Consider the following 144,179-nt stretch of genomic DNA (forward strand, 5'->3'; position numbering starts at 1 on the left):
ATCTGTACTTCTGAATTAGCACTCATCTCTCTTTGCAACTCACTGTGCACACCTGTGTGTTCTCACGTGGATTTTCTTTTTGCCATATTTTTGTCATCTCTGTACAAAATTCTGATCATGTTTCGTTAGATAATTCATTCAGAGATTTACTTGGAGCAACCATAAATACTAAGGACACAGACGTCTCATCTTTCTGTATTTAATGCTACTATCTTCATCTTTGAATATGCGACTTGTTTTCAGTGGTCCGATAAGCTTCAGAAGCTTGAATTCCAAGATATGGTTATGTTTCTTCAACACCTTCCAACCAATAACTGGAGTCATTTGGAGCTGGAGATGGTTCTTTCCCAAGCTTACATGTGGCACACTATGTTTAAAAGGTCTCCCAGCCACTTGGTTAGCTGAAGACGGAACAACATGATTCCCAGCTGGTCATCTTCCTGAATGTGTTGTTTTTATTTTCTTTTCACAACCTATACATCTGATCAGCGCTGATCTTTACCTATTAAATCAGTTGGCTGAATTTTGTTTGTTGGCATCTGTTTTCTCAACAAAAAGCTGATCATATTCTGTTTTTGTAATAACCTTGTCTCTAACTGATTTTTATGTACATCTTTGATAATAGAAAGTAAGGATTTGCAGGAAAGTAAAGTTTAGTCTCTAATTTGTTACACTCTGGTTGTTTTTGTAATTTTTTGTTTGTCACAATGCGTAAACATAAGTTCGAATATAATGGGATCCAGAACATTTGAAAATTTATTTCTTAGTTCCAGAGAGTTGCCTCTGATTGTCTTGGTTCCTGAGGCAGCTGCTATGGCACAAAATGTTTCTTATACCAGCAAAAGTCGATGAGTTGAAGGTATTGTCTGTTTCTCACTTTGCTCCCTCCATTTGTACCATTCTTTAGTCCGATATCAATGCCACAGGTATATTCAGAAGTTAGAAAATGCACATGTTTAAGTGCCTGTTTATTGAAAAATTGTCTCCAGTGTCCGTTGTCAGAGTTGATCAACCATTATGTCAGGACTTGCTTCCAAGAGTCCTAATATTCGGACGAAAGAATGTGGCATTGATGCTTCCTATATCTGTGACCACCATTTCTGAATTTCTAGGAGTCCCAAATCCAATATAAGAGTGATCCTTGTTTCTTGCCACAGCCAGGGAAATTTTAACAATGTCGTAGAGATTATTGGAGACAGGTGCAGGCAATAAACCATATTTTATCAGTCTCCATCCTGTCGTTTAACAGCTTTGGGAACAATAACCCTTCCTCAATGCTTTCGTATTTATGTTCTGCGCTTAAATTGGAAAGATTTCATTCTGGGGAGTAGTGACTTCCTCTTTTTTTTTAAAAAAAAAAATTTTTTTTTGTCCAAGCAGGGGAGGATTAAAACTTAAGAAACCAGGAGGGGTAGGGGGATTTGAACTTAGGACGTATAATTCTAGAGAGTACTAATTAATTAACGTCTGTGTACTTTGTGAATATCAAATCCTCGTACCCCAAACATTCTTACAAGCATTGAGAACGAGGCTGAGATGATGTTCCAATGCAAAGCCATTTCAGCGTTAGAGAAATGTCACCTAAACTTGTATGCTTAACATAGAATTGCAGTAATACAAAATAAGTGAAAGTTCAGCTGTCAAGAAGGTTGTCAAACTTTGCATAAGTGGATAGGACTTGTTACACGAGATCATTAGCTTTGTCCATCATTTTTAGGGATTCTTCTGAAAAAGAAGAAGAACATGCATAAGCTGGTCCTGTGCCCATGGAAATTATGGAATGTGTTGGATTTTCTTTACTAATATAAAAGCTAAAAGTTTAGAGCTGCTTATGAGTTCTGACCGCCTAAAAAAATTTATAAAGAAACTTACAAAAATTGATTTGCATGTTTTGTGAGAAGTTTTCTATCCATTTTATATTTTTCTATTTTTAATCAAGTGAGAAGCTTGTTCTAAGAAAGTCTTAATTGTTGAATGAACCTTCCAGAGAATGAAATAGTTTCAAAGAGTCTCGATGCAATTCACCAATAACAGGAAAAATGTTCAAAATTAAAATTTATGGACTAATTAAAAAGCTAAATTCTAATGATAGAGGGCGGCAATATTTAAAAGCAAGGACTAAATAGCCAATGTTTAATAGTGCCAAAATCGTAAAAATATCTCTCTCACCAAGTCTAGAGCTCTTACCAATTAACTAACCCCAAACAAACAGAAAAGATCATGGCAAGAGTTGCTATACTTTCAATAAACAACACAAAACTGTAGCTATCATTTTCAAGAAAGACGTCCAAAATGAAAAGTCATTATATCAATGGATTGAGATCATTTGCAAGCGTTTGAATGCTTATGATTTCACCACACACTATTGTATACGGCCACCTTACATCTATGTTTTCTTACATGTATTTTGTCCGGAATCATGATATAGTTAAGGCTCTGTAAATATCAAATTTAATTGCATGAAGCAATACAGAGAGATGGCCATTTCTTACCATTTAATCTTTCTTATTTTGTTGCCCTTTTTATTAGGGATAATATCAGAAACCTCCCTTAAGGTTTCGTCTAAAATCACCTGGGACCTCTGAGCGTTTTGAAATATTACTTACCTCCCCTAGTAAATATAAAAGACTATATTGGCCCTAACTTGATACATAATTCAGATATCAAATAAATGGATGTCAAAAATTTAAGAAAAAGAAACAAAAGTCACTTTTTTCTCTTTCCTTTTTTTCCATCATTCTCTCTTACTCATTTTTTTGGATGACTATGCAATATTTTATTTGTAAATTATAATAAATTGAATTTTATTTATGTTTTATTTTTGTAATTGTAATAAAGTGGGGTATGATTTATTTACTTATTTTGAGTTGATTTTTATAATGATTGGTACAATTTAATAGTTTGGGCATTGAGAAGATGTTGAAAAGAAAATAGTTCATAAGAAATCAACTTTGAGTATATAGGGTTAGATTGGTACAAGTGTGTTTCTTTTCAAATATCTTTTTTATTTTAAAATTTATATTTTTATGGGGTATAACACTATGATGTGGTAGTACTACAAGAGATTGTTTTTTAAGTGATGGTTTTCTTGAAATAAACAAAGTGATTTAGAAATATTTTTATTTAGCAATTGAAAGGGTAGTTTAGGGGTTTTTAAAAAGTAAGAAAGGTAAGTGATTTTTTAAAACTTTAAGAGTGCCATGTGATATTAAGAGAAACCTTAGAGGAGGTTTATGATATTATCCCTTTTTATTATGTACTTCTCAACTTACCATAGTATTATGAGTTGATCCAATTGAGGGATTTGTTGAACTCCCATTTTTTTTTCACTTAGGGGCATCCATTCTTTCGGTCAGACTAATCCCTTAAGATTATGTAGAGCCTTGCCCAAGGATATACAACGAGGCAATACATAGGAGCGATCATGAACCTGGTAATTACTAGACTATAGAACCGGTCGGAGTACCGGGCTTTTGAACTCCCATTCAAGACATCCTTTTATCACATTCGGAAACCATATGACCTCCCTGTAGACCAAAGATACAGCTTCTTAGATGGACTCCATAAACTTTGGGTTTACTCCACAGATAAACCCTTTGTCTCGGAATAATCCCACGATGCCACGTACGGAAATTATGATCAACGTAAATTCCTCGTTTGCATTTTTTTTGTTATAGTTAATTTCTTATTCACTACTTCGGGTTTTGATTCTTAGTGCTTTACATATTTATTGTTTCTGTTTTAATGTGGTAACGATTCTTATGAAAGTTTACAGATGATCTTTTTCTATCTTAACTTTTGTTCATGATTAAAGAAATTTCTCTTCATTTTTTTTCAGCCAAAATTTTATGTATCTTCTTCTGTGGCACAGCATGTGGTAATTATAATCTTCTACTGTTGTTTCTGTGGAAACAAGAATTCTATGTGATAAAGGACTATCTCTGATACTCAAGAAAACCTATACCAGTTATTTCTTCTTTTGTCTCTCTCTTTTGTTTCCATTTTCTAAGTACTTATTTTCTTGTTCAATACCAAAATTTAATACAGAACGAAAAAGTGAAAATAATTGTTATTCAAAATATTCATACGATGGCTCACTTTCGCAATCTGGGTATAATGGGCTTGTTATTGGCTAATTATTTACCTGATTAAAGATTTTAATTTTGAATAATCAAATTTTTAACCCTCATTTGCTTCCGTATTTAAATTATTGATTTTTTAACAATAAAAAAAGTAAATCCAACAATTTACCAAACAGTAACTTTTGTTAATTCTCATTATTCTCTACAATCACATGTTGTAGTTAATTAGATCTTGCAAAATCTAGAGCAACCGAGAAAAAGCTGATCATTGTACTTATAGTTATTTAATTTAATACCCTCTTTTGTATCCTATCAAATTATTTGCTGGGTCTCTCTTGTTGTTTGCCATGTAATCCAGAATTTATTGCAAACTATGCAATTTACAAGTGTAAGGTCCGTTTGTTTCAGTGCAAAATTTTTTCCCAAGGAAAATATTTTCAGTGAAAATCATCTTCATATGAAAAAAATTATTTCCCTTCATTTTCAGGTGTTTGGTGCACTTTTGAAAAATAGTCCTTGAAGACAAAAACCCACAAAGAATGTTCCCCTCAAAGATTCGTCAGTTTCCTTCCGCCGACGACTAGAACTCCCATCCACACCTATATCAATTCTTCACCCCAATCCAAATACTTCAAATTCCAAAAAATTAGATCATGATCAGGAAATCCATAGTTTTGCAAACCCATTACCATTACAGATCATACCAATTACCTAATCGTTATGTCAATGGAAATTGCATAAAAAATGAGATCCTTATCATTGATAGAGTTCTATCAGATGAAACACTTTACTGATGCTTACAAACAGTACTAAGAAAGATAAGGAAGATGGGGAGGCGTCTTTGTGGCGGTGGTGGGGGAGGTGGCTGTGGGTCTAGGTTAGGCACAATAGATAATTTTCAATCATGATCTGAAAATTTTCGGTTTAGTAAAGGATCATGAGACTGATGAACTCTCAAATTTTTTCTTGTTAAAGGGATCGTGAGGTTGATGAGCTCTAAGAGTTTACTGGAAAATAACTTCAGTACAACAAATCATTTACTCTTGATAGCGTAAAAGATTTTCCAGGGGAAAAAATTTTTCCAATCTTTTTGGCTGCCAAACACCAGAATTTCCTGAAAATATTTTCTGGAAAATATTTTCAGTCCAAACAAACAGGCCCTAAGTCCGCCTTGAAGTCATAGCTCGGGTTCAATTAGCTCACTAAACACTTCTATTGACGAAGGAATAACTGTATTATACTAAGGCTTGCCACGACCAAGTATTAAAAGTCAAATAAAACAGGATTCTTGTCTTTTAGCCATTTCTCCTATCAACTAGCACACTTATTGAGGTAACAAATTTTGAGCTTACTAAATACTTGATTCTTACTTCATAGGGCTATAATTAGTCTTCGGGAGTTTGGCAATTTGAAGGATATGGATTTGTTCCAAATGGAACTTCTGGTGTGTGCATTATACTCATCATATGAATAAACATTCATATTTATTTCATCCTGAAATTAGATACTTTCCCAAAATAGTTTCTTAGTTATTAAAAATTAATGTATTAATGAGTATCCAATAAACGCTTATTAGCTAGACCCAAAGAAAAAAAACATAAGAAAGTAGTAGCATCTGTACCAAAACGAATTTGGAGCCTTACTTCTTTGGTCATAGCAAGTCGTTGTAAAAGTGCATGTGATCTAGCCCTATTAATGGGTCTGGGTCACTCGAGTCTGGTTGATTCAGCTCATAAAAAAGTCCAATAAACCATATATTTAATCGGGTCGGGTAAAAATTGGATCCAAATAAAAGGCTCGAGTTAATGTGAGTCAAACTTGGACTTCAAGACTTAAACTCAATTAAGATCCAACCCATTTATATGTATATATAATTGCATATTAAATGATATATATATTTATATAATTGTACATATTAGAACATTAAAATAGTAATAATTCCTATACAAATTTATAATAATTAATAGGTATTAAATAGATTATATATAATTATACAGTTAATTATGAGCTTGGATCGAGCACAAAGCTCATATTAAATGATGAGCCAAAATGAGCCTTTTTAACTTAGGCCCAAGTTTAAAAGCTCGAAAACACTATTTATTTTTAATTTGAGTTTGAGCTTCTAAAAATTCGGACCATAAAAGTGGATGCCACCTTAATTTTGTTAGGTGTTGAGCCTCCTTTGCATGATGGTAGGCAATTGCCCCTCTTAAATTAAAAAAATTAGGGAATATGTTAAAAAAGGTTTTAACAATTTATTTCAGAATAAATTTCACTTGTCTGGCACCTGATGTGGCCCAAATTGAAGCTACATGATCGAGAAAATAATTTCTAAAGTTTGAATTTTACAGTCTAGAATTTGGATCGGCCTATGTTATCTTCGTCTAATTGATTGCCTCAAGAACTGCTAAGACGCTGGATCCCTCTTCCGTCTTCGTACTTCCATACGTCGTTATAAATACAAAACATCATTTCTTGGTCTCGAGGAAAAAGAGAGAGAGAGATAAATAGTTGTCCTCTTTTGTTATGTATTCAGCCATGTATTCATCCTTCCATTCCATTGGAAGGCCAACCGATCCAAAGATGGATTTGTTGATATACCCGTAGACCATCTATACAGCTTCATTAATGGAATTTACAAACTCTGGGTCTACTTAACTGACGAGCCTTTCGCCAAGAAACATTAATCTGCAAATCCCTCGTACCAAAATTATAATCCTTGTAAATTTATAATTTCTTTATCTTCCATTCCTTTTTCCAGTTTTTATACTTCAGTTCATGTATCCTTAGTCACTAGATGTAGATCAATTAGCAAAATAATATTATAGAATTAGAGTAATTAATTTGTATTCTGTAATTTTTATAATGAGCTAGTGTATCGTGTGTCGTGTATCGCAGAACACTTAGTAACAGGTGCCCTAGCTGTACTAAAAAAAGTTTTGATTCGTAAACAAATAAATAAATAAATAAATAAATATATATATATATATATATATATATATATATAATATGACGAAAGGGATAATAAATATGACTATGTGCACTTATATCACATCTTGTTTATTAACGTGGCCAAATTCTTTTGCCATTTGTCAACTACAGCATGTAGCATGTTAAATTTGTGCTAATTTAATTACATCTCAGGGTTACGATCACTCTTCGGGAGATTGACAATTTGAAGGATATGGATTTGTTCCCAATGGAACTTTTGGTGTTTGCAGCATGCAAGAGAGTTTGGAGCAAGTCCTCATGCTACAACTCTAATGCTTAAGACTTTTCAATGAAACCCTATCATACCATAGAGCTCCTGTCCTAGTTTCAAACATCTATGATAGGTGGCTTCTTTTTTTTTTTTTTTCTGAGCAAAATATAAATTTTCTCAGTGATCAAGGAATTGAATTTGTACACAGGAACATACAATCATATGTATCTCCTATCTCGCTGTACAAGGCATTCCATTCCATCTCCCATTCTAATGCCAATGTCCAGTTTACTTGAGTTATAGGATATCCTAATCATAAACTGGCTACATATGTCACAGCTTCGATGATTTCCTTCAATAGCCCAGCAGTTGAACTAGCAAAGTGACGGTTTACATTGATGGGGTTCAAGTGATTGAAGCACCTGGAAGAGGTGGAAAATCTCATTATTTCAAGTGTGGATGATATTCTCAACCTGATGCTTCTTACTACATGGAGTCTCGGTGGAAAGGAATCAAAGTCCGACAAAAAAAAAATAATTCAATTCTTTTATTATCTATATTTTTGGGCTTCGATTTAAGCGTGGCATGTTAATGTCTGTTTTCTTTTTGTGGAATGAAAATTATTTGTTAAGTAACAGAGAGTTTGGCATGGATGCTTTCAAAATAGAAGATGGATCATTTCTTTATAAAAGATTGTGTGTTCAAATCGTGTTATCAATGAGCATTGTGTTAGTGAATAATTTATAAATACCTTTTAAGTGATCTATGGTCACAAGGCACAGCTTGACTTGTGATGGCGACCATCCAAACATCTAATTATCAAAAAAAGCAAGAAAGAAATCGATACTAAATACAGATACACTTCTTATGCTTGGACTCTAGAGGTGGCTCGTACAGATTCTAGAAGTGCCCCACCCGACCCGATGTAGCATTTAGTCTTTGTAGATTTTAGAAGTGGTCCCCGTCGAACATAACACTTAACCCTGCACATCACTTAACTCCTTGCAATTCCTTGTGTAGTCGGGACCAACTGCGTAGAGATCATGTGTGGTTCGCTCTGATACTGTCATGAACCGAATTCAAGGGTTTGTCCAAGTAATTTTTGGATCTAAATTTACTGGCCCAAAATAATTAACCCATATTACTCATTAGCCCAAAGACCCAAGTACTTAAACCTTTTCTTTCCTCTTCCACCACGGATGTGGGATACTACAGCAGCCCTGTGACAGATTAAGGAACATTGGAAAGCTCAGATGTAGAGTGTTTGTCCTTGGTGAAATGCCAAAATTTGTTAAGTTGCAAGTTAACGAATATGCTTAGTTACCTATATAAGACGAAAAGATACGTGATTCGCTGAAAAATATGCGGTTATTTTCCCATTAAAATTCAGTATGCATAGAAGAATTCAATTGAATGATGAAATAGTTATAGATTTTAAAAAAATGACAAACGAAAAAAAATTGGAGGGTAATTAAAAAAAGTTCATCAAAATGTTAATTCACATGCTCATTTACCAAAAAAAATTTGAAAATTTTGAGTATTAAATTTGTATACCCGTTGAACTGAACCCTAAAAAACCAACTTACTGACGTGTTTTAATTTCAATCTTAGCTGCTCGATAATGACACTAATTTTTTTCCCAATCTAATGAATCTCTTTGGTTTCCTGGGATGATTCGAACTTAGAATTGATCGTTGGAGATAATTTGCCTCCGAATGGCAAATAAATTACTGGCTTTGCGATAATGGTGTTCACTACTCCCTCTGCTCTACTTTGATAGTCTTATTTTCCTTTTTTATCCATTCCAAATTATAGTTCATTTTTCAATTAAAGAGTATAGTTAGCTTGTAATTTTTCTAAAATACACTATTTAATATACTTTGTTATACCTCATTCATTAATTGTTTGAATTCATACCTTGAAAAGTGCAACTTTTCATAGTATTATTGTTGTAATTAATGTAAAGATATAGTGATTAGTCATATTCCTAATATCAATATAAGGGTATTTTAGAAAAAGAGCAGGCTAGACTAACTCTTCCAATAAAGTTAACTATTTTTTCTTAAATTGTTTAAAAAAAACTCAAACAATCAAAGTGGAATAGAGAGAATAATACCTATAATAAAGAGTTTGAGAGTAAAACATATGATTAAGATATGCTCAGAAATTTCTATTACTCCCTTCATTCCACTTTGATAGTTTTGATTTTTTTTTAAAACATGGTTTAAAAAAAGGTAGTTAACTTTATTAAAAGAGTAAATCTAGCTTATTACTTTTCTAAAATATCTTTACATTAATACTAGCAATATAATTAATCATTATACCTTTATATTAATTACAACAATAATATTGATGTAAAGTTACACCATTCAAGGCATGAATCAAAATAATTAATGAATACAATAAGTTTTATTCATTAATAACAAAGTACATTAAATAAGGGTATTTTAGAGACTTAACAGTTATCTTTGCTTTTTAATTGTAAAGTGGATTATAATTTGGAACAGACTCAAAAGGAAAACAATACTATAAAAGTGGAAATGAAGGGAGTATAATTTGACTATGGAACTTGAGTATAGACAGAAGATGAGAAGACTCGAGTATAAAAGTGTTTGAAAGTCTTTAATTTTTGTGACTAAACGGCAAGTCAATTAATGTTTTGGCATTCACACTAGCTGTCCTTGGATAGTGTGTGTGTGAGAACTGCCTCTGAGAAAACCTAGCCGACAACAAGCACAGCCTCCGGGTCTCATCAGCTAGGGTTGCCACGGTGCATGGCAGCCAATGGGCCGTCGGGATCTCCTCCGGAGGGAGGACCGCAGCAGAGCAGATCGTTTGCGGCAGTGTTGGCTGGCGGCGCAACCGTTGCGGCCATGGGTGCGCTGGGAGAGGTCGCTACCTTCAGGGGAGAGCCTGCTCTCTGGATCACAAAACAGGAAATTGCAAGATTGGCTGAACCTTTCCGGAACGCTCTCGTAGGGAGGTTTTCCTTTAACAGACCTCCAATGGAGCTCATTAGAAAGTTCTTCGTCTCTCTCGGCCTCAAAGGGGAATGCGCAGTGGGTCTCCTGGACCAGAGGCACGTGTTGATTCGCCCGGCGTTGGAGGAAGACTACACCAAATTGTTCGCTAGAAGGGTGTGGTACGTCCGCAGCTCTCCTATGTCTGTGTCAAAGTGGTCATTGGAATTCAAGGCAAATCAGGAGGTGGCTGTGGCACCGGTGTGGGTGGCCTTTCCTGAGTTGCCAATACCGTTTTTCCAGAGACAGCAACTTTTGCGGCTGGCTGCAACATTGGGGCGGCCGTTGAGAGTTGATACTGCAACCAGCGATCTCCGGAGGCCTTCTGTGGCACGTGTACTAGTGGAACTCGACATATCGACGCCTCCGGTGCAGCGGGTCTGGATAGGGGATGATCATGATGGGTTTTGGCAGCCGGTGGAGATGGAGGGTTTGCCGGAGTACTGCTCCTTCTGCAGGGTGTTCGGTCATGTGGTGGGATCATGCGTACGCAAGGACCCAACACTGCGGCCATTATCACAGGCACCGAATACGAAGACAGTAGGCCAGCATCAACAGCGGCGGTACGTGGCGAAGACGGCACCAGGAAAGGGAAGGGGGGAGATGACTGCTCCAGTCGAGGCTCGTGACCCTGTGAGCCTCTGTCTGCAACCAGCCGCAGCGCCCGTGGATGACGATGGAAACACACTGCCGAGGGGGGAAGAAGGTGAAGCACCGCAGGATCTGGTGTTATTTTCCCCTGCGTCAGCCTCGCATGGTGAACATCAGCAGCGAGCCACGGCACAACAGGACTCGTTACTGCCCAGAGATGGGGAAGGGAGGAAGGCGCTGACGGACAAGGAGGCTGGGGGAGAAATGGGTGCTGGAGAGGAAGGGGAGCTGCATGGGCTGAGCAGCAGCAGTAGGCTGCGGTACTTCAGGCTCCGGAGTTGGGTGCGGGAAAGGCATGGGAGGATGATGGGCTGGTGATTGAGTTGGTCGGCCGGGGGCGGTCCTGGAGGTGCCATTGCCACTGAGACAGGTGGAGGTGGTACCCAGGGGTGCGGGACAGAATCGGTTTGCGGCCCTCCAGAGTTTGGGGGAGGAGGAGGATGATGGGAGCATGTCAGAGGCACTGAGTGCCTCTCCGCGTATTCTCCGACGACGCGATCTGTCACGTCGGAGGTCAGTGGATAACCTGACGCCCAGGCACATCACGAGGCAGCAACTTCTGGAGTTTCACAAGGAGTTGAATCTCAGGTGGATTATTCTACGGCTAGCGGAGGAAGAGGTACAAGGCGAGGGAGATGGGGAGACGGTAGAAGGGAATGAAGTACAGACCAACGGTAGGAGGAGGCGCGGACGCCCGCGCAAGGGAGAATCGTCGAAACAGGTGATGTCCGAATCTCAAGTTTCTTATGCATTACGTTCTTATGTTAAACCCAATTAGTGCATTATGTTGGAATATCCGGGGAGCGTCCTGCTCGGACTCTCTTCGGTATTTGGAAAAGATTTGTCGAGAGAACTCGGTTCGTTTACTGGCGCTCTTGGAACCTATGTCTGAAGTAGGGCAATTGGAAATAGTAAAGCGAAAACTCAGATTTGATAAGGCGCAGTGCTGTGTCGATCGGAAAATCTGGCTGCTATGGGATTCAAGCTTGCAGTTAAATTGGGTCGAGCGGGCAGACCAAGTAGTGCACGTGATGGCTTCTTTCGTGTCTGGTGCTTCCTTTGCCGTGTCCTTTGTGTACGCCATGTGCACCAGGGTGGCGAGACGGCCGCTCTGGGAGGCGTTAGAGGGGATAGGAGAGTCGATGGATCGCCCGTGGTTGGTCATTGGCGATTTTAACGTTATCTCCTCGGCCGACGAAAGAGCCGGGGGGTCTCCCCCGAACCTGCGAAACATGGAGGAATTTAATTCCTCGATGTTTCGGTGCGGTTTATCGGAAATGGATTTTGAGGGGTCACAATTCACCTGGACCAACGGCTCGATGTGGCAACGGCTGGACAGTGCATTGCTCAACGACAAGTGGCTGGCGGTTTACCCGGTGTCCAAGGTGTCCTACCTAGCAAGGGGCCGGTCAGATCACGCACCTTTGTTGGTGAAGTGTGCCCCGAGCATGGCTCAACATACTCTTTCCGGTACCTTAATGTCTGGGCCCGACACCCCAGCTTTCTTTCGATTGTTAGTGAGGCTTGGGGAATGGATGTACCAGGGGTGGGAATGTCCCGATTCTCCAAGAAACTGAAACAGGTAAGGACGAAACTGAGGGGATGGAGTCGAGAAGTATTCGGTAATATTACCTCTAGGGTTAAGACAGCAGAGGCCACGTACAGACTGCGCGAGGAGGAATATGATAGGTGTAGGAATGAGGCCACGAGGGTCTGTCTCAATGCGGCTAGAGCAGACTACAATAGAGAGCTGGCCGTTGAATGCGAGTTCTGGAGGCAAAAGGCGGCGGTGAAGTGGCTCCGCGAGGGCGACGCTAACACTTCTTATTTTCACTCCATAGTTCGTTTGCGAAAGAGTTCTAATTTTATTGCTAGAATTAAGGACGAGGGGGGCCGGTGGTGTGACTCTGAGCAACTCATTACGGCCTCTGTAATAGATTTCTATGCCAAATTGTTTACATCAGAGGCAGCATGTAGAGGAGGCTTCCCCGAACCTCCTTTTGCGGTACCAGCAGTGGACAGGGAGTGTAATGGCAGCCTGATGGCGGTGCCGACAGCAGAAGAGATCCGAGAGGTTGTTTTTGCGATGGAGGTCAATAGTGCCCCGGGACCCAATGGCTTTGGAGTGGGGTTTTATCAAGTTTGCTGGTCGATCATCAAGGACGACCTGGTGGCGGCGATCTCGGCTTTTTTCCAAGGGGTGGGTCAACCACGGGGGTGGTCAAGCGCTCTTTTGGTTCTAATTCCCAAGGTGGAGGGAGCCTGCCAATGGCGGGACTTCCGACCAATCAGCCTTTGTAATGTAAACTCCAAAATTATCTCGAAGATTTTGGCAACAAGACTCAACAAAGTGCTCCCGCAGATTATTGCACCATGGCAAACAGGGTTCGTACCAAGTCGGGGTATCACTGATAATATCTTGCTGGCTCAGGAGATGGCACAAGATCTGGATAGGCGTCTGAAGGACCCGAACCTGATTCTCAAGTTAGATTTGGAAAAGGCATACGATAGGGTAGAATGGCCTTTTCTGCTCTTCATGCTCCGCCAGTTTGGATTCCAGGAACAAGTGGTGGACTTGTGTTTTCGGACCTTCTCGAACTCATGGTTCTCGGTGTTAATCAATGGCAAGCCCTCAGGGTATTTTAAGTCTACGCGGGGGGTGAGACAAGGAGATCCCCTGTCGCTAGCATTGTTTCTTTTTGTGGCTGAATTCCTAGGACGGGGGATTCATGACTTGTTACTGACACGGGAGAGTAGGTTTTACATCTCCACTGGTTTACGAGTTCCCTACTTAGCTTTTGCAGATGATATCATGATCTTTACACGGTGCTCGACCGACGCATTGACCGCGATTAAGGATTTTTTGGCGTGGTACCAGGCGTTGTCAGGGCAAAAATTCAATGTCGACAAGAGCTCGTTCTCCCCAGCATCCGGGGCATCAGCTGACCAGCTCCAACTAGTACAGTCCATTCTTGGGTTTCGCGAGCAAAGATTACCGTTCCGGTACCTTGGGGTTCCGCTGGTAAAAGGTAGAATTAGGTGTGTGCATTTTGATGGGTTGCTCACCAAGCTGAGGCAACGGCTTTTCCATTGGAGCTCTAAGATGCTAACCATGGGGGGCAAAATAATTCTTATCCGGCATGTGCTTAGCTCGATCCCGATGCACTTGATCCAGGTGCTACAACCTCCCAAAGCGGTGTTTGTCGCGTTGGGAAGAATCTGTAACGCCTTCCTCTGGGACCACTCCACAACGGAAAAGAGGGTGCACTGGGCAGCCTGGGAGAAAGTTTGCGCTCCAGAGGAGGAAGGGGGATTGGGCTTCTGCTCTTTTGAGGATAGGATAAGGGCCTTTTCGTGCAAGCTATGGTGGAAGCTACGGAGAAAGGATTCTGCCTGGGCAGAGTTTATGCACTGCAAATATGTGAAGGGGTTTCACCCGGCCATTGCTAGGGTCGACTGGCCACCGGCGTCGTGGCGGCGTTTGCTAGAAATTCGCGAGTTTGCGGAGAAAAGGATCCGCTGGTGTTTGGGTGAAGGCTTGGTTGATTTTTGACAGGATCGTTGGTGCACGGAGGTACCATTGGCCCACCTCCTGGGGGGGTCGGATTTGCCGTGTGTGCTCGTAGGTGAGCTTTATTTGCAGAACGGTTGGGATGTGGCACGTCTTCGGCAATGGCTGCCGGAGCCGCTGGTGTCGATGATTTTGGAGCTGCAAATCTTCCCAGCGGAGAGGGATCAATTGGTTTGGAAGGGGTCACCCTCTGGAGAGTTTTCGGTATCAATGGCTTGGGAGGAGCTCCGACATAAGAGAAATGGGTCACTGTTGTGTAAGTTCATTTGGAGTTCTGCTCTCCCAAAAAAGCTCTCTTTCTTCGTCTGGCGGTTGGTAAAAAATTTGGTTCCTTTGGATGACCAACTGCAGCGGAAAGGTGTTCTTCTAGGGTCCAGGTGCTCTTGCTGTGAAAGGGCTCGGGAAACAGTGGGGCATCTATTTGGATCGGGACCAGTGGCATCAGTTGTCTGGGGGCATTTTGGCAAACAATTTGGTATTATGCTGAGGGGGTTCCATGAGGTTCCCTCGCTGCTTTTGTCATGGTTCTTATCTCACCAGTTGGTGACAGCGAATCATATACGGGTGATCGTTCCTGTGGCGTCCCTGTGGTTTATCTGGCGAGCTAGGAATCATGCGCGCTTCGAGGGATCGAGAATGAGCGCGGAGCGTATTATTGGGCAGGTGGGTAACCTCATTGAGCAATTGGGGGACGCGCAGAAATTAGGGCGCGCATTTCGGGGAGACGGGGATTGTGTCTGGGCTAAAGGAAGGCAGGTGGTAGCAGGGCGGAGGCCGTCGCTGGTGGCATGGGTCAAACCCCCTACGCAGTATCTGAAACTGAACACGGATGCCAGTGTCACTTCAGCGGGGGCTTTCGGAGGAGGCGTGGTCCGGTCCAGCGAAGGGAAGGTGATCTTTGCCTTCTACAAGGAGTTTGGGGAGGTGAGTGTGGTACATGCGGAGGCGCTTGCTCTACTCGCGGGTCTCAACTACTGCCAGGAAAGGCACTTCACAGGGGTAAGGGCAGAGAGCGATTCGGATACGCTCGTTCGAATGATCTCCTCGGGGGCTTTGGCAAACTGGCCACTATGCAATGTGCTGCGGAAGATACGGTGTCTACTAGCAAACCTGGGGGCAACGGTTAGTCATGTTTATCGCGAGGCGAATATGGTTGCTGATGCAATGGCTTCGGCTCACTTGGGACACGAAGTGGTGTACAACGGGGAAGAAGCGATGCCACGTAGGATTAAAGCTCTCCTGAGATTAGATAGGCTAGCAGTTCCATATGTTAGGCATTAAATGGTGTTGAAAAAAAAACCTTGTATTCTTCGGCGTTCGTCCTCTTTGAATAAATAAATATTGATGAAAAAAAAAAATTTAATGTTTTGGCAAGAAAAGGCCAAATATTGCTGTATGGGGAGCCGCATTGACTATTGTTGACCGAAAGCTAGGTTCTCTATTTTGTGACTAGGAATATTGCTGTAACATCTTAATGGACATGGTCCTGTAAACAAAAAATTTCAAGTGATTTGTAGTCGGGTATATAACTATTTACGTCCTTTAGAGTCATACAAACATCTAAAACCTTAAACCAAAATATGATTTTCCCTCCGAAGACGGTTAAAATCATGTCTAGTTGAACGGATGAAAATGCCACCAAACTCAGGATAATGTCATCTAATTAGAGTTTGGATTTCCTTTTTGTAAGATCTTATGTCGAGTAAGAATTTGGACTATGAAAGTCTTAATTGTTGAATGAACCTTCCAGAGAATGAAGTAGTTTCAAAGAGTCTCTTTTAATTCAGCAATATCAGGAAGATGTTCAATATTAAATGTTATGTACTAATTGAAAAGTTAAATTCTGATGATAGAGGGCGGCAATATTTAAAAGCAAGGACTAAAAAGCCAAAGTTCGGTAGTTCCAAAATAGCAAAAAATATCTTTCTCACAAAGTGTAGAGCTCTTACCAATTAACTAACCCATACAAACAGAAAATATTATAGCACAAGTTGTTGTTACTATCAACAAACAACACAAAGTATAGCTATTGTTTCAAGAAAGAGGTCCAATATGTGAAGTCACTACATCAATGAATTGAGATTATAGGTGATTGATTGCATTCATCTTGCAAGCTTTTGGATGCTTATGATATCACTGCAAATGAGAGTATTCTATATGGCTAGTACTTTATAGCACCTATATTTTCTTACATTTATTGTGTCCGGAACCATTATATGGTTAAGGGGCTCTACAAATACCAAAATTTATTGCATGAAGCAATACATAGGGATGGCTACTTGCCATGTAATTTTCCTTTTCTTCTCAGCTCAACTTGCCATAGTATATTCAACTCATCCAACTGATGGCTTTGTTGAACTCCCATTTAATACATCCTGTTATCACATTCAGAAACCATATGACCTCCCTGTCGACCAAAGATACAGCTTCCTAGGCGGAGTCCATAAACTTTGGGTTTAATCCACGGACAACCCTTTGTCCAGGAATAGTCCTACGATGCCACGTACGGAAATTATGATCCAAGTAAATCCCTCGTTTTCTTGTATTTTTGTCTATTTAATTTCTTATTGACTACTTTAGGTCTTTATGCTTTGGTGCTTTACATGTTTTATTTTTGTGCTTTAATGTGGTAATGATTCTTATGAAAGTCCACAGATGTTCATTTTGTATCTTAATTTTCTTCATGGTCAAAGAATTATCTCTTCGTCTTTTTCTAAGCCAAATATTACATATTTTCTTCTATTGCACAGCATAGGGTAATTATAATCTTCTTCTGTCATTCCTGGGGAAGCAAGAATTCCAGGTGATAAAGGACTACTTCTGATACTTTGGAAAAATTATTCTTTTTTTTTTTTCTTTTGTTTCCGTTTTTTTAGGTACTTTTTTCTTTTTCAATACAAAAAACTTAAAAACAGAACAAAAAGGAGAAATTTTTTGTCATTTAAAATCTTCATGACGTGGCTCTCTTTCATAATCCAGGTATCACTAGCTTGTTCTAGGTTGATCATTTTAGCTCACATTCTAATTTTGGATGATCAGTTTTTTTTTTTTTTTTATGTTTTTGTATTTTGATTATAAAGTTTTTAATATCCAAAAGTTAAAATCCAAGATCTACTAAAAAATAGTTTTTACTAATTCTAATTATTCTTTACAACAACTTTCAATAATCAAATTTTGCAAAATCTAGAGCAACTAAAATCAAGGCTATAGATTTCATTTATAGCTATTTTATTTCCTTTTTGTACTTGTAAAATTCCTTGCTGGGTCTATTTTATTTTATTTTTTTTTTTTGGGTAAGTAAAGTGCAGAAGCAAGAAGGGAAAACTTGTAAACTTCCAGGGTCTCTTTTATTGTTTACCACATAATATGGAATTTATTGCAGATCTACTCAAGCCATAAATGTGAGTCCGCCTGGAAGTACTAGCCTTTGGGTGCAATGCGTTCAATAAACAGTTCTATCGAAGATGAGAAAAACAAAAATACAATCATTGTAATAAGGCTCGCCACTACCAAGAACTAAAAGACAAATTAAACAGGAGTATTGTCTTTTAACCATTTCTCCTATCAACTAGCACACTTATTGAGATGACAAATTTTGAGCTCACTAATTACTTAATTCTTACTGCTTAGGGCTATATTTAATCTTCGGGAGTTTGGCAATTCGAAGGATATGGATTTGTTCCAAATGGAACTTCTGGTGTGTGCATTATGCAAGTGTTTGGAGCAAGCCCACCTCATGCCTCAGCTTTAATGCTTAGGGTCTACAATGGATCCCTCACATGTTATAGAGCAAATGTACTTGTGCCGAACATATAGTCCATGATGTGGCTGCTAGCAAATTGAAGGTTTACATTGATGGGGTTTTCATATTTGAACAGCAGCTGGTAGAGGTGGAAATTCACATTATTTCAAGTGTGGAGTGTATTCACAGGTTGGTGACTCTTACTATATGGAGTCACGTTGCAAAGGGAATCAAAGTTCTTAAACAAATGTGATTGATTTTCCTTGTAATATTTGCCTTTGATTTAGTTCACCTTTGCCAAACTACTTCACTTGTCTTTACTTCTTTTGTATGGAAAGATTTGAAACAATCTTTTCTAAGTTTCTTTTTTTTTAATATTTAATAATATATTTAATGCTTCTAATACTATTTCTTCAGAGAATGTTTAACAATAACGTGTCTTACCTTATTTATTTTAGCTTTCATTGCTAGATCTTTACTAATAAATTTTTAACATTTTTGGCAATATGTTATCCTTTCTGAGTTATTCATTGTTTATCTACGTGTTCGTTTTAATGGAAAAGGCATTAGTTAGCGCTGGTGAAGTTTTACCAGTGAAAAATACATGAATAATTCAATCATATCAAAATATTAGTAAGATACCTGAACGTATTGGAGCTAAACCTATTATTGGTTAGGTAAAGTGATTGTGTAAATGACTTCAACGATCCCCTCAATTTTTGCCCAAGGTTTTATTTGGTCCCTCAACTTTTGAAAGTGTTTATTATGTTCCTCAACTTGCAAATTTGGTTTCAGATGGTCTTTCCAAGCCAAATCCAAGCATGTTAATTTTCAATTTGTCCCCATAGGTCCGGTTTCATGTCTATTTTCCTCCTCAAATTTAAAATTAAGGCAGGTTAGCCCCTTTTATTAGTTTCGATTAATTAGTTATGGTTAACTAATCTGATTAACAAAAACTAAATGCCTTTTTTTCCCTTTTTAAATTGTCTATCCTGGGGATGATTGGAAGGCAAAGCTACACTTCATGCATCTCACCAAGCAAAGTTGGGATAAGAATAACTTTGGCTATGGTATTTTAGAAGGTATGCTTCAATTGCAAATTTTTCTTTCACTATATTCCTTAATCGACTATAGCAAATTCAGCATAGATGGAACTAGAAAAATTACTTTGAGAGGGAAAATTTTAACATATTTAAAATTTAGTTTTATAACAACAAACATTTTCATGTTTTTGCAAGGTCAAAAAGTTAAATTTACAAAATACTTTTTAGAAAATTTTCAATTTCCTAAGGAAGAAAAATCTAAAATTTTAGAACATGGATCAGTGTTCCCTCAGCGTCCCCCCCTGTTCCATCCATGAAATTCAGTAATGAATGACCAAGATCAGATCACCCTGTGGTATCTTTTCCTTTTAGACAGCTGTTAAGTTAAAGTTTTTAATTCTAATTCTCCACTTGTGGATTCTTACAAGTTGATCTGGTCTCAATCTTCTAGTGCTAGGTAAGGAAAGGGCAGGTTACCAATTATGTGAGAAAAGATTAGAGGATTGGGGAATATTGTTCGGGTTCAATTAAAGAATCTACCTTTCCCCCACAAATAACACTAAAAAAACCATAAAAAAAAAGATGCTAAAAGGATCCAATGTCCAAACTTATTTGTGGTGGTGGATATTTGACTTGCATGAATTTTCGTTTAAATGAGTCATTTATCTGGACAGTTAACTCTTGGCTCTAATTTCCTATGAAGAGATAATAGTGATTGGAGCATAAGGGAATTCTCTGATGACAACAAGGCTTCAAAGTGAATGTTTCAGCCACCACCTTCAACTATATATAGAACCATGAATTCCTATTCTTCCATCGTCACTGCATTAAGGCATATTTAATCTTCTAGTTAACTTAGTAAGCAATGATGGCAGCTTCTTCCATCAATTTTTTATACTTGGGAGTCTGTTTATCCCAGTCAAGGCTTCATCTCGCTTCCTCTAAAGAAATCAAAGCTCCAAATCAAAGGCCTCATGACATACCAGAAGATCAACGTTATTCCTTCATTGATGGTATTCTTTTTTTTTTTTTTAATTATTGAAATATTGATGGAATTCATAAAATGTGGGTTTTCAAGACTGATGAACCTCATTCTCCTAAGAGTCACACTAATCCTCATACAGAAATCCATATACGTGTAAGTATATATTCTGCAGTATCTATACAAATATATATACACATGTTTGTGTGTCTATCTATATATATACATACATACATACATATATAAATATACACACGTGTGTATACACACATACATACATATATATACACATGTGTATACACACACACATACATACATACATACAAATACACACACATACACTGTGTATGTGTGTGTATTTGTATGTATATATATATGTATGTGTATGTGTGTCTATATGTATGTATGTATGTATGTATGTATACACACACACATATATATATGTATATGTATGTTTATATGTACACATACACACACACACATATATATGTATGTATGTATGCGTGTGTGTATATATATACACATACATATACACGTGCACACATATATCATATACACACACACACACATATATATATGTATGTATATATGGTATGTATGTATGTATGTATATACACACACATATATATGTGTACATACATACATGTACACACACACACAGATATATATGTGTAAATAATACTGCTAATTAGACAAGAGACATAAAAAATTAGAAGATGCATTAATTGCGGAACGGGTTCCAAATTTTACAGGAACGGGTGTGTATTCTCAAGTTATTACAGGCACTATGAATGGTCCTGACTAATAGAATGGTTAGTAATGTCTAATGGTTAGTAATGCCTTTCAATAAGCCTTTCAATAAGCCTTTTGGGTTACAGTTATTAAATTTGAAAACTAATTTTAGTTTTCTCAGAATTTATTAAACACGGAATAATAATCAGTAATAAAAAGGCACAATTTTTTAGAAAAAATATAGAATTTTTAGGAACAGAAATAGGACAAGGAAAAATAAAATTACAACCACATATTTGTAAAAAGGTTTTAGAATTTCCAGATAAGATAGAAGAAACAAAGAAATTCTGGTTAACATGTCTTAGGATAATATAGTTTAATCATTTGTTATATAACCAACTGTAATCATTTGTTATATAAATTAATAACAAGAGACATAAAGCTCTGATACCAACTTTTTACAGGAACGGGTTCCAAATTGCGGACCTTTGGTACGTGGAGCAGAGGAGAGAGTGTGCAGTGAAGCAGAGCTTCTTCCTCTCAATCAACTTTTTACAGGAACGGGTTCCAAATTGCGGACCTTTGGTACGTGGAGCAGAGGAGAGAGTGTGCAGTGAAGCAGAGCTTCTTCCTCTCAATCATGCTTAGTCCGATATACCACAGATCTTGTTACAGAAAATCTTTTTATTTTTGTATTTTTCTTGTTCTTCTAATTTTTGTCTTTCTATTAATTTTAATTCAGAGTATCTATGCCAAAGTAAATCTACTTTTGCTTGTCTTAAATTTTTTAGAAATGATGCGGGATGATGGTGTGCTACTTTAGATAATCTAGCGTCTTCTATTTGTATATGTGCTAAACACTGGTCTGTTGTTTCAATTTCTTCTAAAATTTTATCAAAATAATAATAGGTATCTGGTTGTCTGAGGGTTTGTAATGCTAATCTGTATGCGTTTTCTGGAGTGGATGTAAATTGAAAAGGCGGTTCAAAATTCATATAAAATATCAGGATGATTAACTGGAATTTAAGAAATAATGACTACTAGATACTTTAAGAAAGATAACTGAGATTTTACCTTCCTTGCTTTAAATCCAAATTTTCCTTCTGATGCTATGAAAATGGGAATCTTGTGATTAGGAGTTTTGCCTCACCGGATCTTCCCCTGGTGCCTGCTTTGTAACTGAAAGGCTTTAATGGGTACTACACCGTCTTTTGGTCTTTTAGAATCAGACCTAAATAACTGTAATCATTTGATACCTTTTAAAAGACCAGCAGGTATATTAAATTCAATAAGCCTTTCAGGAATGGTTAGTAATAGGATGGTCCTGACTAATGGTTAGTAATGTCTTTCAATGGTTAGTATTCTCAAGTTGATCTCTCCTCTCCTTCTTTAACCCAAAAGGCATTACTAACCATTCATAGTGTCCTAAAGGACATGTAAAAGCTGTCCATTATATACTTTCTTTATGCATTTTTACATGCCAAAATCCTGACTTACAATCAAATTTGCTAAAAATATATCTATATTGGATTCTATTGCGGAAATATTAGACCTAAATAACTGTTCCAAATATATCAGGTCGGTCATATATTAGTATTCTCAAGAAACAAAGAAGAACATGTAAGTCATCTAAAATTAGTTTTCTCAGAATTTATTAAACACGGAATAATAATCAGTAATAAAAAGGCACAATTTTTTAGAAAAAATATAGAATTTTTAGGAACAGAAATAGGACAAGGAAAAATAAAATTACAACCACATATTTGTAAAAAGGTTTTAGAATTTCCAGATAAGATAGAAGAAACAAAGAAACTTCAACAATTCTTAGGATTATTAAATTATGCAAGACCTTTTATTAAAAATTTAAATAACCTAGTAGCACCATTGTATAATAAAACCTCTTTAAAAGGACAAAAATTCTTTAATAAAGAAGACGTCAAATTAATACAAGAAATTAAACAAACAATAGGCAATTTACATGATCTAAAATTACCATTAGACACAGATTACTTGATAATAGAATGTGATGGCAGTAGTACCGGATGGGGAGCAGTTCTTTTTGCAAAACCAAACAAATATAGCGATAAAAACAATGAACAAATCTGTAGATACGCTAGTGGTAAATATAAGGAAAAAGGCAATAGAAGTAGTATAGATAATGAATTATTAGCAGTAAAATATAGTTTGGATAATTTTAGACTTTTTATAATCAACAAGTCTGAAATAACTATTAGAACAGACTGTGAAGCAATACAAAAGTTTTTGATAAACATAATGAAAAAAGAAGTTCTACTAGAAGATGGTTAAATTTTGTAGATAGTATTATTGGTAATGGATATAAAGTAGTTTTCGAACACATTAAAGGTAAAGATAATAATTTAGCAGATTTTTTATCACGGCTTTTTAACAATTCTTCTGATCTCTTAGCAGATGGCATATAACTTCCAGAAAGTCAAAATTGGCCAGTGGGAACTTACAAAGTACCCTAAAGGTACAAGTCTACATTTCCATAGCCAAGAGGAAGGTAATTTAGAAGACATCCAGCAGGATATCTTAAATAACCTCTGGAATAGTAGAAATAGCACTGATAAAGTTAGAAATCTTAATATTTTAGCATTTTATTTTAGTAATCTTCCAAAACAAAGTTTTTCATATTACGTAGTAATTAAAGGAAAAACACCTGGAATCTATTCCAAATGGATTTCCGTTATAGAACAAATAAACCATTTCCATAATCCTTTATGGAAAGCATTTCATAGCATACATGAAGCATTAGAATTTGCTAGGCAAAATATAGGAACAACATTTTATGTAGATCCTAAAGCTAGCATGGATAGCATGAGGGTGCCAGTATATCAACATACAGATGCCCCTAGTAGCAGTAGAAATTATCAATTTGCATTAGAAAAAGATAACACAAATAGGATAGAATTTTGTAGACATTGCAAAAGTATGGAGCAAGCTATTAGAAGTTTAAATTTAAAGTGTAGAAATTTTGAAGAAGAAGATTTTTCCCAAAAAGAAAAGATAAAATCTTTAACTGAACAACTCAAAGAAATGTATAAGATCTCAGGCTCACAAGGAGATACTATTCTCTCACAAATTTCTGAGATTGGAGAGCTCAAAGGAAGGCTGTCTCATACAGCATCTCAAATGGCCAGTTCTTCATCCGGCCCAATAAAACAGCCAATCTTTATAAAAGAAAAGCCCATTTCAGAAAGACCATTTGAATTTCTTAAACCCAGAATATTCTTTAAACCATATCACCTACTTGGTTTCCTCCCTTTACATATCCAAGAAATTATTAGCCAAAAAGCCCAAGCCCAATATTATTCAAAATTAATGGCAGTCCAACAATACTTTTATGAAATAGCAAAAGACCCAATTAGGAATACAGCAGCCATTAGACTACATCCATCTTTCTTTATCGACCCAGAAAAACATTGCCCAAATAATCCAGAAGCCTGTGATCACCAGAAAATAAATAGCCATTGTATACATACACTCAGTAATTTTTTCCTCAGAACCACTATTATATTATCAAAATATTCATCCCCAAAGATACTGAGAATAAATGGGAAAAGAGTTATTTTAACACCTCAATTTCTCATGGATACCGGATTTCTAGAAAAAATCATTGTTACAAATCTAGAGGATACTCATTGTCTTGGAACTCATCTTGGATATTTCATCAGAAAAATGTTAGACTATGGACAGTGGGCAACTGTACATATCAAAACAGCACCAGCAGAATGGACAGGACTTTTTGACATAGAACCAGCAATACATAGAATGATGATTACAGTTAGCAATATACCACCAGCAAGAAGGACAACAGAAGAATTAGAGAAAATCAGCAGCAGTCTTGTGGAATGTCCATTAGCATTAAAAGAACAAATGATAAATGCTAAAATGATCCAATTAGCCTACAGACATTTCATAGATCAATGGGAAAATGGAATTAGGTTAGTATATGAAAATAAAATACAAAAGATATATGTCCCATACAGGTTTAAGTTAGAAAAAGATTTCACTATAAGTACCAATTATCCAGAAGTCTTTGAAAAATATTTGGAAGGATGTTATATGAGCACAGGAGCAAGGCATTTGGATATCGAAGCAGATGAAGAATACAATGATGATCATTATTGGTAAACAATGGGACCAGAAGAAATGAGCAACATCGAAAACATGATAGAAGGATAATTCTTCGGCCATCTTGTCTAAATCTATAATAGAACGGTCATAAAGCTTTTATTAGTTATCAGGCCACATTGTATAGTTTGGCCAAATTTATTTAGAATCTATGTATAGGTCGGTCATAAATCTTTTATTAGTTGTCAGGTCGGTCATAAAGCTTTCAGCCACATTGAATAGTTAGGCAATACTGATTTGATGTTTTTACGGATTTCAGAAGGTCTAAAATCCGTAAAGTTAACATGTCATGTCCACGGACTTTGAGTCAAAAATTTTAAGTCCGCACAGTTTGCACTAGAAGTCTATAAAGGCATACGTCCCAAACCAATGTTGGGTACGATGCACTTACATCCTGTAAATTAGATCATCCAATAAAATCTTCAATTTCATACGTTCTTTAGCAGTTTTTTCAGTCTTTAGCTCTCTCATATTGCTAGCATAAGACGAAAGAGAAATAAGAAAGTAGAGATTTAAATGCAATATTTTGTGCTTTGACTAGTGTTTTGCTTGGATGTTTGTTTGGGGAATCTCACTAGGCAATAGCTTACCTCCCCTAGATTTGTTTTCCTTGCAGGAGTGGAGATTCAGAGCGGATAAACTTGAACTAGTGTACTGATCCTCTTGTACATGTACTTTTGGTAGACAGATTGTACTTTTGATCTTCGATGGTGTATTTTACGTTTCACTTTTGAGTTGTAATTAAACTTGAATTATTGATTGAATTGTAGAACCCTGATGTTAATTTAGAGGCTTGAATGGTTATTTTGAAAATTTATTATAGTGAATGTCGTGAGTCCTGACGAGAGTTGGGCAGGTGATCCGCCAAACCTTTAAGTACGTCCTAGGGGAGATGGGGTCTTCACAACATACATACATACACACACACACACATATATATCTGTGTGTGTATGTGTGTGTGTGTATATATGATATATGTGTGCACGTGTATATGTGGAGCTATATAAAAAGATTTAGAGAACTATGCCAAACTATGCTAAAGCTATATATCAGAGCTTTAGACAACTATTTGATTTAGGAAGAAAATTAGAAGCAAATGGACAAATAGCATTAAACGAAGTATTATACTATGATAATATAGGAAATATTAGAGTTAAAATAGAAGAAGAAAATTCTGAAGATAATTTAGAAGTAGCTAGCATAATATCATATAGAGAATTAATGGACCAACAACAACAAAGTGGTGAAAGCAGTAACAGACCAACAGGTATGCAGACGGATCCTAGTCACACAGGAAATGTTAGAACATATGAACCAGGACAACCACCCAGAATAGTCTATAATGAATATAGAGAACCAGAGGAAAAATATAGTTCTAGGGGAAAAAGAAGACCATTAGAATTAGAAATAAAAGAGCATTCAGTAGATGAAGGAAAAACTTTAATGTTAACATCTTACGATCCACAAGTGATAGAAGATGTAATAGGAAGCTGGAAAGCTAGAGTAGTAAGAAACTATATACAAAAAGGTTTCGATCATAACGTAATAGAGATGTATACATATTTAGAAACATTTTTAGGAGGAGTAGCAAGAGCAGCATGGGAAGCATTTAAACAAAAATTTCCAGATAGGTTACAACAAGATCAGGCACATGGGGTCAATCCAATGAATTTTGTTAATCGAGTAGAAGAAATTCTATTAGCAACAAGTCCAAATAGAGGAGGAGTAATGACACAGATAGAATCGGTAAGAAAACTAGAACAATTATCAATTAGAAACTGGAAATATATTAAACCTTTTTTACAAGACTTTTTATATTATAGTTGTTTGGCAGGATGTTTTTATGATGAAGGAATTATAGAAAAATTATTTGCAAAATTACCAGACGACTTAGGAAAGAAAATATATACCTTATACAAAGCAACGCCCATGGAACCAACATTAAAAAATGTGAGTACGGCAGTAAGATTTATAATCAATAGACTAGTAGAAGAATGTACTTTTATAAAAATACAAAGACAATTAAAAGGAGAATATAGTTTTTGCTCAGAAATATACACACCACGAAAATATGGAGAAAAAGATAAAGAAAAAAGAAAATATAGAAAGCCTTATAAAAATTATAAAAGATACCCTAGAAAACAATATTATCTTAGGAAAAGCAAAGCTAGAAAACCATTTCTCAAAAAAGAACATCATGTTAGAAGATATAGACCAGAAAGAACTTATGGAAATAGATTATCTTGTTTTATTTGTAAACAACCAAATCATTTAGCAACAAATTGTCCACAAAAACATAACTCTTTTAATAGGGAAGCTCACTTAATAGAATTATTTTCGGAAGATTTAATAGAAATAGATGATAATATACTAGAGACAGAAAGTATTTATAGTATAGTATCTGAAGACTTAAATTTAACAGATTTTATAGAACAAGAAGACACAAGTTTTATAGATGAAATTTTGGAAAAATCAGAAAACAGAACTATCATGGATAATATATATTTAGAAGAAATGAAAGAAAACTTTAAAGTATTGGAAGACTTAGAATTAGTTGATGTAGAATGTATCCATAAATGGGAACATAGGAAAGGAAATTAGAGTAAAGCATGTTATAACTGTAATAAATATCCGTCAATAGAATTAAGGTTTCAATGTCAGCTATGTTATATAGAAGGATGCAAATACTGTTTAGAAAAGCTTGCACAAGAATATGTTTTAGTAGAAAATACTAAAAAAGAAACAATCGAAGGTTGTCTCATACAGCATCTCAAATGGCCAGTTCTTCATCCGGCCCAATAAAACAGCCAATATTTATAAAAGAAAAGCCCATTTCAGAAAGACCATTTGAATTTCTTAAGCCCAGAATATTCTTTAAACCATATCACCTACTTGGTTTCCTCCCTTTATAATTGTGTCTATTACTGCTAATAATTGTGTTTCAAAATCTCCTATTTTTATTCGAGTTTTTACTTCTATGGATGTTATATTTGATGTTCCTGCTTGTAATAATTCTAGATCATAATTATGTTTTATTTCTTCTATTTCTGGAAAGATTTCTAAATCTATGTTTTCTATAGATATTTCTCTTTCTACTGTTTTTTCTTTGTTTAATTTTTCTATCTTTTGTTCTAATTGGTCAACCTTATTTTCTAAAATTCTTATTCTTCTTGCCAAATAATGTTCTAAAGGCACATTTTCTTGTCTAATTAGCAGTAATTTTTTCCTCAGAGCCACTATTATATTATCAAAATATTCATCCCCAAAGATACTGAGAATAAATGGGGAAAGAGTTATTTTAACACCTCAATTTCTCATGGATACCGGATTTCTAGAAAAAATCATTGTTACAAATCCAGAGGATACTCATTGTCTTGGAACTCATCTTGGATATTTCATCAGAAAAATGTTAGACTATGGACAGTGGGCAACTGTACATATCAAAACAGCACCAGTAGAATGGACAGGACTTTTTGACATAGAACCAGCAATACATAGAATGATGATTACAGTTAGCAATATACCACCAACAAGAAGGACAACAGAAGAATTAGAGAAAATCAGCAGCAGTCTTGTGGAATGTCCATTAGCATTAAAAGAACAAATGATAAATGCTAAAATGATCCAATTAGCCTACAGACATTTCATAGATCAATGGGAAAATGGAATTAGGTTAGTATATGAAAATAAAATACAAAAGATATATGTCCCATACAGGTTTAAGTTAGAAAAAGATTTCACTATAAGTACCAATTATCCAGAAGTCTTTGAAAAATATTTGGAAGGATGTTATATGAGCACAGGAGCAAGGCATTTGGATATCGAAGCAGATGAAGAATACAATGATGATCATTATTGGTAAACAATGGGACCAGAAGAAATGAGCAACATCGAAAACTTGATAGAAGGATAATTCTTCGGCCATCTTGTCTAAAGCTATAATAGAACGGTCATAAAGCTTTTATTAGTTATCAGGCCACATTGTATAGTTTGGCCAAATTTATTTAGAATCTATGTATAGGTCGGTCATAAAGCTTTTATTAGTTGTCAGGTCGGTCATAAAGCTTTCAGCCACATTGAATAGTTAGGCAATACTGATTTGATGTTTTTACGGATTTCAGAAGGTCTAAAGTCCGTAAAGTTAACATGTCATGTCCACGGACTTTGAGTCAAAAATTTTAAGTCCGCACAGTTTGCACAAGAAGTCTATAAAGGCATACGTCCCAAACCAATGTTGGGTACGATGCACTTACATCCTGTAAATTAGAGCATCCAATAAAATCTTCAATTTCATACGTTCTTTAGCAGTTTTTTCAGTCTTTAGCTCTCTCATATTGCTAGCATAAGACGAAAGAGAAATAAGAAAGTAGAGATTTAGGCAGCGAACCCTAGATTAGATCCAAACAACCGGAAACTCTGAAAAAGATACCTTGTTCTTAGGATTCTAAAAGACCAAAAGACGGTGTAGTACCCATTAAAACCTTTCAGTTACAAAGCAGACACCAGGGGAAGATCCGGTGAGGCAAAACTCCTAATCACAAGATTCCCATTTTCATAACATCAGAAGGAAAATTTGGATTTAAAGCAAGGAAGGTAAAATCTCAGTTATCTTTCTTAAAGTATCTAGTAGTCATTATTTCTTAAATTCCAGTTAATCATCCTGATATTTTATATGAATTTTGAACCGCCTTTTCAATTTACATCAACTCCAGAAAACGCATACAGATTAGCATTACAAACCCTCAGACAACCAGATACCTATTATTATTTTGATAAAATTTTAGAAGAAATTGAAACAACAGACCAGTGTTTAGCACATATACAAATAGAAGACGCTAGATTATCTAAAGTAGCACACCATCATCCCGCATCATTTCTAAAAAATTTAAGACAAGCAAAAGTAGATTTACTTTGGCATAGATACTCTGAATTAAAATTAATAGAAAGACAAAAATTAGAAGAACAAGAAAAATACAAAAATAAAAAGATTTTCTGTAACAAGATCTGTGGTATATCGGACTAAGCATGATTGAGAGGAAGAAGCTCTGCTTCACTGCACACTCTCTCCTCTGCTCCACGTACCAAAGGTCCGCAATTTGGAACCCGTTCCTGTAAAATTTGTGTGTGTGTGTATGGACACACACACAACCCGTTATGTACATCTAATACTGCTAATTAGACAAGAGACATAAAAAAGTAGAAGATGCATTAATAGCCAGTATAGAAGTAGATATGAATCAGAATGGAGGAATATTTTATTGCAGCCCAGACTTTATGATAACCTTAGAAGATATAAAAAATTTAGAAATAGGAATACAAACTAAACGATATGAAAATTTTCAAGGAAATAATTTAACAATAAGTATCGGATTTATAGGAAGATTAACAAATAGTAGTAAAACCAGATATAAGGTAGAAATAAAGCCAATAGTAGAGGCTATGGCAAGTAAAGGAATAAAATTAATAAAACCAATAGAAGTAAGTTCAGAAAACTTGGCAGGAGAAGAATGGGAGATTAGTAAATTTATAGAAGAAAATAATCCAATGGTACCAAAAGATAGTATAATATATAAAAATAGTCAAGGTTCTTGGGTTTAATAAACTTATTTCATTATTCCTGTATATTTCTAAATCTCTATATACGTCTATTGCTTCTTCTAAATGCATGCTCCTACTTCTCCTTAATTGTCTCCCTATATTTAATACACTAGTTCCTACTTGTGTGTTTTCGTTGACTGTTCTACTAGGTCCTGAAAATGATGTTCTACTAGCCATCTTTTAAAATTTTTGTGGTTTAGGATTTACTGAAAATATATTACTAAGATGTGGTTTACTTTCTTTCTTTGTTACAGGTAATCTTTTAAATTGGTCCGTTATTTCTTCCAAATCTTTTTCAAACTTATCTATTTGTAGGACTCTGACCTTTTCTGTTATTGTATCTACTTTTTTATGTAAGGATATTAATAATGCTATTATAGAGTTATTTTGTTTAGGATATATTTTATCTGATGCACTAGCTCCTGAATAATCTGTTAGTCCCAACGAGTCTTGATGATAATATTTTAATTCTTCTAATGTTTTTAGATAATCTGGATAAAAGACATAATGTGAGGGAAGTGGCTTATTACTATTACTACTCATATATTAACTTAAAATGATTTTTTCTATTTTATGTAATAGTACTTCTACTTGATTATAAGATTGTTTTAATTCTATAGATTTATGTCTTATCTCTTCTAATACTTCTTTAGTTATTTTTTCTGTATTAATTTTATGCTCTATTTTTAATTGTTTTAGTTCTTCTAAATATTTTATTCTTTTTATTATTTTATTATTTTGTTCCTTTAAGTAATCCTGATTTTCTACTAACGTCTTTATTACTTTATTTTTATTTTTTATTGATTCTAATAAATTTTCTATTATCCGAGAATTATTTTCTTTATGTTTTTCTAAAGACTCTCTTAAAGATATTACTAGATCAATAAGGCTATTATAGTTTTTATCTTCTTTGCTATGTAAAATATGTTTATAGGTGTTCTGAAAATAACAAATATGCTTATGATTATCAAAAGTTATTATGTTTCTAGATCTATTTTTAATTTCTAAGTCTAAATATTCTAATTTTTTATCTATTATTAAAATGGTTTTTGGATCAGGCTTACCAAGAAGGCAAGCTCTGATACCAACTTTTTACAGGAACGGGTTCCAAATTGCGGACCTTTGGTACGTGGAGCAGAGGAGAGAGTGTGCAGTGAAGCAGAGCTTCTTCCTCTCAATCATGCTTAGTCCGATATACCACAGATCTTGTTACAGAAAATCTTTTTATTTTTGTATTTTTCTTGTTCTTCTAATTTTTGTCTTTCTATTAATTTTAATTCAGAGTATCTATGCCAAAGTAAATCTGCTTTTGCTTGTCTTAAATTTTTTAGAAATGATGCGGGATGATGGTGTGCTACTTTAGATAATCTAGCGTCTTCTATTTGTATATGTGCTAAACACTGGTCTGTTGTTTCAATTTCTTCTAAAATTTTATCAAAATAATAATAGGTATCTGGTTGTCTGAGGGTTTGTAATGCTAATCTGTATGCGTTTTCTGGAGTGGATGTAAATTGAAAAGGTGGTTCAAAATTCATATAAAATATCAGGATGATTAACTGGAATTTAAGAAATAATGACTACTAGATACTTTAAGAAAGATAACTGAGATTTTACCTTCCTTGCTTTAAATCCAAATTTTCCTTCTGATGCTATGAAAATGGGAATCTTGTGATTAGGAGTTTTGCCTCACCGGATCTTCCCCTGGTGCCTGCTTTGTAACTGAAAGGCTTTAATGGGTACTACACCATCTTTTGGTCTTTTAGAATCCTAAGAACAAGGTATCTTTTTCAGAGTTTCCGGTTGTTTGGATCTAATCTAGGGTTGGCTGCCTAAATCTCTACTTTCTTATTTCTCTTTCGTCTTATGCTAGCAATATGAGAGAGCTAAAGACTGAAAAAACTGCTAAAGAACGTATGAAATTGAAGATTTTATTGGATGATCTAATTTACAGGATGTAAGTGCATCGTACCCAACATTGGTTTGGGACGTATGCCTTTATAGACTTCTTGTGCAAACTGTGCGGACTTAAAATTTTTGACTCAAAGTCCGTGGACATGACATGTTAACTTTACGGACTTTAGACCTTCTGAAATCCGTAAAAACATCAAATCAGTATTGCCTAACTATTCAATGTGGCTGAAAGCTTTATGACCGACCTGACAACTAATAAAAGCTTTATGACCGACCTACACATAGATTCTAAATAAATTTGGCCAAACTATACAATGTGGCCTGATAACTAATAAAAGCTTTATGACCGTTCTATTATAGCTTTAGACAAGATGGCCGAAGAATTATCCTTCTATCATGTTTTCGATGTTGCTCATTTCTTCTGGTCCCATTGTTTCCCAATAATGATCATCATTGTATTCTTCATCTGCTTCGATATCCAAATGCCTTGCTCCTGTGCTCATATAATATCCTTCCAAATATTTTTCAAAGACTTCTGGATAATTGGTACTTATAGTGAAATCTTTTTCTAACTTAAACCTGTATGGGACATATATCTTTTGTATTTTATTTTCATATACTAACCTAATTCCATTTTCCCATTGATCTATGAAATGTCTGTAGGCTAATTGGATCATTTTAGCATTTAGCATTTGTTCTTTTTAATGCTAATGGACATTCCACAAGACTGCTGCTGATTTTCTCTAATTCTTCTGTTGTCCTTCTTGCTGGTGGTATATTGCTAACTGTAATCATCATTCTATGTATTGCTGGTTCTATGTCAAAAAGTCCTGTCCATTCTGCTGGTGCTGTTTTGATATGTACAGTTGCCCACTGTCTATAGTCTAACATTTTTCTGATGAAATATCCAAGATGAGTTCCAAGACAATGAGTATCCTCTGGATTTGTAACAATGATTTTTTCTAGAAATCCGGTATCCATGAGAAATTGAGGTGTTAAAATAACTCTTTCCCCATTTATTCTCAGTATCTTTGGGAATGAATATTTTGATAATATAATAGTGGCTCTGAGGAAAAAATTACTGAGTGTATGTATACAATGGCTATTTATTTTCTGGTGATCATAGGCTTCTGGATTATTTGGGTAATGTTTTTCTGGGTCGATAAAGAAAGATGGATGTAGTCTAATGGCTGCTGTATTCCTAATTGGGTCTTTTGCTATTTCATAAAAGTATTGTTGGACTGCCATTAATTTTGAATAATATTGGGCTTGGGCTTTTTGGCTAATAATTTCTTGGATATGTAAAGGGAGGAAACCAAGTAGGTGATATGGTTTAAAGAATATTCTAGGCTTAAGAAATTCAAATGGTCTTTCTGAAATGGGCTTTTCTTTTATAAAGATTGGCTGTTTTATTGGGCTGGATGAAGAACTGGCCATTTGAGATGCTGTATGAGACAGCCTTCCTTTGAGCTCCCCAATCTCAGAAATTTGTGAGAGAATAGTATCTCCTTGTGAGCCTGAGATCTTATACATTTCTTTGAGTCGTTCAGTTAAAGATTTTATCTTTTCTTTTTGGGAAAAATCTTCTTCTTCAAAATTTCTACACTTTAAATTTAAACTTCTAATAGCTTGCTCCATACTTTTGCAATGTCTACAAAATTCTATCCTATTTGTGTTATCTTTTTCTAATGCATATTGATAATTTCTACTGCTACTAGGGGCATCTGTATGTTGATATACTGGCACCCTCATGCTATCCATGCTAGCTTTAGGATCTACATAAAATGTTGTTCCTATATTTTGCCTAGCAAATTCTAATGCTTCATGTATGCTATGAAATGCTTTCCATAAAGGATTATGGAAATGGTTTATTTGTTCTATAACGGAAATCCATTTGGAATAGATTCCAGGTGTTTTTCCTTTAATTACTACGTAATATGAAAAACTTTGTTTTGGAAGATTACTAAAATAAAATGCTAAGATATTAAGATTTCTAACTTTATCAGTGCTATTTCTACTATTCCAGAGGTTATTTAAGATATCCTGCTGGATGTCTTCTAAATTACCTTCCTCTTGGCTATGGAAATGTAGACTTGTACCTTTAGGATACTTTGTAAGTTCCCACTGGCCAATTTTGACTTTCTGGAAGTTATATGCCATCTGCTAAGAGATCAGAAGAATTGTTAAAAAGCCGTGATAAAAAATCTGCTAAATTATTATCTTTACCTTTAATGTGTTCGAAAACTACTTTATATCCATTACCAATAATACTATCTACAAAATTTAACCATCTTCTAGTAGAACTTCTTTTTTCATTACGTTTATCAAAAAACTTTTTTATTGCTTCACAGTCTGTTCTAATAGTTATTTCAGACTTGTTGATTATAAAAAGTCTAAAATTATCCAAACTATATTTTACTGCTAATAATTCATTATCTATACTACTTCTATTGCCTTTTTCCTTATATTTACCACTAGCGTATCTACAGATTTGTTCATTGTTTTTATCGCTATATTTGTTTGGTTTTGCAAAAAGAACTGCTCCCCATCCGGTACTACTGCCATCACATTCTATTATCAAGTAATCTGTGTCTAATGGTAATTTTAGATCATGTAAATTGCCTATTGTTTGTTTAATTTCTTGTATTAATTTGACGTCTTCTTTATTAAAGAATTTTTGTCCTTTTAAAGAGGTTTTATTATACAATGGTGCTACTAGGTTATTTAAATTTTTGATAAAAGGTCTTGCATAATTTAATAATCCTAAGAATTGTTGAAGTTTCTTTGTTTCTTCTATCTTATCTGGAAATTCTAAAACCTTTTTACAAATATGTGGTTGTAATTTTATTTTTCCTTGTCCTATTTCTGTTCCTAAAAATTCTATATTTTTTCTAAAAAATTGTGCCTTTTTATTACTGATTATTATTCCGTGTTTAATAAATTCTGAGAAAACTAATTTTAGATGACTTACATGTTCTTCTTTGTTTCTTGAGAATACTAATATATCATCTATATATACTATGACAAAATCTTTATATTTATTAAAAATATTATCCATTTTTCTTTGAAATATGGCTGGTGCATTCTTTAACCCAAAAGGCATTACTAACCATTCATAGTGTCCTAAAGGACATGTAAAAGCTGTCCATTCTATACTTTCTTTATGCATTTTTACCTGCCAAAATCCTGACTTACAATCAAATTTGCTAAAAATATATCTATATTGGATTCTATTTATTAACTCATTTTTATCTGGTATATCATAGCTATCTTCTTTAGTATTGTCATTTAATCTTTTATAATTTATGACCATTCTGCTTTTTCCTCTAACTATTTCACTATGTTTTTTAACTATGAATGCTGCACTTCTGTGTGGACTAGTACTTCTTCTAATTATTTTTAACTTATTCAAATCAGCTATATGCATTTCGAATTCTTTTATATCATCATTACTAGCTTCTATTTTTGCTGTGCTAAATTTTAAATTTGGATTTAGAATATCTAACTTACATTCTGTTTTGTCCTTTTCCCAATGAATAGTTGGATTTTCTCCAAAAAATTCTAATTTTTCTAATTCACTTATTAGTTGATCTATATCTCTATGTCCTGTTTCTAACAGATCATATAGTTTTTCATTATTTAGAATAGTTTCTATTGTGTCATAATTTTCTATCTCTAAATATTCTTCAAATTCTTTGTCTTCTAAATAGTTTTGAATTCTTTGTGACGAATATAAATGCCTTTCTCCAGTCATCTCCATATTGTCAAAAGAATTAATTTTCTGATTCTTCCCCCTATATTCCTGGGTTGAATCATTCTTACAGCTACCTTTTATATCACATTTACAATTATCTTTTTCTTCTAGTCCTAAGAGTCTTGTAAATTTATTATCTTTATTTATTTTAAATTTATTGCTTGTTAAAAAAGTATTATATGGTAAAAAATGTTCTCTAAGGAATGTTAATCCTGTTCTAGTAAGAATCATGCCATGATATGCCTGTAAAATAAATGATAGTCCTAATATCATTTGATAAGGAAAACTTCTAATATATATTTCTGTTACAGGATATGGTTGTGTACAGTGTATGCTATCTATTTCAAAAAACAATAAAGAATTATGTAAAGCTGTATCATATGTATATGTACTTCCATCCATTTGCCTAGCCGTTCTAATATGGTATGCTTTTTCATAATATTTTTCTGGAATTAATTCTTGTTGGATTACTATATTACTAGCTCCTGTGTCTATTACTGCTAATAATTGTGTTTCAAAATCTCCTATTTTTATTCGAGTTTTTACTTCTATGGATGTTATATTTGATGTTCCTGCTTGTAATAATTCTAGATCATAATTATGTTTTATTTCTTCTATTTCTGGAAAGATTTCTAAATCTATGTTTTCTATAGATATTTCTCTTTCTACTGTTTTTTTTTTGTTTAATTTTTCTATCTTTTGTTCTAATTGGTCAACCTTATTTTCTAAAATTCTTATTCTTCTTTCCAAATAATGTTCTAAAGGCACATTTTCTTCGATTGTTTCTTTTTTAGTATTTTCTACTAAAACATATTCTTGTGCAAGCTTTTCTAAACAGTATTTGCATCCTTCTATATAACATAGCTGACATTGAAACCTTAATTCTATTGACGGATATTTATTACAGTTATAACATGCTTTACTATAATTTCCTTTCCTATGTTCCCATTTATGGATACATTCTACATCAACTAATTCTAAGTCTTCCAATACTTTAAAGTCTTCTTTCATTTCTTCTAAATATATATTATCCATGATAGTTCTGTTTTCTGATTTTTCCAAAATTTCATCTATAAAACTTGTGTCTTCTTGTTCTATAAAATCTGTTAAATTTAAGTCTTCAGATACTATACTATAAATACTTTCTGTCTCTAGTATATTATCATCTATTTCTATTAAATCTTCCGAAAATAATTCTATTAAGTGAGCTTCCCTATTAAAAGAGTTATGTTTTTGTGGACAATTTGTTGCTAAATGATTTGGTTGTTTACAAATAAAACAAGATAATCTATTTCCATAAGTTCTTTCTGGTCTATATCTTCTAACATGATGTTCTTTTTTGAGAAATGGTTTTCTAGCTTTGCTTTTCCTAAGATAATATTGTTTTCTAGGGTATCTTTTATAATTTTTAAAAGGCTTTCTATATTTTCTTTTTTCTTTATCTTTTTCTCCATATTTTTGTGGTGTGTATATTTCTGAGCAAAAACTATATTCTCCTTTTAATTGTCTTTGTATTTTTATAAAAGTACATTCTTCTACTAGTCTATTGATTATAAATCTTACTGCCGTACTCACATTTTTTAATGTTGGTTCCATGGGCGTTGCTTTGTATAAGGTATATATTTTCTTTCCTAAGTCGTCTGGTAATTTTGCAAATAATTTTTCTATAATTCTTTCATCATAAAAACATCCTGCCAAACAACTATAATATAAAAAGTCTTGTAAAAAAGGTTTAATATATTTCCAGTTTCTAATTGATAATTGTTCTAGTTTTCTTACCGATTCTATCTGTGTCATTACTCCTCCTCTATTTGGACTTGTTGCTAATAGAATTTCTTCTACTCGATTAACAAAATTCATTGGATTGACCCCATGTGCCTGATCTTGTTGTAACCTATCTGGAAATTTTTGTTTAAATGCTTCCCATGCTGCTCTTGCTACTCCTCCTAAAAATGTTTCTAAATATGTATACATCTCTATTACGTTATGATCGAAACCTTTTTGTATATAGTTTCTTACTACTCTAGCTTTCCAGCTTCCTATTACATCTTCTATCATTTGTGGATCGTAAGATGTTAACATTAAAGTTTTTCCTTCATCTACTGAATGCTCTTTTATTTCTAATTCTAATGGTCTTCTTTTTCCCCTAGAACTATATTTTTCCTCTGGTTCTCTATATTCATTATAGACTATTCTGGGTGGTTGTCCTGGTTCATATGTTCTAACATTTCCTGTGTGACTAGGATCCGTCTGCATACTTGTTGGTCTGTTACTGCTTTCACCACTTTGTTGTTGTTGGTCCATTAATTCTCTATATGATATTATGCTAGCTACTTCTAAATTATCTTCAGAATTATCTTCTTCTATTTTAACTCTAATATTTCCTATATTATCATAGTATAATACTTCGTTTAATGCTATTTGTCCATTTGCTTCTAATTTTCTTTCTAAATCAAATAGTTGTCTAAAGCTCTGATATATAGCTTTAGCATAGTTTGGCATAGTTCTCTAAATCTTTTTATATAGCTCCACATATACACGTGCACACATATATCATATATACACACACACACATATATATATGTATGTATATATGGTATGTATGTATGTATGTATATACACACACATATATATGTGTACATGCATACATGTACACACACACACAGATATATATGTGTGTGTGTGTGTGTATGTATGTATGTTGTGAAGACCCCATCTCCCCTAGGACGTACTTAAAGGTTTGGCGGATCACCTGCCCAACTCTCGTCAGGACTCACGACATTCACTATAATAAATTTTCAAAATAACCATTCAAGCCTCTAAATTAACATCAGGGTTCTACAATTCAATCAATAATTCAAGTTTAATTACAACTCAAAAGTGAAACGTAAAATACACCATCGAAGATCAAAAGTACAATCTGTCTACCAAAAGTACATGTACAAGAGGATCAGTACACTAGTTCAAGTTTATCCGCTCTGAATCTCCACTCCTGCAAGGAAAACAAATCTAGGGGAGGTAAGCTATTGCCTAGTGAGATTCCCCAAACAAACATCCAAGCAAAACACTAGTCAAAGCACAAAATATTGCATTTAACAATTTCACACACTTTGTACAGTAATAAACAATCTCAAGGCATTCAAGAAGTAATCATTCAATCATTTAAAGGATACGAGCTCACTTGGAGCCATTCATTCATTCAGTCATTCAGTTTCCGTCCATTTCTTCCTTATAACTTCCGATATTTGAAAACACATTTGAAAACAAAAACCCCGAAATTGATTATTTCATTCAGTCATTCAATCAGTCATTCAGTCATTCATTCATTGCATTCCATTCACTGGTCAGTACTCCACCTGACTTCGTGGTTATACTCAAGTATACCAAAACAGTGACCCAGAGTTACCAACTTACCCGATCGAGTCTGCTTCTGGCCCGAATGGGCTAGTGACGAAGGGCAAGGGTCCAATTCAACCAATGGCTTACGTTTATACATAAATAACATTCAAGCATGTAATCGTTGAAAATTCATATTCACTTAGGTCGAGTGGAGTAAAGTACACACTTGCCTATCAATAGTAAAGTGATCTTTGAAATACATTTAAAAGTCAAACAACAACCACACAATCAAGACATTCAATTCACAAACACAAGGAACACTCACCACTTGACCTCAATGTTTCCACTTCAAACCCTAATTCGTCTTCTCAAATCCTGTGCTCATATAAGCTATCAAGAGTCTATCCATTTAAAGCCAAGATAAATGAGAAAATATGAGTTCGAAGCTTCATTTAACAAACACAGAAAATTGTACGTTGAACCTAAATACAGCTTCCGAAAGGGCCATGGTTTCTAGTTCAAATCAAATTCAAATCAAGGGAAAACCACATGTATGATAGGTCCATGTTTCAAGTATAATATGGAGCAAAAACACGTCGATTATAGCCAAGAATTTTGAAGACAATAGGATAAGATTTTTGAGGCACAAAATTGGAAATTTTGAGCAAGAAAACATGTTGGAGAAAATGTGAAGACCCAAAATTCTCTTTTACTGGCTTATCTATTTATTTATTTATTTATTCATTTGCCCCAATTAAATTATTTCATTCATTTTAATTGCATCTGCATTGTACATTGCCCCATTATATATATATATATATATATATATATATATATATATATATATATATATATATATATATATATTTACATGTTTGCTCTTAAACTAAATTTTTCTGTTGCCCAATTAGTGAAAATTTGAGAAAACACACTTTTCGAGACAATATTTAGTCAGAGAATGCAGTGGTCTTGGAGAGTTAAGGATGATCAATTGTTGCCTAAGAAAAGTTAATTGAGGGATTAGAGGTGAGTGACTTGAGTTAAGCTCAATCAGGAGCATTAATAAACCACTATTCAAATATTGACTTTTGCACCATAAAAAGTGGCTTTATGTCACTTCTTTCTTTCACCATTTCACATCACAAAAACACACAAATCTCAATCTCTCTTCCTCTCCTCTTGGCCGAGCCCCTCCTCGTCTCCTTTAGTCAAGAAAATTTCATCTTCTTCCTCTCAATCTTGCTCACTAATCTTGCTCCCAACCTTGCTCACACCTTGGATCATCTTCAAGCTTGGTAGAAGACTTGGTGGAAGGAAGGTTCTTGGAGGTTTAGTGCTTGGTTTCTTGAGATTTTGCTTGCTATCCTTAGATAAAGGTAACTTCTCCAAGCTCCAATCTTTCTTTCATCTTTTAGCTCAATCTTAGCTAGAAACTTGGGATTGTTGAAGGGTTCTATGAACCTTGACATTAGGTAGCATACCTTGAGGATATTCTTGCTTTCTTGACTTGCTCTTAGGAAGATGCCTTGAGGAGGATTATTAGGTAGTGGACTTGAGGATTTCTTGTATGTTGGTTGTTGTTATGGTGGATTCTAGCTTGGTTTTGGTGTGAGAGTTAGGAGGAGAATTTGGAAAGAAAGAAGCAAGGCCGCTGTCCGAATTTTGCTGGAGTTTTTCCCTTGTTTTAATTCCTAAAATTTGTGGTTAAATTGATGCAAAATGCTTGCTACATGTTGGGTAATGTGTGTGTAAATTATCTTCCAAGAAACATTTCATTTGAATGAGTTAAAGTTAAACTTATAGGAGAAGAACAAACCTGGAAATTTTAGAGCAGGGTAGCCAACCAATGTTCACGTAATTCTTTGTACAGGAGTCAAAATCAAGTGTCGTTTATGGCATGTGAAACTAGACTCCGAGGCTTTCTAATGATATAAAATACACATGGTAGTTCATTTTCTATGAGTCGCAGTGAACTAGAAAAATTGGTTGTTTTCTCTTACTGTTTTAATTGCGACACAAGAACTGTTGCAGTTTGTAACTCGATTTCACTCCCCTTAATAAATGCATTTGAAGATAGTTTCTTCTAGTGATTTTTAGTATTTTGAATCTAGTTTTCAACACTGTTAAACTATGCTAATTTTGGACTTGTGTAGCCTTAGTTATGACCTGAATTAGAAACTGTGTCGGGTGTTCCAAAGCTAGAATTTCCGTGTTTCAGGTTTCAAAAACCAGCTTTCAAAAAACTATTATATCTCGGTGTAAAAAAATCCAAATTGTGTTTTGTTTGCTGCGTTTGAAATTAGACTTGAAGTTCTTTCAGTGGTATGAATTTCAGGGGCTAGTTCGATTCCTATGAATTTTGATAAATTTTCAAATTTCACTAAAATTCAAGACTATTTTGCCCTGTTTTTACGGTAGCAGCGACTGGAACTAAAATTTGATTGGTTTCTGATTTGAATATAGTAGAATGTCTTCTGGAGAGTTTTAGTTCATTGAGTCTATTTTCTCATGGTATAAGATTTGCAATTTTTGGACTTATGGAACTCAAGTTATGATTTTTCAAAGAAGGTTGCAAAAAAAACTGAAATTTTCCTTATAAAGTGACAAAAGCTCAAAAGTGGTTTGGAAACATTTTCTGGGTTTCAAGCCTAACCTTGTTGAATATTTGCACCTCATTTCATACTTGAAAAATAAAAATTTCACCTCCTAGTCTTATGCCTTCGGTTTCCGTGAAAATGAACCATAAATTTAGTGTTTTAGCTAGAGTAATTCTTGAGAAATTTCACTAACTTCATATTTGAAACTTGGAGCTTTAACTCCAATATTTACTATGAATTAAGTAACGTTTTGATGGATTTTGACTTCGTAAGTTTAGAAACGTGAATGCTCACTTATATTCTAAAACTTGGGTATAAGATTAGAAGTTTTAAGATATGAAAACATTATTTGCTTTCCTCAATTTTCGTGTCAAAAAAAATTAGCGTGGTACTCCTCTTTTTAAATTGAAAGTCCTTGCCACGACTTGATTCGAAAATGGAACTTTTGAGTCCTCCTTGAGTATTATTTCAATGATTAAGTGAGAAGCTTTCTCTTTTAATTTGACTTGAGCTTGAGTGTGAGGATTCGAAAATTCCATTATTTTAAAATCCCTAATTTTGGCTAAATAATTATTTATTTGGATTTTTGCCACGAATAATATTTTCTAGCCTATTAGATCTAAGTACATGATTTTATAGTTCGTTATATTTCTAAAGTGACTCATTTTAAAAATAATAAAATAAAAATATAGATGAATAAACAAATATTTTCTTATAAGCCTATTTAGCGAAAAATGGAAACGTGTCTAAAAACTTTAGCCATTTGGGAGTACAATAAGCTAAAAATTTAAGACATATACAATGGTCCTAAAATCGACAATTTTAGGTTTAAACACACAAGTAATAACTAGTGGTACGATCGTTATAAGAATTTCTCAAAGGTTTTAATTTTTATTGCGCCTAAATTAGAAATACGTGTTTTCACGTGCGCGCTTAATTGAGGGACTTTGGACCATTATTTTGGGACAATTAAGAATGAATAATATTTATATGAATGTAAGGGCCCTAGAGGTTTAGTGCACTAGTGCAACAAACGTAAGAGAAATCGGATACAAAACGCGCGCGTAGGGTACTAGTTAAAATTGATTTGACGTATCAAAGGATTTGACGTCAAGCGTCTTTAGTACGCAAAAGCTTCAGAGCCGCAATTCATTTCCTTTTCTCTGCTACAATGGCCGGCTAGACTGCAGCAAAGGAACAACCAAGCTTCACCATTTCTTTTCTTCCAAAACTCAACCAAATTCCTACCGAAACTTCCATAGATTCTCACCAAACTTCACATTCGTTTAGCTTTTTACTTGGACAACAACTTAGGCTGGAAAAGGGAGGAGTTTCACGGCTGTCTTCAGGCTTCATAGGGACCGAAATTTTCTGATCTGAGCAGCCATCAAAGTAGGTAACAATCTAACACCTTCAACTTGTCTTACGGAATTTGATTTACGTATTTGAGTTGGAATCTTTACTTTAGTAGCTTGGATTGTTGGAAATGTGGGCTCTATGAACTCCCACTTTGGATTGATGGCTGTGATGATGTTTGATGATGGTTTATTTGCTGAATTAGAGCTTAAGGAAGTAGATTAAAGGTGCATTCTTGACAGAAACGTTGTTTAACTCTTGAAACAAAAAGTTCCCATTTTACCCCTGCTCTGTTCGGTCACTTTACTGTAGATAATTGAGGATTTAAAGGCTTGATTATGTTGTTTACATGTTGTAGAAGTTGTGTACAAAATTTCGTTGAAAAATATTGAGTTTTGGTTGATCAAACGAATTTATTTCAAAAACTGGTAATCTGGAAAACGGTTTCGCCGTAATCCAGACCAGTGGTTGTATTTTGTCCATAACTCCGTACTCCGAGATCGAAATCAAGTGCCGTCAGTGGAATTTTAAACTAGACGTTCCCATGTTTCCAACGGTGTGTAATGCACATTCTGGTTTCATGTGTGTGAGCCACACCATTCATCTGAAGTCGGCTGTCCTGTTTCTCCGTTCTGCCGCAATGATTTGATGATGCTGCAACTTGAGGCTTGATTTTGAACCAGTTGCGAAACTTGTAACGATTTCTTCTGTAAAGTTGTAGCCCTGTGAATTTATTTTCTAACACTATCAACCATTTTCAATTCCGAGTTAAATTGAGAGAGTTATGATCAAAATACGGCGACTGCTCGTTTTGAAAATCTTAGATTTGGACAGATTGCTTTAAGGATTTTTCCAAACTTTGGTTGACTGAATGATCACCCTTCCGAGGGTAGTTTTCCATGAAATTTGATAGAGAGATAACCTTCATATGGAAGTATTATACTGCAAAATTTGGTGTCAATCCAAGTCCGTTTCGGCACTTAACTAAAGGCCCAAAGTTGGAACCAAATCTGGAAATTTTGTAACAATCTTGAATTTTCCCCAACTTCGAGCTGGCGTATCTCGGTACTCGAAACTCCGATTCTTGAACCGCTTGTTCCATCCAAAACTTTACTTGCAGTTCTAATTGAGTTATAAGTTTCAAGGGCCGGTTTCCAACGAGTGATTTTTGCCGAATTTCCAAAGTTAGCGAAAAACCAACCCGGCTCAATCTTAGCAATCTAGAACAGCAACTTTAGGCTCATTTTTGAATGCCTTCCACTTAGATTCATGGAACGGTGTCTTCTAAGAACTTTTAGTACTTTCAAAGACGATTCCAACGGTACCAAATTCATCAACTTTTGATTAGTAGAAAAGAAGTTATGATTTTTCAAAGATTTGACCAAAAATCGAAAATTCTGAAATTTCAAAGGAAATCCGCGAAGGAACATTTTTTCTAGAATCCGGCCTTGAATCCGGCCAGTTTCTGGCCGGATTGTCGGCCGGATTGGTGGCCAAAATTGAAAAAAAAGGAGGTTAGCCACTGCCTCCAATCCGGCCAGAAATCCGGCCGGATATCCGGCCAGATTCCGGCCGGATTGTGACGTGGCCAACCTTCCTTCGATTTCGATCGTTCGTTTTGGAATCTTTTCGCTCGTACTTGTTTCCAACCAATGATTTTAAGGATAATAATCCAATTTTTGTACTTAAGTTTTACATCCTCTTGAGAATTCAATTTCAAAGGCACGTCAAACGAAGTTTTCAATTATTTTCGAACCTTACTCGTGTTCAATCTTTCTCACCACTTGGGGACCTACAGTAATTATCTAAAATACGATGTTCAGGCACGCACGAGGACCTCCAAGAGGACCCTACTGTGGAAGTTTGAACTCTTCCTCCAACTTACTTGCTCGCATAACTGGTGAGTGTCAAGTGTATGCCTACTTGAACTCTAAAGACTTGATTCATGCTTGATTCACCTGATTTCATGCTTAGCTTAACTGATTTTGACAAAATGGAGTCGAGTGTGTACTTGATCGCACTCGTTCTCATTTGAAACGAATGACTCATGCTTAACATGATTTGCTTGGTTTGCATGACTTGAAATGTCTGCTTAAACCTATCGAATGCTTGAATTCATGAAATGGTATGCTATGATTGCATACGTCGATGGAGTGAATCTCCTCGACATTTACATGACAAATGGGGGACGCCCAAACTCATAGGCCGACCTTGGAACTCGAGCCGGCATGGGCTTGGTCGGAAACCTCGGTGAGCCATGAGACTCAAATGATAAGCTTGATCTATTGAGAGATCTCGCTTGGCATACTCGTATAGTATCACCTTATAAATGTAGTGCGGGCCCGAAGTGGTGTATGGTGGACGGATGGGAAGTAAGTGGTGAACTACGGACATGAAAATATCAATCCGGTTGACGGAGAGTCATCACGGAAAGATATATAAATGGTATCGGCAAATTGTGGAACTTAGCTCCTGAGAGCTTCTATATCCTTGAATTGTTTCTGGTTACAGTTTATTGGTGTTATTAATTACTTGCAAGCTAATACCTGAATTGTTAATTGGGCTTGTTATCTGAACTATGTGGTTGCATGTGTGTTCTTGGCCTCACGAGCGTTTTGCTCACCCTGTAGATTTGTTTTCCTTAACAGGTTGAATTCGGAGGTAAAATGGAGCAGCCTCTTGATGTACTTTTGTTTTAGGGTTGCTAATACTTTTGTTTATGCCTTCGGCTTTGGATTGTACTTTTGGTATGGAAATGTAACCTTTGGACGAATTGTATTTTGTGTACTGACGTGTGGTTTGGAGAATGGTTGACTATTATTAAGTTTGAACGTTTCCTCATTTATTGTATCTAAGTTTCGGTTTGTATTGTGTGGTCCGGCTATAGGTTGAATGGAATTGCTTGAGTCCTGGCGAGAGCTAGGCAGGCGTCCCGCGGATACCCTTTGATTCGCCTTAGGGAGAAGTGGGGGCGTCACATTGAGGCTGTCGAGTGTGGGTAGGAAGGGGTTTTTTTTGGTAATTAGCCATGGTCGAATACCTAGGTAACCGTGATTGTGCATGTTTTCAGGTGATCACGTGGACACCGAGGAGCTTGTTTGACCTCTTGCATTTGCTCTCGTTTTGCTTTTGACTTTGGTGAGTGTCAAGTGCATGCTTCATATTGCTATGATTGAAATGATAATTGTTCAAGTGCTATGTGATTCTTGTGATTTGCGAACTTACCAAGGCGAAGGTGTACTTTATCGCCCTCGTTTTCTCCCTCTTGAATACTTGCTACTTGTTATATGAATTTGTGTGACTTGCACTTGTACTCGAACATGCTTTTAACTCGTGAGCACTGAGCAGCAGCATATACCACACCCTATTCGGGTGGGAGGTGCCTCTCATCCCGACTCAGTGCTAAGATCAATTATAAGTTGATTGGAGCATTGTCTCATCAACCAATTGTACTTGTGGGGACATCCCAACCCATTGGCTAACCTTGTAACTCGAGCCGGCAAGGGCTTGGTTGAGAAGCTTGATGAACCATGGAAAATTTTATAACTTGATCTTTTGAGATCTTGCTTGGCATACTCAAATAGTATTGCCACCTCGTGCTTGTTTGGTTCCGGATCCGAGAGGGTGATATGGTGGATGGAGGAAATAAGTGGAGCTCTACGAACATGTTGCTACTTGAGTTGATGGAGGGTCAACCAAAGATGGCTTGAACCGGTCGTGACATGGGAATAGCTCTTGATAGCTCCTGTATCCTTTCTATTTGTGTTTTACTTCCAACTTGCTCCCCTATATGAAATTCATGTTAAATCGTGATATTTAAGTGTGCTATTTGATTTGGTTCCTACTTGTTTGCTTGCTTGATTTTCTTGGTCTCACTGAGCATTGGCTCACCCTAAGTTGTTATTCTTTAACAGGTTTTGGAAGTGGAAGTTGGGAACTCTAGACTAGCGGTCTTTGGTTGAAACTAGTAAAGTTTTTGTATGATATTTGAGACATTTGAAGTGTAAACTTTGTTATATTTGGGTTTTTGGATTGTAATACTAAATGGTAGCCTTAGAAAAATTTGGCTTGTATATTCGAAGTGTTCCTTTAATCCTAAGTCTATGGTTGACTTGTGGATCTCTTTTGAACAAGATTGAGTGCGTGAATCCTGACGAGAGTTGGGCAGGCGCCCCACCAATACCCTAGGGCTCGCCTTAGGGAGAGGTGGGGGCATCACAGAAAACTCATTTTCCTTCTCTTGTGCTCTTTGTTTTGACTCAAATCTAACATACAGGTGAAGATTTAGATTTAACAAAGTATCTTGAGCAAAACCTTGCCGAAATCAAGACAAAATTCTAGAAATCAAAGCTGGAAAATGCCTTTTTCTAGCCGGCCAAGTCTAATAGAAATAACAGCAAGTTTTTCCCAAAATTTTCAACAAAACTTCCAACTTTCAACCTTATTTTCTTGGCGAAACCACTATCAATCAAGATATCATGTCATGACATATATGAACCATTTTCTTAGCAAACAAACCCATCAAAATTTCACATATTCAAAATTCTAAATTAAACTAACTAGATTATGCACCAAAGCTGGAAATTGCAACATAACCTTGATAAACCATGAAATCTTCCATAAAAGTCATGCCTTTTACCTTATAGAGTATCATCCATCAAGTAGATGCAAAGACAAGTGACGAAAGATAAGGTTGCTATCAATTTTACCTCTTAAATCCCACAAAACAAAGCTGGAAATTCACAACTTAACCTGAAAATCATAAAATTCACCACACAAGTCCTTCCTTTAACTTCTATAACATCATATATCAAATAAACTCAAAGATAAGGGAAGATTTCTAGCATAGCTCACCTCTTTACCTCCAAAATCTTAGATGGACAGTCAAGCAAGAAGTACTCAAGGGTTTCTTCCTCCAAAACTTCTCCATTAGCTTCCTTCCAAGCTTCGTGCAAGGTTTGTCGGAGTAGACTAGGGGTTTCTCTTGTTTTCTCTCACTAATCAAGCAAGAAATCAAGGCTTGAACTTGGAGTTGGTTTTCCCCTCTTTTCCCCTCAAGAATTTCGCCCATGACAAGATAAAGAAAGAAGAAATAGTGAAGAAAGAAAAGGGAAGAAAGAAAAGCTTATCTTGGTCAATGTCTTGGTCAACTTTGGTTGGATACTTGACCAATGGCAAGAAAAGAAGAGATGTCTATCTCTTTGTCTCTCTATTTGTCTCTAGTTCACCAAGATATCTAACAGTTCTTGTTACCTAATCCCTTTTGCACAAAATTTTTTCTTGTCCTCCAAATTTATTGCACACACCTCACTAGTCGGTCATACTAGTATCATATAGTATGAAACTTAACATGCACCAAATTAAACATACATCAAATTAAACAAGAAAATAGGTATAATTGAACCAGTAAAGCAACCAAGAGTTTAGGGCTAGTAAGTGAAAATAAAAGAAAATATGTAAATAACTGTTAGGTCACAAACAACTTGTAAACAACTAAAAGTGAGCAAAAATAAACAAAAACCTTTGTCTTGGTCAAATCTTGTCTGAAAAGTTGACAAATTGTGATGACCCCACCTCCTTTTAGAGTGTACCCTAAAAGTTAGTTGATCGTCTGTCTGACTCTCGCCAGGACTCATTAATTTCACATTAACTTCAGAGATAATATTGTTGTATACTAAAACCACGCGTTCAAATCTTTTACAATACCAAGTTTAATACAAAACTTCAGCCGTGATATGATTCTAGATAATTTACAATCACAAACGACTTCATGTTAACTCCCTAAGCTCCCTCGTTCTTTCCCCAACCACCAACTCCTGTAAGGAAAACAAAACTAAAGGGTTGAGCTAAAGCTCAGTGAGGTTTCTATGCAAGCAACAATCAATAAGCACTTAAACCAAATAAGCCAATAACAAAATTAAGCAACTAAGGAACACTTCACTGAATAAAGTAAAGAACACTTCACTGAACAATCACTTTTTAAAAGGATACGGTGCTCGCATTAGAGCCACTTCCTTCTGTGAGTCATTTCAATGTCATTGAGCATTCATTTCAGTGTCAAGAGACACTTATTTCAATACCATTGCACACTCATTTCAATGTCATTGTACATTCATTTCAATATTATTGCACACTCCGCCAATTCACCTCCTTATGTCCTCCAAAACAATAAACAATCCCCTACATTCAATAATCAGTTCAATAATCTCCCAACTTCAGGGTAATACTCGAGTATACCAAAACAGTTATCCAAAGCTTCCGTCCTATCCGACCAAGCCCTTTGCTGGCTCGAATAGTCCGTTGAACAGAGGCTTTTGGGGCCCAGTTTAGCCGATGCAATAAAGTATACATATGGCTTACATTCATGCACACTTACAGTAATATTTGATCAATTATCAACTTTCAAACTCAACTAAGTCGAGTGCGATAAAGTACACTCCTGACTTAGAAGGCGAGGGACAATTGAAATACACTTTACAATGAATCACTAGCAATATTCCATAATAAGCACATTTATCACATTATTTCAGTTAAGTAAACATAAACAGTTAAACACATAAATTTAGAAACACTCCCCAAGTTTCCAAATAAATCACTCTTGAACCTCGGGTTTGTTTCTTGGCTCACTGCTACTCCCTGACACAAGTTTATAATTCTAAAGTAAGTGGACAATTTGTAAAGGTTTGCTTATTATTTATTATCCTATTATTTGAACTATTAAAATCAAGTTTGACTTTAAAATACAAAATATAATATATCCAATACTTATCTTACATTTATATTGAACTTATTGACTTTATCCTTTTAAACTAAGGAATATACATATTTTCCAAGTTTATAATTTATAAAACATTTAAATTAGGATTAAACCATTTTCTACTCAAGATTCTAAGATTAAAGGTTAGGAACACTCCATTGGTCCCCTTTTTAACTAATTAATTTTAAGCCATTTGTAATTTAGATTTTATTTCTCTACACTAGTCCTTCAAGTTCTCAAATCTTTAAAATGCTTGTGAGGACAAGATTAGGTGATTTGAAGGCATGTTATATATATATATATTTATAATGAGTTACTTTAGGATTTCCAAAATGTCATAGAAGGTTAGCTAGCTACCGTTTTAGTCAATATTCAAATTTCAGCAATTCATTCCATCAAACACTAATTTCTCCAACAATGTAGCAGTTTCGATTTCCGTTTTTCCCTACTAGTTTTAGCTAGAATTTTTCTAAGGCTTTAACAGCCCCTTTGAGTGTTAAAAGTCAATAGGGTGCACACGAGAGTAGGGACAAGATATTACACAATGTTTTACTCAAGATGGTGGCTGATTGTCATGAAATTTTTAGATACTACATCTGAATTGTAGCCCCCCTTTCTCTCTGCCGTTAGACAAGCTCCTAGCAACATTATTTCAGAGTTTTAGTGGAGCTTCCCTCGTTTACTGGCTCGAAACATCAAACACATGACACACATTCTGTTCAACATGAATTAAGGTTATTGCCTCAAAATTTCAATAGGTTATTCGATCAAATTCACCAACAAAACTGCTATCAGCTTTTCATCAGAATTCCCTCCATTAATTGTTTCATTATGTGTTGTAATCTAACAAACTTGCTAGAACTAACATGTTATATTCTGTGTTACACTTCAATGTAAAGGTTTGGAATCAGATTTCTTGAAGAAACCTGCAATGGTTCCTAATTCTTTCTCTAGGCTGCAACCATTAGTTTCCAGTAGCAACAGCAGCCTTTCGTTTGACATTTCTCATTAGTTGCGTTTCTGGTTTATGTCCTAGCTGATCCTGCAAAGGATACCCATTCAACTGCAGATCATCCTAGGCTAAACAGGACAGTCTATGATCAGAATTCAAAAGGAAATAACTGAGTTATGCCTCATTTCTGCAACTAGCTGCAAATCTGGTGCATATCAGCATGCATCAGATTTGCATGCTCAAATTTTTGCATGCGTATAACAACAGGATATTATGCATTATTTTCCAGATTAGCACCAGTTTTCAGTGTTATAGCTCCTCATTTCCAGTCTCAGTTGCATTGACAGAATTTCGACAGGAGCAACAGGCTATTATTTGTTAGTTCCTCATGATTCCCCTTCAATCTCAGGTTCCAGCTAAGCATGCAAGGAATATCTATTCGGTTACAGGTTATCCTTAACAAAACGTGAGATTAAAATACAAGAACTAAACAGAATTAAAGCTCATTTCTGCTCTTAGTTACAAATTCTGATGCATAACAGCATGCATCAGATTTTCCATGCTCAAACTTCTCCTCTCCTACCAGATCAGTCACTCGTTTATTTCATCTGCATAATAGAATCTTTCTCCTACCGAAGCTTATTCTCTTCCTCTACCAACTTAACTTGCAGCTGATTCATTCATTCGTTTTCTTCCAAATAAGCATGAAATTATTGCAGATTCTTAACATTATCATCCCAAAATATTAAAACGGTTACAACTTCTAGTTTCTGCAGTTTTCATAGTTTCTGCATAACATTTCTCGCTCCAGAAACTAATTTCTTAGCTAGCTCTACTTGTAGCTCAAGTTTAGCTAATTATACTATCTAAACAGTGAGTTATAATGAAGAAGGTTACCTTTCTTCCCTAAGGTTTCTTGTCGCAGGCTGCTAGAATTTCTGATCCTGATTCCCTGCAGTAACTTCCTTAGCCTTGGTTAGAAGTTATCCGCTCCAGCTCTCACTTTCTCAGTTCTTTGTTTACTCTCAGTGTTGGCTTGGTAAGAAGAGTAATTGGAGTTTTCTTTGCTCTCAGCCACCGCGCAAATTTAAGCAGTTAGTTCTCTTCTTTTCCTCTCGGTTGTTTATATAGCTTGAATGAAAGAAAGAACAGCAATGCCACCTAATTCCTCTGGCTGTCGGTTACTCCTGACTCAGCAATTGTTCCACTGCCCAAACCAACTCCTATTTACTTCCTCATTCCACCGTTTAACCTTAGTAGTTTTGGTGGCTGTTTTCTCTAAATTTTCCTTCAATCACCGCCCAGCTTTTTACCAAATAACACACCTTACTTATTTCCTTTCCATATAATTTCTTCCTTAGGTCGCATGGTAAATTGTCTAACCTTTAGGGTTAAATTAGTCCTTTAGTTTTAGCGTGTTTACCTACTAAGGGCCAGACATTTTATTATCTCACTCATTGACTCCAAATTTCATTTATTCTAATTTACATGCACCTTGAAATTTTCCTACATTTAACTAGGAGATGTACACACATTTGGTTTTGGAAGTAAATTGACTAGACATGTACCTAATTCAACTATATAATAAATTCAAATGTCACAATTTGCAATATGTCCATCATATGTTTATTTGATTACCTAAATTTTTCTACACCATTCTATTATTTGTTTATTAATATATATATATATTTTATCTTTATCATTATTAGTATTGTTTTTATTATTATTTTTCCTAAATTTTAAATTTTATAGAAATTCAATTATGCATTTAATTTAACCATTCATTTGTTACATATAATATTTCTAATAACAGATTAAATGTAATGAAATAAATTCGAAGTGTACACATAAATTTCCCGAGTTCTCACACAAATGGCAAAATCTCAAGTGATATATCTTTTGCATCAAAATATCTTTCTTTCCATAATATCTCTTGCCACAAAACAACAGGCAATCAATTGAAAGAATCAATAAGGTACAACGGTCCGTTAGCATTGAATACATACAAGCAAGTAATCCAAAATGAAAATTATGAAAATTTCGGACCCTCACATATGTATATGTATGTATCCAGAATTGGGTTTATATATGTATCTATACATATATACATATATACATACACACGCGCACACATATATGTGTGTATATATGTATACACACATAGATACATATAAACACACATATATATGTATGTATGTATGTATGTATGTATGTATGTATATGCATTGATAATTATTTTTGCCAATGATGGTCCCTTTTTTCTTTAATTTTTTTGCTTGTACGGTTAAATTTTTAATACCCAATATTGGTCAGGAAAAGTAGTGGAATAACTCACAAAGTGAGATAGATACTATATTAGAGAATACTTTTTTGTCCATTAATCATTAAGGGCATTGAGAATTTATTTCAATTTGGCACATATATAGAACATTTAACTTTACCCTATTATTTTCGATAAAAAAAACACCTAGATGTGTTGGAGGGTTAGGCATAAATTCCGACCTATTTATTAAGATATTTTCATAGAGTACATGATAAAGAAGAATATACTGCCCAGTTTTGACTAACTGGATGTGTTGGGGGATCTGTTCGTTCTGGAACTTCGATCTGGTGTAAGCACAACGCAAGTGTTTGGAGCAAGCCACCATTTAGAAACTCTAATGCTTAGAGTTTACAATGGAAGCCTCTCATATTGTACAACTCCTCTCCAGGGGCAGATCTACGGTTGGGGCACTGGGGCACGGGCCCCTACTGCTCCGCTTAAATTTCTATAGTATTCGTAAAAATTTGATATAATTTCAAGTGTGGCTCCTCGAGTTTTGTGTATCCATTGGTTTATATGCTCTTAAAGTTGGCTTTGATTTTACCTTTTGCTACAGCTACCGTAGAAGGGGCTTTTTCAGTTATAACTATAGTGAAGAATCGGTTACAAAATAGAATGAAAGACACTTAAATGAATTATTGCTTAGTTACTTAAATTGAGAAAAATATATTTCGTGAAGTTCAAAATGAGAAGATTGTAAACTGTTATTAAAATATGAAAACTTGTCGTGAGCAATTGTAAATGGTTTAGTTTGCTTTTTGAAATAAAATTATTATTACATTAATAATTTTGAATTTGTCTTTTTAAATTTTTTATGGAATATATACATCATTTGTACTTATTGGTGAATATTTCTTTTTTGCTTAAAAAACTAGAAAAAGAGTAGGTAAAAAATTTTAGAATTGCTTTTGCCCTCACTGAAATTTTTTTCTGGCTCCGCGACTGCTCCTCTCCAAGCTGTCCCCAACAACTATGATAGGTGGTTTCGTCTCAATGTAATTCATGATGCGCATGCTCGGAAACTAACGGTTTTCATTGATGGGATTCAAGTGCTTGAAGCACCAGGAAGAGGTGGAAAGTCCCATAACTTCAAGTTTGGAGTATATGCACGAGATGATCCTTCTAACTACATGGAGTCCCACTTGAAGGGCATCAAAGTTCTCAAAAAAAAAAAGTGACTTGTTACTTCTGTGATCTATCTACTGTTTTTGGTTTAAGCGGGCATATTTATCCACATTTGCCCTCTTTTTTTTGGTGAATTTTTGTGGAAAGTAACCTGCTTGAAGGGGTTGCTTTCTACCATGATCATCCAGTTGTTTTAAAATGACCACATAACTTCTATGTTTCAAATAAAGTGGAATATGGAAAAAGTATAGAATATTCAAAAACGAACAAACGAAAAATCAGAATACACACAAAATGAAGTCTTTTTAGTTCTTTGTTGGTTAATTTCTACGTTTAAAGTCTTGATTTTAGAAAACCAAGAGGAACCAAGCCATACTGAATTTATTTAATTCTGACAGCACACTACTTGGAGAATTGTATGTCGTTTAGGCTGGATTTGCTTAATTAATTGGTTATTTGTGCCTTTAGTAAACCAATTTTAACAATTCGATAAAAACAAAGCTTTAGTTATCATTCTTGTGGTAGCCAATACTATTAGCTATTAACTCAAACGGGGACTTATCCCCATAGAAGCGGGTTATTACGTGAGGAATATAATTCAGAAATTGCGATTAACGAAATTATAAGACTACCTTATGAAACTAAAACATAAGATAATCGAGCCCACTGGCCGAGTTTTGGTTTGAACATAATTTGGCTTCTTCTTTTTGGTCCCAAAATGTTCACTCAAGAACTGATAATTTGTATTTACAAAAACATGAGTAATTCGGTCGAAAGAAAACTATGGTACGCCTACCATATAATAAGTAAACGAATGTTATCAGTTGGTCAAAAATTTTCAAACAAAAAAATACGTTTTGATTTGGTTACTCCAAACCAATAGAAGAGCATTATAGAGAATATGAAGATCATAAGGAACAAAAGGAAACGACCAAATCTTGTCCATTTTCTATGAAAAGCCTATGTATGAATTTGGTCACCAGATTTTTAATTGCTCATTACTGGTAATAGTATAAGACAAGCAATTTCTTTTTTGAATTTATTATTCTAATTCGTCCCATCAAACTAACTTTGATTGAAATATTCTAATTTTTATTATTTCAACTTATTGTATTTGCATTTTCTTCTAGGGACATCTAAAAAATTATGTTATGCGTGAAGACGTAAAGGAATAAAGTAGATATCCAAATCCAAAATGGCAGAAATTCATGGTTGTGATGTCTGTGACATTAATTTTCGAATTTTATGCTGTCAATGAAGGATTCACTGGCGTGAAAGTGTTTAAAGAATGCTGTAATTATTTTGTTTTCCCCTCTATCCCCTGATTTGATGAACAACAACATTCTTTACCAGTTCCTCCCGTTTACCTCATCCATCTAAGCTTCTTAATAAAACCAACTGCAAATACACTTCGTTTTTTGTTCAGTTGACCAATTGGGGTGTCTTGAATGGGTTGCTTTCAACTTTCAAGACGCGTATTTTCTTGATTGTGCGTGGATTGAGGGGTATGTACCTTAATAGTTGTTGCCATGTTATATCTAGCTTGCTGGTCATTTTTCTACTTCTTGACTGAGCTATCCCACAAACAAATTGGAAAGGAAGTTGCATGCATTTGGGGTCTGAAAGTCAAGCATTTTTCATTCTGTAAATTCTCTTGTAAAGATAAGATTGTCTTCTTATAAGACAACTTTCTCTTTTTCTGATAAATACTTCAATTTCAAGACAAAAAAGAAACCCCTTAACGTTTAGTATACAGTATTCTTCAGTGAATATGCTTGACAATTCTCTTTGTTGTCACATGTAGAGTTCAAATCCTGGGCATAGTAGTTGAGGGTAAGAAGGACGTGGGCAGGGGTGGGAGGGTTAAAAAAGGTACTATACTACCATTAATTATATATTTTTTTTTGTGATTTGGATAATTTTATATTTTATATTAAAAATGGGAAATAACACCATCACAGTCCATAACTTGATTTCAAGCTTCGGCCAGATTACTTGAGCAAAAGAAAGCAATTTCCATACTCGTTCCAAATTTGCGAGCAACCCCTTCAAGCCTCGGCCTCATCATCAAACTCCGATGTCCACAGGCAACCGTACCCATATCCTCCATTTTTAACTTTCATAAAATCGTAATTTATAAAAGAAAATTTTAAAATCTTACAAACTAAGATCCACTTGAATTTGTTATCCAAATTCCAATCCAATCAACAATCAAGCCTTCAAGCAGAAGGGTAGGGGAAGCGGAAGGAACAAGAGAGGCAGAACCATGCTATCTCCCCACACCATCACTCAACTTTGATTGCCCTTCTTTCCCAATCTGTATCCTACCTATTCGTCTTCCAAATTATCGGTGGGTTTCATGGCAGGGAGATGTAATTGCAAGACTTTTTAAAAAAAATTTCTTGTTATATCTCCTTATCCATCACCAAAATTTGGGAATCTATGGTAATAGGAGTCTTAAACACAGTGAAGATTGAAGGAGGAGGGGCAGAAGTAAAAGAACAAGGTGAAGAAAACCGAAACTAAGGAAAAAAAGGAGGGCATATGAGAAGAGAGAAAACACCAAAAAGATGGGGAAAAAAATTAAAATTGGGGAAGCCGTTTGTAGTAATAATAGAAAAAATTTCACCTTTTAATTCTCCACTTACCCCATGATGACTCCAACCTATGAAGCATCTCACCAATTCACATTCAAACCAGTAACCTTTCGGCTACACATAAAGCATCTCAGCAATTAAGCCGTGCTTTGTTGTCTAATATAATAATAGAAACTTGCCATAATAAGCAACTATGAGTTTGTAAATCACAGTGTTTGTGACATCGATATTACTGACTAACTATGGAAGGGTTTAACTTGCGAGAGAACCTAAAGAATGCCATTTATAGTCATACAAGAAGCTTTCCAACTTTAGGTACAAAACTACTAAAAACGATTAAAGAATAAGACACAGAAGCAATCAAGAAGAAATACAAGATCAAACATAAAAACTACTTAAAAAAACGCGAAACTGCTACAAACTTTTTGAAAATGATTAATGTAGATCCGGTCTGGGATCCGGCTCGAAGGACCTTAGGATCTATCACCGGATTGGGGTGTGCTTCAACTTTAGATGCTAGTTGATGCAACGAACTGGCGCAGGTTACTTAGCCAGCCAGCGCAAATTTGTCCTCCAGTGCCTCTGCATGTCGTTTTCATCGGCATTTTCTCGAACATTTGCTTGTTGCTAGTGGCGTTAACCTCGTTCGAACAATGTGATTTACAATATAAGACAAATAAAACTTGAACTAATAAAAATAGATAAAAACACTAAAGAAAACAATGATGACTACATTAATTAAGAATCTCAAAATGGCTTCTTGGGCAACTTTATTAAGGTATGGGTTTAGGTCGGGAACTTGCGACTCAATGGTTTAATCATGATGTCATAACTTTTGTTTCTTCAACTATGACACATCTTTACAGCGTGCTTTTGTTGTAAAGAAAAATGTATTATATACACACACACAAACATATAATATACATACACATACACACGCATATAGTAAAAAATTTCAAATCCTAACCAGAATAAAAAATGAAATGCAGTCATCAAATGCTTCAATCATATGATATTATAAAAGGATCTATCTAACGAGTGTTTAATAGACATTTGTTACTAGGCACTTGTTAAAATGTAGTTCAAGTGTTAGATTTTTAGAATAGTAAAATTAATTAGAAAATGTGTATAAATACAAGAGAAGATAATAATTATTAGTGTGTGCATTCAAATGAAAGTTTAGGTGCGATTTAGGTATGTGAAAGGCACCCATTAGATAAAACCTATTATAAACATAATAGTTCGCTATTCAATTTCTATTTTGGGAAGTTGTTGATTCGGACAGTCTCACATTTTGCCAAGAAACACCCTCCCATGTTGTCGCATGGACAAATTTAATATTTGTATTTCTTGTTGGATTTATTTTTCTCTTCTTTTAGTAACACATAATTTCGAGCTTTTTAATTTAATTAGTTCTAGAAAAATATTCCCAAGGCAACACAATCATATATATATATATATAGTTATTATTTTGGAAGATTGTTGAGTTGGATACTCTAATATTTTGTCAAGTGGATGCTCTATGTTTTAGCCATGTGACTAAATAAATTTAATTTTTATTTGAGTATCTTTTAAGTATTTTATTTTTGGTAACAATCAATTTCATCTTTATTTTTTCACCCACTTATTTTTTTTCTTTTTAACTTCCTTAGCCACAACAACTCTCAAATAATCATTTACTTCATTACCTTATATATGTTTGTATTAATTACACCTTTTTCTAAAACTTTTTGTCAATCACATCGTGGTTTTTCTATTTTTTAAATTCTCTCCTCAATCATTTTTTTTATCTTTATTACTTGGTTTTGTAATACATTACAATTACCAAAATTTCAATAATTTTTGCGCTTTCTAATTAAATATCAATTCCTAGTTTGATGGGTTGTTGAGTTGGTTTATCCAACCTTTTGCCAAGTGGACACTTTACTTTTTCTACACTTGGCCAAGTATAATTTTTTATTTGAGTAGATTTTTAAGTTTTTTATTTTAGGTAAAAATGGATGTCATCTTTATTTGCTCTCCTGCTTATTCTTTTATTCTTTTTGACACCCTTGACTATATATAGCAACTTTTAAAGCATTTAAATATTTTGATTTTTGGTATATGTATACACACACACGTATATATGTACACACACACATAGGTATATATGCACACATGCATACACATAATATATGCATGCTAATACATATATATACATATACATATACATACATACATACATACACATGTGTGTGTGTGATCGATAAGGTTTTTTTTTTTTTTTTTTGCTTTCGAAAAATTTCCATTTAAGTAGGAGCCACCAGCTCAAAAATCTTGATATTTGCAATTATAGGCCACAAGGAAATATTTTTGTGCAATAATGTTAATCCACGATGATCTTCATCAGGAGGCATAGCATAATGGTACCAATTCAACTATTTAAAACATGTGACCTTCTATTTTATCTTTTAGGGAATAAGATTAGATATTGACCTATGTCTTCTTTTGTTAAAGTGTATGCAATTTAGCAACAGAAGGAAATTTGACCTGACTACTTCTTCTTTTGTTTTTTGGAATTTTGTCATCCCTTATGGATGCATAATAAATAAACCCTTAAACTATTATGGAATTTGACTATACTTTGTTATCTCAAGCAATCTTATCTTGAATTTGGCAACATCTGAAACTTTCTCATTTTTCATAGGTAAGGCATCATCCAGTTTTGAAAATTCATGGGTACTTTTAACTTTACGAGTGAGTACGGATTGAGCTCTCTAAGTCAAGAAAGGCCCTAAATGGATGCCAAAAGGCAAAGTAGACAACTATTCCTCTGAACAAGGAAAAGCTAAATTGTCATCATGAAAGCCATTAAAGCACTTTATTCGAGGAATAGGCTGAGGGCTATCTAGGCTGTGGTCCGAGGCCTATCCGCTATCTAGAGTTTCTCATATGGCCAGAGGGAGATCTGACCATAGCCCTCTTTTGATTCAATGTGCAAGTAATAGGGTGGGTTCGTCTTGTTTTCGGTTTCTTAATATTTGGCGGCGTTACCCCCAGTTCCGGGAGATAGTGTTGGAAGCGTGGAGTAAAGAGGTCTATGGCATGGGGATGGTTAGATTTTACAACAAGCTCAAATCGGTGTGGGACAAATTGAAGCAATGGAACCGTGAGGTGTTTGGCAATGTTTCTTCTAAGGTGGTAGAGGCTGAGCAGGAGTTAAAACAAAGGGAGTCGGAGTATGATTTGATTAGGGATGAAGAGTCTACAATTCATCTTCATGAGGCCAGAGCGATATATAATTGGGCACTTTCTATAGAGTGTGAGTTTTGGCATCAGAAGGCGGGTATTAAATGGTTACAGGTGGGAGATGCTAATACTGCATTTTTCCACTCTTGGGTCCGCCAACGTCGGAACTCGAATTTCATTTCCCGTATTAGGAAAGATGATGGGGGATGGCATGAAGACCCACAAGCCATTAAGAACTCAATGATATCCTTTTTTTCGGGGTTGTTCTTATCCAACCGTCAGGTGCAGGCCCCTACTGAGCTTCCTTTTGAAGTTCCTAGAGTCACTCAGGTTGATAACAAGCTGATGAAATGGTTTCCTATGATGGAGAAAATCCACGAGGTAGTGTTTGGAATGGAGATATAGAGTGCACCAGGTTCGGATGGGTTTGGAGCAGGATTTTTCCAAAGTTGCTGGGACATTATTAAAGGTGATTTAATTATGGCTATTCAGGATTTCTTCCAAGGTATGGAGCAACCCAAGAGCTGGTCACACTCTTTGTTCGTGCTCATCACAAAAGTGGAGGGTGCATCCCACTGGAGGGAGTTTCAGCCCATTAGCCTTTGTAATGTAAGTTCTACGATAGTGTCTAAAATTTTGGCGATTTAGGATCAATTGGCTCCTTCTGAAGCTCATTTCACCATGGCAAATAGGGTTTGTTCCAGGTCGTAGGATAGTGGACAATATTCTTTTGGCGCAGGAGTTGGTTTTAGACTTGGATAGGAGGTTGGTTGATCCAAACTTGATCTTGAAACTGGACATGGAGAAGGCATACGATCGGGTCGACTGGTCGTTACTGTGACGTCCCCACTTCTCCCAAGGGCGAACCCAAGGGTATCTGCGGAACGTCTGCCCAACTCTCGCCAGGAGTCGATACAATTCTAGTTCAAACTTAAAAGTAAACAACCAATAATAAAAGTCGAACTGAAAAGGAGTCGCTTCCATACATAAATATTCAATCTTTCATCACAATTAGTCAAAATACATCAACTTCCCCAAAATATACAACTTTCAAAAGATGTCTAGTCCAATACAATTAATACCCTAATCAAAAGATCATCGAGTCAGGTTCTCCATAATTCCTTCCATTCCAACCCCTGCTAAGGAAACCAAAGCTAATGGGATGAGCTAACGCTCAGTGAGGCCAAGAAAATCATGCAAGCACGTAATTCAAGTAGCAATAAACTCGTACGAGAAATAAAGCTATAACATTCAAGTAATTCCCAAAATAATACAAAACACACTTGATAAGAATGCGGGAGCTCTCAAGAGCTAAGTTCCACTTGCTTTGCCGAGTCTCGATCATATACCTCTTTGTGATGACACTCCGTCATCTGGATAGGTATTTTTTGTCCGTAGAACACCGCTTTACTTCATGAATCCCATTCACCATTACACCCCCTGTTCCGGGCCCGCTCATCATTTAAAAGGCGATACTACTCGAGTATACCAAGTGAGATCTCTCAAATAGATCAAGCTTTATGAATATCTCATGGTTCGCCAAGCTTCCCAACCAAGTCCATGTCGGCTCGAGTCGCAAGGTTAGCCTATGAGTTTGGGCGTCCCCCGAATAAGAATACGAATATAAGTTGATGAGCAGCGCTCCATTCGATGATTCCAAATACGAATCACGAATATGAATTATAACCATACGAATATGAGTTGATGAGACAACACTCCAACCGATGGTTTCAAGTATAATGCACATAACCAAATTTGAATATTATTTTCATTTGAAAGAGGACGAGTGAGATAAAGTACACACTCGATTCACAAATTCCAAATTCACATAATTGATGCAAAACAATTCACATACTTAACCACATAACATGCACTTGACACTCACTAAGTCAAAACAAAAGTGAGTGAGAAAGTCTTTAACGATCCGCTTCGGGATTCTCTTCGAGACCTTCTTGATCGCCTGAAAAAAAATGACTAACAATCACTCTCACACATTCACAAATTCCTTATCAAACAAAGAAGAACGCACACTTGCTTTAAAAAATTCTAGTCAATGTCTTTATAAGAGCTTCACTTTATCGAAAGTTAAGATTCAAAAGTGAGGATTTTAAAGTTACTAAGGAAACTCATATCCTCGATGAAATTGGGTTCAAAACGCTATATCAATATCAAGATAAGAAGTCAAATTCCCAAAATTTCATTTTCTAAGAAAGCGGCAAATTTCAGCTTTGCGCGTCAAACTTAGAAAAATCAGACCTTGCACTCAGTAGGTTCAAAATTGGAAAACTTTATACCATTGGAATCTTGGTTCAGAATACTAAAAGTTCCTAAAAGACACTTTTCAAATATTCTAAACGGAAGACATTCAAATTTCAGCTCAAAGTGGCTGACTTGAGCATATAGGACAGTTTTGGTCATGTTTTTCGGTAAAATTTGGAAATTCGGAAAACTTCATAGAAGTGAACTAGCCTCTAAAATTTATAGCACAATAAGAATTCCATACAAGGTTTCGAACACAGCAAATGGAACTAAATTTGAAGTTTTGAGCGTCAAGATATAGTAGCTCAAAGTTGGTAAATTTTCACTACTAAACAGTGAATTTTCCAGATTTGAAAGTAAACTTTGGGACATCATTTGTATATCAAAATGGTTTTAGAATAACACCAAATGTGGTACAATCAAACTTCCATATGAGGGCTAATACTATATCAAATTTCACGTAAAAACTCGTACGGGAAGGTAGTTAACAAAACTGCCAAAGTTTAGGAAATTCTTAAAGCAAATCTGTCTTCTTGCTTTCTTTTCCTTTTCAAACACTTTGCACCATGAAATCAGTCCCATTTTGGTTCATTTGTGAAACCAAGGTCCAAGAAACATTTCATAAATAATTTGTAGTTGGCTGACATCAAAATTTCAAAATAAAACATCTCACAATCAACCAAACTAGTCGGCCAGCAAAAAGTAGGGTTTTCCAGCTCTGCTGCAGTTTACAAATTGTATCATATCTCACTCAATACAACTTGGAATTGAGAATGGTCAGTGGCGTTGAAAACTAGATTCAAAAGGCTATATTTCATCAGAAGAAATTATTTGAAAATCAGTTCATAGGTAGCTCAAATTCAAGCGACAAATCGCAGCTTCTCACTGCCATTCGAACAGAATAGTAGAACAGAACAGGAAACTTTGGTGAATCACTACGGATCACTCAGTTCTAACTAGATGGTGCATTTTACACCGTTGGAAAGCTACAAATGTCTGGTTTCAAATGCCACGAACAAAACTTAATTTCGTCATCTGTACAGAGAGATATGTTCGATCAAAGGGACACTATTCAAGCTGTCCGAACACAGTTTCCAGATTTGATTAAATTTCGAAATTTCATGTTTTGCTCAACCAATTCAAATGATTTTTGGTTGAAACTTTCTACACACCATATACAACTTATATACATCAGTTTTACAGTCATTTGAGCATCAAAAATTTGAAATAAAGGCACGGCAAAAACAGGACAGATTTCGGTCAGCAACCATGCGAAGTTTTCCTTCAACTTTCCTTCCATTCTATATCCATAATCATCTTAAACAACACTTAAACAACTCAAACCAAGCATTATATCATCATATCAGCACATACAACCAAGGTGGGAATTCATAGAGCCCACTTCAACCAATCCAATCCAAGTAATAACAACAATAATGAAGTTACAAGCTTCAAAGCCAAGGATAAAACCCATTAAAGCCAAGAATGAAAGATTGGATGGTTACCTCCTAGCTTTAAGAGAAATCAGAAATTTTTGGCACCAAAGACTGCAAGAAAACCGCCAAGATGAAGTCTTTCTTCTAGCTTAAATGAATTCCCAAGTAGTTTGTAAGTTGGATGCAAAGTTAGAGGTGAATTGGAGCAAGAATTGGACAAGATGAATTGGAGCTTTCTTTCTTCTTTTCCTTGCTGTTTTGGCCGGCCGAGATGAGAGAAAGAGAAGGGTTTTTGGTGTCTTTAGTTTGTGAGGAAAGCTTGAATAATGATTAGCTAGCAAACTTGGAGCCAAAGAATGAAATTTTCTTTCCCCCATTTACCCTTTGCTGGCCGAAAATGAGAGATGGTGAGGGAGTGGTCGTGTAATGAAACTTGAGGAGAAAGAATGAAGGAAAGCTACTTTAAGTTGTGTGCAAAAAGTCAATTCTCACTAGTGGTCGCGCGCGGGTTTCGTACCACTGTTTTCTTTCGAGTTTGATACACTCATGCACTAATCCTCAAATATAATTCCTTTAACACTATAATTATTCACACTTAGGAGTCTAGTATAATTTCTTAAATCTCCACTTAGCCGTTCCGATGTGAAATACGCGAATTTCCAATTCGCGTGCGATAAGGCGAAAATTAAAAGGAATTCATTTAACGATAATATAATTAACTAATACTAGGATAATTTACTTATAAAACGACTATTTTAAGAAATAAAACATAAGCCCTCAAATCTTCAAGATCATTGCACTCTCGGATCGAATATTGCCTTGAAAAACGTGTATTTGCTATTTCTTACTAAACGAGCCTCCGCAAAATTAAATTTGCTAACGGAACGCTTTAAAATATAAGTAAGGCATTGTTCCATGTAAATGGATTTAAAATGGTTGAAAGAAATTATTCGAAGAAAACGGGTGAATAAATATTTAAATAAACCAGTAATATAAGATAAAAATAAAAAAATTTTCGGGTTCTCACATCCTTCCTTTCTTAAAAAGAATTTCGTCCTCTAAATTCACACCTAGGGTAATATCATATTCCTTAAGTTATACTTATCAGATCAATCAATAACTTACACTCTCCAACCCATATCTCATAATTTCTATATACCAAATTACCAACTAAGCTTTAATGTTCCCCAAATAGGCGTTTTAACTTCCAAATTATAAGGTACCTGAATCGGCCTCACATGTACCTTACTCATAAATCTAGGATTCAAAAAAGAGTGTGTCGTATCAGGGTCATTTAGAACCTTAACTAAACAATGGAAAATAAGAATCATACCTCGCATGACCTTAGTGGAATTGGAAACCTGCTAATAGTCTAATGCATAAACCCTAGCCGGTGCTTTAGATCGACTTCCTGCAGCACTAGACTGCTTAGCAGTTGACTTTTTAGGCCTTTGAGTACTACCTCCTTTTTTTGGTACGGTTGGGCATTTCGATATCTGGTGCTCGGTACTACCACAATACAAGCACCTTTTCATTTTCCTCCAACACTCATTCTCTGTATGGTTGAGTTTGCCACAATAACCACAAACAACTTGAGGAGACGCAGCTTGACCTGTGACGCCCCGGAAAAAAATGAGTTTGAGAACCCGAAAATTTTCTAATTTTCTAGGGTTTATTTTTTTTAAATCGCCCACCTTTTCTACATTTTCTTTATTAAAAAAATTCCCCAGATAAAGTTTATGAGCAAAAATAGTTTTAAAATGATTTTTCTTGTATCGGTTAGTTTTTGAGAAATTAAGAGCGTATATGGACGTGGGACCCACTAGTGCGAAAAGTTCGGAAAAATTCGGCCAATAAGGTTAAGTTTCGGATACTGTGTGAAATTTATCGGGTATTAAGAGATAAGTAGAGGATGTTAAGTGATTGATGTGAGAGGAAAAGGAAGGGATAGGAATGCATTAATTGAGGTGACAAGTGTCACCATTTCATTGGGTATGGCTTATGACAACTATTCATGGTTTTTGACTTTTGACCAAATTGGTTAAATATCTAAAAAAATTAACCAAAAATCTCTTATTCTTATCTTCCTCTTGGCCGACTTTCTTGAGCTTCAAAAGAGAGAAAAACTCTTCAAGTTTTGGCTTTCATCTTGCTTCAATCAAACCATCCAACCTTCTAAACTTGTTTCTACTCCATATTATCCTTCCATTAGGTGCTAGTAAGTTGATTAGTGAAGTTTTCTTGGAGAGCTAAGGTGTCCTACAACTCCCTCTCTCTTGTTTACTTGGTAAGTGGTATATGAACTCCCTCTTATACTTAATGATGGTTAATTGGTGCCTAGTAGAAGCTAAAGTGATGGATTATGTGAATTATTTCTTGATTTGTGATGAATTGGTGAAGTTTTTATTTTTTTGAGGAATTTTCTGGTTTAATGTGATCATGGTGTTGTGGTTGTTTATGATGATTGATAATGAGGGGTTATGACTCTAGTGGATGTGAATTGTTGATAATTGCAACCAATTTTGGATTTGGATTGAAATGTGAAATGTTAGGGTTTCAAAACCCCCTTTTCTGTCCGGTTTTGTATCTCAGGCTTAGAGGCCGAATTGGTCTTTGCTCCAAAACATGAAAGTCGTAGGTATTGATGTGTTTGAGGTGCCTGTAAAATTTCAGGTCATTTGGAGTAGTGTAGAGTGAGAGATGGCGTTTTTACTGTTGCTGTTCTGGGTTGATCAGAATGTGAAAACTGCACTTGTAATTGACTGTTTTGGCTGGGATTGGTTTGGATTTTGTTGTTGGTGTCTTCTGATGAAATGTAGCTTGATGTCCTAGCTATCATATGCCTTTGGAATTTCGGCATTTGGACCTGTATAGACTGAGTTAGACCAATTACAGCATTGTGTGATTTGTGAACCTGCAATTACGGTTCTGGTTTTGGTATTCTGCATTTTTGACCTAGTTGTGCTATGAACTGGACTGAGTGACCTTCTGTAACATTGAAGCCCTATCTCTTAGCTTCGAAACGGTGGGTCTTTCACCTTCATCCGACAATCGTAGTACCTTTGGTGCCATTACTGCAAAATGACGTCAAAACTGTTTTTCTGATTTTGAGCTTAACTTTCATTTCCGGACTTTTTCCTAACTTGAATTGTACTCGTACTACTTGGAGCTTATTGAACGGTTATTGAATGAACTTATTTGTGTGACTTTGGGACTGGCTGAGGAGATAATGAAGCCTTGATGGCTGGAAAAGTAAGAAGATTTAGGGGAAGTGCTGTCCGAACTTTGAAAGGACTTGATTGCATTGAGTTTGTGATCTAAGACTTGGATTTGAGTAAGGCAATGATATTTTATGGATGATTTCTGAGCCATGGAGGTGAGTGATTTTAAACTATTTCTAAAATTATTTATGAACCGTTTCTTGCATTATTTACTTTTGAACTGTTTCCAAATTTACTTTTGAACCGCTTTCCCGCATTATTTACTTCTGAACTGTTTTCAAAGTTAATGTTGGAACTGTTTTCTTACATATCATGCGTGCTTGCATATCAGTGTCTTGTTATTATTGATTTTGCTTTCAATGATTGTTAAAACGAGTTTTTTGGCGAGTGTGTACTTTATCGCACTCGACCTAAATAAATATGAAATTTTCAATACTTAATGATTAAATGCTACTTGCGCATGAATGTAAGCCGTTTGGGCTGAACTGGCCATTGCCCCTTGTTACCGGTCGTCTTGAGCCAGAAGCGGACTCGGTCAGGCGATTAGGAACTTGGGTGAACGTTTGGTATACTCGAGTATTACCTATGTAGGTTGGTGGAGCCTGACCAAAAGTCAGGGACGGGGTGAATGAAATGAAATGAATGACCAAATGAGCGAGGAAATGTCAGGAGAATGAATGTATCCTTTCATGAATGTTACCATCGCTTTCCATTGTAAATGTTTCTTGAATTATTGATAATCCATATTTACTGTTTTGCAAATGATGTAGTTGTTTCCGGATTTATCATTTAATTTATGACATCATTGCTATATGACATCATTGAAATGAACTATTGTGAAACCGATTTGATTAATGATTTTCTGGTTACTCGCTGAGCTTTTAACTCACCCCAAAAACTATTTTATTCCCCTCCACAGGGCTCGTGGCGAAGGAAGGACTTGTTGTGCTTATTCACGTGAATGGATGGCCTAAACTTTGTACAATTTTGGATTTGGAATTATTTTATGTATAATTGGGATTAGTTTCCGCTGCATTTGTGACATGTAATTATTGGAGACGGATGTGTATTTGTGGACCATTTGATGCATATTTGAGATTTGTATTGTAATATATTTGAGGATTGTAGTGAACGACTGAGTCCCGGCGAGAGTTGGGCAGGCGGCCCGCCGAACCCTTTGGTACGCCCTAGGGGGAGGTGGGGCCGTCACATGACCACTTGGAGGTATTCCTCTCGATTGACCTCGTCTATTGTGGCCTCCTTTAGATTGATTCCCTTTTGGTGTACTGGTTGTCTTTACTCTTCCCGTTCCTTTTTCCTTTTTAAAAGGTGGAGCACCCTTATCTGCCTATCCAGGAGGGTTACTAGGAGTGCCTCTTTTCTTAGCATGAAAGTTTCTAACTTGCAACCTTGCATTTTCGACTCTCTGAGCTTTCTCTAAAACTTCAGTGAATGTAGAGATTTGGGCTACTGCTAACCCCTCTTGAATCTCCACATTAATCCCTTGTACAAAGCGCCTTATCCTCCTCCGTTCATTAGTCACCAATTCTGGGGCATATTTAGAAAATTTAGTAAATTTTCCTTCATATTCAGCCGCACTAGAAGTTCATTGCCTCAACTTTATGAATTCGTCATCTCTTTTCTCTTGAATCAAGGGTGGGAGGAATTTCCCATTAAACTCTCGGGTAAAGTTTTCCCAAGTCCAAGGGGCCTGCGCTCTTTCCCACTTTCCCCTTATCAAGTCCCACCAAGCACGTGTGACGCCCTCAAATTAAAAGGCAGCAAACCTCACTCGCCTCTCTTCTGTATAGTCTAGAGCGGCAAAAATATTGGTCATTCTCTCCAAACTGTTCTCCGCTACCTCGGGGTTAGGTTCCCCAGTGAATTTAGACGGGTTAAATTTCAGAAACCTTTCCAAGGCTCTATTTTCCCCTCTATCCTAGCCCCCGGATTGATTAATAGGTCCTTGACCTTCTCGCTCTGCTAATTGCTCTAAAATATCTGTCATGCAGTTGATGGCAGTAGCCACCTAGTCACCCTTTACATGTCTTTGTCCTTGTCCTTGGGTCAGTCCATTTGCCGATTCTTGATCGTCCCCTACAGGTTGAGTTTGCCTAAACCCACGCCCCTGACTCTACCTCTCCTTCATCCATCCATGATCTTAGTTATGCCCAAATGCAAGAATAGAATTAATTATGCGAGAAAATACTTAAAATACAAGCCAATGCAAAAAATATTTGAAATAACGATAATTAGCATATATTAACAATTAAAGATCTGTACAAGATCAGCAAGTCATGGGATATTTACAAAAATATGGCATACAAGTGCCATAAAAGTGCAATCAATCATGCACGTCAAAAGTAAGTTCAAGTGCCTCAAAAGTAGGGCACACAGTCATGCAAAATACAATGGCCTCAGATCTAACACTACCCCAACTAAACCTAACCATACAAGTCAAAAGATCTATCACGCTATGTCTAATCCTCAGCAGGACTATCAGGCGGAACCTCCTCCTCAGGGTCCTCCTCAAAAGGCTCCTCCTCAAGAGTGCCCTCACGACTATCGAAAGCCTCTATCACCTCCTCAATTAACGTAGTAGTATCAACTAAAATCCCAGAAACCCAATTTCGGACCTCCTCACCTATCCTAGTCAATTGAGCCCTAACCCTCTAAAGCTCATTACGAGCGGCCTCAGTCCTAGCCGTCTCGTCTACCACCATCCCCTCTAACTCCTCAATTCTCGCACCTTGAGCGTCCACCATAGCGCTCAGATCCTTGATCTCCTGGAGTAAAGCTCCGTTGGTATTCACTAACTGCCGACGTTCCTCGTCAAGGAACAATACCAGTTCATTAGGGTAGGTATACGTCGTCCTACAGGGACAACGGGGAATCCTTGAAGAAAGCGAGTATCGGATACGAGATTCTCCTTTATGCATTCTATATCGAATAGACCTAAAAGGTACCACATGTCCATTACCATTAGCAGCATGATCTCTGTTGCCATTCTCCATCTCTACAAAACAACGACAAATTTTAGGTTAGAAACTTAAAGTCACTAATTCGCTCAAATATCGCTCAAAATATAAGGTCTCTAATATATCTCCCAAATTCGCTTAAAGTCACTTAAAGTCATTTAACCCCTATTCTCAAGTGTAAGGTCTCTAATATATCTCCCAAATAAATCTCTAAACCTAGTCTCTTCCCCACCAATGCTGTTCAAGAAACTCTCGAGTACTAATTCTCTTTAACCACTAGAATACTATAGATTAATGTTCAAGTAAATCCCACGGTCCGGTATCCTAAAGTTTTAGCCTAAGATACACTACAAAGATCTGAAACATAGGCTCTGATACCAACTGTGATGCCCCCACTTCTCCCAAGGGCGAACCCAAGGGTATTTGCGGAACGCCTGCCCAACTCTCGCCAGGACTCGATACAATTCTAGTTCAAACTTAAAAGTAAACAACCAATAATAAAAGTCGAATTGAAAAGGAGTTGCTTCCATACATAAGTATTCAATCTTATATCATAATTAGTCAAAATACATCAACTTCCCCAAAATATACAACTTTCAAAAGATATCTAGTCCAATACATTAATACCCTAATCAAAAGATCATCGAGTCGGGTTCTCCACAATTCTTTCCATTCCAGCCCCTGCTAAGTAAAACAAAGCTAATGGGATGAGCTAACGCTCATTGAGGCCAAGAAAATCATGGAAGCACGTAATTCAAGTAGCAATAAACTCATATGAGAAATAAAGCTATAACATTCAAGTAATTCACAAAATAATACAAAACACACTTGATAAGGATACGGGAGCTCTCAAGAGCTAAGTTTCACTTGCTTTGCCGAGTCTCGATCATATACCTCCGCGTGATGACACTCCGTCATCTGGGTAGGTATTTTTAGTCCGTAGAACACCGCTTTACTTCACGAATCCTGTTCACCATTACACTCCCTGTTCTGGGCCCGCTCATCATTTAAAAAGCGATACTACTCGAGTATGCCAAGCGAGATCTAATATAAGATAAAAATAAAAAAATTTTTGAGTCCTCATAGTTTTTACTTTTTATGCATAGGCAATATGGTTTTGAAGAGGCTGTAATGGATTTGCTCTTTCGAACGTTCTCTAATTCTTGGTTCTCGGTCTTAATTAATGGATAGCCAACGAGTTTCATGAAGTCCTATCAGGGGGTGCGACAGGAGGACCCCCTTTCTCCTGTACTTTTCCAATTCGTGGCAGAATTTCTAGGAAGGGGATTGCAAAGGATATTTGATTCCAAGGACAGTTGCTACTTTGTATCTTCAGGGTCGAAAATGCCGTATTTAGCCTTTGTGGATGATATAATTATTTTCACTCGGTGCTCGCAGGATGCGTTGTTGCCTATAAGGGATTTTTTGCAGCTCTACCAATATTGTTCTGGCCAAAAGGTGAATATTAATAAGGGTGCTTTTTGCGCATTGTCTAGGGTTATGGACACTCAGTTGACCCTGGTAAGCACGACCCTAGGGGGTATCAGTGCCAAGGTTTTCCATTCAGATATCTAGGGATGCAACTGATTCGTGGTAGGGTTACATGTGCAGCGTTTGATGGGCTGCTGGGCAAGGTACGACAAAAGTTATTTCATTGGAGCTCGAAGATGTTATCTATAGGGGGCGAGATTATCCTTATACGAAGTGTCCTGTGTTCCTTTCCCGTCTATTTACTCCAGGTGCTTCAACCGCCGAAGGCTGCGTTGCTGCACTTAGACCGAGTGTGTAATGCTTTCCTGTGGGATACCTCTATTGAAGCCAAAAGGGTCCATTGGGTGGCTTGGCATAAGGTTTGCCGTCCGGTAGAGGAGGGGGGACTGGGGTTTCACTTGTTTGAGGACATCACTAAGGCTTTCTCATTTAAGCTCTAGTGGAAGTTGAGGGAACATGCATCCATTGCAGGATGCGTTGTTGCCTATAAGGGATTTTTTGCAGCTCTACCAATATTGTTCTGGCCAAAAGGTGAATATTAATAAGGGTGCTTTTTGCGCATTGTCTAGGGTTATGGACACTCAGTTGACCCTGGTAAGCACGACCCTAGGGGGTATCAGTGCCAAGGTTTTCCATTCAGATATCTAGGGATGCAACTGATTCGTGGTAGGGTTACATGTGCAGCGTTTGATGGGCTGCTGGGCAAGGTACGACAAAAGTTATTTCATTGGAGCTCGAAGATGTTATCTATAGGGGGCGAGATTATCCTTATACGAAGTGTCCTGTGTTCCTTTCCCGTCTATTTACTCCAGGTGCTTCAACCGCCGAAGGCTGCGTTGCTGCACTTAGACCGAGTGTGTAATGCTTTCCTGTGGGATACCTCTATTGAAGCCAAAAGGGTCCATTGGGTGGCTTGGCATAAGGTTTGCCGTCCGGTAGAGGAGGGGGGACTGGGGTTTCACTTGTTTGAGGACATCACTAAGGCTTTCTCATTTAAGCTCTAGTGGAAGTTGAGGGAACATGCATCCATTTGGGCAACGTTCATGCACGTTAAGTATGTCAGAGGTGGGTATTCTCTTCTAGTTTCAACTGACCGACCATCCCCAGTTTGGCGCCTTTTGTTGGAGGTGAGGGATCTCGCGGAGGGGAATATCCGGTGGTGTCTGGGTGAGGGTTTGGTCGACTTCTGGCGGGACAGGTGGTTGAAATAGTCCTTATATGGTAGTATTATACTGCTAATTTTGGTGCTATTCCAGGGCCGTTTCATTGCTCAACTAAACTTCCAAAGTTCATGACTTGATTTTGGAAAACCCTTGTTTAACAAGGAAATTTGGGTAACTTTGAACTACCATATCTTAGTGCTCAAAACTTCAATTCTCGTTCCGCTTGCTCCATTTTAAACTTTGATTTCAACTCTAGGTGAGTTTCAAATTTGAGAGGCTAGTTCCAATTCTGTGAATTTTACAGAATTTTCAAAGTTGGCGAAAAATCAAATCCGAAACTGCCTCGATAGTCCAGAATAGAGACTTTGAGTCGAATTTTGAATGTCCTCCATTTGCATTCATGGAAAGGTGTCTCTAAAAACTTTTAGTACTTTGAAAGATGTTCCAACGGCACCAAATTTTCTAATTTTGGACAATCAGGGAGTGAGTTATGATTTTTCAAAAGATTGCACCAAAAATAAAAAAAAAATTGTGACCATTTGAAAGAAATCCACGCAGGGAACTGTTCACCAGAATCCGACCGGATTGTGACGTGGCCATCCTGTTCCGACTTCGGTCGTTCGTTTTGAAACCTATTTGCACATACTCGTTTCCATCCAATGATTTTTAGGATAATGATCTGTTCTTACTCGAGTTTTGTAACCCTATTGAGTCTCGATTTTTCAAAAGAGAAATCTAGGCTCAATTTTCGAGATACATTCTAATATCGTACTAGTGTACGACTACCCTTATTATTTGAAATTATCAGTAATAGCTCATTATTGATTGCTCAGGCACACAAGAGGACCTTCAAGAGGATCCCCCAGTGAACGCCTAAAGCTCCGAGTGACATTTCTTCCTCATTACTTATATTGGTGAGTGTCAAGTGTATGAATACTTGATACATGCTTAATTGTTATGATTGTTTGGAGATTTTGAAAATGGAGGCGAGTGTGTACTTTACCACACTCGTTCTTATTTGAAATGAATAATTCATGATTCAAATGAAACGAATGAATTATGAATGACTTAATTGAATGAAATGAGATGATTGAATGTTTGAATGAAATGAAATGGTATGCTATGGCTGCATACGTCGTTGGAGTGAATCTCCTCGACTCTCAGATGTAAATGGGGGACGCCCAAACTTATAGGCCGACCTTGGACTCGAGCCGGCATGGGTTTGGTCGGGAACCTTGGCGAGCCATGAGATAATTAAGCTTGACCTAATGAGAGGTCTTGCTTGGCATACTCGTGGAGTATTGCCTCATAAATATCTTACGGGCCCGGGAGGTGCACGGTGGACGGAGGGAAGTAAGTGGTGATCTACGGAATAGAAATACCGACCCGGTTGACGGAGTGTCATCGCGGGAAGGTATATGAATGACATTGGCAAAGCAGGTGAAAATTAGCTCCTGAGAGCTCCGATATCCTTGAATTGTTTCTGTTTACTTTTCCCGCTTGAATTGTTAATTATTGCAATATTATTGCTCTACTTGTTAAATTGGAATTGTTGTTTGAACAATGTGCTTGCATGTGTGTTCTTGACCTCACGAGCGTTTTGCTCACCCTGTAGATTTGTTTTCCTTAACAGGATTTGGGATTGGAATGAGATTCGGAGGAAATTCCCTTTTGTGTACTCTTGTAATAGGGTTCCAATTCTTTTAACTAGACTTTTGGCTATTGTATATTTTGGGCTGTATTATGGAAACCCGATGTAAGGATGAGGTAATTGTTATATATCGTTAACCTTGAACGCTTCCGCACTAATTGTATTTATATTATCTGGTTGTTGACTTCTAGCACCGCTATAAGCTTGAAAAGAAATTGCTTGAGTCCTGGCGAGAGTTGGGCAGGTGTTCCGCGGATACCCTTTGGTTCGCCTTAGGGAGAAGTGGAGATGTAACATCCCGAATATTAGGAGGTTGTTTGTGAAGAAAATATTTAAGTGTATTTCTTTGGGTTGATTTAAACCCTTATTTTGGTTTAAAAGACTAGAAACCCTAATATTGTAGCCAAAAACCCTAGTTTACTTGTGACTAACCGGTTTTCCTAAATCTCTCATATTTTAATTGAAACCCTAATTTTAATTACTGGAATTGGAAAATTCCTCACGTTTTCTTAAAAATTTCTTTTTATTTGAAGATTATCATTTATTAAAGCCCTACTATCCAATTATTCCATGATAAGTGTAAATAAACCTAGAAAATAAGGTTTTACGCTTCGGTTTCAAGTTTGGAGCAAAATTAGGGTTTTCGCGATTTTTCGCCGAATGAATTTTCGGTACAGAGTAAGGATTAAATTTGGAGATTTAAAAGTGACTTTTGAGTGAGAAATAATATGTGATTAGTAGCAATGATATAAATTTAGTGAATGGGAAGTAAAAACCCTAGTACGTGAGTTTTAAAAAAAACGGCGCCAACCGGCGGGTCCCGCGCACTACCGTTTGAACGCACCACTTGACCACCACTTTCTTACTGTATAAGCTCATTACTAATTGAGCAAAATATCTTCCCCCTCATGATGATAGCTTGACCGAATGTGTGGCTCAGAGGCAAGGCAAGAGAAAGAAAATTTTGTGGTCAAGATTAGTCCAAGTGTTGGCCAAGATTTGTGGACACCATTAGTCCTAATTCTCTTACTCTCTTATAAGACAAGTTAAGCCCATTTTTCCTTCATTTTTCTGCTAAGTGCCGAGAGAGAGAGAGAGGAAGAACAAGGGAGGAACTTCTTCATTTCTTCTTGATTTCTAGCAACTAAGTGAGAAATCTAACAAAGTAAACCGATTAATCTTGTCCTTGGGTGGTTAGTTAGTGTTTGGTGGTGAAAGTTGGGAAAGAGAAAGTTTGGGCTGCTCTTAGTGACCTCTATTCAAGGTAAGAGAGCTTATCTCTCTAAGTTTTGCTTTCAATTTTGTTAAATTAAGTTTAGTAGTTGATTATAGTGATGGAATCATGGATGATTAGCATGTTTTAGAGGTTTTTCCCCAATTTATTTGATGAACTAGGGCTGTGGAAATTCTGCCCAACTTATTGTATGATGCTTGTATGTTACAATTACTGTTGTATAAGGTGTTGTGGTAGTGATTAGACCAAGAAATTAAGAAAAGTTCCACTAAAAACTAAAGATTTCAGATTTCTGGAAAATTTGCCAACATTCTGTCCGAATTTGTATCTGTGTGTTAGAGGCTGATTTGGCCTTTGGTCAAAGAAGGAAAGTTGGAGAGAATGGTATTTTGTAGAGGCCTGTAAAATTTCAGCTCAATCGGAACAACGTAGGTCATGAAAAGTCCGAAATACCCTTACTGTTTCAAATATTTCCCAGCAGTCCGTTTCATCAGTTAAGTCCAGTTTATCACGTTTTTTGACTAGGATTCGTACTGATTTAGCTTTTTTCTAAAACATGAAAGTTGTAGTATTATGACTTAGCTTTCAAACGCCTCTAAGAACACCTGAATTGGACTTTTGTACACTGAGTTATGTCCATTCCAGTGCAGTGTGGATAAATGGCCGACGAATTGGATTTTGGTTCTGTAATTTTAGGATTTGACTAAGTTGCATTAGAAACTGGACTAAGTGATCTTCATGAGCATTGTATCCCTGAGTCTTAGCTTCGAAACGGCATAGGTTGTGCCTCAATCCAATAAGCGTAGCCTCGGATATGTTATTTCCGCATTCATACGTCAAATCTGTCTTGTGATAGATTGTATTTCTGCACTTGCTATTATTGTAATTCTTGTTCTTATGATGTTGTAAGCCTATGGAACGGCTCTTGACATGAATTGCTGATACATGTGATGTTGGGTTTTGGTTGAGGAAAAATAATGAAGCCTAAATGGCTGGAAAATTAGGTAAACACAAAGGGCATGCTGCCCAAATTTACGCTCGAGGACTATATAAATACACTTGCGACTTGGGTCGAGTTGATATGAATAGTACTTGAACCATCTAGGGTACTTGAGTCTTCTTGTTCGAGGTATATAAGTAAGGATTTGGCCGAACTTGTACCCTTGAGAAATGAAATAATGATTGCTCAAAGTACGTTTTCCCTTGTACTTTCGACTCGCATGACCATTTCAAGTATAAATGTTACAAAGTTTTATCATTTAAAAAGTGAGCGAGTATCTCACGAGTATTCTCCAAGTGAATTTCAATTTCTTGATTCTTATTGAACGAAACGTCTAAGTTTCGAACTCTAGTCATGTTTCAAAGTTCTCAAATTGAGTTTTATCGCAGATTTGGACTCCGAACTCGGAGTATAACCTGAAAGTGACCAGTAGCACTATATCTTTTGGGTGAGTGCTTTCAAATACCGAATTGAACTTGATACTTGAACTTGATACGTGACCAATCTGATTACATGTTTTATACGTGAATTGTAAGGGCAAGAGTGTACTTTATCGCACTTGCCCTTACGTGATATACTTGTTTATTGTTGCAATTGACTTGATATACTTGTTTATGATGCGCGCACTTCCTGGAATTCCAGAAACCCTGGCAAGTTATTCTAGTCGAGCCGGCAGGGGCTTGGTCGGTTGGGTAACGAGCCCTGGGTCTCTTGCTTTGTCGAGTGGAGTGATATCTTCTCGACTAATTGGTATACTCGAGTATTACCACCCGTGTTTATTGAGGATTTTGGGCCCAGTAGGGGGTGTGAATGGTGGACGGAGAGTAGTGTAAGTGGTGTTCTACTGGATTGGCTCCTTTACTTGAAAGTTGACGGAGTGTCAACTACTATGTGATCAAGCCCTGATGATGAATGGAAGTTGGCTCCTGAGAGCCATCCGTATCCTTATGCTTTGGAATGATTATTGTTTATTGGATTATTGTTTCTTCTGAAAACTTTTACACTCGCTCATTTTGAGATTGCTCACTTTTATGAACTCTTCATGCTCGTTACTTTGCTATATCGAAAACTAGTACTTATAAATAATGGTCAATTTGCTATTTGGAACCTCACTGGGCTTTTAGCTCATTCCACTCCATTTGTTTTCCTTTCAGGGGTACGAGCGAGGTGTGAGATATGTAAAGTCTAGCATAGACTAGCTGTTTGATTTTGACTTGTACTCACGCTATTCCTCGGATGGAACATGTTGTATTTGAATTGTATTCGTTTTGATCTAGTTTGGTGTATTGAGACTTCGTACTTCGATTTCTATTAATGTAAATTATAAGCTTGAATTGGGAATGTTATTTATGGTTCATGAATGTGTGTACGTGACTCGATTGAGATAGTGAGTGAGTCCTGGCGAGAGCTGGGCAGGCGGTCCGCCGAACCCTTTGGTACGCCTTAGGGGGAGGTGGGGTCGTCACAGATGGTATCAGAGCTCCTTTTGAGCTCGTGCCGGGAGAAGGTTCTCGGACTGTGGGGATTGACTTGTTAAGTGTGGAACAATTGTCTATTGTTGGGGACCTTAGATATGTATGCTGGGTAGGAATCTCTAATATGGGTAATTTACTCTTGGGACCGGCCGGCTCGAGTTGTGAATTACCTTATTGTGGATTCTTGTACCTGAACACCCAGGAGTGTTTTCATGGACGAATCGAGTAATAGTTTGGCTAGAGTTCCTATAGAGGATGATTAGGTTGTAGTATATGTCGAGAAAGTCTCGCCAAAGACCGATTTCTTTCTTCTTCCCTTGGTTATGCTTCCTTGATGTCATTTTAAGATATTGCCCCGATTATGTTCTACCCTCCCGTCCGTCTCATTCGATTTTTCAACCAACCGGTATATGGTTAGATTATTACTTGTGTTTAGTTACTTACCCTGATCTGTTGATCTGCCTGACAGGCTATCACTTGAGTTCCAGTGAATCTGCGAGATGGCACAATTGGATGATATATATAAGGAAAATACCCTATGTTATTCGAAGTGCATGTATGAATTTCGAGAACGAAATTCTTTTAAGGAGGGGAGATTGTAACATCCCGAATATTAGGAGGTTGTTTGTGAAGAAAATATTAAAGTGTATTTCTTTGGATTGATTTAAACCCTTATTTTGGTTTAAAAGACTAGAAACCCTAATATTGTAGCCAAAAACCCTAGTTTACTTGTGACTAACCGGTTTTCCTAAATCTCTCATATTTTAATTGAAACCCTAATTTTAATTACTGGAATTGAAAAATTCCTCACGTTTTCTTAAAAATTTCTTTTTATTTGAAGATTATCATTTATTAAAGCCCTACTATCCAATTATTCCATGATAAGTGTAAATAAACCTAGAAAATAAGGTTTTACGCTTCGGTTTCAAGTTTGGAGCAAAATTAGGGTTTTCGCGATTTTTCGCCGAATGAATTTTCGGTACAGAGTAAGGATTAAATTTGGAGGTTTAAAAGTGACTTTTGAGTGAGAAATAATATGTGATTAGTAGCAATGATATAAAGTTAGTGAATGGGAAGTAAAAACCCTAGTACGTGAGTTTTAAAAAAAACGGCGCCAACCGGCGGGTCCCGCGCACTACCGTTTGAACGCACCACTTGACCACCACTTTCTTACTGTATAAGCTCATTACTAATTGAGCAAAATATCTTCCCCCTCATGATGATAGCTTGACCGAATGTGTGGCTCAAAGGCAAGGCAAGAGAAAGAAAATTTTGTGGTCAAGATTAGTCCAAGTGTTGGCCAAGATTTGTGGACACCATTAGTCCTAATTCTCTTACTCTCTTATAAGACAAGTTAAGCCCCATTTTTCCTTCATTTTTCTGCTAAGTGCCGAGAGAGAGAGAGAGGAAGAACAAGGGAGGAACTTCTTCATTTCTTCTTGATTTCTAGCAACTAAGTGAGAAATCTAACAAAGTAAACCGATTAATCTTGTCCTTGGGTGGTTAGTTAGTGTTTGGTGGTGAAAGTTGGGAAAGAGAAAGTTTGGGCTGCTCTTAGTGACCTCTATTCAAGGTAAGAGAGCTTATCTCTCTAAGTTTTGCTTTCAATTTTGTTAAATTAAGTTTAGTAGTTGATTATAGTGATGGAATCATGGATGATTAGCATGTTTTAGAGGTTTTTCCCCAATTTATTTGATGAACTAGGGCTGTGGAAATTCTGCCCAACTTATTGTATGATGCTTGTATGTTACAATTACTGTTGTATAAGGTGTTGTGGTAGTGATTAGACCAAGAAATTAAGAAAAGTTCCACTAAAAACTAAAGATTTCAGATTTCTAGAAAATTTGCCAACATTCTGTCCGAATTTGTATCTGTGTGTTAGAGGCTGATTTGGCCTTTGGTCAAAGAAGGAAAGTTGGAGAGAATGGTATTTTGTAGAGGCCTGTAAAATTTCAGCTCAATCGGAGCAACGTAGGTCATGAAAAGTCCGAAATACCCTTACTGTTTCAAATATTTCCCAGCAGTCCGTTTCATCAGTTAAGTCCAGTTTATCACGTTTTTTGACTAGGATTCGTACTGATTTAGCTTTTTTCTAAAACATGAAAGTTGTAGTATTATGACTTAGCTTTCAAACGCCTCTAAGAACACCTGAATTGGACTTTTGTACACTGAGTTATGTCCATTCCAGTACAGTGTGGATAAATAGCCGACGAATTGGATTTTGGTTCTGTAATTTTAGGATTTGACTAAATTGCATTAGAAACTGGACTAAGTGATCTTCATGAGCATTGTAGCCCTGAGTCTTAGCTTCGAAACGGCATAGGTTGTGCCTCAATCCGATAAGCGTAGCCTCGGATATGTTATTTCCGCATTCATACGTCAAATCTGTCTTGTGATAGATTGTATTTCTGCACTTGCTATTATTGTAATTCTTGTTCTTATGATGTTGTAAGCCTATGGAACGGCTCTTGACATGAATTGCTGATACATGTGATGTTGGGTTTTGGTTGAGGAAAAATAATGAAGCCTAAATGGCTGGAAAATTAGGTAAACACAAAGGGCATGCTGCCCAAATTTACGCTCGAGGACTATATAAATACACTTGCGACTTGGGTCGAGTTGATATGAATAGTACTTGAACCATCTAGGGTACTTGAGTCTTCTTGTTCGAGGTATATAAGTAAGGATTTGGCCGAACTTGTACCCTTGAGAAATGAAATAATGATTGCTCAAAGTACGTTTTCCCTTGTACTTTCGACTCGCATGACCATTTCAAATATAAATGTTACAAAGTTTTATCATTTAAAAAGTGAGCGAGTATCTCACGAGTATTCTCCAAGTGAATTTCAATTTCTTGATTCTTATTGAACGAAACGTCTAAGTTTCGAACTCTAGTCATGTTTCAAAGTTCTCAAATTGAGTTTTATCGCAGATTTAGACTCCGAACTCGGAGTATAACCTGAAAGTGACCAGTAGCACTATATCTTTTGGGTGAGTGCTTTCAAATACCGAATTGAACTTGATACTTGAACTTGATACGTGACCAATCTGATTACATGTTTTATACGTGAATTGTAAGGGCAAGAGTGTACTTTATCGCACTTGCCCTTACGTGATATACTTGTTTATTGTTGCAATTGACTTGATATACTTGTTTATGATGCGCGCACTTCCTGGAATTCCAGAAACCCTGGCAAGTTATTCTAGTCGAGCCGGCAGGGGCTTGGTCGGTTGGGTAACGAGCCCTGGGTCTCTTGCTTTGTCGAGTGGAGTGATATCTTCTCGACTAATTGGTATACTCGAGTATTACCACCCGTGTTTATTGAGGATTTTGGGCCCAGTAGGGGGTGTGAATGGTGGACGGAGAGTAGTGTAAGTGGTGTTCTACTGGATTGGCTCCTTTACTTGAAAGTTGACGGAGTGTCAACTACTATGTGATCAAGCCCTGATGATGAATGGAAGTTGGCTCCTGAGAGCCATCCGTATCCTTATGCTTTGGAATGATTATTGTTTATTGGATTATTGTTTCTTCTGAAAACTTTTACACTCGCTCATTTTGAGATTGCTCACTTTTATGAACTCTTCATGCTCGTTACTTTGCTATATCGAAAACTAGTACTTATAAATAATGGTCAATTTGCTATTTGGAACCTCACTGGGCTTTTAGCTCATTCCACTCCATTTGTTTTCCTTTCAGGGGTACGAGCGAGGTGTGAGATATGTAAAGTCTAGCATAGACTAGCTGTTTGATTTTGACTTGTACTCACGCTATTCCTCGGATGGAACATGTTGTATTTGGATTGTATTCGTTTTGATCTAGTTTGGTGTATTGAGACTTCGTACTTCGATTTCTATTAATGTAAATTATAAGCTTGAATTGGGAATGTTATTTATGGTTCATGAATGTGTGTACGTGACTCGATTGAGATAGTGAGTGAGTCCTGGCGAGAGCTGGGCAGGCGGTCCGCCGAACCCTTTGGTACGCCTTAGGGGGAGGTGGGGTCGTCACAGATGGTATCAGAGCTCCTTTTGAGCTCGTGCCGGGAGAAGGTTCTCGGACTGTGGGGATTGACTTGTTAAGTGTGGAACAATTGTCTATTGTTGGGGACCTTAGATATGTATGCTGGGTAGGAATCTCTAATATGGGTAATTTACTCTTGGGACCGGCCGGCTCGAGTTGTGAATTACCTTATTGTGGATTCTTGTACCTGAACACCCAGGAGTGTTTTCATGGACGAATCGAGTAATAGTTTGGCTAGAGTTCCTATAGAGGATGATTAGGTTGTAGTATATGTCGAGAAAGTCTCGCCAAAGACCGATTTCTTTCTTCTTCCCTTGGTTATGCTTCCTTGATGTCATTTTAAGATATTGCCCCGATTATGTTCTACCCTCCCGTCCGTCTCATTCAATTTTTCAACCAACCGGTATATGGTTAGATTATTACTTGTGTTTAGTTACTTACCCTGATCTGTTGATCTGCCTGACAGGCTATCACTTGAGTTCCAGTGAATCTGCGAGATGGCACAATTGGATGATATATATAAGGAAAATACCCTATGTTATTCGAAGTGCATGTATGAATTTCGAGAACGAAATTCTTTTAAGGAGGGGAGATTGTAACATCCCGAATATTAGGAGGTTGTTTGTGAAGAAAATATTAAAGTGTATTTCTTTGGATTGATTTAAACCCTTATTTTGGTTTAAAAGACTAGAAACCCTAATATTGTAGCCAAAAACCCTAGTTTACTTGTGACTAACCGGTTTTCCTAAATCTCTCATATTTTAATTGAAACCCTAATTTTAATTACTGGAATTGAAAAATTCCTCACGTTTTCTTAAAAATTTCTTTTTATTTGAAGATTATCATTTATTAAAGCCCTACTATCCAATTATTCCATGATAAGTGTAAATAAACCTAGAAAATAAGGTTTTACGCTTCGGTTTCAAGTTTGGAGCAAAATTAGGGTTTTCGCGATTTTTCGCCGAATGAATTTTCGGTACAGAGTAAGGATTAAATTTGGAGGTTTAAAAGTGACTTTTGAGTGAGAAATAATATGTGATTAGTAGCAATGATATAAAGTTAGTGAATGGGAAGTAAAAACCCTAGTACGTGAGTTTTAAAAAAAACGGCGCCAACCGGCGGGTCCCGCGCACTACCGTTTGAACGCACCACTTGACCACCACTTTCTTACTGTATAAGCTCATTACTAATTGAGCAAAATATCTTCCCCCTCATGATGATAGCTTGACCGAATGTGTGGCTCAAAGGCAAGGCAAGAGAAAGAAAATTTTGTGGTCAAGATTAGTCCAAGTGTTGGCCAAGATTTGTGGACACCATTAGTCCTAATTCTCTTACTCTCTTATAAGACAAGTTAAGCCCCATTTTTCCTTCATTTTTCTGCTAAGTGCCGAGAGAGAGAGAGAGGAAGAACAAGGGAGGAACTTCTTCATTTCTTCTTGATTTCTAGCAACTAAGTGAGAAATCTAACAAAGTAAACCGATTAATCTTGTCCTTGGGTGGTTAGTCAGTGTTTGGTGGTGAAAGTTGGGAAAGAGAAAGTTTGGGCTGCTCTTAGTGACCTCTATTCAAGGTAAGAGAGCTTATCTCTCTAAGTTTTGCTTTCAATTTTGTTAAATTAAGTTTAGTAGTTGATTATAGTGATGGAATCATGGATGATTAGCATGTTTTAGAGGTTTTTCCCCAATTTATTTGATGAACTAGGGCTGTGGAAATTCTGCCCAACTTATTGTATGATGCTTGTATGTTACAATTACTGTTGTATAAGGTGTTGTGGTAGTGATTAGACCAAGAAATTACGAAAAGTTCCACTAAAAACTAAAGATTTCAGATTTCTAGAAAATTTGCCAACATTCTGTCCGAATTTGTATCTGTGTGTTAGAGGCTGATTTGGCCTTTGGTCAAAGAAGGAAAGTTGGAGAGAATGGTATTTTGTAGAGGCCTGTAAAATTTCAGCTCAATCGGAGCAACGTAGGTCATGAAAAGTCCGAAATACCCTTACTGTTTCAAATATTTCCCAGCAGTCCGTTTCATCAGTTAAGTCCAGTTTATCACGTTTTTTGACTAGGATTCGTACTGATTTAGCTTTTTTCTAAAACATGAAAGTTGTAGTATTATGACTTAGCTTTCAAACGCCTCTAAGAACACCTGAATTGGACTTTTGTACACTGAGTTATGTCCATTCCAGTACAGTGTGGATAAATAGCCGACGAATTGGATTTTGGTTCTGTAATTTTAGGATTTGACTAAATTGCATTAGAAACTGGACTAAGTGATCTTCATGAGCATTGTAGCCCTGAGTCTTAGCTTCGAAACGGCATAGGTTGTGCCTCAATCCGATAAGCGTAGCCTCGGATATGTTATTTCCGCATTCATACGTCAAATCTGTCTTGTGATAGATTGTATTTCTGCACTTGCTATTATTGTAATTCTTGTTCTTATGATGTTGTAAGCCTATGGAACGGCTCTTGACATGAATTGCTGATACATGTGATGTTGGGTTTTGGTTGAGGAAAAATAATGAAGCCTAAATGGCTGGAAAATTAGGTAAACACAAAGGGCATGCTGCCCAAATTTACGCTCGAGGACTATATAAATACACTTGCGACTTGGGTCGAGTTGATATGAATAGTACTTGAACCATCTAGGGTACTTGAGTCTTCTTGTTCGAGGTATATAAGTAAGGATTTGGCCGAACTTGTACCCTTGAGAAATGAAATAATGATTGCTCAAAGTACGTTTTCCCTTGTACTTTCGACTCGCATGACCATTTCAAATATAAATGTTACAAAGTTTTATCATTTAAAAAGTGAGCGAGTATCTCACGAGTATTCTCCAAGTGAATTTCAATTTCTTGATTCTTATTGAACGAAACGTCTAAGTTTCGAACTCTAGTCATGTTTCAAAGTTCTCAAATTGAGTTTTATCGCAGATTTAGACTCCGAACTCGGAGTATAACCTGAAAGTGACCAGTAGCACTATATCTTTTGGGTGAGTGCTTTCAAATACCGAATTGAACTTGATACTTGAACTTGATACGTGACCAATCTGATTACATGTTTTATACGTGAATTGTAAGGGCAAGAGTGTACTTTATCGCACTTGCCCTTACGTGATATACTTGTTTATTGTTGCAATTGACTTGATATACTTGTTTATGATGCGCGCACTTCCTGGAATTCCAGAAACCCTGGCAAGTTATTCTAGTCGAGCCGGCAGGGGCTTGGTCGGTTGGGTAACGAGCCCTGGGTCTCTTGCTTTGTCGAGTGGAGTGATATCTTCTCGACTAATTGGTATACTCGAGTATTACCACCCGTGTTTATTGAGGATTTTGGGCCCAGTAGGGGGTGTGAATGGTGGACGGAGAGTAGTGTAAGTGGTGTTCTACTGGATTGGCTCCTTTACTTGAAAGTTGACGGAGTGTCAACTACTATGTGATCAAGCCCTGATGATGAATGGAAGTTGGCTCCTGAGAGCCATCCGTATCCTTATGCTTTGGAATGATTATTGTTTATTGGATTATTGTTTCTTCTGAAAACTTTTACACTCGCTCATTTTGAGATTGCTCACTTTTATGAACTCTTCATGCTCGTTACTTTGCTATATCGAAAACTAGTACTTATAAATAATGGTCAATTTGCTATTTGGAACCTCACTGGGCTTTTAGCTCATTCCACTCCATTTGTTTTCCTTTCAGGGGTACGAGCGAGGTGTGAGATATGTAAAGTCTAGCATAGACTAGCTGTTTGATTTTGACTTGTACTCACGCTATTCCTCGGATGGAACATGTTGTATTTGAATTGTATTCGTTTTGATCTAGTTTGGTGTATTGAGACTTCGTACTTCGATTTCTATTAATGTAAATTATAAGCTTGAATTGGGAATGTTATTTATGGTTCATGAATGTGTGTACGTGACTCGATTGAGATAGTGAGTGAGTCCTGGCGAGAGCTGGGCAGGCGGTCCGCCGAACCCTTTGGTACGCCTTAGGGGGAGGTGGGGTCGTCACAGATGGTATCAGAGCTCCTTTTGAGCTCGTGCCGGGAGAAGGTTCTCGGACTGTGGGGATTGACTTGTTAAGTGTGGAACAATTGTCTATTGTTGGGGACCTTAGATATGTATGCTGGGTAGGAATCTCTAATATGGGTAATTTACTCTTGGGACCGGCCGGCTCGAGTTGTGAATTACCTTATTGTGGATTCTTGTACCTGAACACCCAGGAGTGTTTTCATGGACGAATCGAGTAATAGTTTGGCTAGAGTTCCTATAGAGGATGATTAGGTTGTAGTATATGTCGAGAAAGTCTCGCCAAAGACCGATTTCTTTCTTCTTCCCTTGGTTATGCTTCCTTGATGTCATTTTAAGATATTGCCCCGATTATGTTCTACCCTCCCGTCCGTCTCATTCAATTTTTCAACCAACCGGTATATGGTTAGATTATTACTTGTGTTTAGTTACTTACCCTGATCTGTTGATCTGCCTGACAGGCTATCACTTGAGTTCCAGTGAATCTGCGAGATGGCACAATTGGATGATATATATAAGGAAAATACCCTATGTTATTCGAAGTGCATGTATGAATTTCGAGAACGAAATTCTTTTAAGGAGGGGAGATTGTAACATCCCGAATATTAGGAGGTTGTTTGTGAAGAAAATATTAAAGTGTATTTCTTTGGATTGATTTAAACCCTTATTTTGGTTTAAAAGACTAGAAACCCTAATATTGTAGCCAAAAACCCTAGTTTACTTGTGACTAACCGGTTTTCCTAAATCTCTCATATTTTAATTGAAACCCTAATTTTAATTACTGGAATTGAAAAATTCCTCACGTTTTCTTAAAAATTTCTTTTTATTTGAAGATTATCATTTATTAAAGCCCTACTATCCAATTATTCCATGATAAGTGTAAATAAACCTAGAAAATAAGGTTTTACGCTTCGGTTTCAAGTTTGGAGCAAAATTAGGGTTTTCGCGATTTTTCGCCGAATGAATTTTCGGTACAGAGTAAGGATTAAATTTGGAGGTTTAAAAGTGACTTTTGAGTGAGAAATAATATGTGATTAGTAGCAATGATATAAAGTTAGTGAATGGGAAGTAAAAACCCTAGTACGTGAGTTTTAAAAAAAACGGCGCCAACCGGCGGGTCCCGCGCACTACCGTTTGAACGCACCACTTGACCACCACTTTCTTACTGTATAAGCTCATTACTAATTGAGCAAAATATCTTCCCCCTCATGATGATAGCTTGACCGAATGTGTGGCTCAAAGGCAAGGCAAGAGAAAGAAAATTTTGTGGTCAAGATTAGTCCAAGTGTTGGCCAAGATTTGTGGACACCATTAGTCCTAATTCTCTTACTCTCTTATAAGACAAGTTAAGCCCCATTTTTCCTTCATTTTTCTGCTAAGTGCCGAGAGAGAGAGAGAGGAAGAACAAGGGAGGAACTTCTTCATTTCTTCTTGATTTCTAGCAACTAAGTGAGAAATCTAACAAAGTAAACCGATTAATCTTGTCCTTGGGTGGTTAGTCAGTGTTTGGTGGTGAAAGTTGGGAAAGAGAAAGTTTGGGCTGCTCTTAGTGACCTCTATTCAAGGTAAGAGAGCTTATCTCTCTAAGTTTTGCTTTCAATTTTGTTAAATTAAGTTTAGTAGTTGATTATAGTGATGGAATCATGGATGATTAGCATGTTTTAGAGGTTTTTCCCCAATTTATTTGATGAACTAGGGCTGTGGAAATTCTGCCCAACTTATTGTATGATGCTTGTATGTTACAATTACTGTTGTATAAGGTGTTGTGGTAGTGATTAGACCAAGAAATTACGAAAAGTTCCACTAAAAACTAAAGATTTCAGATTTCTAGAAAATTTGCCAACATTCTGTCCGAATTTGTATCTGTGTGTTAGAGGCTGATTTGGCCTTTGGTCAAAGAAGGAAAGTTGGAGAGAATGGTATTTTGTAGAGGCCTGTAAAATTTCAGCTCAATCGGAGCAACGTAGGTCATGAAAAGTCCGAAATACCCTTACTGTTTCAAATATTTCCCAGCAGTCCGTTTCATCAGTTAAGTCCAGTTTATCACGTTTTTTGACTAGGATTCGTACTGATTTAGCTTTTTTCTAAAACATGAAAGTTGTAGTATTATGACTTAGCTTTCAAACGCCTCTAAGAACACCTGAATTGGACTTTTGTACACTGAGTTATGTCCATTCCAGTACAGTGTGGATAAATAGCCGACGAATTGGATTTTGGTTCTGTAATTTTAGGATTTGACTAAATTGCATTAGAAACTGGACTAAGTGATCTTCATGAGCATTGTAGCCCTGAGTCTTAGCTTCGAAACGGCATAGGTTGTGCCTCAATCCGATAAGCGTAGCCTCGGATATGTTATTTCCGCATTCATACGTCAAATCTGTCTTGTGATAGATTGTATTTCTGCACTTGCTATTATTGTAATTCTTGTTCTTATGATGTTGTAAGCCTATGGAACGGCTCTTGACATGAATTGCTGATACATGTGATGTTGGGTTTTGGTTGAGGAAAAATAATGAAGCCTAAATGGCTGGAAAATTAGGTAAACACAAAGGGCATGCTGCCCAAATTTACGCTCGAGGACTATATAAATACACTTGCGACTTGGGTCGAGTTGATATGAATAGTACTTGAACCATCTAGGGTACTTGAGTCTTCTTGTTCGAGGTATATAAGTAAGGATTTGGCCGAACTTGTACCCTTGAGAAATGAAATAATGATTGCTCAAAGTACGTTTTCCCTTGTACTTTCGACTCGCATGACCATTTCAAATATAAATGTTACAAAGTTTTATCATTTAAAAAGTGAGCGAGTATCTCACGAGTATTCTCCAAGTGAATTTCAATTTCTTGATTCTTATTGAACGAAACGTCTAAGTTTCGAACTCTAGTCATGTTTCAAAGTTCTCAAATTGAGTTTTATCGCAGATTTAGACTCCGAACTCGGAGTATAACCTGAAAGTGACCAGTAGCACTATATCTTTTGGGTGAGTGCTTTCAAATACCGAATTGAACTTGATACTTGAACTTGATACGTGACCAATCTGATTACATGTTTTATACGTGAATTGTAAGGGCAAGAGTGTACTTTATCGCACTTGCCCTTACGTGATATACTTGTTTATTGTTGCAATTGACTTGATATACTTGTTTATGATGCGCGCACTTCCTGGAATTCCAGAAACCCTGGCAAGTTATTCTAGTCGAGCCGGCAGGGGCTTGGTCGGTTGGGTAACGAGCCCTGGGTCTCTTGCTTTGTCGAGTGGAGTGATATCTTCTCGACTAATTGGTATACTCGAGTATTACCACCCGTGTTTATTGAGGATTTTGGGCCCAGTAGGGGGTGTGAATGGTGGACGGAGAGTAGTGTAAGTGGTGTTCTACTGGATTGGCTCCTTTACTTGAAAGTTGACGGAGTGTCAACTACTATGTGATCAAGCCCTGATGATGAATGGAAGTTGGCTCCTGAGAGCCATCCGTATCCTTATGCTTTGGAATGATTATTGTTTATTGGATTATTGTTTCTTCTGAAAACTTTTACACTCGCTCATTTTGAGATTGCTCACTTTTATGAACTCTTCATGCTCGTTACTTTGCTATATCGAAAACTAGTACTTATAAATAATGGTCAATTTGCTATTTGGAACCTCACTGGGCTTTTAGCTCATTCCACTCCATTTGTTTTCCTTTCAGGGGTACGAGCGAGGTGTGAGATATGTAAAGTCTAGCATAGACTAGCTGTTTGATTTTGACTTGTACTCACGCTATTCCTCGGATGGAACATGTTGTATTTGAATTGTATTCGTTTTGATCTAGTTTGGTGTATTGAGACTTCGTACTTCGATTTCTATTAATGTAAATTATAAGCTTGAATTGGGAATGTTATTTATGGTTCATGAATGTGTGTACGTGACTCGATTGAGATAGTGAGTGAGTCCTGGCGAGAGCTGGGCAGGCGGTCCGCCGAACCCTTTGGTACGCCTTAGGGGGAGGTGGGGTCGTCACAGATGGTATCAGAGCTCCTTTTGAGCTCGTGCCGGGAGAAGGTTCTCGGACTGTGGGGATTGACTTGTTAAGTGTGGAACAATTGTCTATTGTTGGGGACCTTAGATATGTATGCTGGGTAGGAATCTCTAATATGGGTAATTTACTCTTGGGACCGGCCGGCTCGAGTTGTGAATTACCTTATTGTGGATTCTTGTACCTGAACACCCAGGAGTGTTTTCATGGACGAATCGAGTAATAGTTTGGCTAGAGTTCCTATAGAGGATGATTAGGTTGTAGTATATGTCGAGAAAGTCTCGCCAAAGACCGATTTCTTTCTTCTTCCCTTGGTTATGCTTCCTTGATGTCATTTTAAGATATTGCCCCGATTATGTTCTACCCTCCCGTCCGTCTCATTCAATTTTTCAACCAACCGGTATATGGTTAGATTATTACTTGTGTTTAGTTACTTACCCTGATCTGTTGATCTGCCTGACAGGCTATCACTTGAGTTCCAGTGAATCTGCGAGATGGCACAATTGGATGATATATATAAGGAAAATACCCTATGTTATTCGAAGTGCATGTATGAATTTCGAGAACGAAATTCTTTTAAGGAGGGGAGATTGTAACATCCCGAATATTAGGAGGTTGTTTGTGAAGAAAATATTAAAGTGTATTTCTTTGGATTGATTTAAACCCTTATTTTGGTTTAAAAGACTAGAAACCCTAATATTGTAGCCAAAAACCCTAGTTTACTTGTGACTAACCGGTTTTCCTAAATCTCTCATATTTTAATTGAAACCCTAATTTTAATTACTGGAATTGAAAAATTCCTCACGTTTTCTTAAAAATTTCTTTTTATTTGAAGATTATCATTTATTAAAGCCCTACTATCCAATTATTCCATGATAAGTGTAAATAAACCTAGAAAATAAGGTTTTACGCTTCGGTTTCAAGTTTGGAGCAAAATTAGGGTTTTCGCGATTTTTCGCCGAATGAATTTTCGGTACAGAGTAAGGATTAAATTTGGAGGTTTAAAAGTGACTTTTGAGTGAGAAATAATATGTGATTAGTAGCAATGATATAAAGTTAGTGAATGGGAAGTAAAAACCCTAGTACGTGAGTTTTAAAAAAAACGGCGCCAACCGGCGGGTCCCGCGCACTACCGTTTGAACGCACCACTTGACCACCACTTTCTTACTGTATAAGCTCATTACTAATTGAGCAAAATATCTTCCCCCTCATGATGATAGCTTGACCGAATGTGTGGCTCAAAGGCAAGGCAAGAGAAAGAAAATTTTGTGGTCAAGATTAGTCCAAGTGTTGGCCAAGATTTGTGGACACCATTAGTCCTAATTCTCTTACTCTCTTATAAGACAAGTTAAGCCCCATTTTTCCTTCATTTTTCTGCTAAGTGCCGAGAGAGAGAGAGAGGAAGAACAAGGGAGGAACTTCTTCATTTCTTCTTGATTTCTAGCAACTAAGTGAGAAATCTAACAAAGTAAACCGATTAATCTTGTCCTTGGGTGGTTAGTCAGTGTTTGGTGGTGAAAGTTGGGAAAGAGAAAGTTTGGGCTGCTCTTAGTGACCTCTATTCAAGGTAAGAGAGCTTATCTCTCTAAGTTTTGCTTTCAATTTTGTTAAATTAAGTTTAGTAGTTGATTATAGTGATGGAATCATGGATGATTAGCATGTTTTAGAGGTTTTTCCCCAATTTATTTGATGAACTAGGGCTGTGGAAATTCTGCCCAACTTATTGTATGATGCTTGTATGTTACAATTACTGTTGTATAAGGTGTTGTGGTAGTGATTAGACCAAGAAATTACGAAAAGTTCCACTAAAAACTAAAGATTTCAGATTTCTAGAAAATTTGCCAACATTCTGTCCGAATTTGTATCTGTGTGTTAGAGGCTGATTTGGCCTTTGGTCAAAGAAGGAAAGTTGGAGAGAATGGTATTTTGTAGAGGCCTGTAAAATTTCAGCTCAATCGGAGCAACGTAGGTCATGAAAAGTCCGAAATACCCTTACTGTTTCAAATATTTCCCAGCAGTCCGTTTCATCAGTTAAGTCCAGTTTATCACGTTTTTTGACTAGGATTCGTACTGATTTAGCTTTTTTCTAAAACATGAAAGTTGTAGTATTATGACTTAGCTTTCAAACGCCTCTAAGAACACCTGAATTGGACTTTTGTACACTGAGTTATGTCCATTCCAGTACAGTGTGGATAAATAGCCGACGAATTGGATTTTGGTTCTGTAATTTTAGGATTTGACTAAATTGCATTAGAAACTGGACTAAGTGATCTTCATGAGCATTGTAGCCCTGAGTCTTAGCTTCGAAACGGCATAGGTTGTGCCTCAATCCGATAAGCGTAGCCTCGGATATGTTATTTCCGCATTCATACGTCAAATCTGTCTTGTGATAGATTGTATTTCTGCACTTGCTATTATTGTAATTCTTGTTCTTATGATGTTGTAAGCCTATGGAACGGCTCTTGACATGAATTGCTGATACATGTGATGTTGGGTTTTGGTTGAGGAAAAATAATGAAGCCTAAATGGCTGGAAAATTAGGTAAACACAAAGGGCATGCTGCCCAAATTTACGCTCGAGGACTATATAAATACACTTGCGACTTGGGTCGAGTTGATATGAATAGTACTTGAACCATCTAGGGTACTTGAGTCTTCTTGTTCGAGGTATATAAGTAAGGATTTGGCCGAACTTGTACCCTTGAGAAATGAAATAATGATTGCTCAAAGTACGTTTTCCCTTGTACTTTCGACTCGCATGACCATTTCAAATATAAATGTTACAAAGTTTTATCATTTAAAAAGTGAGCGAGTATCTCACGAGTATTCTCCAAGTGAATTTCAATTTCTTGATTCTTATTGAACGAAACGTCTAAGTTTCGAACTCTAGTCATGTTTCAAAGTTCTCAAATTGAGTTTTATCGCAGATTTAGACTCCGAACTCGGAGTATAACCTGAAAGTGACCAGTAGCACTATATCTTTTGGGTGAGTGCTTTCAAATACCGAATTGAACTTGATACTTGAACTTGATACGTGACCAATCTGATTACATGTTTTATACGTGAATTGTAAGGGCAAGAGTGTACTTTATCGCACTTGCCCTTACGTGATATACTTGTTTATTGTTGCAATTGACTTGATATACTTGTTTATGATGCGCGCACTTCCTGGAATTCCAGAAACCCTGGCAAGTTATTCTAGTCGAGCCGGCAGGGGCTTGGTCGGTTGGGTAACGAGCCCTGGGTCTCTTGCTTTGTCGAGTGGAGTGATATCTTCTCGACTAATTGGTATACTCGAGTATTACCACCCGTGTTTATTGAGGATTTTGGGCCCAGTAGGGGGTGTGAATGGTGGACGGAGAGTAGTGTAAGTGGTGTTCTACTGGATTGGCTCCTTTACTTGAAAGTTGACGGAGTGTCAACTACTATGTGATCAAGCCCTGATGATGAATGGAAGTTGGCTCCTGAGAGCCATCCGTATCCTTATGCTTTGGAATGATTATTGTTTATTGGATTATTGTTTCTTCTGAAAACTTTTACACTCGCTCATTTTGAGATTGCTCACTTTTATGAACTCTTCATGCTCGTTACTTTGCTATATCGAAAACTAGTACTTATAAATAATGGTCAATTTGCTATTTGGAACCTCACTGGGCTTTTAGCTCATTCCACTCCATTTGTTTTCCTTTCAGGGGTACGAGCGAGGTGTGAGATATGTAAAGTCTAGCATAGACTAGCTGTTTGATTTTGACTTGTACTCACGCTATTCCTCGGATGGAACATGTTGTATTTGAATTGTATTCGTTTTGATCTAGTTTGGTGTATTGAGACTTCGTACTTCGATTTCTATTAATGTAAATTATAAGCTTGAATTGGGAATGTTATTTATGGTTCATGAATGTGTGTACGTGACTCGATTGAGATAGTGAGTGAGTCCTGGCGAGAGCTGGGCAGGCGGTCCGCCGAACCCTTTGGTACGCCTTAGGGGGAGGTGGGGTCGTCACAGATGGTATCAGAGCTCCTTTTGAGCTCGTGCCGGGAGAAGGTTCTCGGACTGTGGGGATTGACTTGTTAAGTGTGGAACAATTGTCTATTGTTGGGGACCTTAGATATGTATGCTGGGTAGGAATCTCTAATATGGGTAATTTACTCTTGGGACCGGCCGGCTCGAGTTGTGAATTACCTTATTGTGGATTCTTGTACCTGAACACCCAGGAGTGTTTTCATGGACGAATCGAGTAATAGTTTGGCTAGAGTTCCTATAGAGGATGATTAGGTTGTAGTATATGTCGAGAAAGTCTCGCCAAAGACCGATTTCTTTCTTCTTCCCTTGGTTATGCTTCCTTGATGTCATTTTAAGATATTGCCCCGATTATGTTCTACCCTCCCGTCCGTCTCATTCAATTTTTCAACCAACCGGTATATGGTTAGATTATTACTTGTGTTTAGTTACTTACCCTGATCTGTTGATCTGCCTGACAGGCTATCACTTGAGTTCCAGTGAATCTGCGAGATGGCACAATTGGATGATATATATAAGGAAAATACCCTATGTTATTCGAAGTGCATGTATGAATTTCGAGAACGAAATTCTTTTAAGGAGGGGAGATTGTAACATCCCGAATATTAGGAGGTTGTTTGTGAAGAAAATATTAAAGTGTATTTCTTTGGATTGATTTAAACCCTTATTTTGGTTTAAAAGACTAGAAACCCTAATATTGTAGCCAAAAACCCTAGTTTACTTGTGACTAACCGGTTTTCCTAAATCTCTCATATTTTAATTGAAACCCTAATTTTAATTACTGGAATTGAAAAATTCCTCACGTTTTCTTAAAAATTTCTTTTTATTTGAAGATTATCATTTATTAAAGCCCTACTATCCAATTATTCCATGATAAGTGTAAATAAACCTAGAAAATAAGGTTTTACGCTTCGGTTTCAAGTTTGGAGCAAAATTAGGGTTTTCGCGATTTTTCGCCGAATGAATTTTCGGTACAGAGTAAGGATTAAATTTGGAGGTTTAAAAGTGACTTTTGAGTGAGAAATAATATGTGATTAGTAGCAATGATATAAAGTTAGTGAATGGGAAGTAAAAACCCTAGTACGTGAGTTTTAAAAAAAACGGCGCCAACCGGCGGGTCCCGCGCACTACCGTTTGAACGCACCACTTGACCACCACTTTCTTACTGTATAAGCTCATTACTAATTGAGCAAAATATCTTCCCCCTCATGATGATAGCTTGACCGAATGTGTGGCTCAAAGGCAAGGCAAGAGAAAGAAAATTTTGTGGTCAAGATTAGTCCAAGTGTTGGCCAAGATTTGTGGACACCATTAGTCCTAATTCTCTTACTCTCTTATAAGACAAGTTAAGCCCCATTTTTCCTTCATTTTTCTGCTAAGTGCCGAGAGAGAGAGAGAGGAAGAACAAGGGAGGAACTTCTTCATTTCTTCTTGATTTCTAGCAACTAAGTGAGAAATCTAACAAAGTAAACCGATTAATCTTGTCCTTGGGTGGTTAGTCAGTGTTTGGTGGTGAAAGTTGGGAAAGAGAAAGTTTGGGCTGCTCTTAGTGACCTCTATTCAAGGTAAGAGAGCTTATCTCTCTAAGTTTTGCTTTCAATTTTGTTAAATTAAGTTTAGTAGTTGATTATAGTGATGGAATCATGGATGATTAGCATGTTTTAGAGGTTTTTCCCCAATTTATTTGATGAACTAGGGCTGTGGAAATTCTGCCCAACTTATTGTATGATGCTTGTATGTTACAATTACTGTTGTATAAGGTGTTGTGGTAGTGATTAGACCAAGAAATTACGAAAAGTTCCACTAAAAACTAAAGATTTCAGATTTCTAGAAAATTTGCCAACATTCTGTCCGAATTTGTATCTGTGTGTTAGAGGCTGATTTGGCCTTTGGTCAAAGAAGGAAAGTTGGAGAGAATGGTATTTTGTAGAGGCCTGTAAAATTTCAGCTCAATCGGAGCAACGTAGGTCATGAAAAGTCCGAAATACCCTTACTGTTTCAAATATTTCCCAGCAGTCCGTTTCATCAGTTAAGTCCAGTTTATCACGTTTTTTGACTAGGATTCGTACTGATTTAGCTTTTTTCTAAAACATGAAAGTTGTAGTATTATGACTTAGCTTTCAAACGCCTCTAAGAACACCTGAATTGGACTTTTGTACACTGAGTTATGTCCATTCCAGTACAGTGTGGATAAATAGCCGACGAATTGGATTTTGGTTCTGTAATTTTAGGATTTGACTAAATTGCATTAGAAACTGGACTAAGTGATCTTCATGAGCATTGTAGCCCTGAGTCTTAGCTTCGAAACGGCATAGGTTGTGCCTCAATCCGATAAGCGTAGCCTCGGATATGTTATTTCCGCATTCATACGTCAAATCTGTCTTGTGATAGATTGTATTTCTGCACTTGCTATTATTGTAATTCTTGTTCTTATGATGTTGTAAGCCTATGGAACGGCTCTTGACATGAATTGCTGATACATGTGATGTTGGGTTTTGGTTGAGGAAAAATAATGAAGCCTAAATGGCTGGAAAATTAGGTAAACACAAAGGGCATGCTGCCCAAATTTACGCTCGAGGACTATATAAATACACTTGCGACTTGGGTCGAGTTGATATGAATAGTACTTGAACCATCTAGGGTACTTGAGTCTTCTTGTTCGAGGTATATAAGTAAGGATTTGGCCGAACTTGTACCCTTGAGAAATGAAATAATGATTGCTCAAAGTACGTTTTCCCTTGTACTTTCGACTCGCATGACCATTTCAAATATAAATGTTACAAAGTTTTATCATTTAAAAAGTGAGCGAGTATCTCACGAGTATTCTCCAAGTGAATTTCAATTTCTTGATTCTTATTGAACGAAACGTCTAAGTTTCGAACTCTAGTCATGTTTCAAAGTTCTCAAATTGAGTTTTATCGCAGATTTAGACTCCGAACTCGGAGTATAACCTGAAAGTGACCAGTAGCACTATATCTTTTGGGTGAGTGCTTTCAAATACCGAATTGAACTTGATACTTGAACTTGATACGTGACCAATCTGATTACATGTTTTATACGTGAATTGTAAGGGCAAGAGTGTACTTTATCGCACTTGCCCTTACGTGATATACTTGTTTATTGTTGCAATTGACTTGATATACTTGTTTATGATGCGCGCACTTCCTGGAATTCCAGAAACCCTGGCAAGTTATTCTAGTCGAGCCGGCAGGGGCTTGGTCGGTTGGGTAACGAGCCCTGGGTCTCTTGCTTTGTCGAGTGGAGTGATATCTTCTCGACTAATTGGTATACTCGAGTATTACCACCCGTGTTTATTGAGGATTTTGGGCCCAGTAGGGGGTGTGAATGGTGGACGGAGAGTAGTGTAAGTGGTGTTCTACTGGATTGGCTCCTTTACTTGAAAGTTGACGGAGTGTCAACTACTATGTGATCAAGCCCTGATGATGAATGGAAGTTGGCTCCTGAGAGCCATCCGTATCCTTATGCTTTGGAATGATTATTGTTTATTGGATTATTGTTTCTTCTGAAAACTTTTACACTCGCTCATTTTGAGATTGCTCACTTTTATGAACTCTTCATGCTCGTTACTTTGCTATATCGAAAACTAGTACTTATAAATAATGGTCAATTTGCTATTTGGAACCTCACTGGGCTTTTAGCTCATTCCACTCCATTTGTTTTCCTTTCAGGGGTACGAGCGAGGTGTGAGATATGTAAAGTCTAGCATAGACTAGCTGTTTGATTTTGACTTGTACTCACGCTATTCCTCGGATGGAACATGTTGTATTTGAATTGTATTCGTTTTGATCTAGTTTGGTGTATTGAGACTTCGTACTTCGATTTCTATTAATGTAAATTATAAGCTTGAATTGGGAATGTTATTTATGGTTCATGAATGTGTGTACGTGACTCGATTGAGATAGTGAGTGAGTCCTGGCGAGAGCTGGGCAGGCGGTCCGCCGAACCCTTTGGTACGCCTTAGGGGGAGGTGGGGTCGTCACAGATGGTATCAGAGCTCCTTTTGAGCTCGTGCCGGGAGAAGGTTCTCGGACTGTGGGGATTGACTTGTTAAGTGTGGAACAATTGTCTATTGTTGGGGACCTTAGATATGTATGCTGGGTAGGAATCTCTAATATGGGTAATTTACTCTTGGGACCGGCCGGCTCGAGTTGTGAATTACCTTATTGTGGATTCTTGTACCTGAACACCCAGGAGTGTTTTCATGGACGAATCGAGTAATAGTTTGGCTAGAGTTCCTATAGAGGATGATTAGGTTGTAGTATATGTCGAGAAAGTCTCGCCAAAGACCGATTTCTTTCTTCTTCCCTTGGTTATGCTTCCTTGATGTCATTTTAAGATATTGCCCCGATTATGTTCTACCCTCCCGTCCGTCTCATTCAATTTTTCAACCAACCGGTATATGGTTAGATTATTACTTGTGTTTAGTTACTTACCCTGATCTGTTGATCTGCCTGACAGGCTATCACTTGAGTTCCAGTGAATCTGCGAGATGGCACAATTGGATGATATATATAAGGAAAATACCCTATGTTATTCGAAGTGCATGTATGAATTTCGAGAACGAAATTCTTTTAAGGAGGGGAGATTGTAACATCCCGAATATTAGGAGGTTGTTTGTGAAGAAAATATTAAAGTGTATTTCTTTGGATTGATTTAAACCCTTATTTTGGTTTAAAAGACTAGAAACCCTAATATTGTAGCCAAAAACCCTAGTTTACTTGTGACTAACCGGTTTTCCTAAATCTCTCATATTTTAATTGAAACCCTAATTTTAATTACTGGAATTGAAAAATTCCTCACGTTTTCTTAAAAATTTCTTTTTATTTGAAGATTATCATTTATTAAAGCCCTACTATCCAATTATTCCATGATAAGTGTAAATAAACCTAGAAAATAAGGTTTTACGCTTCGGTTTCAAGTTTGGAGCAAAATTAGGGTTTTCGCGATTTTTCGCCGAATGAATTTTCGGTACAGAGTAAGGATTAAATTTGGAGGTTTAAAAGTGACTTTTGAGTGAGAAATAATATGTGATTAGTAGCAATGATATAAAGTTAGTGAATGGGAAGTAAAAACCCTAGTACGTGAGTTTTAAAAAAAACGGCGCCAACCGGCGGGTCCCGCGCACTACCGTTTGAACGCACCACTTGACCACCACTTTCTTACTGTATAAGCTCATTACTAATTGAGCAAAATATCTTCCCCCTCATGATGATAGCTTGACCGAATGTGTGGCTCAAAGGCAAGGCAAGAGAAAGAAAATTTTGTGGTCAAGATTAGTCCAAGTGTTGGCCAAGATTTGTGGACACCATTAGTCCTAATTCTCTTACTCTCTTATAAGACAAGTTAAGCCCCATTTTTCCTTCATTTTTCTGCTAAGTGCCGAGAGAGAGAGAGAGGAAGAACAAGGGAGGAACTTCTTCATTTCTTCTTGATTTCTAGCAACTAAGTGAGAAATCTAACAAAGTAAACCGATTAATCTTGTCCTTGGGTGGTTAGTCAGTGTTTGGTGGTGAAAGTTGGGAAAGAGAAAGTTTGGGCTGCTCTTAGTGACCTCTATTCAAGGTAAGAGAGCTTATCTCTCTAAGTTTTGCTTTCAATTTTGTTAAATTAAGTTTAGTAGTTGATTATAGTGATGGAATCATGGATGATTAGCATGTTTTAGAGGTTTTTCCCCAATTTATTTGATGAACTAGGGCTGTGGAAATTCTGCCCAACTTATTGTATGATGCTTGTATGTTACAATTACTGTTGTATAAGGTGTTGTGGTAGTGATTAGACCAAGAAATTACGAAAAGTTCCACTAAAAACTAAAGATTTCAGATTTCTAGAAAATTTGCCAACATTCTGTCCGAATTTGTATCTGTGTGTTAGAGGCTGATTTGGCCTTTGGTCAAAGAAGGAAAGTTGGAGAGAATGGTATTTTGTAGAGGCCTGTAAAATTTCAGCTCAATCGGAGCAACGTAGGTCATGAAAAGTCCGAAATACCCTTACTGTTTCAAATATTTCCCAGCAGTCCGTTTCATCAGTTAAGTCCAGTTTATCACGTTTTTTGACTAGGATTCGTACTGATTTAGCTTTTTTCTAAAACATGAAAGTTGTAGTATTATGACTTAGCTTTCAAACGCCTCTAAGAACACCTGAATTGGACTTTTGTACACTGAGTTATGTCCATTCCAGTACAGTGTGGATAAATAGCCGACGAATTGGATTTTGGTTCTGTAATTTTAGGATTTGACTAAATTGCATTAGAAACTGGACTAAGTGATCTTCATGAGCATTGTAGCCCTGAGTCTTAGCTTCGAAACGGCATAGGTTGTGCCTCAATCCGATAAGCGTAGCCTCGGATATGTTATTTCCGCATTCATACGTCAAATCTGTCTTGTGATAGATTGTATTTCTGCACTTGCTATTATTGTAATTCTTGTTCTTATGATGTTGTAAGCCTATGGAACGGCTCTTGACATGAATTGCTGATACATGTGATGTTGGGTTTTGGTTGAGGAAAAATAATGAAGCCTAAATGGCTGGAAAATTAGGTAAACACAAAGGGCATGCTGCCCAAATTTACGCTCGAGGACTATATAAATACACTTGCGACTTGGGTCGAGTTGATATGAATAGTACTTGAACCATCTAGGGTACTTGAGTCTTCTTGTTCGAGGTATATAAGTAAGGATTTGGCCGAACTTGTACCCTTGAGAAATGAAATAATGATTGCTCAAAGTACGTTTTCCCTTGTACTTTCGACTCGCATGACCATTTCAAATATAAATGTTACAAAGTTTTATCATTTAAAAAGTGAGCGAGTATCTCACGAGTATTCTCCAAGTGAATTTCAATTTCTTGATTCTTATTGAACGAAACGTCTAAGTTTCGAACTCTAGTCATGTTTCAAAGTTCTCAAATTGAGTTTTATCGCAGATTTAGACTCCGAACTCGGAGTATAACCTGAAAGTGACCAGTAGCACTATATCTTTTGGGTGAGTGCTTTCAAATACCGAATTGAACTTGATACTTGAACTTGATACGTGACCAATCTGATTACATGTTTTATACGTGAATTGTAAGGGCAAGAGTGTACTTTATCGCACTTGCCCTTACGTGATATACTTGTTTATTGTTGCAATTGACTTGATATACTTGTTTATGATGCGCGCACTTCCTGGAATTCCAGAAACCCTGGCAAGTTATTCTAGTCGAGCCGGCAGGGGCTTGGTCGGTTGGGTAACGAGCCCTGGGTCTCTTGCTTTGTCGAGTGGAGTGATATCTTCTCGACTAATTGGTATACTCGAGTATTACCACCCGTGTTTATTGAGGATTTTGGGCCCAGTAGGGGGTGTGAATGGTGGACGGAGAGTAGTGTAAGTGGTGTTCTACTGGATTGGCTCCTTTACTTGAAAGTTGACGGAGTGTCAACTACTATGTGATCAAGCCCTGATGATGAATGGAAGTTGGCTCCTGAGAGCCATCCGTATCCTTATGCTTTGGAATGATTATTGTTTATTGGATTATTGTTTCTTCTGAAAACTTTTACACTCGCTCATTTTGAGATTGCTCACTTTTATGAACTCTTCATGCTCGTTACTTTGCTATATCGAAAACTAGTACTTATAAATAATGGTCAATTTGCTATTTGGAACCTCACTGGGCTTTTAGCTCATTCCACTCCATTTGTTTTCCTTTCAGGGGTACGAGCGAGGTGTGAGATATGTAAAGTCTAGCATAGACTAGCTGTTTGATTTTGACTTGTACTCACGCTATTCCTCGGATGGAACATGTTGTATTTGAATTGTATTCGTTTTGATCTAGTTTGGTGTATTGAGACTTCGTACTTCGATTTCTATTAATGTAAATTATAAGCTTGAATTGGGAATGTTATTTATGGTTCATGAATGTGTGTACGTGACTCGATTGAGATAGTGAGTGAGTCCTGGCGAGAGCTGGGCAGGCGGTCCGCCGAACCCTTTGGTACGCCTTAGGGGGAGGTGGGGTCGTCACAGATGGTATCAGAGCTCCTTTTGAGCTCGTGCCGGGAGAAGGTTCTCGGACTGTGGGGATTGACTTGTTAAGTGTGGAACAATTGTCTATTGTTGGGGACCTTAGATATGTATGCTGGGTAGGAATCTCTAATATGGGTAATTTACTCTTGGGACCGGCCGGCTCGAGTTGTGAATTACCTTATTGTGGATTCTTGTACCTGAACACCCAGGAGTGTTTTCATGGACGAATCGAGTAATAGTTTGGCTAGAGTTCCTATAGAGGATGATTAGGTTGTAGTATATGTCGAGAAAGTCTCGCCAAAGACCGATTTCTTTCTTCTTCCCTTGGTTATGCTTCCTTGATGTCATTTTAAGATATTGCCCCGATTATGTTCTACCCTCCCGTCCGTCTCATTCAATTTTTCAACCAACCGGTATATGGTTAGATTATTACTTGTGTTTAGTTACTTACCCTGATCTGTTGATCTGCCTGACAGGCTATCACTTGAGTTCCAGTGAATCTGCGAGATGGCACAATTGGATGATATATATAAGGAAAATACCCTATGTTATTCGAAGTGCATGTATGAATTTCGAGAACGAAATTCTTTTAAGGAGGGGAGATTGTAACATCCCGAATATTAGGAGGTTGTTTGTGAAGAAAATATTAAAGTGTATTTCTTTGGATTGATTTAAACCCTTATTTTGGTTTAAAAGACTAGAAACCCTAATATTGTAGCCAAAAACCCTAGTTTACTTGTGACTAACCGGTTTTCCTAAATCTCTCATATTTTAATTGAAACCCTAATTTTAATTACTGGAATTGAAAAATTCCTCACGTTTTCTTAAAAATTTCTTTTTATTTGAAGATTATCATTTATTAAAGCCCTACTATCCAATTATTCCATGATAAGTGTAAATAAACCTAGAAAATAAGGTTTTACGCTTCGGTTTCAAGTTTGGAGCAAAATTAGGGTTTTCGCGATTTTTCGCCGAATGAATTTTCGGTACAGAGTAAGGATTAAATTTGGAGGTTTAAAAGTGACTTTTGAGTGAGAAATAATATGTGATTAGTAGCAATGATATAAAGTTAGTGAATGGGAAGTAAAAACCCTAGTACGTGAGTTTTAAAAAAAACGGCGCCAACCGGCGGGTCCCGCGCACTACCGTTTGAACGCACCACTTGACCACCACTTTCTTACTGTATAAGCTCATTACTAATTGAGCAAAATATCTTCCCCCTCATGATGATAGCTTGACCGAATGTGTGGCTCAAAGGCAAGGCAAGAGAAAGAAAATTTTGTGGTCAAGATTAGTCCAAGTGTTGGCCAAGATTTGTGGACACCATTAGTCCTAATTCTCTTACTCTCTTATAAGACAAGTTAAGCCCCATTTTTCCTTCATTTTTCTGCTAAGTGCCGAGAGAGAGAGAGAGGAAGAACAAGGGAGGAACTTCTTCATTTCTTCTTGATTTCTAGCAACTAAGTGAGAAATCTAACAAAGTAAACCGATTAATCTTGTCCTTGGGTGGTTAGTCAGTGTTTGGTGGTGAAAGTTGGGAAAGAGAAAGTTTGGGCTGCTCTTAGTGACCTCTATTCAAGGTAAGAGAGCTTATCTCTCTAAGTTTTGCTTTCAATTTTGTTAAATTAAGTTTAGTAGTTGATTATAGTGATGGAATCATGGATGATTAGCATGTTTTAGAGGTTTTTCCCCAATTTATTTGATGAACTAGGGCTGTGGAAATTCTGCCCAACTTATTGTATGATGCTTGTATGTTACAATTACTGTTGTATAAGGTGTTGTGGTAGTGATTAGACCAAGAAATTACGAAAAGTTCCACTAAAAACTAAAGATTTCAGATTTCTAGAAAATTTGCCAACATTCTGTCCGAATTTGTATCTGTGTGTTAGAGGCTGATTTGGCCTTTGGTCAAAGAAGGAAAGTTGGAGAGAATGGTATTTTGTAGAGGCCTGTAAAATTTCAGCTCAATCGGAGCAACGTAGGTCATGAAAAGTCCGAAATACCCTTACTGTTTCAAATATTTCCCAGCAGTCCGTTTCATCAGTTAAGTCCAGTTTATCACGTTTTTTGACTAGGATTCGTACTGATTTAGCTTTTTTCTAAAACATGAAAGTTGTAGTATTATGACTTAGCTTTCAAACGCCTCTAAGAACACCTGAATTGGACTTTTGTACACTGAGTTATGTCCATTCCAGTACAGTGTGGATAAATAGCCGACGAATTGGATTTTGGTTCTGTAATTTTAGGATTTGACTAAATTGCATTAGAAACTGGACTAAGTGATCTTCATGAGCATTGTAGCCCTGAGTCTTAGCTTCGAAACGGCATAGGTTGTGCCTCAATCCGATAAGCGTAGCCTCGGATATGTTATTTCCGCATTCATACGTCAAATCTGTCTTGTGATAGATTGTATTTCTGCACTTGCTATTATTGTAATTCTTGTTCTTATGATGTTGTAAGCCTATGGAACGGCTCTTGACATGAATTGCTGATACATGTGATGTTGGGTTTTGGTTGAGGAAAAATAATGAAGCCTAAATGGCTGGAAAATTAGGTAAACACAAAGGGCATGCTGCCCAAATTTACGCTCGAGGACTATATAAATACACTTGCGACTTGGGTCGAGTTGATATGAATAGTACTTGAACCATCTAGGGTACTTGAGTCTTCTTGTTCGAGGTATATAAGTAAGGATTTGGCCGAACTTGTACCCTTGAGAAATGAAATAATGATTGCTCAAAGTACGTTTTCCCTTGTACTTTCGACTCGCATGACCATTTCAAATATAAATGTTACAAAGTTTTATCATTTAAAAAGTGAGCGAGTATCTCACGAGTATTCTCCAAGTGAATTTCAATTTCTTGATTCTTATTGAACGAAACGTCTAAGTTTCGAACTCTAGTCATGTTTCAAAGTTCTCAAATTGAGTTTTATCGCAGATTTAGACTCCGAACTCGGAGTATAACCTGAAAGTGACCAGTAGCACTATATCTTTTGGGTGAGTGCTTTCAAATACCGAATTGAACTTGATACTTGAACTTGATACGTGACCAATCTGATTACATGTTTTATACGTGAATTGTAAGGGCAAGAGTGTACTTTATCGCACTTGCCCTTACGTGATATACTTGTTTATTGTTGCAATTGACTTGATATACTTGTTTATGATGCGCGCACTTCCTGGAATTCCAGAAACCCTGGCAAGTTATTCTAGTCGAGCCGGCAGGGGCTTGGTCGGTTGGGTAACGAGCCCTGGGTCTCTTGCTTTGTCGAGTGGAGTGATATCTTCTCGACTAATTGGTATACTCGAGTATTACCACCCGTGTTTATTGAGGATTTTGGGCCCAGTAGGGGGTGTGAATGGTGGACGGAGAGTAGTGTAAGTGGTGTTCTACTGGATTGGCTCCTTTACTTGAAAGTTGACGGAGTGTCAACTACTATGTGATCAAGCCCTGATGATGAATGGAAGTTGGCTCCTGAGAGCCATCCGTATCCTTATGCTTTGGAATGATTATTGTTTATTGGATTATTGTTTCTTCTGAAAACTTTTACACTCGCTCATTTTGAGATTGCTCACTTTTATGAACTCTTCATGCTCGTTACTTTGCTATATCGAAAACTAGTACTTATAAATAATGGTCAATTTGCTATTTGGAACCTCACTGGGCTTTTAGCTCATTCCACTCCATTTGTTTTCCTTTCAGGGGTACGAGCGAGGTGTGAGATATGTAAAGTCTAGCATAGACTAGCTGTTTGATTTTGACTTGTACTCACGCTATTCCTCGGATGGAACATGTTGTATTTGAATTGTATTCGTTTTGATCTAGTTTGGTGTATTGAGACTTCGTACTTCGATTTCTATTAATGTAAATTATAAGCTTGAATTGGGAATGTTATTTATGGTTCATGAATGTGTGTACGTGACTCGATTGAGATAGTGAGTGAGTCCTGGCGAGAGCTGGGCAGGCGGTCCGCCGAACCCTTTGGTACGCCTTAGGGGGAGGTGGGGTCGTCACAGATGGTATCAGAGCTCCTTTTGAGCTCGTGCCGGGAGAAGGTTCTCGGACTGTGGGGATTGACTTGTTAAGTGTGGAACAATTGTCTATTGTTGGGGACCTTAGATATGTATGCTGGGTAGGAATCTCTAATATGGGTAATTTACTCTTGGGACCGGCCGGCTCGAGTTGTGAATTACCTTATTGTGGATTCTTGTACCTGAACACCCAGGAGTGTTTTCATGGACGAATCGAGTAATAGTTTGGCTAGAGTTCCTATAGAGGATGATTAGGTTGTAGTATATGTCGAGAAAGTCTCGCCAAAGACCGATTTCTTTCTTCTTCCCTTGGTTATGCTTCCTTGATGTCATTTTAAGATATTGCCCCGATTATGTTCTACCCTCCCGTCCGTCTCATTCAATTTTTCAACCAACCGGTATATGGTTAGATTATTACTTGTGTTTAGTTACTTACCCTGATCTGTTGATCTGCCTGACAGGCTATCACTTGAGTTCCAGTGAATCTGCGAGATGGCACAATTGGATGATATATATAAGGAAAATACCCTATGTTATTCGAAGTGCATGTATGAATTTCGAGAACGAAATTCTTTTAAGGAGGGGAGATTGTAACATCCCGAATATTAGGAGGTTGTTTGTGAAGAAAATATTAAAGTGTATTTCTTTGGATTGATTTAAACCCTTATTTTGGTTTAAAAGACTAGAAACCCTAATATTGTAGCCAAAAACCCTAGTTTACTTGTGACTAACCGGTTTTCCTAAATCTCTCATATTTTAATTGAAACCCTAATTTTAATTACTGGAATTGAAAAATTCCTCACGTTTTCTTAAAAATTTCTTTTTATTTGAAGATTATCATTTATTAAAGCCCTACTATCCAATTATTCCATGATAAGTGTAAATAAACCTAGAAAATAAGGTTTTACGCTTCGGTTTCAAGTTTGGAGCAAAATTAGGGTTTTCGCGATTTTTCGCCGAATGAATTTTCGGTACAGAGTAAGGATTAAATTTGGAGGTTTAAAAGTGACTTTTGAGTGAGAAATAATATGTGATTAGTAGCAATGATATAAAGTTAGTGAATGGGAAGTAAAAACCCTAGTACGTGAGTTTTAAAAAAAACGGCGCCAACCGGCGGGTCCCGCGCACTACCGTTTGAACGCACCACTTGACCACCACTTTCTTACTGTATAAGCTCATTACTAATTGAGCAAAATATCTTCCCCCTCATGATGATAGCTTGACCGAATGTGTGGCTCAAAGGCAAGGCAAGAGAAAGAAAATTTTGTGGTCAAGATTAGTCCAAGTGTTGGCCAAGATTTGTGGACACCATTAGTCCTAATTCTCTTACTCTCTTATAAGACAAGTTAAGCCCCATTTTTCCTTCATTTTTCTGCTAAGTGCCGAGAGAGAGAGAGAGGAAGAACAAGGGAGGAACTTCTTCATTTCTTCTTGATTTCTAGCAACTAAGTGAGAAATCTAACAAAGTAAACCGATTAATCTTGTCCTTGGGTGGTTAGTCAGTGTTTGGTGGTGAAAGTTGGGAAAGAGAAAGTTTGGGCTGCTCTTAGTGACCTCTATTCAAGGTAAGAGAGCTTATCTCTCTAAGTTTTGCTTTCAATTTTGTTAAATTAAGTTTAGTAGTTGATTATAGTGATGGAATCATGGATGATTAGCATGTTTTAGAGGTTTTTCCCCAATTTATTTGATGAACTAGGGCTGTGGAAATTCTGCCCAACTTATTGTATGATGCTTGTATGTTACAATTACTGTTGTATAAGGTGTTGTGGTAGTGATTAGACCAAGAAATTACGAAAAGTTCCACTAAAAACTAAAGATTTCAGATTTCTAGAAAATTTGCCAACATTCTGTCCGAATTTGTATCTGTGTGTTAGAGGCTGATTTGGCCTTTGGTCAAAGAAGGAAAGTTGGAGAGAATGGTATTTTGTAGAGGCCTGTAAAATTTCAGCTCAATCGGAGCAACGTAGGTCATGAAAAGTCCGAAATACCCTTACTGTTTCAAATATTTCCCAGCAGTCCGTTTCATCAGTTAAGTCCAGTTTATCACGTTTTTTGACTAGGATTCGTACTGATTTAGCTTTTTTCTAAAACATGAAAGTTGTAGTATTATGACTTAGCTTTCAAACGCCTCTAAGAACACCTGAATTGGACTTTTGTACACTGAGTTATGTCCATTCCAGTACAGTGTGGATAAATAGCCGACGAATTGGATTTTGGTTCTGTAATTTTAGGATTTGACTAAATTGCATTAGAAACTGGACTAAGTGATCTTCATGAGCATTGTAGCCCTGAGTCTTAGCTTCGAAACGGCATAGGTTGTGCCTCAATCCGATAAGCGTAGCCTCGGATATGTTATTTCCGCATTCATACGTCAAATCTGTCTTGTGATAGATTGTATTTCTGCACTTGCTATTATTGTAATTCTTGTTCTTATGATGTTGTAAGCCTATGGAACGGCTCTTGACATGAATTGCTGATACATGTGATGTTGGGTTTTGGTTGAGGAAAAATAATGAAGCCTAAATGGCTGGAAAATTAGGTAAACACAAAGGGCATGCTGCCCAAATTTACGCTCGAGGACTATATAAATACACTTGCGACTTGGGTCGAGTTGATATGAATAGTACTTGAACCATCTAGGGTACTTGAGTCTTCTTGTTCGAGGTATATAAGTAAGGATTTGGCCGAACTTGTACCCTTGAGAAATGAAATAATGATTGCTCAAAGTACGTTTTCCCTTGTACTTTCGACTCGCATGACCATTTCAAATATAAATGTTACAAAGTTTTATCATTTAAAAAGTGAGCGAGTATCTCACGAGTATTCTCCAAGTGAATTTCAATTTCTTGATTCTTATTGAACGAAACGTCTAAGTTTCGAACTCTAGTCATGTTTCAAAGTTCTCAAATTGAGTTTTATCGCAGATTTAGACTCCGAACTCGGAGTATAACCTGAAAGTGACCAGTAGCACTATATCTTTTGGGTGAGTGCTTTCAAATACCGAATTGAACTTGATACTTGAACTTGATACGTGACCAATCTGATTACATGTTTTATACGTGAATTGTAAGGGCAAGAGTGTACTTTATCGCACTTGCCCTTACGTGATATACTTGTTTATTGTTGCAATTGACTTGATATACTTGTTTATGATGCGCGCACTTCCTGGAATTCCAGAAACCCTGGCAAGTTATTCTAGTCGAGCCGGCAGGGGCTTGGTCGGTTGGGTAACGAGCCCTGGGTCTCTTGCTTTGTCGAGTGGAGTGATATCTTCTCGACTAATTGGTATACTCGAGTATTACCACCCGTGTTTATTGAGGATTTTGGGCCCAGTAGGGGGTGTGAATGGTGGACGGAGAGTAGTGTAAGTGGTGTTCTACTGGATTGGCTCCTTTACTTGAAAGTTGACGGAGTGTCAACTACTATGTGATCAAGCCCTGATGATGAATGGAAGTTGGCTCCTGAGAGCCATCCGTATCCTTATGCTTTGGAATGATTATTGTTTATTGGATTATTGTTTCTTCTGAAAACTTTTACACTCGCTCATTTTGAGATTGCTCACTTTTATGAACTCTTCATGCTCGTTACTTTGCTATATCGAAAACTAGTACTTATAAATAATGGTCAATTTGCTATTTGGAACCTCACTGGGCTTTTAGCTCATTCCACTCCATTTGTTTTCCTTTCAGGGGTACGAGCGAGGTGTGAGATATGTAAAGTCTAGCATAGACTAGCTGTTTGATTTTGACTTGTACTCACGCTATTCCTCGGATGGAACATGTTGTATTTGAATTGTATTCGTTTTGATCTAGTTTGGTGTATTGAGACTTCGTACTTCGATTTCTATTAATGTAAATTATAAGCTTGAATTGGGAATGTTATTTATGGTTCATGAATGTGTGTACGTGACTCGATTGAGATAGTGAGTGAGTCCTGGCGAGAGCTGGGCAGGCGGTCCGCCGAACCCTTTGGTACGCCTTAGGGGGAGGTGGGGTCGTCACAGATGGTATCAGAGCTCCTTTTGAGCTCGTGCCGGGAGAAGGTTCTCGGACTGTGGGGATTGACTTGTTAAGTGTGGAACAATTGTCTATTGTTGGGGACCTTAGATATGTATGCTGGGTAGGAATCTCTAATATGGGTAATTTACTCTTGGGACCGGCCGGCTCGAGTTGTGAATTACCTTATTGTGGATTCTTGTACCTGAACACCCAGGAGTGTTTTCATGGACGAATCGAGTAATAGTTTGGCTAGAGTTCCTATAGAGGATGATTAGGTTGTAGTATATGTCGAGAAAGTCTCGCCAAAGACCGATTTCTTTCTTCTTCCCTTGGTTATGCTTCCTTGATGTCATTTTAAGATATTGCCCCGATTATGTTCTACCCTCCCGTCCGTCTCATTCAATTTTTCAACCAACCGGTATATGGTTAGATTATTACTTGTGTTTAGTTACTTACCCTGATCTGTTGATCTGCCTGACAGGCTATCACTTGAGTTCCAGTGAATCTGCGAGATGGCACAATTGGATGATATATATAAGGAAAATACCCTATGTTATTCGAAGTGCATGTATGAATTTCGAGAACGAAATTCTTTTAAGGAGGGGAGATTGTAACATCCCGAATATTAGGAGGTTGTTTGTGAAGAAAATATTAAAGTGTATTTCTTTGGATTGATTTAAACCCTTATTTTGGTTTAAAAGACTAGAAACCCTAATATTGTAGCCAAAAACCCTAGTTTACTTGTGACTAACCGGTTTTCCTAAATCTCTCATATTTTAATTGAAACCCTAATTTTAATTACTGGAATTGAAAAATTCCTCACGTTTTCTTAAAAATTTCTTTTTATTTGAAGATTATCATTTATTAAAGCCCTACTATCCAATTATTCCATGATAAGTGTAAATAAACCTAGAAAATAAGGTTTTACGCTTCGGTTTCAAGTTTGGAGCAAAATTAGGGTTTTCGCGATTTTTCGCCGAATGAATTTTCGGTACAGAGTAAGGATTAAATTTGGAGGTTTAAAAGTGACTTTTGAGTGAGAAATAATATGTGATTAGTAGCAATGATATAAAGTTAGTGAATGGGAAGTAAAAACCCTAGTACGTGAGTTTTAAAAAAAACGGCGCCAACCGGCGGGTCCCGCGCACTACCGTTTGAACGCACCACTTGACCACCACTTTCTTACTGTATAAGCTCATTACTAATTGAGCAAAATATCTTCCCCCTCATGATGATAGCTTGACCGAATGTGTGGCTCAAAGGCAAGGCAAGAGAAAGAAAATTTTGTGGTCAAGATTAGTCCAAGTGTTGGCCAAGATTTGTGGACACCATTAGTCCTAATTCTCTTACTCTCTTATAAGACAAGTTAAGCCCCATTTTTCCTTCATTTTTCTGCTAAGTGCCGAGAGAGAGAGAGAGGAAGAACAAGGGAGGAACTTCTTCATTTCTTCTTGATTTCTAGCAACTAAGTGAGAAATCTAACAAAGTAAACCGATTAATCTTGTCCTTGGGTGGTTAGTCAGTGTTTGGTGGTGAAAGTTGGGAAAGAGAAAGTTTGGGCTGCTCTTAGTGACCTCTATTCAAGGTAAGAGAGCTTATCTCTCTAAGTTTTGCTTTCAATTTTGTTAAATTAAGTTTAGTAGTTGATTATAGTGATGGAATCATGGATGATTAGCATGTTTTAGAGGTTTTTCCCCAATTTATTTGATGAACTAGGGCTGTGGAAATTCTGCCCAACTTATTGTATGATGCTTGTATGTTACAATTACTGTTGTATAAGGTGTTGTGGTAGTGATTAGACCAAGAAATTACGAAAAGTTCCACTAAAAACTAAAGATTTCAGATTTCTAGAAAATTTGCCAACATTCTGTCCGAATTTGTATCTGTGTGTTAGAGGCTGATTTGGCCTTTGGTCAAAGAAGGAAAGTTGGAGAGAATGGTATTTTGTAGAGGCCTGTAAAATTTCAGCTCAATCGGAGCAACGTAGGTCATGAAAAGTCCGAAATACCCTTACTGTTTCAAATATTTCCCAGCAGTCCGTTTCATCAGTTAAGTCCAGTTTATCACGTTTTTTGACTAGGATTCGTACTGATTTAGCTTTTTTCTAAAACATGAAAGTTGTAGTATTATGACTTAGCTTTCAAACGCCTCTAAGAACACCTGAATTGGACTTTTGTACACTGAGTTATGTCCATTCCAGTACAGTGTGGATAAATAGCCGACGAATTGGATTTTGGTTCTGTAATTTTAGGATTTGACTAAATTGCATTAGAAACTGGACTAAGTGATCTTCATGAGCATTGTAGCCCTGAGTCTTAGCTTCGAAACGGCATAGGTTGTGCCTCAATCCGATAAGCGTAGCCTCGGATATGTTATTTCCGCATTCATACGTCAAATCTGTCTTGTGATAGATTGTATTTCTGCACTTGCTATTATTGTAATTCTTGTTCTTATGATGTTGTAAGCCTATGGAACGGCTCTTGACATGAATTGCTGATACATGTGATGTTGGGTTTTGGTTGAGGAAAAATAATGAAGCCTAAATGGCTGGAAAATTAGGTAAACACAAAGGGCATGCTGCCCAAATTTACGCTCGAGGACTATATAAATACACTTGCGACTTGGGTCGAGTTGATATGAATAGTACTTGAACCATCTAGGGTACTTGAGTCTTCTTGTTCGAGGTATATAAGTAAGGATTTGGCCGAACTTGTACCCTTGAGAAATGAAATAATGATTGCTCAAAGTACGTTTTCCCTTGTACTTTCGACTCGCATGACCATTTCAAATATAAATGTTACAAAGTTTTATCATTTAAAAAGTGAGCGAGTATCTCACGAGTATTCTCCAAGTGAATTTCAATTTCTTGATTCTTATTGAACGAAACGTCTAAGTTTCGAACTCTAGTCATGTTTCAAAGTTCTCAAATTGAGTTTTATCGCAGATTTGGACTCCGAACTCGGAGTATAACCTGAAAGTGACCAGTAGCACTATATCTTTTGGGTGAGTGCTTTCAAATACCGAATTGAACTTGATACTTGAACTTGATACGTGACCAATCTGATTACATGTTTTATACGTGAATTGTAAGGGCAAGAGTGTACTTTATCGCACTTGCCCTTACGTGATATACTTGTTTATTGTTGCAATTGACTTGATATACTTGTTTATGATGCGCGCACTTCCTGGAATTCCAGAAACCCTGGCAAGTTATTCTAGTCGAGCCGGCAGGGGCTTGGTCGGTTGGGTAACGAGCCCTGGGTCTCTTGCTTTGTCGAGTGGAGTGATATCTTCTCGACTAATTGGTATACTCGAGTATTACCACCCGTGTTTATTGAGGATTTTGGGCCCAGTAGGGGGTGTGAATGGTGGACGGAGAGTAGTGTAAGTGGTGTTCTACTGGATTGGCTCCTTTACTTGAAAGTTGACGGAGTGTCAACTACTATGTGATCAAGCCCTGATGATGAATGGAAGTTGGCTCCTGAGAGCCATCCGTATCCTTATGCTTTGGAATGATTATTGTTTATTGGATTATTGTTTCTTCTGAAAACTTTTACACTCGCTCATTTTGAGATTGCTCACTTTTATGAACTCTTCATGCTCGTTACTTTGCTATATCGAAAACTAGTACTTATAAATAATGGTCAATTTGCTATTTGGAACCTCACTGGGCTTTTAGCTCATTCCACTCCATTTGTTTTCCTTTCAGGGGTACGAGCGAGGTGTGAGATATGTAAAGTCTAGCATAGACTAGCTGTTTGATTTTGACTTGTACTCACGCTATTCCTCGGATGGAACATGTTGTATTTGAATTGTATTCGTTTTGATCTAGTTTGGTGTATTGAGACTTCGTACTTCGATTTCTATTAATGTAAATTATAAGCTTGAATTGGGAATGTTATTTATGGTTCATGAATGTGTGTACGTGACTCGATTGAGATAGTGAGTGAGTCCTGGCGAGAGCTGGGCAGGCGGTCCGCCGAACCCTTTGGTACGCCTTAGGGGGAGGTGGGGTCGTCACAGATGGTATCAGAGCTCCTTTTGAGCTCGTGCCGGGAGAAGGTTCTCGGACTGTGGGGATTGACTTGTTAAGTGTGGAACAATTGTCTATTGTTGGGGACCTTAGATATGTATGCTGGGTAGGAATCTCTAATATGGGTAATTTACTCTTGGGACCGGCCGGCTCGAGTTGTGAATTACCTTATTGTGGATTCTTGTACCTGAACACCCAGGAGTGTTTTCATGGACGAATCGAGTAATAGTTTGGCTAGAGTTCCTATAGAGGATGATTAGGTTGTAGTATATGTCGAGAAAGTCTCGCCAAAGACCGATTTCTTTCTTCTTCCCTTGGTTATGCTTCCTTGATGTCATTTTAAGATATTGCCCCGATTATGTTCTACCCTCCCGTCCGTCTCATTCAATTTTTCAACCAACCGGTATATGGTTAGATTATTACTTGTGTTTAGTTACTTACCCTGATCTGTTGATCTGCCTGACAGGCTATCACTTGAGTTCCAGTGAATCTGCGAGATGGCACAATTGGATGATATATATAAGGAAAATACCCTATGTTATTCGAAGTGCATGTATGAATTTCGAGAACGAAATTCTTTTAAGGAGGGGAGATTGTAACATCCCGAATATTAGGAGGTTGTTTGTGAAGAAAATATTAAAGTGTATTTCTTTGGATTGATTTAAACCCTTATTTTGGTTTAAAAGACTAGAAACCCTAATATTGTAGCCAAAAACCCTAGTTTACTTGTGACTAACCGGTTTTCCTAAATCTCTCATATTTTAATTGAAACCCTAATTTTAATTACTGGAATTGAAAAATTCCTCACGTTTTCTTAAAAATTTCTTTTTATTTGAAGATTATCATTTATTAAAGCCCTACTATCCAATTATTCCATGATAAGTGTAAATAAACCTAGAAAATAAGGTTTTACGCTTCGGTTTCAAGTTTGGAGCAAAATTAGGGTTTTCGCGATTTTTCGCCGAATGAATTTTCGGTACAGAGTAAGGATTAAATTTGGAGGTTTAAAAGTGACTTTTGAGTGAGAAATAATATGTGATTAGTAGCAATGATATAAAGTTAGTGAATGGGAAGTAAAAACCCTAGTACGTGAGTTTTAAAAAAAACGGCGCCAACCGGCGGGTCCCGCGCACTACCGTTTGAACGCACCACTTGACCACCACTTTCTTACTGTATAAGCTCATTACTAATTGAGCAAAATATCTTCCCCCTCATGATGATAGCTTGACCGAATGTGTGGCTCAAAGGCAAGGCAAGAGAAAGAAAATGTGGTAGTGATTAGACCAAGAAATTAAGGAAAGTTCCACTAAAAACTAAAGATTTTAGATTTCTGGAAAATTTGCCAACATTCTGTCCGAATTTGTATCTATGTGTTGGAGGCTGATTTGGCCTTTGGTCAAAGAAGAAAAGTTGGAGAGAATGGTATTTTGTAGAGGCCTGTAAAATTTCAGCTCAATCGGAGCAACGTAGGTCATGAAAAGTCCGAAATACCCTTACTGTTTCAAATATTTCCCAGCAGTCCGTTTCATCAGTTAAGTCCAGTTTATCACATTTTTTTTACTAGGATTCGTACTGATTTAGCTTTTTGCTAAAACATGAAAGTTGTAGTATTATGACTTAGCTTTCAAACGCCTCTAAGAACACCTGAATTGGACTTTTGTACACTGAGTTATGTCCATTCCAGTGCAGTGTGGATAAATAGCCGACGAATTGGATTTTGGTTCTGTAATTTTAGGATTTGACTAAGTTGCATTAGAAACTGGACTAAGTGATCTTCATGAGCATTGTAGCCCTGAGTCTTAGCTTCGAAACGGCATAGGTTGTGCCTCAATCCGATAAGCGTAGCCTCGGATATGTTATTTCCGCATTCATACGTCAAATCTGTCTTGTGATAGATTGTATTTCTGCACTTGCTATTATTGTAATTCTTGTTCTTATGATGTTGTAAGCCTATGGAACGGCTCTTGACATGAATTGCTGATACATGTGATGTTGGGTTTTGGTTGAGGAAAAATAATGAAGCCTAAATGGCTGGAAAATTAGGTAAACACAAAGGGCATGCTGCCCAAATTTACGCTCGAGGACTATATAAATACACTTGCGACTTGGGTCGAGTTGATATGAATAGTACTTGAACCATCTAGGGTACTTGAGTCTTCTTGTTCGAGGTATATAAGTAAGGATTTGGCCGAACTTGTACCCTTGAGAAATGAAATAATGATTGCTCAAAGTACGTTTTCCCTTGTACTTTCGACTCGCATGACCATTTCAAGTATAAATGTTACAAAGTTTTATCATTTAAAAAGTGAGCGAGTATCTCACGAGTATTCTCCAAGTGAATTTCAATTTCTTGATTCTTATTGAACGAAACGTCTAAGTTTCGAACTCTAGTCATGTTTCAAAGTTCTCAAATTGAGTTTTATCGCAGATTTGGACTCCGAACTCGGAGTATAACCTGAAAGTGACCAGTAGCACTATATCTTTTGGGTGAGTGCTTTCAAATACCGAATTGAACTTGATACTTGAACTTGATACGTGACCAATCTGATTACATGTTTTATACGTGAATTGTAAGGGCAAGAGTGTACTTTATCGCACTTGCCCTTACGTGATATACTTGTTTATTGTTGCAATTGACTTGATATACTTGTTTATGATGCGCGCACTTCCTGGAATTCCAGAAACCCTGTGGCAAGTTATTCTAGTCGAGCCGGCAGGGGCTTGGTCGGTTGGGTAACGAGCCCTGGGTCTCTTGCTTTGTCGAGTGGAGTGATATCTTCTCGACTAATTGGTATACTCGAGTATTACCACCCGTGTTTATTGAGGATTTTGGGCCCAGTAGGAGGTGTGAATGGTGGACGGAGAGTAGTGTAAGTGGTGTTCTACTGGATTGGCTCCTTTACTTGAAAGTTGACGGAGTGTCAACTACTATGTGATCAAGCCCTGATGATGAATGGAAGTTGGCTCCTGAGAGCCATCCGTATCCTTATGCTTTGGAATGATTATTGTTTATTGGATTATTGTTTCTTCTAAAAACTTTTACACTCGCTCATTTTGAGATTGCTTACTTTTATGAACTCTTCATGCTCGTTACTTTGCTATATCGAAAACTAGTACTTATAAATAATGGTCAATTTGCTATTTGGAACCTCACTGGGCTTTTAGCTCATTCCACTCCATTTATTTTCCTTTCAGGGGTACGAGCGAGGTGTGAGATATGTAAAGTCTAGCATAGACTAGCTGTTTGATTTTGACTTGTACTCACGCTATTCCTCGGATGGAACATGTTGTATTTGGATTGTATTCGTTTTGATCTAGTTTGGTGTATTGAGACTTCGTACTTCGATTTCTATTAATGTAAATTATAAGCTTGAATTGGGAATGTTATTTATGGTTCATGAATGTGTGTACGTGACTCGATTGAGATAGTGAGTGAGTCCTGGCGAGAGCTGGGCAGGCGGTCCGCCGAACCCTTTGGTACGCCTTAGGGAGAGGTGGGGTCGTCACAGGAGACGTCACAGTTGGTATTATAGTTTAGGTGTCAGATCTTTGTAGTGTATCCTAAGTTTAATAGTTTAGGATGCCGGACTGTGGAACTGGTTGAAAAGTTAAGTGACCATTAGTGAGAATGAAAATTAGAACCTAGGTTTGAATTAATGGACGATTGGGGTTCTCGATCGTGTAAGGGACATGTGGGATAATATGAGATGATCAAATCCAGTATATTTAGTATATTTGGTCCCATTTAAGCTTTTAATTTTAATTGTAAGTTATGGAAGGTAACGGTGGCATTGAACCGTCTTGGGGACGCATTATGGTGACCATGGCCGTGAAGGGCCTAGGGTAGGCTCGTTGGAGGTATAATCTAACTCGCTGAACTAGGACTTTATGTGGTTTTCAAAGGACTTACTCGTACCCAAATAATAGAATGTTTATAGTAGCTGATAATCGGAAGTGGCTATCCCAGGAAAATAGGTTGATTCGAGGGGATAATCGAGAATTGAGGGCAATTGCGGATGTCTAGACTACTAGAATTCCTGAAGTGGAGATTGAGATACTTAAGGAGCGAGGAAGACAAAGGCTCCTTGTGAGAAGCTTTAAAAAGCTAAGAATCGACTTGTTGGGGTAGTGTCCGAAATTAAAGACAGGATGGATAAGTCGATGGCTAGGTGTGTTACCTTAGTTGAACAAGTGGAGAATGATAAGATATTCGATAAGGGACATGAGATTTAAAACTCCTAGTGCTGAAATGAAAATAATCCTACGGAGATAATTAAGACTTTTGGCTCCGCCAATCACTAAACTAGTGATTTAAACTATGCAAGCAACTTTTGTAGATTCCGTTTGAAAGAGCTTGAATGACATTAGTCCCCAATAAGTATTTCAGTCTCAATCCAATTAACAAACCAAACATTTTGAACAAAATGAACATTTTTTCCTAAACAAACAAGAATTTTGAAAAGAACAATATAAGATAACAAACTTATTCTATTTCATTTTTTTTCTTTTTCAAAATGATCTTTTGAAGAAATCAAACATTCGAAATAAGAACTGGAACAAAGTAGTATGTTAGACAAAGAAAGAGCTAACTACAGTGACAACAATGGATTACTATACCAGTGAGGACTTGAAAATTCACCTATATTTTCATTTTAATTTTCTTATTTTGAATAAGTTAATTTATAATTTATTTACTACTAATTTACTCTCTCAATAGTGGTAATAAATCACAGAATCAAAAGTTTTACTTTTATTTTTATAGTTCAGGTAAACTGGGGTTTTTGCGCTTTTTGGTAGTGTGATCACTTGGTGAGGTGTGTATACTAAATTTGATGGATAAGGTCAAGTATTAATTAAGTAAGAGGAAGTGTGTGATTAGAAATGCTAAGAATAAGTTAGTGAATCATAAGTTAAAACACAAGTACGAGAGAGTTAAGGAAAATAGGATTGAACCGACGTGCATCGTTTGTTACCGATTGAGTACACCGTTTGACCACTACTTTCTTACCCTAATCCTCTTGCTTTTATTTCAGTTAATCACCCCCAGATCATTCCCTAAACCAGCCGAAAATATTGACCAAAAAAAGGGAGAAAAGAAAAAAATAAGAAGGAATCTTGAGACGACAAGTGTCGGCAATCCAAGGATGTTTGACCAAGCCAAATTCTTTCCTTCTTATCTTCCATTTTGGCTCATTTTCTTCTTCCTTTCTTCATGGTGGCCGAGTGCTAGGAGAGGAGAAAGAGAGAAGAAAGCTTTTCATTCCAACCTTGATTTTAGCCTTGTTTCAGTTGAATCACAAAAACTAAACCGATTAAACTTGCATCAAGGGTGTTAGGAAGTTTGGTGTGGTGAAAGTTTTGGAAGAAATAGCTTGGTTGCTCACTTTAAAGAAGGTTTTGTAAGGTATAAGTCTAAAACTTTCTTTTATTTTTCTTAATCTTGCTAAATATGCTATAGAGGTTTTGAATCTTGAAATATTATGGATGATCTTCTAGTTCTGGTGTTGATTAGTGAAATTTCAGCTAGGGTTTGCTATTTTAGCCTTGATTTATGTTGTTCAACTATATTATGTTTGTATTGAGTTTAAATATGAAATTTGTGAGGTGATTAGTGGCATGATTGTGACTTTTTAGCGTTAAAAGATAAGAAATTCCAGCTTTGGTAGTGGTTGATTATTTGTTAGAAATGAGTTATATTTGGATGTTTTTAGCCTAGATAAAGAGCTATCTTCATATGTTTATTGGTGGTGTTTGAATTGGGTTGATTTGAGAAAAAACATGAATCCTTAAATGGTTGGAAAATTAGACAAATGCAAAGGATATGCTGCCCAAATTTTCATTCGAGGGATAATTGAGTGAATTTGGAACTTGAGTGGTGATTCGGGGATGAATTGGACTTCGGTTGTCTAGGGTATTCAAGTTTCCTTTAGTAGAGGTAGATAAGCTGAATTTTTGCTAAAACTCGTACCCTTTAAAAGGCGAAAGTAGCGACCACTTTAAATATGATTTTCTAGTTTTTTTAACACCAAGTTGCGAACTTATAAGTGTTAAACGCTTCTTTATCGAAACCAAAAGAGTGAGCATGAATTTTTTAGGATTTGATAAGTAAAATGAGTACTACTTAAATGAGTTTTGTTTACTTGATTTTCTTTAAGTGAAACTCTTATATTTTGAACCCTAATTGATTGCAAACTATTAAACGACATTTTATCGCAGATTTGGACTCCAGCCAAGGAGTTGAACTAGAGTGTGGTTTTGAAAAGCAATAACTCATTGGTGAGTATTTTCCAATGCATGATTGAACTTGATCTTTGAATGAAATGATTTGCTAATGCGATTAAATAAGACTTGACTTGTTTGGATGAGGTGAGGCTGTATTTTATCGCACTCGTCCTCCCCTTCTTGAATGATCTCATACTTGCTTGAGCTTGATTGACCTGTACTTGTATTGGTGCTTGTGCTTGACTTGTAAGTGCTGAGCGGTAGCATGTACCAGACTCAATCCGAGTGGGAGATCCTCTCATCCTATCTCATTACTTTTATTCTCACCCTATTGGTTAGTCAGTCGAATCGAGCCAGTAAGGGCTTGGTCGAGGAGACTGGCAAACCATAGGTACTGTTTATTGTTTATTGTATAATTCTTTGGATATGATACACTAGATTCGGTATACTCGAATATTACTATCACTCGTACTTTGGAGTTCGGACCCGGTAAGGGAGTTGATTGGTGGATGAAAATTAGTGTAAAGTGGAGATCTACGGTCATGGTTTTGCTTCTTTAAACGTTGACGGAGTGTCAACGGGTTCAGATCAAGTAATGCAACAGGAATTTGGCTCTTGAGAGCCATCTATATCCTTATACTTGGAAGTGATTGTTACTTGTAATGTTATTGTTTCTTTTTATGAACTTTTACGCTCGCTCATTTTGAGATTTCAAGTTTTGCATAATGACCAACTTGCTACTTGGGTTTGCATGAAATTTTGGAACCTCACTGAGTTTTGGCTTATTCTATTAGTTTTTGTTTTCCTTACAGGGGGTACGACCATAGGCGTGAAGTTGGAAAGGCTAGTTTTGTCTAGACTTTTAATTTTTGTAATTCTACTAGCGCTAGTGCTCGAGTAGGGTTAGAAGTGTAACTATAACTTGAATCTCTTGTTATATTCAGATATGTATGAATGGTTGAGATAGCAATGAATGTAAATGTACTTTCTAAGTTTGGGAACTGTAGTTTCCTTTACTTTTGAAGTTGCAACTTATTTTCTTGAAGTGAGTGAGCGAGTCCTGGCGAGAGTTGGGTAGGCGGTTCGCTAAATCTTGGGCACCCCTAGGGGGAGGTGGGGTCATCACAGGTGGTATGAAAGCTAGGTTTGAATTGGTTTGGGTGGATTGAGTGACTTGTACTTGATATGGCTTATGTACGAACGTCTAAGGGTGAAACCCTAGAGAGTAGGTGGTTAACTTAGCTTTGCTTGTTTAAATTGCTTATTTTCTTGGTACTACTTATAATGTAGGCAATGGAAGGAAATGACGAGAATGGGAATGCCAGCAATCTCATCGAGTGCTTAGCTATCAGGAACATCCAGGAGGGTCGGTACTTCAATGGGCCTCGAAACATAGGGCCAGGCACTGTGATTGCTGGTGGACCTATTCATATCCTGATAGGGTGGTCCTTACCATAGAGGATGAAAGGGAAATGTTGGCCAGTGCAAATCATAGGGCCCAAATTGAGATCGAGCGCCTGAGGGCAATGTTGGGCCAGCAAGGGGCTAGGATTGCAGAGCTTGAGGATTCTATTCTTGAGAAGCAGGAGCGAACCAATGCCTTTCGAGAGCAAGTTCAGGAGGCTAATGGTCGCCTTGTTCGAATAGTAAGGGAAGTGAGGGACCGAACTGATAATATTTTGACCGAGTGTGGGGCCCTTGTGGGGGAAGTTGTACAGGTGAACTTGGCCGAGGAAGGTCAAGGGAACGTAGCTTGTAGTGACTCAGGAGCCAGCCGCACCTGAAGAGGTGGTGGAGTCAGCTGGATCAGTGACAAACCAAGTTAGGGATCTAGGATTTTGGGGTTTGCGTGAGATAGTTAGGGACATTGTTGGTGTGAGGACCGAAAATTTTCTTATTTATCGAATATTATAAGTTTACTTAAATATTTATTTACTCATTTTCTCCGAATTATTTATTTTGATCATTTAAAAATCCAGTTATATGGAACAACGCCTCTTTTATATTTTAAAGCGTTTTGTTGGAAAATTCACTTTTCAAAAATTCGTTTAGTTCGGAATAACGAATACACGTTTTTTGAGGCTATACTTGAATCGGGAGTGTATTAATATTAGAGAGTTAAGAATGATTAATAGTAGATTAAGAAAGATTAATTGAGAAATTAAAGGTGAATGAGTTCTAAATACGTGTATACCGCTTGCGCGTCGATAATTTTTCGAAAGACGCGCTGATACAAATTTATTGGAGATTTGAGGAAATAATACAAGACTCATGTGAAGACTCACAAAATTCATCTATTTTAAACTCCTAATTCAAGCTTATTTAATTATTTATTTGGCCAATTGCCCTGAATATTATTTTCTAACCTCTTTAGACCTAATTACATGGGTCTATAGCTTCGTTATATTTTTAAAGTGACTTGTTTCAAAATTTAATTTTTAGAAACTCGTTAAGTGAAAATAGTGAATACTCGATTGGGGATTTTAGCTGATTTGGAAATACCATAATTTGGGAAAATTAGAGACTTACACGTAAGCCTTAAAATAAGTATTTTTATGTTTAAGTATTCAAGTGATAGTTATTAGTACCATCGTTATAAGAATTTCTTGGAGATTTTACTTTATCGCGCTTAAATTGGAAATACACATTTTACACGCGCGATTTAATTGAGGGACTTTAGACCCTTATTTTGGGACAATTAAGAGTGGATAATATTTATATGAAAATAAGTGCATTAAAGGTTTAGTGCACTAGTGAATTGAACTCGAGAGGAATCGAGCACAAAACGCGCGCGTACACGTGCGAAGAAGAGTTGACTTTTGGACAAACACATGGGGCACACATTAAAGCTTCTCTTGGAAGCTACTTTTGGACAAACACTCTCTCCCTTCTCTCTCATTTGGCCGGCCATCAAGCTTGGAAAAACAGCCACTGCAAGAAATTTGGTTATTAGTGATAACATTTCCTAGTGACAAAAATAAGTCGTCACAAAATAGGGCTCATTAGCCACAATACGAAAAGTTGTCACAATTGACTGAAAGGAGCAAAGGCATCAGTGATGACCTTGGATTGTCGTCACAGTTGGACTCCCGCCAGATCGCGCCAAACTACATCAGCGACGACTATCTAAATGTTATCAGTAATAATTCCCCTTTGTTTGACAACTTAGTTGTTGTTGTCACTGATAATAATGGAACTAGTTAGTGACAACTTTCTCTTGTCACGATCTGATTTAAAATATTTATACACTATAGCACTTGTTATTCTGTATTTGTTCTCTAATGAATTTTTTAACTGTTAGGAACTCAAATTTTGTCATGTAAATTAATATTAGTGCAATAATTTAAAGTGAAATTAACCATTTGAAAGAAATCATCTCTCTTGAGTATAAAATAACAAAAAAAAATTCTGGAGTATTGGGCAAAAATAATGGAAAGAAAGATAAAGAAGTTGTAATTTAGTTCACAATTTTGAGAAAAGTGATATCAATATTAATATCGGATCAACTGTTTGATGTCATAAAAAAATTAATTATTTGAAGCAGAACCAAGGTGCATTTACCCACTTGTAGTATTGCAACACAATTTTCTCATCCATTATGAATATTTTCACAAAATATTTAAAAGTAGCAAGTAATAATGTAGTAGTAAAATATTAATTCAACTAAAAAGTTGGAAACTAAAAAACTTTGTTTGAAATTTTGCTACTGAACAAATAAGGGGGAAATCTAAGGAATTGAAAATTTATTCAAAGTCAATAGTCTGAGGAGAGGCACGGAATTGATATTGAACACTTGGTAAAACCAACCATCGGTCATTCTCAATCACCGTTCACTCTACAAGACACTACCAGCTAACACTTAGAACCAAATAGCGCTTCTTCTCATCTCTGCCGAAACATCTCCTCGTCATCTCCTAATTGATCTTGGCTCCGCAATGATCAAATAGAAGACCACATTTAGCAGCAACTCTCTACAAAAAAGGTATGCCGATTCTCTTTTTCCTCAATTTTTCCCCAAATGTTTTGCCCTAATTTTTTTTTTTGCCAAAAATTTCAGTCCAGTTTTTTTGGGTTTCATTTGATTTATGGATGGAGTCATCTCCTCCTTTTGGATTCTGCTTACTTGTGGGTTTTACCCTTATTAATTTTTGATTAACATTTTCTTGTACAAGATAAAGGGCTTTAGTGGGATTGGATTGTGGGTATGTACGGGTTCGTAATAGGTTGAGGAAGGCAAATCGTGTCTCAGTTTTACTCTGTCCTGTTGCATATTGAAAGATTCTGACTTTCTTGCATTTGCATGTTTTATGTATGTGGGAAGCTAAGTAAAGGTCAGTTCTTAAAGATTGAAATACAGAGCTTTAACTTAGGAATGTATATTGGCTTGATACCTGTAGTGATAGTTTTAGTGAACTTGGATTAGGAAAGAGTTTATAGATTGCAGGTTGGTTAAAAGCTTCAATTTCTAGTATGCATGAATGAAATCATGCTATTCCACATTCTACATGTGGGTAATTGTAGAAATATTTGATACATTAAGGATTCCTGGTTCTTTTAGTGATTCTTGATGACTAAAATAGTTGCAGAGCGTATTAAATCCGTGAATATATCTATGACCAATTCTCTGTTTAAAGATGTTCTTAAGTTGGTGGAGTATTGTTAGAAAAAATGTCTAACCCCAAGTGCTTTTCGGACTTGTCGAGATCAGTATCTTCCCATATGTAATTGTTGTGGACTTCTTTAAATATTATGCAAATGAATGAAATACGTAGTGAACATGAGATTGAAGAAATGTAGCCTATTGTGATTATTTATGCTCTTATATGAGAAACCAACCAGTTAATAAAACCTTGTACTTGTCCAAGTTTCCCACCATCTTTCTTGTTCATTTAGTGTATAGTTGACATATTGGCTCTGTCTTAGGGACATATATTGTCGGGCAGCTTGCTTGGATTTATGGGGGCAGCCATTTAGTACCTGCTATAATGATTACCATAAAAATTAGTTTAGTGAACTACGCTGCCACATCTCTTGAAATCAAATAGCTCAAAGTCAAGAATGAGGAAAATCACTCTTTACACGGGCTTCTTTTCATTCCATTTTAGACTTCTATGTGTCCCCCCTCCCTTTCATTCACACATAGCATGGCATGGATGCCTTGTGTTGGTGTGTCCCCTCTGTCTCTGTTTCAGATCAAAATAACGCCACTTAGAGAAGACTGATGAAGAGCCATGTAAGATATTTCTTCTAGTTATAATCAAGCTACATTTGAATTGAACTATGACGTGCTAACTGAACAGTTCACGTATGTTTTCAAGAAATCAAACACAAAGTTCAATCTAAGACAAATCTGGAACAAATATAAAAACTGAACTGGAATTTGAACCCGCATCGCTGCTTTGAAAGACCTACTCAAGTGAATCTGCTTGATTATTGTGCATATATCAGAGATTACTCAGTCCAGTTTCCTAAGAGAGTAAACTGGTGATTCCTCATCTTTTTTTGTCTATAAACCAATGAAAGTCAAGATTTCTGCACCTTATAAAAAAAAGAATAATATTGAGAGTTCATCTTTTCCCAATATTTTATGTTGACTTTTGTCTAGTGAATATTTGAGTTGGCATGCTATTTAAATACATACGCATCATAAATGTGATCAATGTCACATGTATTACAGGAATTACATGAATTACTTAAGATAGATGAATTCAAGAAAAAAGCAGAACAAGTCGAGAAGCGCTCAGTTGAGTTGGAAATAACAGTCCAATCTCAACATCAACTTATGGAGAAACTTGTGAACCAGCAAAGTGAAATGCAGAACCAACAAAGTGAAATACAAGATCTCCTTAAATCTTTAAAAGCACAGCTGCAAGCCAACAAGCAAGACGATGGAGGCACATCTGAACATATTGATTGGTAAGCAATTTTCAACTATATATACTTGTCTAAATTGAGTTATGTTTGTAAAAGGGACATTCTTATAATTCTTCAGCCAATGCGAGACTCTAAATTGTAACTAGGACATATATTTATTATAGATATAATGGCTGCTATGGTTTACAAGTAACATAAGTTATTGAAGATTAGTTCTTGTTAGGTGACAATATTAACTTGTAATATCAAGCCTTAGGAATTTAGTAAATGCTTGTTACTTTTGTTGTTTATTTAGGAAATTTGGAGAATGTTTTGCTTTTGTCACCTGAATTGCAATAGAATCCTTTTCTATGTTTAAACTATCAACATATAATAGGTTGTTAGACCTTAAACAAGTTGCATGTTAAACAATTATATAAATGTGGAATGCTGGTCATTTTTTTGGAACTGTGCTAGCTGTACAAATTACTTAGTCATTTGATAGATTGAACAACCACATATGAATGATGATAAGGCTGCTTTTTCTTGTTTATTAGACCTTATGTATAGTTACATATTTTCAGATATATGAAATCCTATGACATTCAAAGCTTCAAAGGCCACTTTGCTCCAAACAGTGAAGCTTGCAAAGTTGTTTCTCATAAATGTGGAATCGTTTGTTGCTGTCCTTTGGCATCTAAATATTAAAATAAAGAAGTGGAATAATTCTGCCCATATAATCCTTGGCTATTAAACTTCCATCCTCTGGTAGACTTTGTTTCCAAACTGCCCATATAATGTCTATTTTTCTACTATTTATATAGTCACTATCTAGATGAGACTTAAAACAAATGATTCACTTTATTTTTTGGTGACTCATTTACTAATTTTCCTTGTTTTAAAATTTTCTATCATCTACTAATAACTTTACTACTCTATTGCAGATATATTGCTCATTTTAGAGGTTTGGAAGATGATTAGCAATACGGCTTACATGTCGACTCAAAAACTGTGGTTATAGTGCTATCTTAAGTTTAGAAAATGTTTCGGTAGCATAGAAAATGTTTGGGACTTGGAATTGTTTTTTAGTGCAGCCTTGACTTATATGGCAAAATTTTCTCTTCTGAAACTTATCAAACTATTTGTAGTGTGATGTTGCACTTATTTATGACATTTGAATATTTAATATGTTATTCTGGCATTTCCTATTGTAACGAGTGCCTACGTTTGTTATTTATTAAACATTGCCGATGTTTTCATTTTTTAAATATTATTATAGTAGGAAAATCATCAAACTAGACATTGTAAGGTGTTGTAAATAAGTAGCATTTACAACAATCAGGTTGTCTTTATTGACAATTGTTGTTGTCACTCAATCAAAACTGTCCATTGATAAGAAGTTGTTGCCACAATTGGTTAGGGGTTTATTGACAACAAAGTTGTCACTAATTGGTATATACACTCACTACGTTGCTTCATGCATCATTGACAAGAAAGCATGTCGTCACTAAATTTACAGTTTTTACTGACGACATATCTTGTCATAAAAAAGTTTCTATTCACTGACGACTTTAAAGTCATCACTGTATACTTTTACCGATGGAGATTCAGTGACGACCTTGTGACAACCGAAATGCTGTCAATAAAGGTCATCAGTGACGACTTTTTGCTTTTCTGTGGCGAAAGGTAGTTGTCACTGAAGACCAAAATTCTTGTAGTGAGCCAAAAGTTCTTCAACTTTCATCTCCAATTCTTCACGAAAACTTCCTCCAATTCACTTCAAATTTTACCCACACTTAGTTTAACACTTGGAGATTACATCTAGCTAAGACAAGAAGCTGCTGTCCGCGGTTTTCCTTGAGCAAGGAGGGCTGAAAATTTCTGACTTGCACCTCTAGGAGAGTAAGTGACGATCAAATCTTAAATTCTTGATTTATGGAAGTAGTAGAGCGCATTTAAACTCATGCATGCATATAGGTAGCTTGTTTATGTTGAAAACTTGTTGTGTGGGCTCTATGAACTCCCACTTTGGTTGGATGGACTGACTTGGTGATTGATGATGAAATTAATGTTGGTTTAGTGCTTATATTAGTGAAATAATGTTGGGTTGTTGATAGAAACTCAAGGATGGTGCATTGAGCAAAAGTGACCATTTTACCCCTGCCCTGTTCGTGCAGTTTGGTGCGAAATTTTGAGGTTCTAATGGCTTGTTTACGATGTATACATGTTATATGGATAGCGTAGAAAGTTTCGTTGAAAAATAACATGATTTGGTTGGTCAAATGTGTTCATTTCCAAAGTATGGCAGAACTGGAAAATTTTCCCGGATTGCCCAGGCAGTCCTGTTGTTTCGGCTACAACTTTTTACTCCGATGTCGAAATCGAGTGCTGTTTGTGGCACTGGAAACTAGACATTCCCCGATTTCCATCTGTATAAAATGTACAACCTGGTTCCACTTGAGTGAGCCAAACCATTCGTTTGAAATTTGCTGTCCTGTTTCGTTGGTTCACTACAGGGCAGAACATGAACTACAATTTGATGCTCAAATATGAGCTAGTTGCGGATGGATTTTGAAAATGGTTTCTTCTGAGAAATTGTAGCTTTATGAAAGTGTTTTCCAATGCCACCAATCACGCACAATTCCAAGTTGAATTGAGTGATTTGTAGCCGTATTTCGAAACTGACTTCTTGAAGGAAAACTCTCCTTTTGGGCAGAATTGTTACTAAATTCGATTGAGACTTGTTAATTCGAGATTCTTGGTGTTAATCACCCAAAATTGTGTTTTGGATACCTCTTAAACATTTTCTATGCAAATGGACCATGTTTGAGGTACTTTGCAAAGCAAACATTTTAAAAACGGGAAACGAAACTCGCAAGGCTGATTTGCCTTGGAAATTTTGGAATTTTGGTGATTTGGTTAACCAACTTTCCGTGCTTATTTATCCATGAAATTTGGCGGAGAAATAGTCCTTATATGGTAGTATTATACTGCTAATTTTGGTACTATTCCAAAGCCGTTTCATTACTCAACTAAACTTCCAAAATTCATGATTTGATTTTGGAAAACCCTTGTTTAACAAGGAAATTTGGGCAACTTTGATCTACCATATCATGGTGCTCAAAACTTCAATTCTCATTCCGCTTGCTCCATTTTAAACTTTGATTGCAACTCTAGTTGAGTTTCAAATTTGAAAGGCTAGTTCCAATTCTGTGAATTTTACCGAATTTTCAAAGTTGGCGAAAAACCAAATCCGAAACTGCCTCGATAGTCTAGAACAGAAACTTTGAGCCGAATTTTGAATGTCCTCCACTTGGATTCATGGAAAGGTGTCTTCTAAAAACTTTTAGTACTTTGAAAGATGTTTCTAACGGTACCAAATTTTCTAATTTTGGACAATTAGGAAGTGAGTTATGATTTTTCAAAAGATTGCACCAAAAATAAAAAAAAAAATTGTGACCATTTGAAAGAAATCCGCGTGGGGAACTGTTTGCCAGAATCCGGCCGGATTGTGACATGGCCATCCTGTTCCTACTTCGGTCGTTCGTTTTGAAACCTATTTGCGCGTACTTGTTTCCATCTAATGATTTTTAGGTTAATGATCCGTTCTTACTCGAGTTTTGTAGCCCTATTGAGTCTCGATTTTTCAAAAGAGAAACCTAGGCTCGATTTTCGAGATACATTCTAATATCGCACTAGTGTACGACCACCCTTATTATTTGAAAGTATCAGTAATAGCCCATTATTGATTGCTCAGGCACACAAGAGAATCTTCAAGAGGATCCCCCAGTGAACGCCTAAAGCTCCGAGTGACATTTCTTCCTCATTACTTATATTGGTGAGTGTCAAGTGTTTGAATACTTGATACATACTTAATTGTTATGATTGTTTGGAGATTTTGAAAATGGAGGCGAGTGTGTACTTTACCGCACTCGTTTTTATTTGAAATGAATGACTCATGATTCAAATGAAACGAATGAATTACGAATGACTTAATTGAATGAAATGAGATGATTGAATGTTTGAATGAAATGAAATGGTATGCTATGGCTGCATACGTCGTTGGAGTGAATCTCCTCGACTCTCAAATGTAAATGGGGGACGCCCAAACTCATAGGCCGACCTTGGACTCGATTCGGCATGGGTTTGGTCGGGAACCTTGGCGAGTCATGAGATAATTAAACTTGACCTAATGAGAGATCTTGCTTGGCATACTCGTGGAGTATTGCCTCATAAATGTCTTGCGGGCCCGGGAAGTGCACGGTGGACGGAGGGAAGTAAGTGGTGATCTACGGAATGGAAATACCGACCCGGTTGACGGAGTGTCATCGTGGGAAGGTATACGAATGACATTGGCAAAGCAGGTGAAAATTAGCTCCTGAGAGCTCCGATATCCTTGAATTGTTTCTGTTTACTTTTCCCGCTCGAATTGTTAATTATTGCAATATTATTGTTCTACTTGTTAAATTGGGATTGTTGTTTGAACAATGTGCTTGCATGTGTGTTCTTGGTCTCACGAGCGTTTTGCTTACCCTGTAGATTTGTTTTCCTTAACAGGATTTGGGCTTGGAATGAGATTCGGAGGAAATTCCCTTTTGTGTACTCTTGTAATAGGGTTCCAATTCTTTTAACTAGACTTTTGGCTATTGTATATTTTGGGCTGTATTTTGGTAATTGTTATATATCGTTAACCTTGAACGCTTCCGCACTAATTGTATTTATATTATCTGATTGTTGGCTTCTAGCACCGCTATAAGCTTGAACAGGAATTGTTTGAGTCCTGGCGAGAGTTGGGCAGGCGTTCCGCGGATACCCTTTGGTTCATCTTAAGGAGAAGTGGGAACGTCACAGTTGGTATTAGAGTTTAGGTTTCAGATCTTTGTAGTGTATCTTTGGCTTAATAGTTTAGGATGCCGGACTGTGGAACTGGTTGAAAAGTTAAGTGACCATTAGCGGGAATGAAAATTAGAACCTAGGTTTGAATTAATGGATGATTGGGGTTCTCGATCTTGTAAGGAACATGTGGGATAGTATGAGATGATCAAATCCAGTATATTTAGCATATTTGGTCCCATTTAAGCTTTTAATTTTAATTGTAAGTTCTGAAAGGTAACGGTGGCAATGAACTATCTTGGAGATGCATTATGGTGACCATGGCCGTGAAGGGCCTAGGGTAGGCTCGTTGGAGGTATAATCTAATTCGTTGAACTAGAACTTTATGTGATTTCCAAAGGACTTACTCGTGCCCAAATAATAGAGTGTTTATAGTAGCTAATCATCGGAAGTGGCTATCTGAGGAAAATAGGGTGATTCGAAGGGATATTCGAGAACTGAGGGCAATTGCGGATGCCTAGACTACTAGAATTCCTGAAGTGGAGATTGAGATACTTAAGGAGCGAGGAAGACAAGGCTCCTTGTGAGAAGATTTAAAAAGTTAAGAATCGACTTGTTGGGGTAGTGTCCGAAATTAAAGACAGGATGGATAAGTCGATGGCTAGGTGTGTTACCTTGATTGAACAAGTGGAGAATGATAAGATATTCGATAAGGGACATGAGATTTAAAACTCCTAGTGCTGGAAATGAAAATGATCCTACGGAGATAATTAAGACTTTTGGCTCCGCCAATCACTAAACTAGTGATTTAAACTATTTTAAAAGTTTTTGCCAAAGATAGACGCGGTGGCGCTTGCTTAAAGGCCATTGCATTTTGCATCTTGTTTCACTATGTTTCCTATCTTTTAAGGCAATTAAACGTTATTCATGACATGTTTGACTTTCTGCTTCATGATTTCAAATCCATGATTGGGTTGTACCCATTTGCGATTATTTCGGTGTCTTCCCTTTTGATTCTTGTATTTGTTTGGCGTAATAAAGGTATCACTTTTCAAATTCCGTTTATGTGCACTCACCTTATGTCATGCCTTTAAACATGTTAAATTTATGGGTGACCAAAAAAATGAAAAAGGATCGAGGGTGAGGGGTTAAACAACCCCAAGCTCTAGAGGACGATTATAGAGCGACTGCTAGATTGAACCAAAACCCTAGAAATGAAGGAAAATAACTGCGTAGTTATTGCTATTAACCAGACGATTGATGCCCTAGCACGATTAGTGGAGCACTAAAACTCTAAACCAATCAACCAACCTAAGAACCAAGAAAGGTATGAGGAATTGAGCGATTCTTGAATTTTATCCATCTAAACTCATGGAAAACCTAATCTCGAAATAGTGAGATTGATTTGAGAGGATACAATAAGGCACAAGTGAGAACAAGAGATTACGATTTCTTCTCAAATGAACTTGTAGATAAGTATTGAAGAGTGAACTGAGACACGGAATCTTTATATTAAGGAATAAAGTCCCCTTACCTTGTTGAGTTTGTAATTACTGATAGTAATCTCATGGAGACTTAAGAGCTCACCCGTGTTAAGCAGAGAATGGTTAAGATTTGTATTCCGAGGTAACCTATAAGCAAAAGAATGAAAAAGTATTATGGTTCAGACTTCCATTATGAATAGCTACTTATTTGATCCTTTGATTTACCTGGCAGGCTAACATTTGATTTGAACCAACCGGTAAAATGACAAATTTGGAAGAAATGCGTAAGGAAGTGGACCTCCTTCAAAAGGAGGTAGAGTTTCAAAAGAAGTTGGCTGACTACTGGGAAGGGCAGTGGAAACAAGAATATGCTGAGAAAATTGAGTTGCTATATAAGAACATAGAACTGGAAATAAAATACAAAGAAACTTCTCAAGATGGTCAGGCCATGATTTCTCGTGCGACTTGTAGATACTGTGGTAAGCCCAACCACACGGAGAATGAATGTTGGAAGAAATCGGGAAAGTGTTTGTATTGTGGTAGCACCGAACATCAGATTTCAAGTTGCCCCAGTGCCTCTAATAAAAGGAAGAAATACTCAGCAGCCAATTAGATTCGCCCAAAGCAATCGAATGCCAGATGGAAGTAATTAGCACTAATAGTTATGCAGAGGGTTTTAGTAGTGGAAGTTTTACGAGTGAGGATGTTTTGACTACACTTGAGGGATAGGGGTTGTAGTTTACCCTAGACTAGACTAGCACTTTTAGAAATTTAATATTGTGAAAAGGGGAAAAGTCTTTTGTTGTTTTGTATCTTGGCAATTTGGCACATTTTGTTACTATCTTATTGTTTCCCTTTTCCTTTTGAAATGATTTGATAAATCTATTCCAACTTGATGTACCTATTATGATCCTTATGACATATGAAACTTTACTCCGCTTTTGATTGGTTTTACGACTTACATGTATGTTCAAATCTTGCCCCACACTTTTAGATTCATAATAAGACATGAACGGTGTTAGACATAGTCGAGATTGTGCTTGTGAATATAGACCACCCTGAGGCCTTGGAGGCGACCAGAGATCGTGACCAAATCGAGAGCTTGGTGTTGAAGTTGGGATCCAATGTTTGATTGCCAATTTGATATATTAATACTGTGAGACTTGGGTTAGTGAAAGGAAATTTTTGGTAGATTTGATGAGCATAATGATTTAGGGATCGAATATCACATTTGGAATGGAAACTTGAGGCTATATATATATATATATATATATATATATATATTATCGAGACTTGAACGATGTGACCATTAAGAACCAATACTCCATTGTCTCACATAGCCGAGGATTTTGACTAATGGCAAGGAGTCGTGATATTATTCTAGTTGAATTTAAAGTAGAACTATTACCAGTTGAGGATCCTAGAAACTGATGTGTTTAAAATCACTTCCAATTCAAGATAAGGACACTTTGAACTTTCCATTACGCCGTTGGGTTGACCAATGCACTAACAGCAATTATGACCTGGATGCATCGGGGTTTTAAATCGTAATTGGATTAATCTGTGGTGGCATTTATTGATGATATATCGGTATAATTTAAGGTTTGAGGAGATCATGAAAGATACTTGATGATGTTTTACAAATCTCAAGAATGCACCAACTTTCGTTAAGTTCGATAAATGTGAGTTCGATTGGAGGGAAATAGCCTTCCTAGGTTATACGATATCTAAGGAAGGAATTGTTATTGACTCAGCTACAGTGGAAGTTGTTTAAGAGGAAATGACTAGAAAATCCTACCGAAATTTGGAGTTCTTGGTGGTAGTCGAACCTTTCCTTTGGTTTGATCAAGGAATTTTCTAAGAGTGCAAGACTTGGCAAGTTATTTGGGATTTTAAATGTGAGAAAGAATTTTAAAAGTGAAAGATGTTTGACCGATGCACTTGTGTTAGTCCTATCGAGTGGAGATGGTAGTTTTGTGATTTATCCAGATGCTTTAAAGGGTGGATTAGAATGTATATTAACGATACATGGTGAGGCGATTGTGTATGTCTCTAGAAAGTTAATAAATCACGAGAGAAAGTAACCAACTCATGATTTGGAGTTAGTGGCGGTAATAGTAGCATTAAGAGTGAAGACGTTACTTAGGTGAGGTAGACATAAGGCCGATTATGTTGCCCTATGATTTGGGAATTAAAATGTCTAAAGAGGAAAATCAAGTTTTGATTACTAGTTGAATGAATAGAAATTGTGAAGTATAAGTTGGAAAACGTAAGTTAGTGATTGGCCTGATAGGCTTGACCATGAAGAGATTGATGTGTAAGTGAATTTCGAGGGCGAAATTCTTTTTAAGGAGAGGAGGATGTGAGGACCGAAAATTTTCTTATTTATCGAAATTACAAGTTTACTTAAATATTTATTTACTCATTTTTTCCGAATTATTTATTTTGATCATTTAAAAATCCAGTTATATGGAACAACGCCTGTTTTATATTTTAAAGCGTTTTGTTGGAAAATTCACTTTTCAAAAATTCGTTTAGTTCGGAATAACGAGTACACGTTTTTCGAGACTATACTTGAATTGGGAGTGTATTAATATTGGAGAGTTAAGAATGATCAATAATAGATTAAGAAAGGTTAATTGAGGAATTAAAGGTGAATGAGTTCTAAATAAGTGTATATCGCTTGCGCATCGATAATTTTTCGAAAGACGCACTGATACAAATTTATTGGAGATTTGAGGAAGTAATACAAGACTCACGTGAAGACTCACAAAATTCATCTATTTTAAACTCCTAATTCAACTCATTTAATTATTTATTTGGCCAATTGCCCTGAATATTATTTTCTAACCTCTTTAGACCTAATTATATGGGTCTATAGTTTCGTTATATTTTTAAGGTGACTTGTTTCAAAATTTAATTTTTGGAAGCTCGTTAAGTGAAAATAGTGAATACGCGATTGGGGATTTTAACTGATTTGAAAATACCATAAGTTGGGAAAATTAGAGACTTACACATAAGCCTTAAAATAAGTATTTTTATGTTTAAGTATTCAAGTGATAGTTATTAGTACCATCGTTATAAGAATTTCTTGGAGATTTTACTTTATCGCACTTAAATTGGAAATACGCGCTTTACACGTGCGATTTAATTGAGGTACTTTAGACCCTTATTTTGGGACAATTAAGAGTGGATAATATTTATATGAAAATAAGTGCATTAAAGTTTTAGTGCACTAGTGAATTGAACTCGAGAGGAATCGATCACAAAACGCGCGCGTACACGCGCGAAGAAGAGTTGACTTTTGGACAAACACATGGGGTACACATTAAAGCTTCTCTTGGAAGCTACTTTTGGACAAACACTCTCTCTCTTCTCTCTCATTTGGCCGGCCATCAAGCTTGGAAAAACAGCCAAGAGTTTTTCAACTTTCATCTCCAATTCTTCACCAAAACTTCCTCCAATTCACTTCAAATTTTACCCACACTTAGTTTAACACTTGGAGATTACAACTAGTTAAGAAAAGGAGCTGCTGTCCACAATTTTTCTTGAGCAAGGAGGGCTGAAAATTTCTGACTTGCACCTCTAGGAGAGTAAGTGACGATCAACTCTTAAATTCTTGATTTATGGAAGTAGTAGAGTGCATTTAAACTCATGCATGCATATGGATAGCTTGTTTATGTTGAAAAATTATTGTGTGGGCTCTATGAACTCCCACTTTAGTTGGATGGACTGACTTGATGATTGATGATGAAATTAATGTTGTTTTAGTGCTTATATTAGTGAAATAATGTTGGGTTGTTGATAGAAACTCAAGGATGGTGCATTGAGCAAAAGTGACCATTTTACCCCTGCCCTGTTCGTGCATTTTGGTGTGAAATTTTGAGGTTCTAATGGCTTGTTTATGATGTATACATGTTATATGGATAGCGTAGAAAGTTTCGTTGAAAAATAACATGATTTGGTTGGTCAAATGTGTTCATTTCCAAAGTATGGCAGAACTGGAAAATTTTCCCGGATTGCCCAGGCAGTCCTGTTGTTTCGGCTACAACTTTTTACTCCGATGTCGAAATCGAGTGCTGTTTGTGGCACTGGAAACTAGACATTCCCCGATTTCCATCTGTATAAAATGCACAACCTGGTTCCACTTGAGTGAGCCAAACCATTCGTTTGAAATTTGCTGTCCTGTTTCGTTGGTTCACTACAGGGCAGAACATGAACTACAATTTGATGCTCAAATATGAGCTAGTTGCCGATGGATTTTGAAAATGGTTTCTTCTGAGAAATTGTAGCTTTATGAAAGTGTTTTCCAATGCCACCAATCACGCACAATTCCAAGTTGAATTGAGTTATTTGTAGCCGTATTTCGAAACTGACTTCTTGAAGGAAAACTCTCCTTTTGGGCAGAATTGTTACTAAATTCGATTGAGACTTGTTAATTCGAGATTCTTGGTGTTAATCACCCAAAATTGTGTTTTGGATACCTCTTAAACATTTTCTATGCAAATGGACCATGTTTGAGGTACTTTGCAAAGCAAACATTTTAAAAACGGGAAACGAAACTCGCAAGGCTGATTTGCCTTGGAAATTTTGGAATTTTGGTGATTTGGTTAACCAACTTTCCGTGCTTATTTATCCATGAAATTTGGCGGAGAAATAGTCCTTATATGGTAGTATTATACTGCTAATTTTGGTGCTATTCCAAGGCCGTTTCATTACTCAACTAAACTTTCAAAATTCATGACTTGATTTTGGAAAACCCTTATTTAACAAGAAAATTTGGGAAACTTTGAGCTACCATATCATGGTGCTCAAAACTTCAATTCTTATTCCGCTTGCTCCATTTTAAACTTTGATTGCAACTCTAGTTGAGTTTCAAATTGAGAGGCTAGTTCCAATTCTGTGAATTTTGCCGAATTTTCAAAGTTGGCAAAAAATCAAATCTGAAACTGCATCGATAGTCCAGAACAGAAACTTTGAGCCGAATTTTGAATGTCCTCCACTTGGATTCATGGAAAGGTGTCTTATAAAAACTTTTAGTAGCCGAATTTTCAAAGGTTTTTCCAACGGTAGCAAATTTTCTCATTTTGGACAATCAGGGAGTGAGTTATGATTTTTCAAAAGATTGCACCAAAAATCAAAAAAAAAATTGTGACCATTTGAAAGAAATCCGCGTGGGGAACTGTTCACCCGAATCCGGCCGAATTGTGATGTGGCCATCCTGTTCTGACTTCGGTTGTTCATTTTGAAACCAATTTGCACGTACTCGTTTCTATCCAATGATTTTTAGGATAATGATCCATTCTTACTCGAGTTTTGTAACCCTATTGAGTCTCGATTTTTCAAAAGAGAAACCTAGACTCGATTTTCGAGATACATTCTAATATCGTACTAGTGTACGACCACCCTTATTATTTGAAATTATCAGTAATAGCCCATTATTGGTTGCTCAAGCACACAAGAGGACCTTCAAGAGGATCCCCCAGTGAACGCCTAAAGCTCCGAGTGACATTTCTTCCTCATTACTTATGTTGGTGAGTGTCAAGTGCATGAATACTGATACATGCTTAATTGTTATGATTGTTTGGAGATTTTGAAAATGGAGGCGAGTGTGTACTTTACCACACTTGTTCTTATTTGAAATGAATGACTCATGATTCAAATGAAACGAATGAATTATGAATGACTTAATTGAATGAAATGAGATGATTGAATGTTTGAATGAAATGAAATGGTATGCTATGGCTGCATACGTCGTTGGAGTGAATCTCCTCGACTCTCAAATATAAATAGGGGACGCCCAAACTCATAGGCCGACTTTGGACTCGAGTCGGCATGGGCTTGGTCGGGAACCTTGGCGAGCCATGAGATAATTAAGTTTGACCTAATGAGAGATCTTGCTTGGCATACTCGTGGAGTATCACCTCATAAATGTCTTGTGGGCCCGGGAGGTGCACGGTGGACGGAGGGAAGTAAGTGGTGATCTACGGAATGGAAATACCGACCTGGTTGACGGAGTGTCATCGCGGGAAGGTATACGAATGATATTGGTAAAACAGGTGAAAATTAACTCCTGAGAGCTCCGATATCCTTGAATTGTTTCTGTTTACTTTTCCCTCTCGAATTGTTAATTATTGCAATTTTATTGCTCTACTTGTTAAATTGGGATTGTTGTTTGAACAATGTGCTTGCATGTGTGTTCTTGGCCTCACGAGCGTTTTGTTCACCCTGTAAATTTATTTTCCTTAACAGGATTTGGACTTGGAATGAGATTCAGAGGAAATTCCCTTTTGTGTACTCTTGTAATAGGGTTCCAATTCTTTTGATTAGACTTTTGGCTATTGTATATTTTGGGCTGTTGATGCAGATACGGGTGCGCAAACCACTTCAACCTTGGGTCAAGGACAACATTGACGGTCCGATGACAAGATCAAGATCCAAGAAGGTGAAGGAAACTTTAAGAGCCTTGATTATTCACCATACCAGCAAGAAGCAGGCTAAGTTTGAAGAATTGATGGACCATGAAGTTACCTTGCTCACTTGTACATTTGAAGTGCAAGAATGATCTCCTACTTGGTAGATTAGTTAGTAATTGTTTTAAGACTGTCTAGTTTAGTAGTTGTTAGGCGTTGAGTATTTTATTACTTATTGGGCCTTATCGGAAAGCCTTAAAGAGCTGGCTCTTTAAGCTCTTTATGCGGACCGAATTTCTTCCAGGTTTATGTGGGCCGGATTGTGCCATAGTTTTAGCCTATAAAAAGGCACCTCTTGTATGAGTAAAAGAGAGAAGATATTACAACCAGAAATCATGAGGAATTTTCCTTCAAGTTCTTAATCGAACTTACTCTTGAATTCTTGAGTTCATTGCTTAGGATTCAAATCTGACTTTATCGATTAGTTTGTTCCCTAATCGTGGTGTCTCTTCATCCATCTTTATTTGCTTAAGGTTGCTGATTGCCTTTGTGTGTCAGAGGTCTTGAGTTCATGAGAACAATCGAGTTCAATTTCCATTGGGAGAAAAGGTCCAACTCTGATAATTACAAGGTTGGGAGGTTCTAGGAGGGTCTTCCCCTAGGGTTGCCCATATCAGTTGGTAATCAGAGCATCAGGTTAATTCTCTTTCAATTGAAGTTGTTCATATCCTGTTAGTTTGTGTCTTGTGTCAAAAAAAAAAAAGCTGTAGCGATTACTGTTCATCGTTACTGTTCCGAATTACCGTTCATCATACTGTAGCGTACTGTTCACGTTACTGTTCATCCGAATAAAAAAAAATCTGTTTGGGTGTTGTCTTTTTGTGTTTTCTGTCCAACTTTTGTTCTTGAGTCTGTTATACTTTTGTTGGGTTTGGGTTGTTAGGGTTTAAAGACAGAAAAAAAAAGAGTCACGTACCTTATATTGTTTTAGTGTCCAAGTTGCTAGAGTATTGCTGGAATTTTCTTTTGAGTATTGCTGAAATTTTATTGTGCCTATTTCTTGAGTATTGGTTGTTGTTCTTGCAAACCCTAAACACCACAACTTAATTTGGAGAAATTCTTGAGTTTCTTGAACAAATTCTTGAAGTTCTTGGACCATCAAGTCTTGTTTTGAAAATTCTTGAACAATAAATCAAGAACTAGGGCTTTCTTGAAATTTGCATAACCTTTCATCCGTTTTTCTTGAACTTGTTGGTGTGACCTGAATTTGTGTTCCTTGAAGAGCCGAAGCCAAAAAAAAAAAAAAAAAAAGGAAGAAGAGAAGGAATCGGCTCTCACACAAAGGAAATCAAGTTTCCCAAATCTTGAGTTTTCAATTCTTGATTGGTCTCCAATTCTTGATTAGTCTCCAAATCTTGATTGGTTTCCCAAAAAAAAAAAAAAACTTGAGTCTCCAAATCTTGTTTGGTTTCCAATTCTTGAGTCTCTAATCTTAATTGAATTCCAACGACCCCAAACGACCTAACCAGACCCCAAACACCCCCAAATCAGTTTCCAAAGCCAAACCTAAACTACCACAAACACCTTAGCCAAACCGCCTTTGAATTCTTGAGTTTCTAAAATCGATTGAGCTAGTTTTTGCTAACCGATTTGACTGAAATTTGAGGACTGGTTCTTGCATTATTTGAGCACCCAAAAAGCACTACTTACCCTCCAAAATACTGACCAGAAACTCAGCAAAACAGCAGTTCAAAAAAAAAAAAAAGTTCCAGCTTTGGGTTGAGTTTCTCTAGAATTTACAAAATTCTGCTTTGTGTCTTATTACTTGCTTATAGGGTAATTAATTCTGGAATTTTTGAGAGTTTGAGTTGTTTTAAGAACTTTGAAAAGAAAAATTGAGAATGAGTGTGTTTTCCTTGAGTGATACACGAGTGCTTGCAAGGTAGACTAGGATACACTTGTTTTGGCAGGTTGGACAATATGTCTCAAGAGGGGAACATGCCCAAGCCGTCTGAGACCGACGTGTCACTCAAACTGGTGATCCAAGCTCATCAAAAACAAACGGAGAGACATGAATTAGTGATGACACAATTATCCGACCGATTGGCTGCCATTGCGATGCGAGGTACCGGAGATACACACAATAGGGTTTCGAGTGTTCAGAGTGCTGATCATGATGCGGATGATGAGGGGTATCATTCTAACATCTCCTTTCGATCAAGGATAAGCCAGAAGGAAGCGAGGGAAGGTCGAGACCGATCTAGGAGAACCGATGACAATCTTGGTTCCATCAAGACCAAGATGCCTACCTTTCATGGGAAAAATGATCCTGAATCTTACTTGGATTGGGTTAGACGAGTTGAGCAAGTGTTTGAAGTCCACAACTACTCTGAAGAGAAAAAGGTGAAACTTGCAGCTATTGAATTTCAAGATTATGCATTTATTTGGTCGGAGCAAGTATGTGCCACAAGGAGGAGAAATAGGGAACAACCGATTGACACTTGGACTGAAATGAAGCAAGTGATGAGAAAACGATTTGTACCCTCCCATTATACTACGGACTTGTACGATCGGCTCCAACGAGAGAACGAATCTTTCAAGAGGAGAGGTTCCATGCAATCTACCTCTTTAAAGCCGGTTTATACAAGAGATGACAAGAATGTTCATTCAACATTTTCTAGGACTAAACCTAGAGTTGAACCACCTCATGCGGAGTCATTTTGGGAGACATATCAACGTCTTCTACACCAAAAACAAATGGAGTCAAATGGATGCTATCAGAATGAGTTTTCTAAGAAAGAGGTAGCTGACCCTATTCCCAACAAAGGAGTATCTCATCCTATTGAACCATTTGTTGAGGAGGTTGATAATGAGAAAACAATTGAGAGTGTTAAGCTAGATAAAGAGATGAAAAAATCTGATGAGATGAGTGGTAAAAAGGAAGAAAAAAGAGAAAGTGAGCTGATTTTGAGCAAAAATGTGAGGGCTTATTGTTTTTCTAACGAACTTACCTTTGCTTTATTTAGTGTTTCTTCATTTGTGCAGATTAAGCAAAGTCAAGTGAAGTTAGTCATGCCATGCTCCATTCCAAAGTCACTTGTACAATTCACTAGTTTCCATGGAGTTTGTCTTTTAGGAATCAAATCTATTTGGGATCACCTCATGGAACAATTTCAATTCAAACCTGTCCATACCAAAGGGGAATCAATTCAAACCAACCATGAAGGGAGAATTCCAAACTTTAACTCTCATTTGCTACCTATGGTCCATTCATCATCTTTACCTTCTTTTGAGTATAATTTCCATCCTAACACTTGTATTTCTTATGCAAATTTTGAAGGAAAGTGTAAAAGGCTAGCAATGCCTTCTCAAGTTGAATTAATTGGTGGAAGGAATAATGAAGTGGCAAAGGGAGTTTTCATACTTAAAACTTGTTCTATACCTTCTTACCATTTGGTTGATGATGTACCGTTACTTTTTTACCCAATTTCAAATTTGTTTCATGTTGAAGCTTATTTTGTTTTTGTAGGTTGTCAAGCTGTCCAAAATTTTCCAGTTTTGATTAAAGACTTACACCCTGATTTCGTGCTTATTCCAACTAAAGGTGGTGATCTTTCATGCTTATTCACACAACCAAAAGCTGGTGGCCAAGTGCTCAATTTGTCAACTTCAACTTGTGCTAGTTCGAGTAAATCTCATGAAGTGGAATTCAATTGTTTGCTACCTCATATGTTGGAAGATGAGAAATTGTGTGTCACGCAAGATCCCAAAGCTGTGTTCCACGAGTTGTTTAGTGCCTCATCCATGCAACAAGTTGCTTTCAATTTATCCATGCAAGATGATTCAAATCAATGTCAACTAGTGCTGGATTTTACACCTTTGCACAATCAAGGTGTCAATGCGAAGATTCAAGACCAAAGGCTAATTAGAGAGTTTTGGATTGCCACTTGGGATTTTCACACGCCTTACACAAGCTCTTTCCTACCTTGGCGCATGTCCTTGTTTGAGAGCTTCCCGAAGCTGACCAAATGACATGCAACATGGCTCGTAGTCATTCATCTATTTCCAACAATGCTGTGCTTTAAGCGCACCATCGATTTGTGGACAAATCACTTTCAAGAGGAGACCTTGAAGATTCGAGGACGAATCTTTTCGAGGAAAGATGGAATGATACGGATACGGGTGTGCAATAAATAACTTCAGCCTTGGGTCAAGGATCCTTTGGTCAACATTGATGGTCCGATGACAAGATCAAGATCCAAGAAGGTGAAGGAAGCTTTAAGAGCCTTGATTATTCACCATACAAGCAAGGAGCAGGCTAAGTTTGAAAAATTGATGGACCATGAAGTTACCTTGCTCACTTGTACATTTGAAGTGCAAGAATGATCTCCTACTTGGTAGATTAGTTAGTAGTTATTTTATGACTGTCTAATTTAGTAGTTGTTAGGCGTTGAGTATTTTATTACTTATTGGGCCTTATCGGAAAGCCTTAAAGAGCTGGCTCTTTAAGCTCTTTATGCGGACCGAATTTCTTCCAGGTTTATGTGGGCCTGATTTTGCCCTAGTTTTAGCCTATAAAAAGGC

General features: G+C 36.9%; 2 protein-coding genes, 3 long non-coding RNA genes and 1 pseudogene across 5 annotated transcripts in view; 5 read left to right on the top strand and 1 right to left on the bottom strand.

Moving 5' to 3' along the window:
* Positions 1 to 671, top strand: part of LOC113720833 (uncharacterized) — an 11,407-nt gene extending 10,736 nt beyond the window's left edge. Inside the window, exon 10 of the mRNA XM_072082663.1 lies at positions 244 to 671. Within this exon, the coding sequence (XP_071938764.1) occupies positions 244 to 405 (162 nt within the window). The 3' untranslated portion in view covers positions 406 to 671. The remainder of the gene's footprint in view (positions 1 to 243) is intronic.
* A 16,126-nt stretch (positions 672 to 16,797) lies between these two features.
* Positions 16,798 to 54,945, top strand: LOC113735863 (citrate-binding protein-like; annotated as a pseudogene).
* Positions 20,122 to 21,808, top strand: LOC140038124 (uncharacterized). Its single transcript, XR_011841941.1, has 2 exons — positions 20,122 to 20,324; positions 21,490 to 21,808. It is a non-coding gene; the product is annotated as an uncharacterized lncRNA (long non-coding RNA).
* LOC113733691 (uncharacterized) lies at positions 43,560 to 46,576 on the top strand. The gene is made up of 2 exons (XR_011841942.1): positions 43,560 to 43,771; positions 46,384 to 46,576. It is a non-coding gene; the product is annotated as an uncharacterized lncRNA (long non-coding RNA).
* LOC140038125 (uncharacterized) lies at positions 49,387 to 52,603 on the bottom strand. The gene is made up of 2 exons (XR_011841943.1): positions 52,342 to 52,603; positions 49,387 to 49,551 (listed from the first exon to the last, which is right to left on the bottom strand). It is a non-coding gene; the product is annotated as an uncharacterized lncRNA (long non-coding RNA).
* A 5,628-nt stretch (positions 54,946 to 60,573) lies between the features above and the next one.
* On the top strand, positions 60,574 to 61,558 carry LOC140037926 (uncharacterized). Its single transcript, XM_072083102.1, has 3 exons — positions 60,574 to 61,098; positions 61,210 to 61,326; positions 61,457 to 61,558. Exons 1-3 carry the CDS (start codon positions 60,574 to 60,576, stop codon positions 61,556 to 61,558), a joined length of 744 nt encoding a protein of 247 aa, XP_071939203.1.
* Positions 61,559 to 144,179: the final 82,621 nt, after the last annotated feature.

This window comes from Coffea arabica, chromosome 3c (genome assembly GCF_036785885.1).
Source record: "Coffea arabica cultivar ET-39 chromosome 3c, Coffea Arabica ET-39 HiFi, whole genome shotgun sequence".
In the NCBI taxonomy this organism is placed as follows: Eukaryota; Viridiplantae; Streptophyta; class Magnoliopsida; order Gentianales; family Rubiaceae; genus Coffea; species Coffea arabica.

Bases quoted from the DNA above. Each gene is read 5' to 3' on its own strand.
- LOC140037926 (XM_072083102.1), top strand. From the start codon at position 60,574: ATGGGGATGGTTAGATTTTACAACAAGCTCAAATCGGTGTGGGACAAA. The intron at 61,099-61,209 runs GTAGTGTTTGGA...ATGGCTATTCAG, and splicing joins TGATGGAGAAAATCCACGAG to GATTTCTTCCAAGGTATGGA. The intron at 61,327-61,456 runs GTAAGTTCTACG...CTTTTGGCGCAG, and splicing joins AGCCCATTAGCCTTTGTAAT to GAGTTGGTTTTAGACTTGGA.